This window comes from Ornithorhynchus anatinus, chromosome 7, assembly GCF_004115215.2.
Source record: "Ornithorhynchus anatinus isolate Pmale09 chromosome 7, mOrnAna1.pri.v4, whole genome shotgun sequence".
In the NCBI taxonomy this organism is placed as follows: Eukaryota; Metazoa; Chordata; class Mammalia; order Monotremata; family Ornithorhynchidae; genus Ornithorhynchus; species Ornithorhynchus anatinus.
The window spans coordinates 62,707,773-62,849,124 of NC_041734.1; the positions used below are offsets into that span (position 1 = coordinate 62,707,773).

Sequence of the window (141,352 nt, forward strand, 5' to 3'; positions counted from 1 at the left end):
CCCACTTGGCACCGCCCCCGGGGCCTCGCCCCCTCCAGGCCTCGCTCCTATTGGCCACGTCCACTAGTGACCCCGCCCTCTCTTGGCCACGCCCCTCCGAAACCCTGCCTCCCTTGGCCCCGCCCCCGGGGCCCCGCCCCTCCAGGCCTCGCTCCTATTGGCCACGCCCCCTCTCGGCCCCGCCCCCGGGGCCTCGCCCTTTCCAGGCCTCGCTCCTATTGGCTACTCCCTCTCTTGACCAGGCCCTAACTTGGCCCCGCCCCCTCTAAGGCCCTGCCCCCTCTCGGCCCCGCCCCCGGGCCTCGCCTCTTCCAGGCCTCGCTCCTATTGGCCACATCCTCTCTTGGCCACGCCCCCTCCAGACCTCGCTCCTTTCGGCCCCGCCCTCTCTCGGCCCCGCCCCGTCTCGGCCCCGCCCCCTCCGAGGCCCCGCCTCCCGGGGGGCCTCTCTCCCCTTGCCCCCCCGTCCCGGCCCCGCCCCCGGAGCCTCGGCCCTTCCAGACCCGCTCCTATTGGCTACTCCCTCTCTCGGCCCCGCCCTCTCTTGACCACGCCCTGTTTCGGCCCCGCCCCTTCCAAGGTCCTTCTTCCCTTGGCCCCTCCCCCTGGGCCTCGCCCGCTCCAGTCCTCGCTCCTCTTGGCTACTCCCTCTCCGGGCCCCACCCTCTCTTGACCACGCCCCGTCCCGGCCCCGCCCCCTCCAGGCCCTGTCTCCCTTGGCCCCGCCCCCTCTCGGCCCCGCCCCCTCCAGACCTCGCTCCTATTGGCCCCGCCCTCCCTCGACCCCGCCCCGTCGCGGCCCCGCCCCCTCCAAGGCCCCGCCCCCCCCCGGGCTGCGGTGCCTTTAAAGTGGGGCTCCGGGGGCGCGGCGCCCTTCTCCCGGGCCGGGCTCGGGAGCGTGGCGGAGCATGGCCATGGCTTTCCCCGCCGTGGGGCCGCGCCCTTTCCCGCTGCTGCTGGACGCCGAGCCGCCGCGCTACCTGCCGGAGCCCGAGCCGGAGCCGGAGCCGCTGCCTCGGCGCCGCCGCCCCCCGGGTCCCCCGCGGCCCCCGCGGCCCCCGCGGCCCGGGCTGCAACCGCGTCTGCGCCGGCGGCCCGGAGCCCCGCGGCCCCGCGACGTGCGGAGCATCTTCCAGCAGCCGCGGGACCCGCGCGTCCCGGCCGAGCGCGGCGCCGGACACCGCTTCGGGGAGCTGCCGCCGCCCGGCCCCGCCGCCCCAGCCTGGTGCGACCTGTGCGGACGGGAGGTGCGGCAGCGGGCGCGGCGCTGCGCCAGTGAGTCTGCCCCCCCGACCCCCACCTCCTCCAGGGAGCCTTCCCGGCCTCACCCCCTGCCCCTCCGCTCCTCTCCACGTTTCTCTCCGTCATTGACTCAGTTTTCAGTCGGTGGTACTGAGCGCTATGTGCAGAGCACTGTGCTAAGCGCTTGGGATGGACAAGCGGGCGACAGAGAGAGACCGTCCCTGCCCAACGACGGGATCGCGGTCCCATCGGGGGAGACGGACAAAAACAGCGGCAAGAAAGAGAATCAAGGGGATGGACATCTCCCGAACAAAATAAATAGGGTCCTAAAAATAAAAAATAATAAGAATGGTGTGTGTTAAACGCTATGTGCAGAGCACTGTGCTAAGCGCTTGGGATGGACAATCGGGCGACAGAGAGAGACCGTCCCTGCCCAACGACGGGTTCGCGGTCTCATCGGGGGAGACGGACAAAAACAGTGGCAAGAAAGAGAATCAAGGGGATGGACATCTCCCGAACAAAATAAATAGGGTCCTAAAATATATAATAATGGTATTTGTTAAGCGCTATGTGCAGAGCACTGTGCTAAGCGCTTGGAATGGACAATCGGGCGACAGAGAGAGACCGTCCCTGCCCAACGACGGGTTCACGGTCTCATCGGGGGAGACGGACAAAAACAGTGGCAAGAAAGAGAATCAAGGGGATGGCCATCTCCTGAACAAAATAAATAGGGTCATAAAAATATATACAGATGACAAAATAAATGGGGTCCTAAAAATATATACAAAGGAGCACAGTGCTGAGGGGAGGGGGAGGGTTTGTTAGGGAGGTGTCCATCCCCTTGATTCTCTTTATCTCGATGATGTGGTCTTCTGTTTTGCTCCCCGTTTAGCATGCGAGATGATGTGGTCTTCTGTGTTGCTCCCCGTTTAGCACGTGAGCCCGTCATTGGGCAGGGCCGGTCTCTATGTGTTGCCCCAGAGACCTTTCCAAGCGCTTAGCACAGTGCTGTGCCCATAGCGCGCAGTAAATACGATTGAATGAATGGGGCGGGGGCAGCCTCTGGTGGGGCCGGGGCTCCCGCAAGGGCAGCGGGGCACGGCCTCTCTCCAAATCCGGGCCGAAGCCACCTCCGGGCAGCCCTCAATCCGGGCCTGCCAGCCCGGCCCCCATCCCTCCCTCATTCCCTCCCCGGGAGTGCTGACTTGGAGGCCCCTCCTTTAATGCCCTCCCTGCCCCCTAATAATAATAATGTTGCTATTTGTTAAGCGCTTACTATTCTCAGAACACTGTTCTAAGCGCAGGGGTAGTTACAGGGTCATCAGAGTGTCCAACGTGAGGCTCACGGTCTTCATCCCCATTTTCCAGATGAGGGCACTGAAGCACAGAGAAGTGAAGTGACTTGCCCACAGTCACTCAGCTGACAAGTGGCAGAGCCGGGATTCAAACCCATCTCCTAATTTGCTGACCTTTCCATTTGGGGCACACCCTCGCCTCTCCCCCTCCCGAATCTAGACAGCTGAGAGGGAGCCCGGTTGGGTCACTTTTCAGCTCCCTCAGGCAATTGGATTTGGGCACGGCCTGCTCCTGCCTCGCCCCGGTCCCCCCATCCCCTTGCACCGCGGGGCACAGATGGGCAAATGGGCAGCGGTGCTCGGTTTCCTCCTGAGCATCCCACTTTCCTCCTCCTCTTTGGTGACCCCTTGATTCCCAAATTGGGGTACTGGAGGGAGGGCGGGTGACTCCCCTAAGGGGCGCCCGTATTTGAGGGCTGTAGGTAACTGCACAACAGGTGTGCAGTGTGTGTGTGTGTTGAGGGCAGCGGGGGGCGGGAAGGGGAGGGCGTTGCTCACTACAGGAGACAGAAGCCTAAACTGGGATAACAGTGTAGGCTTATGGGGTTCTAGAGAGAACAGGAATAACCCTTACGCTCAGTAGCAACCCCGGTCCTTGTAGTTTTCCTTTCTGCCTTCTAATCCGCTTCTACTCCTCCTCTTCTGTTCTGCATCTCCCTCTGCTCCTCCTCCTCTACTCCTCTTCTATTCTTCGTCTTCCTCTGTTCCTCCTCCTCCTCTTCTACTCCTTTTCCTCTTCTACTCCTCCTCTTCTACTCTGAGTCTTTCTCTCCTCCTCTTCTGCTCCTCCTCTACTCCTCCTGCTCAACTACCACTCCTCCTTCTCTTCTTCTATTCCATGTCTTCCTTTACTCCTCTTCTCCTTTTCTTCTACTCTTCCTCCTCTCCCAATTCCTCCTCCTCCTCCTCTTCCAATTCCTCCTCCTCCTCTTCCTCTCCCACTTCCTCCTCCTCTTCCTCTCCCAATTCCTCCTCCTCCTCCTCTTCCTCTCCCACTTCCTCCTCCTCTTCCTCTCCCACTTCCTCCTCCTCTTCCTCTCCCACTTCCTCCTCCTCTTCCTCTCCCAATTCCTCCTCCTCTTCCTCTCCCAATTCCTCCTCCTCTTCCTCTCCCAATTCCTCCTCCTCCTCTCCCAATTCCTCCTCTCCCAATTTTCCTTCTCCTCCTCTTCCTCCTCTCCCAATTCCTCCTCTTCCTCCTCCTCTCCCAATTCCTCCTCCTCCTCCTCCTTTTCCAGCTCCTCTCCTCCTTTTCCAGCTCCTCTCCTCCTTTTCCAGCTCCTCTCCTCCTTTTCCAGCTCCTCGCCTCCTTTTCCAGCTCCTCGCCTCCTTTTCCAGCTCCTCGCCTCCTTTTCCAGCTCCTCGCCTCTTTTTCCAGCTCCTCGCCTCCTTTTCCAGCTCCTCGCCTCCTTTTCCAGCTCCTCGCCTCCTTCTCCAGCTCCTCTCCTCCTTCTCCAGCTCCTCTCCTCCTTCTCCAGCTCCTCTCTTCCTCCTCCAGCTCCTCTCCTCCTTCTCCAGCTGCTCTCCTCCTCCTCCTTTGAGATTCCTGTGGTAATCGCTATCATCTTCTAAAATTATCCACCTCTGTGTGGCTTTTCCCTTCCCGTGGCAGCTCCCAGATTTCCAAATAAATCACCAGCCCCAGTAAATAGATTTTTCTGGGCACCCCTGCCCCCTGCCACTTCTTAGATGTTTATCCCCACCAAATTCATGCCTCGAGATTCCCACCCCGCACCATCCAGAGTAGGCTGTGTACCATTTTGTGGGTGTATTTATTTCTTGTCTGAAGTACGTTGCTGTTTAGCGGAGGCTTTTATTTATTCTGTCTATTCCTGAAAGTCAGACAATGCCTCAGCCCTTCGCAAGGGTCTATTTAACTGAGCTATTTAACCGAGCTGAGGTTTGAATGTTTCTGTAAGGATGCCGTCTTCCCCTTCAACTCCTCCCCCTCCCCACACCCTGCTTAGGCAAGATTGGACAGGGACGGCTCTCGGGCCCTTCTTCTGACCTCTAAGGAGCCCAAGTCCCATCGTCCTCGTCTGCGGGTCCCAGCTCCCGCTGCAGTTGCTGCTGTGCTATCTGAGAAGGAGCGTGGAAACTCGGGGATGGATGCAGCAGTGCTCTAACCGGCGGGGTGGAGGGGGGAACATGGCTGCTGTGGCCAAAATTTATCCATCAGGTGATTCAGACTGTGTGGTGCGTGATGATTGCTTCACTGAGGAACGTATCAGGGGCTCTGAGAGATTAGGCCCCACCTGCTGCAGGGAAACATAGAATTGGAACCCAGGCACTTGATCCCACCCCGAATTTTCCCTGGGTGCCCTGGTTAGGAGATGGGGAACCGATGTGCAGAGGCTATTTTAGGGAGCAGCCTCGTCGTTCCCACTGTGTTTAGGAATGACTCTAGCACTTTTTCCTCCTTTTTTATGGTACTTCCTTAAGCACTGATTAGGTGCCAGCACTGTACTAAACGGTGGGGTATCTACATACAAGCAAATCAGGTTGGGCACAGTCCGTGTCCCACATGGGGCTCCCAGTCGTAATCCCCACTTTACGGATGAGGTAACTGAGGGACAGAGAAGCGAAGAGACTTGCCCAAGGTCACACAGCAGTCTAATGATGGAGCTGGAATTAGTACCCAGGTCCTCTGACTCCCAGGCCCATGCTGTATCCACTAGACCGTGTTGCTTCTTGAACGTTTTGAAGTCACCTGAAGGGTGACTGTGCACGTCTGGCGTTTTTTTAATGGTATTTAAGTGATCGCTAAGTGCCAGTCACTATACTAAGCACCGGAGTAGATACAAGCTAATCAGATCGAACACAGTCCATGTCCCAGATGAGGTAATTGATGCACCGTGAAGTGACTCACCCAAGGTCACACAGCAGGCAAGTGGCAGAGCCAGGATTAGGACCCAGGTCCTCTGACTCCCAGGCCCCTGGTCTTTCCACGAGCCCACACTGCTTCTCAATGGGTGGAAGAGTCGGGTGGCCCTTAAAGCATTGGGTGGAAGCAGCATGGCTTAATGGGTAGAGAACGGGCTTGGGAGTCAGAACGACCTGGGTTCTAATCCCAGCCCTGCCATTTGTCTGCCGTGTGACCTTCGGCATGTTGCTTCACTTCTCTGTGCCTCAGTTACCTCATCTGTAAAATGGGATTAAGACTGTGCGCTCCATGTGGGACAGGGACCGTGCCCAACCCAAAGTGTTTGTATCCACCCCAACACTTAGTATAGTACAGTGCTTTATGAATACTATTATTATTATTATTATTATGGGTCTGGCAGTCCTTATAGAAATGCTTTAAACTGGGGGAGAACGATCCAAGAAGGTCTACTATCTCTTCAAGCTTAGTAAGTAGCAGGAATTGTAGTTTAGGGGTCTGCTGACCTGAAGTTAATACCAGTCCTCCCCCTGTCATGTGTAAGCCTGAGTTGTGTCAACTGATGCGCTGATAAAGGGTTGTTTGTCGGTTTCTTTTTGAGCAGGGATTGCATCTATCTATTACTGTATTAATAATAGTGGTATTTGTTAAATGCTTACTATGGGCCAGGCACTGTATTAAGCGCTGGAATGAATACAAGCAAATTGAGTTGGACACAGTCCTTGTCCCATGTGAAGCTTGCAATCTCACTCTCCATTTTACAGATGAGGGAACTGAAGCAAAGAGAAGTGAAGTGACTTTCCCAAGGTCACACAGTAGATAAGTGGCAGAGCCGGGATTAGACCCCATGATCTTCTGACTCCCAGGCCCGTGCGTTATCCACTAGGCCATGCTGCTTCTCCCTCTCCCTCAGTACAGTATTTTGCATGCAGTAAACACGCTTGATCGATTGACTTGGAGACCCAAGTTCTAGCCTCAGTTCTGTTGCTGAAGTGCCAGGTGACCTTGGGTAAAGTATTTAACCTCTCTGGGACTTGGTCTTCCCATCTATAAAATGGACAATAAAACGTACCCCCCCCCCCAAAAGACAACCAAAAAAAGCACACACAAACAGCCCTCTTACTGGTACATCTGAAAATCCTTTGAAATAGAATACCCCAGGAAAAGCAAGATGAAATCTAGTATTTGGTCAATAACAAACCCATCTGTGGCTGGTGCCCAACATATCGTACCCTAAGCCTTCAGGAAATGAGTGGAGTCTGTGGCCACAGAATATCTCTGGGCCGTAATTTATTTTACTGTCTCCCACTCTCAACTGTAAGGTCTTTGTGGGCAGGAAATGTGTCTACCAACTCTGCTATATTTTACTCTCCCAAGTGCTTAAGATAGTGCCCTGGACACAGTAAGCACCTAGTAAACACCATTGATTGAGATTTCTGCTCAGACAATGCTGCGCCCACATACTTTGTCTAGAAACTTGGAAAGAAAACTCTTATCTCTGCTTTTATGGGATACCTGCAAAATAGGGTCAAAATATCTTGCATTAGAAAATTTCTTACCATTCTAAATAAAGAGCATTTTTGTAAGACTTGAGGGGGGAACTGCCCTGATGGGCCTTCTGATTCAGACTTGGGGATTAATTTATTTATTTTTAACAAAGCCCAGTCTGCCATTAGTACCTGGAAGAACTGACTACCAGTTGACCAATGATAAGCAAACAGCATGTTCGGTCTTCAGGCTTAGATGCAGGAATGCTGTACAAAGAATGGAATAATTCAATTTCCCTATTAGTAGTCCCCTAATGGATAACATAGGAAGCAGCAGTGGGCACTGCTTGATCAACAAGTATTTAATTAAAAATGCATTTTGTGCTTTTCTTGAAATGAAACCTTGGGATCCTCATATATTTATGGGTGGTGAGAGAATGAACGTTTTTTGCAACTGGATCTGTGGCTTCCCTGACCTGGCCAGGAGCTTAAGTGGAGCACGATGTGGGTATCCAGGCAGAAACATCAGGAAGGATGTCTGCTAATTCTGTTGTATTCTCCCAGATGCTTCGTACAGTGCTCTGCACATAGTAAGTGCTCAATAAATACGATTGAATGAATGAATGAATAAATACCACTGATTAATTTTCTAGAGAAGCTCCCCATCTTTAATCTGAGGAGTATGCCTGGAACTCCAGCTCAATGAGCTAAAAAGAAGAGGTGGTCACGTTTCAATCAGTCACATTTACTGAGTACTTACTGTGCATGGAGCACTGTACTAAGCGTTTGGGAGAGTTGGTAGACACGTTCCTTGTCCACAACAGCTTAGAGTCTACTGGGGTTGGGGAGGGGGAACAATCATTAAAATAAATTAAAGATTTGTAGTGGGGTGAATATCAAGCAGCGTGGTCTAGTGGCAAAAGCACGGGCTTGGGAGTCAGAAGACATGGGTTCTAATCCCGGCTCCGCCACTTGTCTGTTGTGTGACCTTGGGCAAGCCACTTTCACTGTGCCTCAGTTACCTCATCTGTAAAAATGGGGATTAAGACTGTGAGCTCCAGGTGGGACAAACTGATTACCTTGTATCTATCCCAGTGCTTAGAACAGTGCTTCGCAAATAGTAAGCGCTTAACAAATACCATAATTATTGTTGTTATTATCAAGTGCATAGGCAACGCAGAAGGGGGCGGGATTAGGGAGAATGATGTCTTAATCGAGGTTGGTTGGCCTCTTGGAGGAGATGTGATTGTAATAAGGTTTTGGAGGTGGTCTGAGGTGGGAGGGAGTTCCAGGCCAGTGGGAGGACATGGGCAAGGGGTCGGCAGGGAAACGGACATGAGCAGGATGACATTAGAGAAGCCAAGCATTTGGGTTGGGTTGAAGTGGGAAATCAGAGAGGTGAGGGAGGAGGCGGTGAGCTGACTGAGCTCTTTAAAGTCCCTGGTAAGGAGTTTGATATGGTGGCAGATGAGCAGCCACTGGAGGTTCTTGATGAGCGGGGTGATGTGGATTATTATTTTTTTTAATGAAAAAGATCTTGGCAGTGGAGTGATCAGAGACTGGAAGTCGGGATAGTAGGGAGGAGGCAGATGTAGTTGTCAAGGCAGGATAGGATAAGTGCTTGGATCAGCATAGTAGCAGTTTAGATGGAGAGGAAAGGGTGGATTTTAACGACGTTATGAAGCAGCACCCATATTGCACCAGGACCCTCAGACGAGGGGTGTTTTGAAACTCCCCCAATATGAAAACAAGCTAGCAGTAAGTCTGTCGAAAGGAGGCCCCTGCTCAATCGATAAATAGTATTTATTGAATGCTTACTACGGGCAGAGTAGTAATCTTTTGGGAGACTATAATGCAACACAATTAGCCGATGTGTTCCCTTCCCATAATGAGCTTACAGTCTAGAGGAGGGGATGACTAGGGTTAACATCTGGAAGAGAAGATAAAGCAGATGAGAACTTATTTTCACCTGTGCTTTAGTTGTTTATTTTTGACCTCCCTAGTTGTACATGTTTATGTTTGACTCCCCTATTAGAGAATGAGCTCTTCGTTGGTAGGGAAAGTGTCACTTGGTTATTCTGTACTTCTCAAGAGCCTGATACACTGCACCTCCTTAAGTGGGTACTCAATAAATTCCCCAACTTGGTGGTAAAGATCACACTGGAAGACAGGGAACCCAGTAGAGGAGACTGCATGGAAGCAGCAGAGAAGCAGTGTGACCTGATGGAAAGTGCATGGGCCTAGGAGTCAGAGAACCGGGATTCTAATCCCAGCTCTGCCACTTGCCTGCTGTGTGACCTGGGCAAGCCACTTAACTTCTCTGGTCCCCAGTTCCCTCATCTGTAAAATGGAAATTCGGTACCTGTTCTCCCTCTTATCCGACTGTGAGCTCCGTATCAATCAGTCAGTGGTATTTAATGTTGGTATTTGTTAAGCGCTTACTATGTGCCGAGCACTGTTCTAAGCGCTGGGGTAGACACAGGGGAATCAGGTTGTCCCACGTGGGGCTCACAGTCTTAATCCCCATTTTACAGATGAGGTAACTGAGGCACCGAGAAGTTAAGTGGACTTACTATGTGCAGAGCACTGAATGGCACTGATGATCTTGTATCTACCCCAGCACTTAATACAGTGTTTGGAACAAATAAATTCATTCATTCATTCAATCATATTTATTGACAATTTACTGTGTGCAGAGCACTGTACTAAGCGCTTGGAATATACAATTCGGCAACAGATAGAGACAATCCCTGCCCAACAATGGGCTCACAGTATTACTGTTATTATGAGAGAAGCAGCAGGTCCTAATGTTACGAGCTAGGGCTTGGGAGTCAGAGGATGTGGATTTTAATCCCAGCTCCACCACTTGTCTGCTGTGTGACCTTGGAAAGTCATTTAACTTCTCTGTGCCTGTTACCTCATCTGTAAAATGGGGATTCAGACAGTGAGCCCCATGTGGGACATGGACTCTGTCCACCGATTACCTTGTATCTACCCCAGTGCTTAGAACAGTGCTTGGCACATAGAAAGTGCTTAACAAATACCATCATTATTATTATTATTTCTGATCCAGTCCTCTAGATTGTAAGTTCCTTGTGGGCAGGAAATGTGCCTTCCAAGTCTGTCGTACTCTCCCAAATACTTAGTGCAGTGGTCTGCACACGGTAAGCATTCAAGAAATATGGTTCACTGATCGATTGTTCTTTCCCTCTACCTCATTGACCTGGCACCTCAGAAAATGCCTGCCCAACCTCAAGCAGCACCCCAATTTCCAGAGGTTGTTCGGTCCCCTGGGGGGCTCCAGCTTAGAAAGACGGAGTTGCATTAAGGACCATATTGAATAAAAATGATGATAATTGTGGTATTTGTTAAACGCTTACTATATACCAGGCACTGTACTAAGTGCTGGGGTGGTTACAAGTCCCTGGCCCATGTCTTCATCCCCATTTTACAGATAATAATAATAATAATAATGTTGGTATTTGTTAAGCGCCTACTATGTGCAGAGCACTGTTCTAAGCGCTGGGGGAGACACGGGGGAATCAGGTTGTCCCACATGGGGCTCACAATCTTAATCCCCATTTTACAGATGAGGTAACTGAGGCACAGAGAAGTTTAAGTGACTTGCCCACAGTCACACAGCTGACAAGTGGCAGAGCTGGGATTCAAACTCATGAGCCCGATGAGGAAACTGAGCCACAGAGAAGTGAAGTAAACTGCCCAAGGTCACCCAGCAGATAAGTGGTGAAGCCAGGATTAGAACCCAGGTCCTCCTGACTCTCAGACCCGCGCTTTACCCACTAAGCCCCCCTGCTGCTTCTCTGCCACCTAGAGGGAGGCAGGATGGGTGGAGCGGGCTGACGGGGACATTTTTGAGATGCCCGCGAGGGGAACGGTAAACAGTGCTTTGCCGGAGCACTCTAAGCCTGTGCTCTGGCCCTGATCCCAGGGACTTCTGCTGGCCAATGGCCACTGAGGTCATTGACACTTTCTTCTGAAGAGGGAGCATAAACTTGACCCTTTACTCTTCAGGCTGGATATTTGAGAGAATCTGGGAACGCTGACTCTTAAGTTGATCCTCTCCAGATCCTCACTGTTCTGTGAGGAAAAGAAACTTGGTAACTCTAGAGGTCTGGGTCATTGTTGTGATACTTTTCAGAGGGACTGAATTCTGGTTCAGAATTGAGGGGTCCTGAGGTCATCTAGTCCATCCCCCTGGCTGTGGGCAGCTGTCCTTCACAGTCTTAACCTGTGGGGAAGAAAGTCTAGCCACTTTGCTCAACAACCTGGTTCAGTATCTCTCAAACTTTACAATCAGGAAGTGCTTCCTTTGGCCTAAACTAAATCCCTCCTGCTTTATATAGCCTATCGCCTCTGTATCGGCTCTCCTCCACAATCAATCAATCGATCGTATTTATTGAGCGCTTACTGCATGCAGAGCACTGTACTTAGCTCTGGGAGAGCCCAGTATGACAAAGGATCCTCTGCTCTCTCCCTCCAAGGAACAGACATCTTGCTCATCTTGTGGAAGGGAATCCCTTCTTTAGCCAAGGCACGGTTGTCAGCTTGAGATTCCATTCTCCAGGAGGTCAAGTGGGGAAGAGAGGAAACCGAGCTTTTAGGAGTCACACTAATTGTGAGTAGGGGTTGAGGCCAAGCCATGAGGCAATAATAATAGCATCCCGGCTCTGCCACTTGTCAACTGTATGACCTTGGGCAAGTCACTTCTCTGTGCCTCAGTTACCTCATCTGTAAAATGGGGATGAAGACTCTGAGCCCCACGTGGGACAACTTGATTACCTTGTATCTACCCCAGTGCTTAGAACAGTGCTCTGCACATCGTAAGCGCTTAACAAATACCAACATTATTATTATTATGAGTGCTTACTATATGTTAAGCACTAGTCTAAGCGTTGGGGTAGATACAAGGCAAACAGGTTGGACACAGGGCCTGTTCCACAAAGGGTATTCACTCTAAGAAGGAGGGAGAACAGATATTGAAAGGCAACTTAACCTTTCCCCGGGTTTACTGGGTCTCCCCCTGCCATTGCTGGTGAAGAGGGTCATTTTTGCGAGTCAGTGCCAGATCCTGGCATTTCAGAGATGAGGTGGCCCTGCTCTTGATCCACGGAGATTACAAACCTGCCCCTGGGGGGAGAGAGACAGTTTTTTGTCCTTGGGGAGAGGGAGGATATATTTGATGGTCTTGACTGGAAGTTCTAATTACCGTTTTCCCCTTCCTAGGAGCAGACCCAATCAGTGGTGTTTATTGAGCACTTATTGCATGCAGAACACTGTGCCAAGTGCTTAGAAAAGCACAATTCAACTGGTAGACATGTATCCTGTCCTCCAGAAGCTTATAGACTAGGTGGGGAGACGGACATTAAAACAAATTACAACTATGGGAAGCAGTGTGACCTAGTGGAAAGAGCACAGGCCCGGGAGTCAAGGAACCTTGGATTCTAATCGTGGCTCCACCACTGTCTACTGGGACCTTGGAGAAGTCACTTAACTTTTCAGTGCCTGTTACCTCATTTGTAAAATGGGATTTAAGACTGTGAGCCCTCTGTGGGACAAGGACTGAGTCTAATTTGATTATCTTTTATCTACTCCACTGCTTAATACATAGTAAGCACTTAATACCATTGAAAAGTATGAGTTTAAGGATTATGCATGTGTTGGGGAGAGTATCCAAGTGCTTAAAGGGTGGGACTAACTGCATAGGTGAGGCAGGACGGAGGAGAGATGAAAGCTTAGTGAGGGAAGGCTTCCTGGAGGAGATGGAATTCTAGTAGGGCTTTGAAGCTGCGGCGGGGTGGTGGTTTGTAAGATATGAAGGGGAGAGAGTTCCAGGAAGGAGGGAGGGCTTGAGCAAGGGGTCAACTGTGGGAGAGGTGAGAGCAAATGGCAATGACCCCTAGAGCTGGAAGGGGCCGCTAAGAGACTATCTGGTCCTCCAGACCTTTTGAGAAGACCTAGAACCAGAGTCTGGTCAGGGTTTCCCAGCCATGAGGACTTCCCTAGTTTGCTATTTAGAGGATTCCTGCTTCCTCTCCCCTCCTCCACCTCCCAACCCCCTTGCTTCCCATCAGAAGTTGAGCCGGGAGTCCCCGCGGCTCAGTGAATGTTTAACTTCTGGCTCGCCCTGCCAATCCCGAGCTCCTAAACGGAGCCCATTGGTTGGGGGTCTTTGGGTGGGGACTACCCTGCGGGCAAGAGTCATCCACTGCCAGCGCAGGGACCCAGCATGCCGGGTGGGTAGATCACCTCTCTGTCTCCCCCTTCTAGACTGTGAGCCCATTGTTGGGTAGGGATTGTCTTTATCTGTTGCCGAATTGTACTTTTCAAGCGGTTAGTACAGTGCTCTGCACACAGTAAGCATTCAATAAATATGAATGAATGAATGAATCACCTCAGTGGGTTGTGTTGGTTGTGTTGTTAGGTTTGGCCTCGTGGGTTAAAAGTAAAAAGCTCTGGAACTGGTTTGTTTGAACAGGCAGGTGGGATGATGACCTGTGGTCTCCCTGGAGCTGGCTGGCAGGCGGGCTCACAACCACAGACCCCTGACTGTCTGGTAATCAAGCACACTGACATACGGAAAAAACAAGGAAGGAGATAAAAAACAGCTGCTGATCCTTATTCTCCCCAACACACATACACACTCCCTTCCCCCTCCCTCTGAGCTTGGCAGTCAAGGGGTTGGCATGATTTGCCATTCAGTAGAGCATGAAGTTTCTTGATTGCCGAGTGAGTAGGTTGGGAACCCAGGTACATTCAAAAGTGATGAATGCTCCTCGCCTGCCTTTCTAATTAGACTTGGTAATGCATGCGTCTGTTCTGATGGGCCCCAAAGCGGAGCTGGCCCAGGGAACCCTCAGGTTCTCTCCTCTGGTGTAAGGGCTCGGGCTTCCAGCCTCAACGTTCCCAGGTTCTCACGTGGATCACAGATCGGCGGGACTCGGGTGGCAGAGAGGTGGGGGTGTGGGAAGCGGGCTGGTTTGCCTCGCAAACTGGTTTCGTTTCCTCCCGAGAAGATAAAGGAAGGGAGAGAGAATGAAGGAGAAGGTTTTCCACTTTGTTGGTTCATAGCCGTGTCGTGGCTGGAGGGGGCGGTGGCTGGGGCCCAGCTGGAGTGGAGGACAAGAGAAACAAGAATAGCAATAACAACACTTTTGGATTTCTCTAGTTTCTTCCTTCCAAAGAGCTCAAAGTGCTTTAATCTCTGCCATTGCATCATCTGCCTGGTATCCATGACCGGGGGGGGGGGGGGGGAAGAAGGAGGGAGAGGGAGGAAGGAGATCAGGAAAGACTTTTCCTCCAGTCAATCAATCAATCATATTTATTGAGTGCTTACTGTATGCCAAGCACAGTACTAAGCAATTAGGCAATTATAATTTATAGCTAGAGATTCTAAGGCCCAGAGTGGCAACGTGACCAGGTTTGGGGTTCCTGGTCTCCATTCATTCATTGTCGTATTTATTGAGCACTTACTTGGGGAAGTACCATACAGCAATAAAGAGACAATCTTCTCACAAGTGCTTAGTTCAGTGCTCTGCACCTAGTAAGTGTTCAGTAAATTCGATCGAATGACTAAAGTTAAGGCGTTAGAGTCTGAACAACTCCGGGGTCCTGTTTTGTTTTTTATGGTATTTGTTAAGCACTTACTATGTGTCAGACACTGTAGAAAGGCCTGGGGTAGATACAAGCTAATCAGGTTGGACAGTCTGTGTCCCACATGGAGCTTATGGTCTTAATTCTCATTTTACAGATGATGTAACTGAGGTATAGAGAAGTGAAATGACCTGCCTAAGGTCACACAGCAGACTTGTGGTGGAGCTGGGATTAGAACCCAGGTCCTTCTGACTCCCAGGCCCGTACTCTGTCCACTTGGCCACCCTGGGTCCTTCCAGATGGCCACAACGAATGGCCTGTATGCAGCAGGTATGGCGAGGCAGTGGTGGATAGTGATGGATGGGGCAAAATTCACTGGCAGGTGGGATTCTGGATTCTTTCCCTCTCTGACCGTCTGGCTGGCAGAGACACGTTGGGTGTTGGAACCTCTCCTTTGCCCAAATTTCTCCCGTCTGCCACGTGAGGCTGCAGCCGTCCCGCCCAGCAGGGGAGTCACTGGGTTGGAGCGATTAAAGTTCCTAACGAACTTGTAAAAGCATCTCTGGCCTTGTCAGGTCACTTCCCACATTCCACGAATGGCTGTGGGAGTGTGCCTCGGGGCGCTGTTTGTGGGCATGCCAGTGTGCACCCAAATGCCACGCTCATATGCTGACCACACTCCCAGATATACACACAGGCGTGGACACGCACGTGTGCCCAGCCCCTCGGATTTCCTCATCGTCTCCCAGTTGCGTGTACCAAGTCTTCCATCCAGACGACAAGGGGAGACGCTACTGCCTCCCGCCCATCCCTTGAATTCTCCGGCAGAAACTCCGACTGCTGGCCTCTCTCCGGCCCCCTCTTCCCCTCCACCCTGCACAGTTGGAACTGCCAACTCCGGACCGAGTGGATAGTTGAAGGTTTAGTCATTTGGGTTTTTTCCTTTTCTTTCCTAAACCCTTGGCTCCTAGTGTTTCCAGCCAGGATCTCGGAGAGTGGGGCATGGGGAACAGACTAGGTCATGAGCTCCTGAGTCCCAGCTGGTGTGGTTGGGTGGTCCCCTGGGGGTGCAGTGGATAGTATCCCCCCCCACCCTCCAGACATAATGGAGGTGCCTGTGGACCCCCTGATACTCATGGCCTGTCTGGGCTGGGAGCAGTCTGGGGAGGAGAGAAGCAGTGGACCTGGGTTCTAATTCTGACTCTGCCAATTGCAAGGACTGACTGTGCCCAACTCAATTATCTTAGATCTGTCCCAGTGCTTGTACGGTGCCTGGAACGTTGTAAGCGCTTAAGAAATACCATTAAAATAAAGAGGTAGCAGTCATAGTTGGGCATGGACCCTTGGGAGGCCCTGTGTCCTCAGAGGATGGGGAAAGCAGTGTGGCTCAGCGGAAAGGGCACGGGCTTGGGAGTCAGAGGTGGTGGGTTCTAATCCCGGCTCCGCCACCTGTCATCCGTGTGACTCTGGGCAAGTCACTTAACTTCTCGGTGCTTCAGTTACCTCATCTGTAAAATGGGGATTAAGACTGTGAGCCTCATGTGGGACAACCTGTATCTACCCTAGCACTTAGAACAGTGCTCGGCACATAGTAAGCACTTAACAAATACCAACATTATTATTATTATTAGGACACACCCTTGCTGACCTGCCAGTAGACTCCATTCTCTATCTGCCCTGTACTGGGGAGAATGAGGCAGAGTTAAGAGAGCATGTGTATGAAGGGAGGAGGAGGAGCTACTAAGAGGATATCGAGGATCCTGGTCAGGCTAGTGGGGAGTTGGCTTGATTTTAGGTATTTGAAGGTGTTGGATCTGTTGCTGGCCTGGATTTTTGGTATTTGAGTCCCAGGGTAAACTGTGTTTCCCTGCAAGATACCTGACAGACAGGTTGTTTGTTTTTCTCATGGATGTGGAGCAGGGCATGTGAGGTGAGTTCAGAGACCAGATCTGAAGTCTGACTCTCCTCTTTTCTGCCGTCACCTGTTCCTCTTCACTCCTCCCCCATGACTGTGTGTGTCTGTGTGCGTGTTTAGGGGTGTCATGGCATGGGGGTTGAGGGACTATAGGGTATCACAACCAAGGTCCAGAGTCCATGCAAAGGGAACAGACAGGCCAGGTTCCAGGGAGACAGGCTGGGCAGTGGGACCCAAAACACAGTCAGAAGATGAGAAAAAAGAGTGGGTTGTTTTTGGCCGGTTTTTCTTTTTCCCTAGGCTTGAGGCACCCATGGGGATGTGCTCCCTCTCTGAGCCAGCGCCATTTTCTGGGATGTGCGCCATGTTCCCTCTGTCTGTATGGGTACCTGGTGGCCCCGACCGCCCAGGGCCCTCAGGAATGTTGATGTTCCCCACTGTTCCAGGCAAACATTCCTGAGTTGAGCAGGGGCAGAGGGGTGACCCACGTTGGGCTTGGGACCTGGGCTGGATTGCCTCCGCAGATAGGACTCTGGGTCCAGGCTGGGGGTAAAATTTGGTGGGGAGGCCATCCAGAGTAAGAGGGGTATCGCTTCTTTTAATAGTAATTAAGGTATTTAAGTGCTTGCTATGTGCCAAGCACTGGTCTAAGCACTGGGGTAGATACGAGGTAATCGGATTGTCCCACATGGGGCTCGCCATCTTAATCCCCATTTTACAGATGGAGTAACTGACACACGGAGAAGAGACTTGCCCAAGGTCACACAGCAGACAAGTGGCAGAGGCAGGATTAGAACCCACGTCCCCTGACTCCCAAACCTATGCTCTTGCCACTAGGCTATGCTGCTGCTTTTGTCTGCTTTCATAAGCCTTTTGTCCAGTGCTCTGCATGCAGGTGCTCAGTAACTGCTATAATTAGAATAGGGCTGTTGACAGTCTAGAAAAGTTTGCAATTTTAGTTTTTTCTCTTTGTTTTTTTAATACATTAGAGAAACAGTGTGCCTAGTGGATAGAGCACAGAGCTGGGAATCAGGCGGCCAATGTTCTAAACCCAACTCTGCCACACCCTTGCTGTGTGACCTTGGGCAACTTCTCTGTACCTCCATCTCCATTTCTGCCTCTGTAAAATGGCGATTAAGATGGGGAAAATCTTCTTCCCTCACCCTTAGACCATGAGTCCAATATGGAACAGGGATAGTGTCCGATCTGCTTATCCTGTATCTGAGTGCTCATCATGCTCCTTGGTACATAGTAAATGCTTAAGAAATACCACAGAGTTCCACCCTAGCAGGATGAAGAAAACCTATAAAGTTGGTAGGTTCAATCGATCAGTCGATAGTATTTATCGGGCATTTACCGTGTGCAAAGCCCTGAGATAAGCACTTGGGAAAGTACAATACAACAGACTCGATAGACTCAATCCCTGTCCATAAGGAGCTTACACTCTACAAGTTCCAAACAAATAAAGGGAAACACTTCTTCACCCCATCCTGCTAAACCTAGAGAAGGCATTATGGGCAGGGAACGTACTTACCAACTCTGCTATATAGTACTCTCCCAAGCGTTTGCTACAGTGCTCTGCACGCAGTAGGTGCTCAATAAAAATGATTGATTGTTACCAAAGGGAACTGGGCGGCCTAAAAATATAAGTAAATTCAAGCGAAGTATAGGCTAATTTGTAGGAGAGAAGTTCATTATGGGTTCTTCTCCCAGGGAAAATTAGGGATGCTAGGTGTTACATCCTTAAACATTCTGATTGTTGTCTGAAGCCAATCCTAACTCTTCCTCTTGCCACTGCCGTGTGATAGACTAATTGATTTAACAAAATCAGGTTGGACACAGTTCCCATCTGTCATTGGCTCACAGTTTAAGTAGGAGGGAGAATGGGTATTGAATCCCCATTTTACAAATGAGGAGATGATGGCACAGAGAATTTCAGTCACTTGCCTAAGGTCACACAGCAGGCATGTGGAAGAGCTGAGATTAGAATCCGGGACCTCGGACTTCCAGACCGGTGCCCTCTGCACCAGGCCACTCTGATTCCCAATTGAGCACGTGAGGTGGACACTAAAATAAATCACAGATAGGAGAAAGTAAGAGAGTTTAAAGATATGTACGTAAGGGCTATAGGGCGAGGGCCCGAGTATTAAGAGAAGCAGAGTGTCTTAGTGGAAAGAGCACGGGCTTGGGAGTCAGGCGACATGGGTTCTAATCCCAACTCTAGATTGTGAGTCCATTGTTGGTTAGGGATTGTCTCTATTTGTTGCCAAATTGTACTTTCCAAGCGCTTAGTAAAGTGCCCTGCACATAGTAAGTGCTCAATAAATATTATTGAATGAATGAATGAATCTGCCATTTGTCTGCTGTGACCTTGGGCAAGCCACTTAACTTCTCTGTGCCTCAGTTCCCTCATCTGTAAAATGGGGATGAAGACTGTGAGCCCCATGTGGGACAACCTGATTACCTTGTATCTACCCCAGTGCTATGAAGAGCGCTTGGCACATAGTGAGCATTAACAAATACCATAATTATTATTATGGAAATGCTAAAGTGGCAGTAGAAGGGGAAATTAATCAGGGAAGGCCTCCTAGAGGAGATATGATTTCAGGCAAGCTTTGAAGATGGGAAGAGTGGTTAGTGATCTGCCGGATGTGAAGGAGGAGGGAGTTTCAGGCAGAAAGAAGGGGAAGAGTGATGAGAATGAGGTTCAGTGGTTGGTTTGAGAGGAGTGAAGTGTGTATGCTAAGGAGAAGAGCAAGAGTAAATCCCTCAGTCTTCCCTTCCTGTATCCCACACCCCTTTTCAACAGGGGTAGTGTGCGTTTCTGTCTCTCTCATCTCCCCCATGTGTGCCTCAGTCCCCCCCGTATCCCACACTTGTGTCTCTTGGCCCCACTGGTGTCTCTTGTCTTGTGTGTCTCCCACCCTGCCTGTCCCCGCACGTGTATCTCTCACCCCCAGTGATTCTGTCAAAAGAGGTACCCAGAGTGGCTTGTTGCTGAGCTAGGTAGGGAAATTCAGAAGGGAATTTTTTCTCCCATATGACCCGGGGTTTTGAAATTTCCCCAGCATTCATGTGTTTCCCTCTTCTTGGATGGCTGTTGTAAGTCACAGGCAGCCTCCCTCCCTCCCTCCTGGCCCCTCCTCTGCTGGGTTGGGCTTTCTGTTTTGTTTTGAGTTTTGTTTTGCCATGGAAATGACCCCACATGGGCCTCAGGTTCATGGCTCCAGGGTGAAAGTCTGCTAGTGGCCTTCTTTTCCCACATCAGCCCAGACTTTCTCTGTGGACTGAAGGGAGCTCTCTTCCCCCGGTCTCTTCTTACCCCCTCCTAGGTAGGTGAAGTAGGGAGCAGCAAAGTTTTTTCTTGTGGGACCCCCAAGGCAGAGCCCATTCAGGGAGGAAGAGCAGAATTATGAGAAAGGGAGAGGATGATTCCTTGGCCTTAACATATCTGAAACAGAACTCCTTACCTTCCCCCCCAAACCCTGCCCTTCCCCTGACCTTCCCATCACTGTAGACAGCACCACCATCCTTTGTCTCAGAAGCCTATAACCTTGGCGTTATCCTTGACTCCTCTCTCTCACTCAACCCACGTATTCAGTCCATTACTAAATCCTGTCATTTCGACCTTCACAACATCACTAAAATCCACATTTTCCTCTCCATCTAAATTGCTACCACATTAGTCCAAGCACTTACCTGTCCCACCTTGATGATGTTATCAGCCTCCTTGCTGACCTCCCTGCCCCCTGTCTCTCCCCACTCCAGTCCATGCTTCACTTTGCTGCCCAGATCATTTTTCTACAAAACCGTTTAGACCATGTTTCAACGCTCCTCGAGGACCTCCTACCCATCCACCTCCGCATCGAACCGAAACTCCTTACCATCAGCTTTAAAGCACTCACTCACTTTGCCCCCTTATACCTCGCCTCGCTACTCTTCTACTACCACCCAGACTGCACACGTCTCTCCTCTGTTGCTAACCTCGATCTCATCTATCTCACCAACTAATCTCGCTTAATGTCCTGCCTCTGGCCTGGACTACCCTCCCTCTTCATATCCAACAGATAATTACATTCCCTACTAAGCCCCCTTTTCCTTATCTTCCATTCCCTTCTGGGTCGCCCCGACTTTCTCCGTTTATTTATTCCCTCACCCAGCCCCACAGCATTTATGTACATAAATATAATATTCATTTATATTAATGTCCGTCTCCCCCTCTAGACTTTAAGCACACTGTAGGCAGGAAATGGGTTAGTGTTATATTGCACTCTCTCGTACACTTAGTTCAGTGCTCTGCACCCAGTAAGTGCTCAAAAAATATGATTGACTGACTGACTGTTCACTGGGGAAGAGGGCTTCAAAGCAGTTGGGCTGCTGGGGTGAGTTAAGATGGAGTCAAGGAGAGAGGATGAGGAGAGGAGAAGAATGTGGGAGGTCCTGCAAACAGCCTGCTTTGTTCTGCCAACCTGCTGCTGGACTTGAGGGCATTGGCTCCTGGGAATGGGGTAAGGCTGAATCTTCTTTCGTTCATTCAATCATATTGAAAGTATTATTGAGTGCTTTCTGTGTGCAGTGACTGTGCCAAATGCTTGGGAGAGTACAATGCAACAATAAACAGGTACATTCCCTATCTACAATGAGGTTGCAGTCTAGAGATGAACTTCTCTTTCAGATGGGGAAAACTGTTGCCCCTCTGACCTCTGATTTCCTACTACATACCAGCCTTCACATTTTGCTCCCCTAATGCCAACAATTCACTATCTTGCTGCTGACCCTCACTCACATCCTGCTTCTGGCCTGTTACTCCTTCCCACTTAGTATGTGACATGCTCCCTCTCCCCACCTTCAAAACCTTATTAAAAGCACACCCTCCAAGAGGTCTTCCCAAACTAAACTCTCATTTCTTCTCTCCCACTCCCTTTTCATCACCCTTGCCCTTGGAGTTGCACTTTTTGTTCACCTCTCCCTCAACCCCACAGCACTTATTGATAATAATAATAATAATAATGGTACTTAAGTGCTTACTATGTGCCAGACATACTTTACTGTACTAAGCGCTGGGGTAGATACAAGTTAATTTGGTTGGACACAGTCCCTGTCCTACACTGGCTCACGTACTTATGTGCATGTCTGCAGTTTATTGATTTATATTAATGCCTGTTTCCGCCTCTAGACTGTAAGCTCATTGTAAGCAAGAAACCTGTCTACCAACTCTGTTGTATTGTACTCTGCCCACAGTAAGTGCTTAATAAATCGGATTTATTGATTGATTGCTCCCCATGGGGGCTTAGTTGTTTGTCCGAGGTAAGTGGAGACTTGAGGCTTTAGCTTTGGGCCTTAGGACTGAAACCGATTTTACAAAGGGAGAAGCGGATCTCTGATGGTATTTCAGAGACCAGTAGTAGGTACGCCTTAATTACACACGATGGCGACAGATGAAAGAACCCTGGGGAGCTCGGCAAGAAGAAATGGGAGCTGGTGATAAGCGAGTGCCTAGCTGGTGCCAGGGCTTTGCGGCATGACAGGAACTGTTTTCTTTGTTTCTTCTTTGATTGCCAATGCTGGCCCTGAGAGAGAAAGAGAGAGAGAGAGAGAGATTGATTCTGAAAGAAGTTGAAAATTCTCCTCTTAGAGACAGATTGAACAATGACATTTATTAAGAGCCTACTGCATCTAGTTCATTATACTACCATTAAAAAATATGGTATTTAAGCAGTAACTTTGTGCTAAGTACTGGATAGGTAGAAAATAGCACGGCCCCAGTCCCTGTCCCACACAAGGCTCATACAGTCTAAATAAGAGGGAGAACAAGATTGAGCACTCATTTTACAGATGAGAAACTGAGGCTCAGAGAATATAATCTACTTGCCCAAGGGCAGCCAGCCGGTAAGTGATGGAGGTGGGTCTTCTGACACTGTCTTGTGCTCTTTCGATTAGACATGCTCTTTCTCTATCCTCAAACCAGCAGTCTAATTTCTGATAGATGGAGGTGGTGCTTTCTGGTCTCCAAAGAGGGAGTTGGTGCTCAGGGCGCCTAAGATATTATTCTGGCTGTCTTCTGGTAAAAGGCTCCACTTCTCTCCTTATTCCTCATGGGCTGGGACATGCCCCTGGCAACCCCTGCAGAATGGCCCTAGGGCAGTTAAGTGAGAGTGCCGCATTCCCAAGCAGCGAGACAACCCTCTGCCCGCCATCAGGAGCAGCAGCCTGGTGCCAGGAAGCACCAGGAGCAGAGGGTTGTGGTGTCTGTCTGGAGCCAGAGCTTTTGGGGTAGGAGACATCAAACTGAAAACAAAACGAAACTTTGTTGGCAACCCATTCTGGGTAAACTCTACTTTGAGAGCTGCTGTGACCCCCCTGGGCCACTGTTAAGCTAGCCAAGGGATATAGTATTCCAAAGATTTAGGATCTGCTCGTCTTCTCCCGTGGCTTTACTTTACCACCTCTATGAAATGACTCCCAAATCTACCTTTCTGGCCCCCACTTCTCTTCCATTATTCAATTTTGCATCTCCTCTCACCTTCAGTACATCTCCACTTAGATGGCATGTCATCGCCCTCAAACCCAACGTGTACAAAGCTGAACTTCTTCCCTCCAAAGCCCGCCCCTCCTCCCCACTTTCCCCATCTCTGTTGGTAGCACTACCATCCTCCCTGTCCTGAATAACAATAACAGTAACTGTGGTATTTATCAAGTGCTTATATTTCAAGCACTGTACTAAAGACTGGGATAGATTCAGTGCAGTTATCAGACATGGTTCCTGTTCCACATGGGACTCTCAGGCTAAGGGGGTGGGGGAAGACAGGTATTGAATTTCCATTTAACAGATGAGGAAACCTAGGCACTCATCATTTGCCCAAGGTCACACAGCAAGCAATTAGCAGAGCTGGGATTAGAAAACAGTTCCTCTGACTCCCAGGCCACACTGAAGCCTGTCACCTTGATGTCATCCTCAACAAATCAGCAGCTGCCACAATCAGTGGTATTTATTGAGCACTTCAGGCCCATTCTTCTCCAAGATATTTCCTGGCTGCCCCCTCCTCTCCACTCAAATTCCACCACCCTGGTTCAAAGCACTCATTTGTTGCACTGAGGACTTTAACAGCCTCCTGTCTAGTCTCCCTGCCTCCAGTCTTTCTCCCCTTCATCTTTCAGTCAGTCTGTCAATCAGTGGTATTTAGTGAGCACTTACTATGTGCGGAGCACTGTACCAAGTACTTGGGAGAGTAAAATGCAGTGGAGTTGGAATCTGCCATCCTTGCCCTCAGGGTGTTTCCAGTCTTCATATAGATCGCTTCTCTTCACCCACTCCTTCCAAGCTCACCTGTGAACTGTGCCTCACCCTCGACTCTCCTGCTTAATGACCCCTTGTTCAAACTGTTCCCCCGACTTGGAACTCTCCCTCCTAATCTACCAGTCTTGAGCCCTCCCCATTTTCAAAACCTTTCTTGATTAACTCTCAACATCTTGTGTCATATAAATCAACAGCCCCTTATAGTGCCTATATATCCATTCTTAGCAATTATGTTTCTATGTATATTTGTGCATTCAATTTTATAATCTGACATTTCAACCTGGCATATTTTACTCCTTCCTTGATGCTTATTGATCCTTTTGCTCCCACTTTTTGAATATATTTTCCACGTGTGCCTTCTGCCTTTAGATGGTACGGTCCTCATGGACAGAACTTAGCAAATCAATCACTCAATCACTGATATTTACTGAGTGCTCACTGTGTGTAGAACACTTTGCTATGTGCCTGAGAAAGCATAATGCAACAGAGTTGGTAGCCGTAATCCCTGCCGACAAGGAATTTACAGAGGGGGAGACAGACATTAAAGTAGATTAGAAATAGGGGAAATCGTAGAGTACAGGAATATTTATATAAGTACTGTGAGGTTGAGCTGAGTATCAAAGGGGTACAAAGCCAAATTTGTACCAAACGTCTTTACTCTTGAGCCCCCTGAACACGCTTCCTACAGATTAGTTAACTGATTAGCTGTCTGACTTTGTCACCCAGGTTCTTTTTGAAATCCTTAACATCTCCTCCACCCCTAAACCTGCTCTGTGTGTGTGTGTACGTGCACAAAACACTATTAAGATCTTGGGAGAGTAAAATATAGCAATTAAACAGACACATTCTCTGCCCACAACGAGCTTACAGTCTAAAGGAGGAGACAGACCTTAATACAAATAAATTACATGTTAGTATGGAGCTAAGCCAGTTGACCCCAGGATGTATTGGCCTTCCTTAACATCCCTCCTCCCCCCAAACTCTCTCTCTCTCTCTCACTCGCTCTCTGTCTCTCACACACACACACACGCACACACACACACACACACACACACATAGAGATATTAGTATGGAGCCAAGCCAGTTGACCCCAGGATGTACTGGTCTCTGCCGCCCTTAGGAAGACTCTCATCCAGTGCCCCCAGAGAGATGTATTAATGAGTTTTCTGGCCAGAGCGCGACGTTCATTAACTGATCAGTCATCCTCTCCCCTCACTCCTGCCTCTGTTGAAACTTCAGAGACATCGATTGGGGGCTGGCTCCTTGCGGTAGCCTGTTCGCTGGGGGCGTTTTTATCTTATCAAGCTAAAAGCCCCAAGAATAGAAAGTTTTCCACGGGGCTGCAGGGGGATGAAGAGAGAGGACTTGAGTCGTAAGATAGTGAGAAGGCGCGCTGGGGCAGGCCCTGTTCCGGCCAGACCTGTGGCCCCACGGGCAGGGAGGTTTGAAGAACAATGAGGCCGAACCGGGGCGTGTGGAGAGTGGGGAATCTCTGCCCTGAGCATCGGAGTCACTCCGAGCCCCCCGCCCCGAGGCTCTAGCCCCCAGGTCCCACCTGGGGCTGCTGCTGCCAGGGGTCTCGGGGCCTGGCCGGGCCCGGAGGACCACCAGGCGGCGGGGATGACGGAGGGCAGGGCCGAGGCGGCGGCGGCGGCCTGCTTCGGGGTCGTGGCCCAGAGGCTCCACCAGCTGTTCCGGCGTTTCCCCAAGGCCTGCTCCTGGCCCCGTGGGCTCCAGCGTCTCCGGCGGTCCCGGAGCGAGGTGGGGCTAGCTCGGGGTAGGTCCCGCTGGGTTGGGACGTGACGTGGAAGATGGGCTTCCGCACGGGGTGGATGTGCATGTGTGTGCGTGATGGGATGTGGACGCCTGCATTGGGAGTAAGGAGTACACTATGTAAGGGTTGGTGAGATTTTGGACTGTGTTGGCTATTGTTGTTCTGTTGTAATGGATCAATTTCCAAGACGTGTTGGTACTCAAGAGATGTGTGTGTGTGTGTGTATACGTGTGCATTTTTGACTCATGGTAGGTTATAGTGGTCTGTTTCCCAGACATGTTGGCACACAAGTATGTGTGTGTATGTGTGCGTGTGCGTGCACAAATGCACATGTGGAGTTTTGACTCATGGTAGGCTCCATTTACCAGATATGTGGTATACGGGTGTGTGTGTGTGTGTGTGTGAGAGAGAGAGAGAGAGAGAGAGAGAGAGAGAGAGAAAATGCACATGTGCATTTTTGAATCTTAGGCTATAGTGGTCCATTTATCAGACACGTTGGTACACAAGAGGAGTGTGTGTGTATACATGCATGCGTGCATTTTGACTCATGGTAGGTTATAGTGGTCCATTTCCCAGATATGTTGATGCCCAAGGGGGGAGGGGATGTGTGTGTGTGTGTGTGTGTGTGTGTGTGTGTGTGTAAAAAATACACCCAAGCACGTGGATTTCACCTTCTTATTAACCTCCAGAGTTTTCCTGGGGCAGAGCCCATGGAATGTCAGGTTCTGAGTGTATAATAACAACTGTTTTAGGGTCCCTGGGTTCTTCCTGATTCTGTGGGTCTGAGGAAGCCTCAGCTGTTCTTGGGCTTCCGGAAGAGGCGCCCTGAGCCTCATATTCAGCAGGAAGTTGGGGGTATGGCAGCCCATTTGAAAATAGGACCTGTTGAGTTCCATGCGGTTTTAAGTGGGGCTTCCCTCCGTACAGTCAGGAACATTGCCATTTTTACTTTTGGTTCTTAGGGAGACACTTGGGGAGGTGGGCTGCTTCATTGGTTCATTACCGGAGCTGGTACTGGCTCTGGGTTGGTGTAGACAGGCACCTTTGCTAAGAGCCAGATTGCCACAGTCCAGTGGTCATGTACGACTCTCACGCACAATTGTGAGCCCTTGTCCCACCCTTGAGATGGATGGCATTGGGGCTGACCAGAACGTGAGGCTGCTGGTGAAGTGCACCTGCTGTAAGTGCCCTGGGATCCCAGGACCCTGGGTTCCCAAACCAGGTGGTCGGCGAATTGGGACTGGGGCCACCTTGGAGAAAATATTGGACTGGGCGGTGGAGGGAGGGGGCATATTTGTGCTGACTGGTGTAGCATAACGTCACCTTGGGTCTGGATTGTGACTTCATTCACTTATGGTATTTATTAAGCGCTAATATATCAAACACTGTTAAACTCTGAGGTAGATGCAAGTTAATCAGGTTGGACACAGTCCCTGGCTCATATTGAGGCTCACAGTCTAAGCTGGAGGGAAATTGGGTATTTTTGAAAATATGATTTGTCAAGTACTTACTGTGTTAATCAGTTAATCAGCCTAAGTTAATCAGGCCAGTTACAGTCCCTGTCCCACATGGGGTTCACACTCTACGTAGGAGGGAGACTGGGTATTGAATCCCCATTTTGCAGATGAGGAAACTGAGGCACAGAGCAGTGGAGTGACTTTCCCAGTGCCACACAGCAGACAAGAGGCAGAGCTGGGATTACAACCCAGTTCCTCTGCCTCTCGGTCCTCTGTTTTATCCACTAGGTCATGCTGTTTCCAAATTGAATTGAATTCCATATTGAAGTGAATCCCCATTTTACTGATGAGGAAACTGAATCTCTTTCCATTAGGCCATGCTGCTCATAGGGGTTCAGGCCCTCTGCACCCATCTCTGGATTCTTAAGATCATGAGTCGGCAGGGACATCATCTCTCCATTTTACAGATGAGGAGATATTTAAGGTTTGGAGAGGTTAGATGACTTGCTTACGTGGCATATCAGCAATGATGCCAAGACACCACAGCTCTGGATCGTCGTTAGTGTTATTTATTGAACACTTATTGTGTTTAGAGCACTTACTAAGCACTTGAGAGAGTGCAAAATAACAAAATCGGTGGACCCGTTCCCTGCCCATTGCAAGCTTACAGTCTAGGGGAAAGCCTTGCTCAGCTCTGCCCTCTTTAGCTGTGAGCTCTAGACTGTGAGCTCATTGTGGGCAGGGATTGTCACTGTTTATTGTTGCATTGTACTTTCCCAAGCCCTTAATATAATGTTCTGCACCCAGTAGGTCCTTAATAAATAAGATTGGATGAATGAATGAAAAGGCGTCTCCTCCACATCAACAATCCCAGGTGCCTCCAACTTCACTGGTTTTGTCAGCGATTTCTTCTTGTCTTGAGGCTGTACTGGGTCCCTGGACTGTGATGCCCTCCTGGACAGGTTGGTTAAAAACAAATTCATCCCTGAGGCATTTTCTTTTCTGAAAACAGAGTGAAAATGATAACAATGGACCTTGAATTTTAAGAGCTCTCAATACCAGGCTAACTGTAGTTCCGAGTAGATTATTTTGCAAGGAGTAAGCAAAATGGAAAGCCCCGATTCCTTGTTATAAAGCATCTCGTGTTGCATTTGCTGCGATTGATCCTTGTGACCTTCAGTGAGAATGCATTAAGTAGCTGAAAGCCTCAGAATTGAAATGGAAACTAGTTGGTCTTCTCTCGTTTATCCCCCCTCTATTTTTTCTTCTCTGTCACATACATTCTTCTCTCCCCACAAGCTTTCCCCATCCCTTTCCCATCTCTCCTCTGCCGTCCCTTCCCCGCCCCCCCTCCTTCCCCTGTCCTTTCCCTGCCTCTCTTCCTTCTCCTTACTCTCTTCCTCCTTCCCCCCACCTCCTTTTTTAAATAGTATTTGTTAAGCCCATACTATGTGCTAGGCCCTGTACTGAGTGCTGGGATAGATGCAAGCTATTCAAGTTGGACACAGTCCATGCCCCACATGGAGCTCACAGTCTTAATCCCCGTTTTACAAATGAGGTAACTGAGGCATAGAGAAGTGAAGTGACTTGTCCAAGTTCACACAGCAGACAAGAGCGGAGTAGGATTAGAACCCAGCTCTTCTGACTCCCTGGCCCAAGCTGTATCCACTAGGGCACATTGCTACTCTCTTCCTTCCCCCCTCCCTTCCCCTTCTCGCTTCCTTTTCCCATCTGTCTTCCCCCATCCCTTCCCCTCTTCTCCCCCCAACCACCGACCCTTACCCTTCTTTCCCCGCCTGCCACTCCTCACTCTCTCTCTGTCTCCCTCCTCCATTTCCTTGTCTCCTTGATCATGAATCATAGGAGAGTTAAAGTTTTAATAAAATCAATCAAGTGTGGCCTGGCCTCAATGAGTTCAGCACAAATATCGTGCCCCAGCCACGCCCAGGAGCAGACTCTTCTAAAATGCCGCGTTGGCATTTCAGTGGGTAAACCCATGGAGAAAAGAGGGTTTGGCTACCGGCAAGGCAACCTTCTACACACATTTCCAGCTTCTCCATCCACTCGCTGCCTCCTTTCCCCTCCTTCAAGTGGAGTTAAGGGTGGAGGGCAGGTAGTGGGAAGTAGGTTTGGTACTCTTTTCTGCCCTCGTTTGACATAAGAAAGAGAAGCCTTTGTCTTTGTGTTGTCCATCTGGAAGCTGGTACTGATGAATGGTCTCCATCAACTCAGTTTGTACTCTCCCAAGCGCTTAGTACAGTCCTCTGCCTACAGGAAGCGCTCAGTAAATAGCATTGATCGACTGATTGTGAAGGGGGAAAGCCGAAAGATGGCCCTCGGTGGCACAGAAACACTCATGGCACTCCTCTGCTAACCCCTTAACATAAATTAGATCACAGATATAAAAGCGTCGTAAGGACATACGTGCAGAATTCTGTGAGGAAGTTGGCAGAACCTCAGTAGTTGCCGACAGGGTCGTCGAGCTGATTCCTGTCTCCCTTCTTTTTTCCAGTGCTGTTGAATCCCCACTCCCAGTCCCTCTGAGCACGACCCCGCTTCCAGCATCGCATAATGGAAAGAGCATAGGCCTGGGAGTCAGAAGGTCATGGGTTCTAATCCTGGCTCTGCCACGTGTCTGCTGTGTGACCTTGGGCAAGTTACTTGACTTCTCTGTGCCTCAGTTACCTCATCTGCAAATTGGGGATTGAGACTATAAGCCCCATATGGGACAAGGGACTATATCCAAACTGATTTGCTTGTATTCACCCCAGTACTTAGTACAGTGCCTGGCACATAGTAAGCCCTTAACAAATACCATAATTATTATTATTACTATTCTCTACCCCAGAACTTAGAACAGTGCTGGGCCCATAGTAAATGCTTAACAAGTACCATAATTATTATTAATAATAATTATTCCCATCTGAGGGATCCAGGAGTAGGAACCGAGGTATAAGGAGGCTGGTGCTCAAAATGAAATGACTGTGTTTTAAGGCAACTGGTGCTATGACAGTATGGATGGGGATGGAGCAGCTGAAAAGTCCAGGGCAAAAGGGGCCGTTGGCCACCCCGGGTGGTGGGAGGATTGCCCAACAGAAAGTGTATTAGATAATACACCAAGGAGCTAGGATGGAGCCAAGAGAGGGCCGAGATCCCACCAGGAGATTTTTGAGAGATTCCCAAAGCAGGTATCATTGGCGTGTCCATTGATGAGGGGGAACAGAAGGGATGTGTAGAGAGGGAATGGGTATTTTGAGGGAGAAGGGCACTCATGTTCACAATCGTTCCCCCTCCCTTGTGCCAGGGCAGAGCAGGGCCCTGATTCCAGAGAGGTGACCTCATGGAGACGCAGTGTGACTTAGTGGAAGGAGCACAGGCTTGGGAGTCAGAGATTGTGGGTTCTAATCCCGCGTCTGCCACTTGTCAACTGTGTGGCTTTGGGCAAATCGCTTAATTTCTCTGTGCCTCAGTTACCTCATCTGTCAAATGGGGATTAAGACGGTGAGCCCCACATGGGGCAATGATTACCTTGTATCTACCCCAGCGCTTAGAACAGTGCTTGGCATATAGTAAACTCTTAATAAATACCATCATCATTATTATTATTATTATCAGTTCCTCCCTCGAGTTGAGAGGGTTCTTCATAAAATGGGGCCTCAGTGGCCGGGTTGCGGGGAGGCGTGCTGAGAGCTGGTGGAGGAGAGGAGGGCGAGGAGGGCCCTATGGGCCTCTTTGGGAAGTATTGATCGCAGTTATGGGCAGGTTTTCTGGAGCAGAGGGGTCAGATCCTTTGAGATGTGTGCCTTCGATTTCCCAGCCTGCATCAGCAAGTGCCAGATTTTGAGGTCCTTTTTCCTCATCATCAGGGTGGAAGGTCACCTCCTCTATATTCCTGCCTCCTGATCAGGATTGTAGCCAACCCCAGTCCACATGGACGGTGGGGAGGAAGGCCATCTCAAATTCTTTCTCCAGAGGATGGAGGCTCCCAGACTCTGCCCAATCTCTTGGAAAGGTGAAGAAAGCCCAGGGAAGCTGCCAGCTGAGGAGGATGATGTCCTCACTGGAAAGGGTTGGGGCGACCAACCACGGCTAGTTGAGATGGCCTACTGCAGGTCACCCACTCTCGCCAAGCTGCCTGACTGCTATCTCATTGCCCTTCAACTTCATCAGCTGGCAGGGCTGGGTTAGCTGGTCAGGCCCAATCAGTCACGCAATCAGAAGGTGAACGAATTGCTTCTCATTGGAAAGTTGCACAGGGTGGGCGTAAGAAGCGTGAGGGGGGTTCTGGCTCTGACTCTTTCCAAAGCTTTCAGTGGGCCCTACTCTGAGCCTCCCAGCACTAGCTGATGCGATGCCCGGAATTGAAGAGGGTTTTGTTTAGCCAGAATCTTTGACTTAATCTGTTTATTTTTCCCTTTTCTACAAAAAACTGCTTTTGGGTGGGGATCAGCACTCAAAATCCTGCAGGTGGGAAAACCAACACATCCCCCAATCCCTTCCCCTCAGAAAGAGGGTCCTGTCTCCCTCAGGTCCCCTAGCCAGCTTGGTGAGCCAGGCCACCGAGTTCTGTGGTGCCATAGAGGTCCGGATCAGAAACCTGATCCAGTCTAAGGGTATCCTGCTTCTGTGACTTCCAGATTTTTCCATCACAGTAAGAACAGTAATAATTGGGGTGCCCGTTAAGCACTTAATATGAGCCAAGCACTGTACTAAACACTGGGGAAGACACAAGATGATCAGGTCCAACCCAGTCCTGGTCACTTGTGGGGCTCGCAGTCTAAGTCAGAAGGAGAACAAGAATTTCATCCCCATTTTAGAGATGAGGAAGCTGAGGCACAGAGAAGTTGTGACCTGACCAAGTTACACGGCCCTCAAGCGGCAGAGCAGGGATTAGAACCCAGCTCCCCGGCCACCTCTCCCACCCCGTTTCAGTGCCTAGGGGTTCATTTCCAGGCCTGTTAAGGCTTTCATGAAGGTTCTTATCTCTGGGAGCCGTGCCTTTGAACCGAAAATATCCCCGAAGTTGCCAGGGGCCGGGCTGCCCTGCCTGCTTTTTGAGAGAGAGCTCTTTCTGCTCTGACCCTGTATCCATGTGGGTCTCCATCCAGTTCCTAGACCACAGCTTCCTGGCCCTTCTCTTCCTGTCATTGCCCGGCATTGGGCCTGGGGGACTCTGCGGTCCCAGGGAGCGGCTGCTCTGTGTCTCCCACACCCAGGGCCGATTGACACGTGGGTCCCGGCTGGAAGGGGCCCACACTGCTGAGAAGCATCATGGCCTGGAGGATGGAACACAGGCCTGGGAGTCAGAGGACCTCGGTTCTAATCCTGGTTCCACCACTTGCCGGCCGTGTGACCTTGGGCCGCAGTTACCTCGTCTGTAAAATGTGGATTAAGACTGTGAGCCCCATGCGGGACATGGACAGTGTCTAACCTGATCTTGTATCTACCTCATTGCTTGACACATAAGCACTTAACAGATACCATGGAAAAAGATGGGGCAGGAGGAGACTGGGCGGGGCTTTGGATGCTTCACTTCTTTGCCATCAGGTTTTACCTTTTAAGAAAAAATCCAAACCTCTAAGAACCAACAATTCCTCTGTCCATGACTTGGAGAGCTGGTGCCTCTTGGTCCGTCTTTGTGTCTCTGTCTCTCTCTCTGTCTCTGTCTCTGTCTCTCTGTGTCCAGTCTGAGGGGGAGAAGCTGAATTCCTCTGAAGTGCTTTAAGGGCTGCCGCTCAGGTGCAGGCAGATTCCAGTCCGCCCCAAACGGGAATGTGTGTTAGCCCACGTCATAGCCATGTATTGCTGGCATGCAAACCGGGCTCTGGGCCAGGGCTCCTTGCTTTCTTTGAGGTCCCGATGGCTCCTCCTTGCTGGGTAATTCCTGTTACCTCGGTCTCGCCAGCGTCTCTTTGAGCTCCTTCTAGACTCCAAAGGCTTGATTGTCAGGCCTCCCCTCCCCATCCCCACATCTCAGTCATCTTTGCTTCAGCTGTCGCCATGCCAGGGGAACTAGGAGGCCCCGGGGGGCCAGACTGGCTGAGGGACTTCACAGGGGAGAATCTGCCCCAGAAAGAGATGGGTTGGGATGGGCTTCTGCTGGGTAGGGGATGGGGGCCTTCTCTATTCCCCCAGCAACTCAGACCCCCACTGGAGCCCCATCTGGTTCTGCCACTCTCCGACTCACCCCCATCTCTTTCTTGCTCTCTTTCTCCTGCTCACTCATCCGCTCCCTCTCCCTCTCTTGCTCCCTCCCTCCCCCACTCTGTCTACCTCCCGCTTGCGCTCTCTCTTTTTCTCTCTCCCTTTGCTTCCTTCAGCACCTGCCTGAACTTGCAGTGAACCTGAGCCACCCTCCCTTCAGCCTCTCTGCCCCTCCCTGTTCCTCCCTGTTCCTCTTGTTACCTTCTCTGGGGCCAGAGGGTGGGGCTGGGACTGGAGGGTTCTGGGTGTCAATTCTATTTATCCAGCACTTACTATCCAGAGCACTGTACTAAGCGCTCGGTGAGAGTGCACTACAAAAGAGTGCCAATAGGAGATCGATGCCCACAAGGAACTTACAGAGTAGAAGATATCTGGGGCAGACGAACAAGGTACCATCTGAGCCTGTGGAGTTGGAGCGAAGGAGAGGGGTCTGGAGGGTTCTGGGGGTTGCCTCAATTGCTGGAGGGATGGGCTGGGAGCAGTCAAGAGCTTCCCCCATCATGAGGAGAAGTGAGGCCCATTCTGCAGACTGAGAGAAACAGCTCAACCAGGGTTCTAATCCCATCTCTGCCATTTCCCTGCTGTGTCACCTTGGGCAAGTCACTTAACTTTCTTCAACTGTAAAATGGAGATTCAATGCCTCTTTTCCCTCCTTATACTGTGAGTCCCATGTGGGACAGGGAATGTGTCCAACCTGATTAACTTCAGTCTATCAAGTGTATTTACTAAGTGCTTACTGTGTGCAGAGTACTGTACTAAGTGCGTGGGAGGGTGCAATACAACAGAATTGGTGGGTATGTTCCCTGCCCACAACGAGTTTACCGTTCTGTCTACCGCAGTGCTGGGACCAGTGCTGAACACAAAGTAAGGACTTAAATATCTTGGGGGAAAAAAAGGCAAAGTGGTTCCAAACCAGCTTCTCGGGGAGGGCTCGTGCTGCCCGAGGTCCATCTCCCATTCATCAGCCCGAGTTCCAGAGCAGTGGCCAAAGTGATGATGATGGTATATTTATTAAGGACTTACTATGTGCCAAGCGCTGTTCTAAGCGCTGGGATAGATGCAAGGTTATCAGGTCGTCCCACGTGGGCCTCACAATCTTAACTTCTTTGTGCCTCAGTTACCTCATCTGTGAAATGGGGATTAAGTGACTTGCCCAAAGTCACACAGCTGACAAGTAGCAGAGGTGGGATTAGAACTCACAACATCTGACTCCCAAGCCTAGGCTCTTGCCACTAAACCAAGCGCAGCAAAGCCCCTGCGGCTCTTCGTGGGACCCTGGAAGTGACCAAGAGTTGGGCTGCTGTCGACCTTTCCACAAGCTACTGACCTTGACGGAATCTCTGCTGCCTTCTCTCTTCTACAGACAAAACTCGCGTCTGGCCAAGGCAAGGGCCCGGCTGGGGAGACAGAGAGAAGCAGCATGGGTTAGTAGAAAGAGCAAGAGCTCTTGCTATGGCCACAGCCCGGGGAAGCTCCATGACCTAGTGGATAGAGCACGGGACTGAGAGTTAGAAGGACCTGGGTTGTAATCCCAGCTCTGTCACTTGGTCTGCTATGTGACTTTAGGCAAGTCCCTTCGCTTTTCTGGGCCTCAATTACCTCATCTGTAAAATGAGGATTAAAACTGTGAGCCTTATGTGGGATAGGGGGCTGTGTCCATCCCTATTAGCTTATTAGCCCCAGCATTCAGAATAGTGTCTGGCATTGTAAGGATTTAACAAATATCATCATCATTCATTCATTCAATCATATTTATTGAGCGCTTGGAATGTACAATTCGGCAACAGATAGAGACGATCCCTGTGCCCACGGTCTAAAAATCATCAAAGCAACATGGAGTAGTGGATAGAGCACAGGCCTGGGACTCTGAAGGTCATGGTTCTGCCACATGTTTGCTGCGTGACCTTGGGCAAGTCACTTCACTTCTCTGGGCCTCAGTCATCCCATCTATAAAATGGGGATTGAGACTGTGAGCCCCACACGGGACAGGGACTATGTCCAACCCGATTGGCTTGTATCCACTCCAGCATTTAGTATGTCCAACCCGATTTGCTTGTATCCACTCCAGCATTTAGTACAGTGCTTGGCACATAATAAATGCTTAACAAACCATTATTATGATTATTTATTATTATCAGCCCAGAGTGAGCAGAGGAGATAGAATGAGAAGCCTTGTGTTGGTTTTTATTTTATTAAAAAACTGACCAAAAAAAAATATCCCAGGGCAGGAGCATCCCCGAGACCGGGGAGAGTTGCAGCCATTGCCCAGCCCAGGGGGCTTCACTTATGTACATATCTGTAATTTATTGATTTATATTAATGTCTGTCTCCCCCTCAAGACTTTCAGCTCATTGTGGGCAGGGACTGTGTTTGTTGTTATATTGTACTCTCCCAAGAACTTAGTACGGTGCTTTGCACACAGTAAGGGCTCAATAAATACAATTGACCGACTGACATGCTGGGCCGGGCACCAGGCCAGCAGCGGATTGCATCCTATGATTAGCGGGGGAGACGGTGCCACGGTTGGTCATAATTCAAACCCTTCACCTAGGGATTGGTAGAACTGCCGGGACGTCCAGACAAATTTGTCATCCAACCGTCTGCCTCTGACGCAAAACGTACCCTCGTCATGGACCCCCAGGCTCTTTCCGTAAGGTCGATCTGCAAGGCAGCATGGCTCAGAAGCTGAGAAACTTCTGAGCTCAGCGTGGCTGAGAAGCAGCGTGGCTCAGTGGGAAGAGCATGGGCTTTGGAGTCAGAGGTCATGGGTTCGAATCCCAGCTCTGCCACTTGTCAGCTGTGTGACTTTGGGCAAGTCACTTAACTTCTCGGTGCCTCAGTTACCTCATCTGTAAAATGGGGATTAAGACTGTGAGCCCCACGTGGGACAACCTGATTGCCCTGTGTCTACCCCAGCGCTTAGAACAGTGCTCGGCACATAGTAAGCGCTTAACAAATACCAACATTATTATTAAGGCGGTTTTAGCACCAACCTGCTGAAAGAGACATGATCACTCAAGAACTCGAAACTTGGGGAGGGGCTTGAGGAAAGGGGTGGTGAAGGTGACAGAAAGCAGAGAGAGACCCACACCATCCCCTAAAGGCCTTCTTCCTGTGCATTTCCCTGGTTTGTTGGGTTTTTTTGACATTTGTTAAGCATTTACTATGTGCCAGGCACTCTACTAAGTCCTGGGGTAGATACAAGATTTCAGATTAGACACAGTCCATGTCCCATATGGGGCTCACTGTCTTAATCCCCATATTACAGATGAACTGAGGCACAGAGAAGTGACTTACCCAAGGCCCCACAGCTGACAAATGGCAGAGCTGGGATTAGAACCCAGGTCCTCTGACTCCCACTAACCCATGCTGCTTCTTTCTTTCTCCCCACCCAGTCCCTTGCCTTGGCCAGAGGCGAGTTTTGGCTGTAGAAGAGAGAAGGCAGCAGAGATTGCATCAGGGCCAGTAGCTTGTGGAAAGGTTGACAGCAGCCCAACTCTTGGTCATTTCCTGCTTCCTGTACCCATTATCTCCCCTCTTCCCACCCTTCTTTCCCCATTATCTCCCTTCTTTCCACCCTCGTTCCTTCTTGCACTTCTGCATTTTCCACTCTGTTCAGTGTCCATGACTTCAAAGAGACAGTTGAAGCATTGACCCCAGCTTGTGAGGAGTGGGAAATAGATTTAACAATGATTCTGGTTTTTGTTAAGTGCTCATTGTATGCCAAGCAGCAGCAAGGTCTAGTGGATAGTCAGTCCATCATATTTATTGAGTGCTTACTGTGTAATGATAATGATCATGGTATTTGTTGAGTGCTTACTGTGTTCCAGGCAGTGTGTGTACAGACTGTGTATAAGCTATATATTGTATATATATATATATATATGTATATATATACTGTATATATATATATATACACAATATAAAAAAACACATTCCCTGCCCACAACGAGCTTACAGTCTAAAGAGAGAGACAGACATTAATATAAATTGCAGATATGCCCAAAAGTTCTGTAGGGCTGAGAGGGAGTGATGAATGAGGGAAGCAAGTCAGGAGGACGCAGAAGGGAGTAGGAGAAGAGCAAAAGGAAGGCTTAGTCAAGGAAGGCCTCTTGGAGGAGATATACCTTCAATAAGGCTTTGAAAGCTTTGAAGGCAGGGAAAGTAATTGTCAAATATGAGAGGGAGGGCATTCTAGGTCAGAAGCAGGATATGGGAGAGAGTGAGAGTGTGGGCTAGGAGTCAAAGGAGCTGGGTTCTAATCCTAGTTCTGCTACTTGTCTGTGGTGTGATCTTGGGCAAGTCATCTCACTCCTCTAGACTTCAGTTATCTCATCTGTAAAATAGGGATTAAGACAGCAAACCCTGTATGGGACCAGGACTGTGTCCAATCTGATTAGCTTGTTTCTACCATAGCATCTAACAGTGTCTGTCATGTAGTAAGAACTTAATAAATAGAGTTTTAAAAAAAAGTGCTGGGGTAGATTCAAGATAATCAGGCCAGGGACAGCCCCTGTCACGGTCTAAATAGGAGGGAGAACAAGTGTTGAATCTCTATTTTATAGATGAGAAAACTGCGACACAGAGAAGTGAAATGATTTGCTCAAGATTCCATCGAAGGTAAATGGCAGAGCTGAGATTAGAAACCAGACCTTCTGACTTCCAGGCCTGTTCTCTTTCAATCAATCATTGGTATTTTTTGAGTTGTTTTATTGGTATTTGTTAAGCACTTATTTTGTCCCTGACACTATACTAAGTGCTGGGATAGGTACAAGCCAATCAGGTTGTCCCATAAAGGGTTCACAGTCTTAATCCCCATTTTTACAGATGAAGTAAACGAGGTACAGAGAAGTTAAGTGACTCGCTCAATGTCACACAACAAAGTGGCAGAGCCAGGATTAGAACTCAGGTCCCTCTGACTCCCAGGCCAAGCTCTTTCCACTAGGCTATTGTATGCAGAGCACTTGGGAGAATAAAATACAATAGAGTTGGCAGACATGTTCCCTGTTCATAAAGAGCTTAATCTGGAGTCTAGAGCTATAATAATTATGGTATATGTTAAGTGCTTACTATGTGCCAAGCTCTGTTCTAAGTGCTGGGGGAGATCTAAGTTAATCAGGTTGGACACAGTCCACATGGGGCTCACAGTCTTAATCCCCATTTTACAAATGAGGTAACTGAGGCCCAGAAAAGTTAAATGATTTGTCCAAGGTCACAGAGGAGACATGTGGCAGAGCTGGGATTAGAACCCAGGTCCTTCTGACTCCCGGGCCCGTGCTCTATCCACTAAACCACCCTGTTTCTCTACAATCTATCTTTCAGTCTTTCCACAAGACCATGAGCTAATCCCTCCACCCCACTCCTACCACAGGGGGAAGTGACCACCAGCCCACATCCACAAGAAACAGCTGCAGTCTTCAACCCCAAGATCAGGAGAATCACCTAATTAGTCTCCATTTTTGTCCCTGGCTTCACCCCCTTTGGGGTGTGCTAGGTTTGTGGGTGGGGAGAGGCACTAGTGGGTGTTTTCTTCTCCCCCTTGGGGACCCCTTTGCAGTGCTTTTTATAGTGTTTGGCACATAGTAAGCCCTTAAATGCCGCAGTTATTTTTATTTCCATTAAGCCACACTTCTATACTACTTTTCTTCATCCTACCTGTAATTTATTTTAGAATCTACCTCCCCACTTCTATTGTAAATTCCCTGAGGACAGGGAAAAGAGGAAAGGAGGGCTTAGTCGAGGAAGGCCTCTTGGAGGAGATGTCCCTTCAGTGAGGTTTTAAAGCAGGGACACTAATTGTCAGATTTGAGGAGGGAGGATGTTCCAGGCCAGAGGCGGGATGAGGGTGAAGTGATGGTGGTGAGATAGACAAGATCGAGGCATAGTAAGAAGGTTAGCATTAGAGGAGTGAAGTGTGCGCGCTGGTTAGTAGAAGGAGAGGGATGAGGTGAGGTAGGAGGGAGCAAGGTGATCGAGTACTTTAAAGCCGACGGTGTGGAGAATTTGATGTGGAGAGCTTCCCATCTGTACTGGGATGTGGCAGGCTGACTTTGCCAGTGGCAAAGCTCTCGATTGACACTCTTGTACAATGATGGAGGTCTCTAGTTCTGAAGGGTGAACTGCTCTGGTGGACCAGCCGGTCACAGGCTGGCAAGAAGAGGAAGATGGGGGTAGGCTGGGCCTTGGAGATGGCCCGGGAAGTAGAGCAGGACAGCTTGGCAGGAGAAGGGCGATTCTTCTCCGGTACTTGGGAACCAACTACTGTTCCCCTCCCCGATACGCCAGCTGCATTAATTTATTTATAAAAAAATATGTTGAGCTCTTGCTGTGTGCAAAGCACTGTTTATAATATCTGTCTAATATCTATTTGCAATGTCTGTCTCCCCCTCTTGACTGTAAGCTCTTTGCGGGCAGGGAATATATCTGTTGTATCGAACTCTCCCAAGCACTTAGTTCAGTGCTCTGCACCCCCTAAGTGCTCAATAAATACGATCGAATGAATGAATTTCCCTGCTCCCACACACCCCATCCCAGTCTGCATGAAGAGGGTTAATGCACATGCAGATCTGGGAAAATGATCTCCGCTGAGTGGACAGTCTATTAGTGTGACCTTCAGAGAGACGTCCTGGGGCTGAGGGAGTCAGGTTTGAAGGAAACTTGATTGGTAGCTTGACTTCACTCCACTGGTGTGCCAGGGTGGAGAGGAGGACTGTGGGCAAGAGGGATCTTGCAGGCTCAGAGCATTATGGGTTTGAATCCTTCCCTAGGAGGTGGCTGTTGTTGGAGGGCCACACTGAGCTGTCCAGGTGGTGGACAAAAGGTGACCTTCTGGGAAAGGGGGTCCATCACAGCTGTTGAGGTGAGGAGCCTGTAAGCTGTAAGTTCATTGTGGAGAGAAGTTGCGTCGGTCAACTCTGTTGTATTGTACTTTCCCCGGTGCTTAGCACAGTGCTCTTTGCACAGTAAGTGCTCAATAAGTACTGACTGATTGAGCCAAGTTTAAGGCCTCCAAACTCTCCTCCCTCAGGTGACTAGCCTTGAACACTGTCTCTGGAGCACAGAGAGGTTTCTCCCTTTCATGAAAATCCTCCTCCCTCCCTCCCTCTCTCCCTCCCTCCCTCCCTCCTCCCTCTTCCACCTGTCCTCACTGGGTGTGTAGGAGATGGGGGCAGAGCAGGGAGGATTTTCCCCATTCCACAGAGGCCCAGGTTTACAGCAAGTGATGAGGCCCAGGCCAAGCTTGCAGGATGGTCGGGACTGAATATCCATCTGCCAGAGGCGAGGAGGGGTCTTGGGTCCTGGGGTTGGAGGGTGGCAGAAGCAGGACTCTGTGTCTGGGAATGTAGTCTCTGGGAAGGAAGGGGTAGGAGAGCCAGGCATTTTGCTGCTCAGCCCTTTACTCCATTAGCTCAACCGCAAGCTCTCTCTGTCCCTCTCTCTTTCTCTGTCTCTTTCCCTTGTATCTCACTGTTTCTTTCTCTTTGTCTCTCTTGTTTCTCTGTGCCTGTCACTATTTCTCTGGGTCCCTCTCTTTCTCTGGGTCCCTCTCTTTCTCTGGGTCCCTCTCTTTCTCTGGGTCCCTCTCTTTCTCTGGGTCCCTCTCTTTCTCTGGGTCTCTCTCCTTCTCTGGGTCTCTCTCCTTCTCTGGGTCCCTCTCTTTCTCTGGGTCCCTCTCTTTCTCTGTGTCCCTCTCTTTCTCTGGGTCCCTCTCTTTCTCTGGGTCCCTCTCTTCCTCTGGATCCCTCTCTCTCTTTGTGTGTCTCTTTCCCTGGGTCCCTCTCTCTCTTTGTGTCTCTCTCTGTGGCTGTCTCTTTCTGTGTCTATCTCTCTCTGTTTCCGTGTATCTCTTTTTGTCTCTCTGTCTCTTCCTCTATGTCTGTCCCTATCTCTCTGTCTCTATTTCTCACTGCATCTCCATGTCTCTCTCTCCATGTGTCTCTCTCTGGGGTCTCTCTCCGTTACTTGCCACGTCTCAGTCAATCAGTGGTATTATTCAAGAGTTCACTGTGCGCAGAGCACCATACTAAGCGCTTGGGAAAGTACAATAGAGTGGGTAGACAAACTCTCTGCCCACAAGGAGTTTACAGTCTGCAGGGCGAGTCAGACAATAAAATAAATTACAGATGGGGGAGAGGTAGACTGTCAGGATGCCCTGAGGCTGGGGTGAGTATCAAAGTGCTGGGGGGATGAACACCAGTGCATAGGTGACACAGAAGGGAGGGGGAAATGAGAGTCTAGTTTGGGAAGCCTTCCTGGAGGAGATATGATTCTAATAGGGCTTTGAAGATGGGGAGAATCTGTGTGTCTATTGCAAGCTCCATCTTTCTCCCTCTCTCTCTTTCTCTTTCTGTTCCTCCATGTGTCTCCGTGTGTCAGATTACTGCTTCCTTTCCCCACATTTTGCATCTACTTTCTGGAGACCATCTCTGACCTGGTCTGGTCTGTTCTGTTGGTCAATGAAGCTAAACGAGGCTGGGGTGGAAATAAACTCTCCTCCTTGGGCTTTGGGAAACTGCAATCCTTTCTTTCCGGCTAAGGCTGTGGAACGAGGTAACCCTGGGTTGCTCACCTCTCCCTGAACCAGGAAATCCTGGGTAGGCCCACCTGTCCCCATCTGCATCCCAAGTCTCGCTTGAGGGAGAGGGTGGGAGGAAGGGAGGTTGGTGAGGCCGGGCAAACTCACAACCAAGCCAGAAGCATAGGGTGGCTCCAGCCCCACTGGTCATTCCCCCCAGTCGAGACTGAATCTTCTCTTTAAGCTCACTGAGGGCAGAGACTTTGTCTTCCAACTCTGTTACATTGTTATACTGTAAAAATAATAATGGTACTTGTTAAGCACTTACTATGTGTCAAACACTGTTCTCGGCACTGGAGTAGATACAAGCTGATCAGGTTGAACACAGTCCCTGTCCCACCGAAGGCTCATAGTCTTAATACCCATTTTACAGTTGAGGTGACTGAGGCACAGAGAAGTGATTTGCCCAAGGTCATATAGCAGGCAAGTGGCAGAGCTGGGATTAGAACTCAGGTCCTTCTGACTCCCAGGCCCGTGCTCTACCCACTAAGTCATGTATCTTCCCCCACTAGGCCATGCTGCTTAGTACCGTGCTCTGCACACAGTAAGTGCTCAATAAATATGACTGATTGATTTCCTTCCTGCTTCTTTGTAATGCACTAAATCGCTCCATTCAGAACAAAAAAATTAAATTAAATTGAATTAAAACCCACCACCTCCAGGAAGTCTTTCTAGATGAACCCTTTCTGAGCCTGATCCCTTCCAGGCCTTCAGCTCTCTTTTCCCACTTAGGTTTGTGTTCCTGAGTGTGTCTTTCTGCTCTTTGTCTCCTTTACAATCTCCGCCTGGGTCACTTGTATCATGGGCGTACTTGTCTCCTTAGCATTTAGACCGTAAACCCACCGTGGGCGAGGAACATTCTGCCAACTCTGTTGTATTGTACTCTCCCAAGCGCTTAGTACAGTGCTCTACACATAGCAAGGCCTCAATAAATTCTATTGATGATGATCTGCATCTGTCAGGACCAGGTCATTGGTAATAATAGTGGTGTTTAAGTGCTTATTATGTGCCAGACACTGTACTAAGTGCTCCTGTGTATACAAGATAATTGGGTTGGATACTGTCCCTCTCCCACATAGGGCTCACCGTCCTAATTCCCATTTTACAGATGAGGTAACTGAACCCGAGAGAAGGGAAGTGACTTGCCCAAGTTCACACAGCAGACAAGTGGCAGAGCCAGGATTAGAACCCAGACCCTGCTGACCCCCAGACCATGCTCTATCCACTGAGCCATGCTGCTTCTCTTGGTCTTTCAGCTTCTCAAGGGAAGGCTTTGGGCCACTCCCCATGGTGCCCTGCACAGGGCTGTGCACACGGTGACTGGGGGTCCACCGCAGCCTGATGATGGATTGACTTGTTATTGTTATTGTTCTTGTCTGTCCGTCTCCCCCGATTAGACTGTAAGTCCGTCAAAGGGCAGGGACTGTCTCTATCTGTTACCGATTTGTACATTCCAAGCGCTCAGTACAGTGCTCTGCACATAGTAAGTGCTCAATAAATACTATTGAATGAACTTGTCCCCCCATCTCTGTCCCTGCTCTACTCACACACCCACAACTCTTTCCAGAAGCGCCCTAGGCGACTTCCTGATCCTCTGTCTCGGGGAGCCGGCGGGGGCCGCCGCCGGGGGCCGTGGTTTCCTCTTGGCCATCTTAGAAGTCTCGGAGCCAGGCAGGTCCCAGCGGTATTTGGGTGGTTTAGCCGCACTCTGTGATTATGAGACTTAACCATGACGTGTTTCTTCCTCCCACAATTCTCCACTGCCAGTCACTGGATCCTCAGTCATCTCTGGCCCCGTCTCTTCCCTTCCAGACCTCCAGCCCGGGATGAACGAGGAGAAGGGAGCCTGTCGGTTTTCGATGTGGCTTGTTGATGACAGTGAGGTTCCAGCGCTCCTATCTCAAGGCCCCTTACTGCATGCACGTGTGTGTGTATGTGTGTGTGTAGACACCGCGTGCTCCATACACGATAAGGACTCAGTAAATTACATTGATTAATCGATTGCTGTGACTATGTGTGTGTATGTGAACCCTGTGTCTTCCACACACTGTAAGGACTCAGTAAATAACATTGATTGATTGCTGTGTGTGTGTTGTTTTGTTATCTGCCTCCCCCTTCTAGACTGTGAGCCCGTTGGTGGGTAGAGATTGTCTCTATCTGTTTCTGATTTGTACTTTCCAAGCGCTTAGTACAGTGCTCTGCACACAGCAACTACTCCATAAATATGATTAAATGAATGTGTGTGTGTGTGTGTGTGTGTGTGTGATTGCCTTAGTAGGTCAAACTCCCCACACCTGAAATTAGGGAAAGAAAGAAATCTGCCTTCCAAGTGGGGTGCTGGGGGAAGGGTCCCAGGTCAACCCCAAGCGGAGACGGGCAGGAGCTTTAGGGCTTGTTGAGTTTGGCGAGCCCTCCCGCTGACCTCTGAATGGCCCGAGACGCGGTCGTTCGTCCTCCAAGCCCGCACATTCCTCTGCCCGGCCCGGCCTCCTCTCCCTGGGCCGCTGGCACCGGTCGGCCCTCTGTGGAACAATGCCCCTCTTTGTGGGAGCCGGTGCTCTGGCCCTCCTGCTGCCATCTTATCTAAACCTTGGCTTTTCGGGGATCGGGGAGGAAGCCTTGAGGAAGCTCACTCTTCTTTCTTTTTTTTTTATGGTATTTTAGTGCTTACTTTGTACCAGGTACTGAACTAGCGCGGGGGTAGATGCAAGTTAATCGCATTGAACACAGTCCCTGTTCTACATAAGGTCACAGTCTTAATCTCCATTTTACAGATGAGGTAATTGAGGCCCAAAGAAGTGAAATGACTTGCAGGCAAGTAGATCTGTAATTAGAACGCAGGTCCTTCTGACTCCCAGGCCTGTGCTCTGTCCACTAGGCCATGCTGCTTCTCAATGAGCCACCCCAGCCAACTGAGAAATGCCACATTTAATTGAGCAAGGCAGAAGTGCTTCCTTCCTCCCTCCTGTGAACATCCCAGGGGTCTTTGCTATAAGGAGAAAATCAGGGTCTGCTTCCTTCCTCCCTCCTGTGAACATTCCAGGGGTCTTCGCTATAAGGAGAAAATCAGGGTCCCCGCTCTCCTTGGCTGTAGATCGGACCATGGTTCGAATCCTACCTCTGGATCAGGGAATGTCAGCAGGGGCCATGCCCTGCCAGTGGGGACTCTCTGGGAATCCCAGAGCTGATGATAATTCTGATGAATCAATCAGTGGTATTTATTGAGGGCTTGCTGTGTGCAGAACACTGTACTAAGTACTCGGAAGAGTACAGTGCAACAGAGTTGGTTGACACATTCCCTGCCCACAGTGAGCTTACTCTCTCTAGAAGGAGAGAGACATTAATGTAAATAAATTATATTTGTTCAGGGCTTACTAGGTGTTAAGCACTGGGCTAGTTTCAAGGTAATCAAGTCAGACACAATCCCTGTCCCTCCCAGTGCTCGCTGTTTAAGTGGGAGGGACAATATCTATTGAAGCCCCATTTTACAGATGAGGAAACTAAAGCCCAACTAAAGTGACTTGCCCAAGATCACACAATAGGCAAAGAGAAACTAGATCCTCTGGCTTCCAGACCCATGCTCTTTCATCTCGGTCACATTTCTCCTCTCTGTGTTGATGATGGACTTGCACTGATCTATATTGTACTCTCCCAAGTGCTTAGCACATGCTTTGCACACAGCAAGCACTCAGTAAATATGATTGAATGAATGAATGAATTTTCTCCTGCCTCTCCGTTGGAGGCTCGGCCGTTCACCCCCATCCTCTTTCCTCTCCACCTTTCTTCTTTGGCCTTACACTTTTCCCCTTCTGTTTCTCCCTCTCTTCAGGGAAGCTCCAGGTTGGGGCTCAATCCTGGAGATGTTGTAGTCCATCCCCTCAGGCAACCAGCTTGGCTGTGGGGATTGAGAACATTGGAGTGTATTTTCATATCTCATTTTCTCCCTCTTCCCTTCCACAACCCTTTGGTAGATGGTGAACCTTGTAGAGTTTGTGTTTTTTGTGGGTGAGGGCGAGAGCTGGTTGAGCTACAGTGGGGTTCGGCAGGCTTTTGGTTAACCGCAATCCCAGAATCACTGGATTGGTAGGTCTCCCTCCACAGGTCCAGAGAGAGGCAACGGGCTGTCTGTGGTAACACAGCACTTTCAGGGAGGGACCTCTGTTCCAACCCTCTATCTCCTGGCATTCCTGAAGCTCCCTGGGACCGCGTTCCCTGTCCCCTTATCAGGTGCCAGATAATCTAGCCTCCCTCCTCCTTCCCCACCACTAGCGGAAGGTTTTTATTGGAGGGAATCGGCACCTCAGCGAAGACCTGCCTGAGATTGACCGGAAGCCCTCCGGTGGCTTCCTGCATTGGCTTTTTGACTCCCGTCGGGTTCTCTCTCTCTTTCTCCGCTCCAGACTGCCATTACACTTGCCACCAGGAATGCCAAGAGCTGATCCAGCTGGACTGCAGTCAGCGGGACGGACCAGCCCGGATCAGGCCTCCCCCAGGAAGCACCCTCACTCTCCCATCCGGCTCCCACCAGGTAGGGGAGCGCACTCAGTACCGAGGCCAGCTGGGAGGAGACGGGCCAGGGTCATTATCTGTGCTTGGAGTGTCCTGGAGGTTGGCAAAGTGAAGGGGTAGGGGCTGTGGAGGAGACGCTGGGGAGGCCTGGGACACCCTGGGGTGGGATGAGCCGGGAGATACTGGGATGGGCCGGGGAGGAGTTGCTGGGGTGTGCTAGAAGATACTGGGCTGGGCCGGGGAGGAGATGCTGGGGTCACTGAGGGTAGGGAATGTGTCCATTATATTGTTGTATTATACTCTCTTAATTGCTCAGTACAGTGGTCTGTATACAGTAAGCACTCAACAAATACAATTGACTGACTGGTGGGGTGGGACCCACTCTCCGGCAGCCTGAACAGACTTCTGTCTCTTGACCGGAGAATGCGAAGAAGTCTTCAGGTGCTTCAGGGCTCCCAAGCCTCTGGTGGGGAGGAGAGACCCACCCCGTCCCGTCCCAAGCTGGCCCTGAACCTGCTGACCGGGGCCTGGCCAGATGTCCTTGGGGAAAGATGGCAGGTGAGAGTCGGAAGGGAACCATCCCCGGGGGTCTGGGCCAGAACCCTGGGAGGGAGCAGATGATCCAGGCTGCTGGGTGGAAAGACCAGTAATTCTCAGATGAACTGTCCTCCTGGGCCCCTCGTCTCCTGACCACCCCAAAAATGAGATCTCCCAAGAGGGTGACTCCCCCCCCCAAAACAAATCTGGCAGAGGACTAAATCAATCATTGGTATTTATTGAGCACTTACTGCATGCAGGGCACTGTAGTAAGTGCTTGGTAGAGTACAAAGCAACAGAATTAGCAGACACATTCCCTGTCCATAATGAGCCTACAGACTAGAGGGGAAGATGGACATAAACATGAATAAATAAGCTGTATAATTTGAAGATATGTACATAAGTGCTGTGGGGGTTGGGAGTGGGGTGAATATCAAGTGTCCAGAGGTCATGGATTCAAGTGCACAGAAGGAACCAGAAACCCCTCTGAGCCGGTGTGGCCTCTGGTCCGTGGGGGTGGGTGGGGGTGGTATCAAGCCCCCTGGCTGGTGGCTTCAGGAGACCACAAGGATGCCACAGCCCGCTGAGGCCCGCCACAGATTTTATTTGGGTCATCTCAATGACATCTACCAACTCGATTGTATGATAATCTCCTAAACACTCAGTACAGTGTTTCTGCACACAGTGCCCTATAAATAGAACTGGTCGATTGATGTCCAAGCAAAATGAGGCGAGACCCTGTCCTTCAGTCAGCAAGCCCTGAGTCTGCTTTACAGCTCTCCTTGCTCTTTAGAAGCTCATTTTTGCTGAGTTCACATTTTGCTTGATTTTTAGAAATTACAGCAGGGAGGAGGGAGGAAGAAGGGGGCCATCGCAGAATCTCCCCCTAAAAGGGCTTCAGCTGTCTCTGCTTGGGACTTCTTAGCCCTAAACATGGGGGTTCAGAAACTCCTTGTGAGATGAGAAAAGTGGGGACTCTCTGGGTATGGGGCCTTGTCTCCCCCTTCCCCCACAGCTCCATAGTTTGTAACTCGAAAGATGTCTTTCACGTCCTGTAAACCTAATCCTGACAGTAAGGCCTGTAACTAGAAGTGTTTGCTTCCCTCCAGCACTCAGTTTTTGCCAGACCTCTAACTCTTCCTCGCATCTCACTCCTGGAGAGACAGAAAGGCAAGGGGTGTCCAGTCCTTCTTACAGAAGGGGAAACTGAAGTTCAGATGGGCCTGAAAGCCTTGCGGGAAGCAAGTGGAGGGGCCTGGACCTGCCCCTAGGGCCCCTTATCCCATAGTCATTTGTTCATTCATTCAAGAGTATTTAAGCAGCGTGGCTCAGTGGAAAGAGCCCGGGCTTTGGAGTCAGAGGTCATGGGTTCGAATCCCGGCTCTGCCACTTGTCAGAAGTCACTTAACTTCTCTGTGCTGCAGTTACTTCATCTGTAAAATGGGATTAAGACTGTGAGCCCCATGTGGGACAACCTGATTTCCCTGTGTCTACCCCAGCGCTTAGAACAGTGGTCTGCACATAGTAAGCGCTTAACAAATACCAACATTATTATTAAGGGCTTACTATGTGCAGAGCACTGTACTAAGCGCTTGGAATGTACAATTCGGCAACAGCTAGAGACCATCCCTGCCCAACGACGGGCTCACAGTCTAATCGGGGGAGACGGACGGCAGAGCGGAACGAAACAAAAACAAGACAACATTATCACGATAAATAGAATCAAGGGGATGTACACCTCATTAACAAAATAAATAGGGTAATTAATAGTCCCTCTCACCGGGTCGACTTCCCCATCACTCCCCGCCCTTGAGGCAGGGCTGGGGGCTCCCCGCAAAGCGGAGACATCTGGGCTACGGGAGTGAGGGAGGGGGTGACTCAGCCAGTGTGGAGTTCCAAGTTTCCAGGCCTCTGAGTCTCTTTTAATTTCCCCGCCACTTGGCCTTCCCAATCCCAAACTTTCCCGCAGGCCCAGCCAGATCCCAATGTCTGTGGCGGCAGGAGCCAAGTGTCTTACCAGGAAGAGCCACACGGGGGAGCTGAGGGGCACAGGATGGCCAGCCCGCCATTCATTCATTCATTCATTCGTATTTATTGAGCGCCTACTGTGTGCAGAACACTGTACTAAGCACTTGGAAAGTACTAATAGAGACAATCTCCACCCAACAACGGACTCATCAGTCAATCATATTTATTTCTTAGGGTATTTGTTTAGCGCTGACCGATCAGACTGTAAGCCCGTCAATGGGCAGGGATTGTCTCTATCTGTTGCCCAATTGTACATTCCAAGCGCTAAGTACAGTGCTCTGCACATAGTAAGCGCTCAGTAAATACTATTGAATGAACTATGTGCCAGGCACTATTCTAAGCACTGGGGTAGATAAAAGGTAATCGGGTTGGACCCGATCCATGTCCCAGGAAGGGGTTCACAGTACTAATAGAGACAATCTCTACCTAACAACAGGCTCATCAATCAATCAATCATATTTATTTCCCTTTTTTAGGGTATTTGTTAAGCGCTTACTATGCTCCAGGCACTATTCTAAGGACTGGGGTAGATAAAAGGTAATCGGGTTGGACCCGATCCGTGTCCCATGAGAGGTTCACAGTCTTCATCCCAGCGCTGATTTATAATAATGCTATTGATGCCTGTTTCCTTGTTATCTGTCCCCCCTTCTAGACTGTGAGCCGGTTATGGGCAGGGATTGTCTCTCTTTGTTGCTGAACTGTACTTTCCAAGTGCTTAGTACAGTGCTCTGCACACAATAAGCTCTTAATAAATAGGATTGAATGAATCTCAAGTGGGATGGCGACTATGTTCAACCTCATAGAGAAGCAGCATGGTGCAGTGGCTAGAGCATGGGCCTGGGAGTCAGAAGGGTCATGGGTTCTAATTCTGACCCTGCCACTTATCTGCTGTGTGACCCTACTCAAGTCACTTCACTTGTGGGTGCCTAAGTTACCTCCTCTGGAAAATGGGGTTTGAGACTGTGAGCCGACGTGGCTTAGTGGAAAGAGTACGGCCTTGGGAGTCAGAGGTCGCGGGTTCTAATCCTGGCTCTGCCATTCGTCTGCTGTGTGACCTTGGGCAAGTCACTTAACTTCTCTGTGCCCGTTACCTCATCTGGAAAATGGGGCTTAAAACTGTGAGCCCCAGTGGGACAACCTGATTACCTTGTACCTACCTCAGCGCTTAGAACAGTGCTTGGCACATAGTAAGGGCTTAACAAATACCATCATTATTATTATTATTACAGAGTCTGTGTCTAACCAGATTTTCTTGTATCCACCCCAGGTCTTACATAGTAAACACTTAATAAATACCACAATTATTATCATCCTTGCATCTACCCCAGGGCTCAGTACAGTGCTTGCACATAGCGCTTAACAAATACCACAATGATTTTTGTTATTATCATTATTATTGTTGTTGTTACTGCAGACACTATCTCTGAGTGGGAGGTGGCACAGCCTGAGGAGAGGCAGGGATGGGCAAGCCTTTCTCAATCTGGCCCAGAGGCAACACTCTCTCTTGGACCTGACAGTTAAAGCCTGAATTGAGGGTGGGTTGGACTGACCAGGCAGATTCCCCCGTATATGTGCACGGGTCAGTCAACTGACCATGGAGGTGGGGAGAGCCCGCATCTGCAGAGCTCTATCAGTTGATTGCATTTATTGAACACTTACCGTGTGCAGAGCACAGTACTAAGCTCTTGGGAGAATACAGATAATATAACAGACACATTCCCTGCCCACCGCGAACTCCGCGGGAAAAGACAATATGTCTTTCAATTCCGTTATATTGTACTGTCCCAAGCACTTAGCACAGTGCTCTGCTCACAGTAAGCACTCAAATACCATTGATTAATTGAAAATTGGTATAAGTTAATAGATATCGACTAGAAGCCCTCTCTAGGACAGGGATTATGTCTAATGCAATTATCTCATATGTATCCCAGCAATTGGTACTGTATCTGGCAGATAATAAGGGCTTAACAAATGTCATTTAAAAAATAAACCCTCCTCTTAGCATTATCATCCTCCCTCACCAAACGGATCTTTCCCAAGGAAGCAGGGAAACCTAGTGGGAAAAGTGCGGGCCTAGGAGTTAGGAGACCTGAGTTCTAATCCCTATTTATGTGACCTTGGGCAAGCATTTAACTTCTCTTTACCTCAGTTCGCTCATCTGGAAAAAGGGGGTTCAATACCAGTCGTCTCTCTCCCGTAGACCTTGAGCCCCATGCGGGACAGGGACTGTGTCCACTCTGCTAATGCTGTATCTGAGAAGCAGTGTGGCGTGGTGGATAGAGCACTTTTCTGGGAGTCAGAAGGTCATGGGTTCTAATCCCAGCTCTGCCACTTGTCTGCTGTGTGACCTTAGGCAAGTCACTTCATTTCCCTGTGCCTCAGTTGCCTCATCTGTAAAATGGGGATTGAGACTGAGAGCCCCACATGGGACAGGGACTGTGTCCCACTCGATTTGCTTGTATCCACCCCAGTACTCAATATAGTGCCTGACACAAAGTAAGCACATAACAAATACCATGATTATTATTATCTTGCACGGTGCTTGGCACATAGTAAGCGTTTAGCAAATACCTCAGTTATGTTGGAGTTGATGACAGAGCACTGGGACTTCTGCACCTTCTTCTCGACCCAGTCGTCGTTCAAAGAGAAGTTGAAAGGGGCTTCTCCTGGCTCCGAATGCAGAGTTGGCTGTGCATTTGCCAGAGGGGCGGTGGGATTCTTGAGTCCAGCAGCATCTCCTGGCTTTCTGACAGGCCGTTCCTCTTCTGCCAATCCCAAGCTTTGCAGCTGCTTCCTATTTAAACTCTACCTCTGACAGGAGACAACTTCAATTGTCCTACTGCTGAAGGAGCAGGCGACAGGAGCCTTGGGGGTGTGCGTACGAAGGAAGGCGCAACCGATTAACTCCTCCTTGGCTGCTGCTAGGGCGACTATCTCCCCCAACCAGAAGCTCATTAACGCTGATGAGCTCTCAGGCCCAGAGAACCCTCCCCACAGTGGACATCCCGACCTGTCAGTCGTTTCGGGTCCTCTCCTTCACGAGACTCAGAACACTGTACCGAGCGTTCAGTCCTATTTATTGAGCAGAACACTGTAGTAAGCGCTTGGGAGAGTACACTTCAACAATAAACAGACACATTCCCTGCCCCCAGTGAGCTTACGGTCCCACTCTTCTGGGCTCGGGTCCAATAAGTGTACATCCACCTTGAGGCATTTTGGGAAGGTGCAGTAGGAGGGATTGAGGCTAACCCCTTTCCAGGAAGGATGTGAGGTACCTGAGCAGGTGATTGGAGAAGTTGGTGAAACTTCCTTTCCTGGAGATCTCCAAAGGCAGCGTTCTCCTCAGTACTTAGTACAGTGCTCTGATATAGTAGGTGATTGATTGATGGTGGAAATTTCCATCCATTTGGATGAGGTGGGAAAGGTCCTCCCCTTAGTTCCCTTAGAACTCCAGGGACTGGAAGTCAGAAGGTGGTGGGGAGGGGTCTCTGAGCACAGACCTGAGATTTGGGGGGGTTCTGAATTCTTTCACTTCCCCAGTCTGCATGAACACAACAATCCCAACCTCCTTTACAGTTAGATTTCATTCATTCAATTGTATTTATTGAGCACTTATTGTATGCAGAATACTGTATTATGTGCTTGGGAGAGTACAATACAACAATGCGTGGCTCACTGGAAAGAGCCGGGGCTTTGGAGTCAGAGGTCATGGGTTCGAACCCCGGCTCTGCCACTTGTCAGCTGAGTGACTTTGGGCAAGTCACTTAACTTCTCGGTGCCTCAGTTCCCTCATCTGTAAAATGGGGATGAAGACTGTGAGCCCCACGTGGGACAACCTGATTCCCCTGTGTCTACCCCAGCGCTTAGAACAGTGCTCGGCACATAGTAAGCGCTTAATAAATACCAACATTAACAATAAGCGGATATATTCCATGCCCTCAATGAGCTTACAGTCAGCCCATCAATGGTCTTTAATGAGCACTTACTTTTTTATGGCATTTATGAAGCGCTTACTATGTGCCATTTTTGTATTTTTACCAAGAAAACTCCCTGGATGCACTACCAGAATGATCTCAGATGGAAGTGGGGCATTCGGGCAGAGATGTGTCTATGGTGTCGCTATGGACTGGACACGACTCGACAGCATAAGACAACAACGTGTGCCAGGCACTGTACTAAGCACTGGGGTAGATACAAGCTAATCAGGGTTTTTAATGGTATTTAAGTGCTTACTATGTGTCAAACACTGTTCTAAGTGCTGGAGTAAGTACAAGCTTATTAAGTTGGACACAATCCCTGTCCTGCATGGGGCTCACGGTCTAAAGTAGAAGGTAGAACTTAATCCCCATTTTATAGTTGAGGAGACTGAGGCGCAGAGAAGTTAAGTGACTTGCCCAAGGTCACATAGCAATCAATTAGCAGATCTGGAACTGGATACAGTCTTTGTCCCACATGGGGCTCCTTCTCTTAATCCCCATTTTACAGTTGGGGTAACTGAGGCACAGAGAAGTTAAGTGACTTACCCAAGGTTACCTGGAAGAGAAGTGGTGGAGCCAGGATTAGAACCCAGGTCCTTCTGACTCCCAAGCCCATGCTCTATCCACTAGACCACACCATTTCTCTCTTTACTGCACGCAGAGCAGATTTCTAACTCCTAAGCTTCCATTTGGCAGGGCCAACTTGGCAAGTTCATTCATTCATTCATTCAGTAGTATTTATTGAGCGCTTACTATGTGCAGAGCACTGTACTAAGCGCTTGGGATGAACAAGTCGGCAACAGATAGAGACAGTCCCTGCCGTTTGACGGGCTTACAGTCTAATCGGGGGAGACGGACAGACGAGAACGATGGCACTAAACAGCGTCAAGGGGAAGAACATCTCGTAAAAACAATGGCAACTAAATAGAATCGAGGCGATGTACAATTCATTAACAAAATAAATAGGGTAACGAAAATATATACAGTTGAGCGGACGAGTACAGTGCCGTGGGGATGGGAAGGGAGAGGTGGAGGAGCAGAGGGAAAAGGGGAAAATGAGGCTTTAGCTGCGGAGAGGTAAAGGGGGATGGCAGAGGGAGTAGAGGGGGAAGAGGAGCTCAGTCTGGGAACGCCTCCTGGAGGAGGTGATTTTTAAGTAAGGTTTTGAAGAGGGAAAGAGAATCAGTTTGGCGGAGGTGAGGAGGGAGGGCGTTCCAGGACCGCGGGAGGACGTGACCCGGGGGAGTGACAGGCCCAGATCGTTTCTGCAGGAAGATGAGCCGGGCAGCGGAGTGAAGAATAGACCGGAGCGGGGCGAGAGAGGAGGAAGGGAGGTCAGAGAGAAGGCTGACACAGTAGTCTAGCCGGGATATAACGGTATTCTCAGAGGCACATCCCTAAGTGGCTACCATTTCCGTGTCTTGGCGACTTGGACACATTCAGGGACCGTCACCTCCCACTCTCTTCTACATCACCCTTGCGCTTGGATTTTCACCCTTTATTCAACCTACCCTCAGCCCCACAGCACCTATGCACATCCAGAATTTATATTAATATCCATCTCCCCCTCTAGACTGTCAGTTCCTTGTGGGCAAGGAAGATGTCTACCGACTCTGCTACACTGTACTCTCCCAAGTACTTAGTTCAGTGCTTTGCACACAGTGAGTGCTCACCATCGTTAGATACGGAATCCTGACCTGGCCCATAGTCTCCTTGTGGATGTTAGGGTCTCAGGAAGCCAGATAAAAGCATCAAGAGTCTTTTTGTTGCGAGAGAATCTGAGGCTGAACTTGCTTTAAAAAGTGATGTTTGCTGCCGTAGATGGAGCTTTGCACGGAAAAAAATCTCTTGTTGAGCCTGATGGACCAGAGGTGGGAGACCATGGGTAACAAGGCATCATTTATTCATTCATTTGTGTTTATTGAGTGCTTACTGTGTGCAGAGCACTGTACTAAACTCTTGGGAGAATGCAATAAAACAAAAACAGACACATTCCCTGTTCACAAAGAGCTCAAGGGGGGACATTCGGCTGCAGGAGGCATCCAAGGAGGAAACTCTGCTTAGTGAAGGCGATTTATTTATTTTAGAAAAGCCCAGAACTTGAAGTCTTAACCGCTTCATATTTTTCACCCTTGAGGAGGCAAGATCTCAATCACCCAGTGAATGATATTTATTGAGCACTTACTATATGCAGAGCACATTCCTCATTCACTTTGTCGCTCTCCAATTGGCCTTCTTCTCTTGGGCAGTCAGTGTCTATCAAGAGTATGCCCTTGGAAACAGGATTATCCAGGCAGAAGGGCAGTTTGCCGGTAGTATTCTCCAGAAGAGGGTGAGAGGTTAGTTTCCCCTGAGGGTAGTACAATGATAATAATGATGATTGTGGTATCTGTGGAAAGAGCACAGGCTGGAAATCAGAAGTGATCTCTAATCCCAGCGCTACCATTTGCCTGCTGTGTGTCCTTGGGCGGGTCACTTCACTTCTCTGTACTTCAGCTTCCTCACCTGTAAAATGGGGATTCACTACCTTCTCTCTCTCTTCCCCCTTAAGACTGTGAGTCCCATGTTGGACAGGCACTGGGTCCAACCTGATTACCTTGTATCTACCCCAGTGATAGGCATGTAGTAGGGCTTCTAACAAATAACACAATTCATTCTCATTATTATTATTATTGAAGTGCTTATTATGTGCCAAGCTCTCTACTGAGTACTGGGGTGGTTACACTGCAATCAGATCAGACACCATCCCTGTCCCACACGGGGCTCACAGACTAAGCGGGAGGGAGAAAGGGTATTTAATCCCTGTTTGAAAACAAGGGGAAATGGGATAAAGGGTTAAACATAAGGGAAAAACTTTCTGATTGTGCAAGGTTGTGAGACTGGAATGAGGGGTTAACAGAGAGGCTGAGGAATCTCCTGACCACTCAGAGTGGCAAGAGAGGGATGGTTTGGTCCAGTGTGTTTGCCGAGAATGGACAATTGACTCCATCTCAGTGGTGGAGAGGCCAATCATCCCCATGCAGGATTGTCTCCTAAGAGAAACAGCGTGGCCTAGTGGAAAGAGCATGAGCTTGGGAGTTAGAGGACCTGGGTTCTTGTCTGGTGCGTGACCTTGGGCAAGTCACTTTACTTCTCTATGCTTCAGTTATCTCATCTGTAAAATGGAGATATGACTGTGAGCCCCAAGTGGAACAGGGACCGTGTCCAAGATGATTAGCTCGTATCCAGCCCAACGCTTAGTACAGTGCCTGGCACAAAGTAAATGCTTAGCATATATCATAAAAAGCAAAGGAGGGGAGTCTATGCTTGTATCATAATTCTCTAAGCTTGTTATGGCTCGTTACGGGCAGGGAAGCTCTTTATGTAAACTCGTTATGGGCAGAGAACATGTTTGCTAATTCTGTCGGATTGTACTCTCCCAAGCACTTAGTACAGTGTTCTGTATATAGAAGTTCTCAATAAATACCATAAATTGATTGATTGACTGATAATTTGGATAGAACAGAGAGACCTAGAGAGCTGATGCAGACTCTGCAGCTCAGCCTCCTGGGAAGGGGTAGTTTTGGTGCACTAATGGAGGTTATTTAAATTATTATTTAATAGCATTCAAAATGAGCTACTTAGGGCCTTACTGGCAGACAGTGGGGAATTCTGGGTCTCCAGATCTGTACTGTTTGTGGGGTAGTGCTTGAGTCGAGAGGAGCCAGCTTCTTGCCGAGGTAGGAGATTAAAAAGCCTTGTTTCATTGTCAACGGAACAAAACCGGGGCTTCATTATTGATGAGCCTAATAACAGAGGGATCTCGTCTCCGCATCATTCATCATTTCAACACTGGGCTTGGCATGTGTTTGGCAAGGGGAGGGGTGGGCCAAGCCTTCTCCCTGGGTGACCGTATTTGAAGAAAATCCATGAAACCACCTCCAAATCATCTCAAGTTTTGTTTCTGTCCCTGGTAAGATCGAGAGGCTTTCTCTTGGAAAGCTGGGGCCGATTTCCTTTATCTCCATCAAAGTGGCATCCGTTCTTTCCCCAGATCCATTTGTTATCGAGCCAGAAAGAAGAGACGGCTCCTGCTATTGACTTTTCTGGGGCCAAGCTCAGGAAGGAAGAGCTGAAAGGCACTGGGTTTCAGTTAAGTGTCGGGGTCAGTTTGGGCTTTTGGGAAAAATAGAAGAGAGAAGAGAGGGGAGATGAGACCCTTTAAAGTCAAAGGAAAAGAGTTGAGTAGCCAAAAAGTCAAATTTTGGATGGAGCCACAGAGTCGATCAGTCAATAATTATAATAACGAGGGTATTTGTTCATTCATTCCTTCATTCAATAGTATTTACTGAGCGCTTACTATGTGCAGAGCACTGTACTAAGCGCTTGGAATGTACAAGTCGGCAGCAGATAGAGACAGTCCCTGCCGTTTGACGGGTTTACAGTCTAATGGGGGGAGACAGGCAGACAAGAACAATGGCAATGAATAGAGTCAAGGGGAAGAACATCTCATAAAAACAATGGCAACTAAACAGAATCAGGGTGATGTACATCTCATTAAACAAAATAAACAAAATAAATAGGGTGATCAAGATATATACAGACGAGTGGACGAGTACAGTGCTGAGGGGGTGGGGGGGGGGGGGGGAGGAGGAGAGGGAAAGTGGGGAGAAGAGGGTTTTGCTGCGGAGAGGTGAAGGGGGATAGAGGGAGCAGAGGGACAAAGGGGGGAGCTCAGTCGGGAAGGCCTCTTGGAGGAGGTGAGTTTTAAGTAGGGATTTGAAGAGGGGAAGAGAATTAGATTGTCTGAGGTGAGGAGGGAGGGCGTTCCAGGACCGCGGGAGGACGTGGCCCGGGGGTCGACGGCGGGATAGGCGAGACCGAGGGACGGTGAGGAGGTGGGCGGCAGAGGAGCGGAGCGTGCGGGGTGGGCAGTGGAAAGAGAGAAGGGAGGAGAGGTAGGAAGGGGCAAGGGGATGGAGAGCCTTGAAGCCTAGAGTGAGGAGTTTGTGTTTGGAGCGGAGGTCGATAGGCAACCACTGGAGGTGTTTAAGAAGGGGCGTGACATGCCCAGATCGTTTCTGCGGGAAGATGAGCCGGGCAGCGGAGTGAAGAATAGACCGGAGCGGGGCGAGAGAGGAAGAAGGGAGATCAGAGAGAAGGCTGACAGAGTAGTCTAGCCGGGATATAACGAGAGCCCGTAGCAGTAAGGTAGCCGTTTGGGTGGAGAGGAAAGGGCGGATCTTGGTGATCTAGTAAAGGTGAAACCGACAGGTCTTGGTAACGGATAGGATGTGTGGGGTGAACGAGAGAGACGAGTCAAAGGTGACACCGAGATTGCGAGATTGTTAAACGCTTACTATGGGCCAAGCACTGTTCTAAGCACTGAATCTAAACTGAGCACCCACTGTATGCTAAACTCTGTGGTGAGAGCCTTGACAAAAAGCGAGACATACCCCTGTTCCCAAGGAGCTTACAGTTTAAAGGAGGAGATGGGAGAAACACAAATAAGAAGCACAAATAATAAGTATATAAATGTACAGCGAGAAGTAGCATAGCCTAGTAAAAAGAACATGGGCCTAGGAGTCAGAGCACTTAGGTTCTAAACCCGGCTCTGCCATTTATCTGCCAGGTGACCTTAGTCAAATCGCTTAACTTCTCTGTACCTCAGTTTCCTCAATGGTAAAATGGGAACCCAATACCTATTCTCCCTCCTACTTGGACTGTGAGCCCCATGTGAGACCTCATGATCTTTTATCTACTCCAGTGCTTACAGGAAAGGAGTATAGCAGAGTGGATAGAGCATGGGACCGGGAGTCAGAAGGTCATGGGTTCTAGTCCCACCTCTGCCACTTCTCTGCTGTGTGTCCTTGGGAAAGTCACTTCTCTTCCCTGGGCCTCAGTTCCCTCATCTGTAAAATGGTGATGAAGACCATGAACCCTATGTGGGACGGGGACTGTATCCAACCCAACCGTCTTGTATCTACCCCAGTGTTTAGAACAGTGCCTGGACATAGTAAGTGCTTAACAAATGCCATTTGTATAGTGCTTGGAAACTAGGAAGTGCTTAACAGATACCAAAATGATTATCATTAGGATGATGGACACCACAGGTGACAGAAGCATACTGTATCAAAACAATACTCAGGGCATAAGCATAGGAATATTTCATACAAAGATATACATTCAGCATTTACACATACGTGCCATGTCCCACATGGGGCTCACTGTCCTAATTCTCCTTTAACAGATGAGATAACTGAAGCACAGAGAAGCAAAGCGACTTGCCCATGGTCACACAGCAGACAAGTGGCAGAGCGGGGATTAGAACCTAGGTCCTTCTGACTCCCAGCCCCGTACTCTACTACTATTCCATGCTGCTACTTTCGGTTGAATGGCGGGCCGATTTGCACCCAAGCAGGGGTCTGGCCCAGATGATTTCTTGAGGTCCATTCTCTGCTCCGGGACTGGATGCCTTCTGGGGTCCCTCCTCTTGTTAAAAAAACAAATCCCTCTTACCGAGCACCAACAATGGGCTAGATATGGAGTTGGACTGGAATACAGATAGATGGAAGCTCTCGGCCCCAGCCCTTTATTGCACAGATGGGGGTGACCTCTGACCGCAGCCCCCAGAAGAGGTTTCTCCCCCTCAGCATCTCTCCTGGAGCGGGCTCCATGGCCCGGACAGCTGACCAAGAAAACTCAAAACAGTTCATCGTCCAAGTCCTTCTCATCATTATAATAATAATGGTAATTGTACTTGTTAAGCACTTACTGTGTGCCAAGAACTGTTCTAAATGCTCAGGTTAATTGGTTAATTAACAAGTTAATTGGTTGGACAAAGTCCCTGTCCCACATGAGATTCACACTCTTAATCTCCATTTAACAGATGAGGGAACTGAGGCCTAGAGAAGGGAAGCGACTCGCCCAAGGTCACACAGTAGGCGTTGGGCGGATCCGAATTAGAACGCAGGCCCTTCGGACTCCCAGGCCTGTGCTCTCTCCACTAAGGCATGCTACTTCATACTGCATCATCATCATTACCAGAATTTGAGTGCTTACTAAGTGCAGAGCACTGTGATAAGCATTTGAGAGAGTACAGTACAGCCGAATCGGCAGGCATGTTATTTGCCTGCAAAGAGTTTACAATGTAAAGCGGGAGACAGGCACATAATTTAAATATAAAAAATATGTAAGCATCACCTTCCTCTCTATTATCCGGGAGCTAATTGCTATGGGAGGGGACTTTCCAGGCCACACCAACTCCATTCTTACTCAGGAACGTTGGGTGGGAGTGAGAAGACAGTGGACCGTTGGATAAATGGGAAGATTTGGATTAACTCTGGATTTCAATTATCCAGGCCCTCCGGTCCCCATGAGAAAGGATGAGTGAGAGTCGATTGTGTTTTGTGGAGGTTCCGGGAGAAATGAATAATAATAATTTTAGTACTTGTCAGCACCTACTACTTGTCAAACACTGAATCAGTCAACTTAATTTATTGAGGGCTTACTGTACTAAGCACTTGGGAGAGTACAATTTAACAGTATAAAAGAATTGGCGGTACTAAACAGTGGGATATATGCAGCGGGGACACAGTCCCTTCCCAACATGGGAGCACACGGTCCTAGGAGGAAGAAGAAGAGGTAATAAGTCTCCATTTCACAGATGAGGTAACTGAGGCCCAATGAAGCGACTTGCCCAAGCTCACACAACCGGCAGAGTCGGGATTAGAACTGAGGCCCTCACTAGGCCACACTGCTCCTCGAGGTGACCGGATGTCTCCTTTGCGGCCCCCTGCCATCCGTCCAACTCCCTGAGCTGACCTTTAGTACCTTTCGCCATCGGGCCGGTCCTGCCCTGCTCGGTCCCTTCCCCTGAAGGGACCGTCGCCGGGGCCTAAGCGAAACCTCATAAGAGGAAGTGGGTTCAGAATCCACTGCAAACGGAGCAGCAGCAGGAAGGGGGGGGGGGGCAGTGGGGAGAGGCGGCGGCGACGAAGGAGCCCTTACACGATCAGCACTGCTGCTACGGAGAGGAGATTAGCCACAGATGGTGAATGTATGAGAGGAAAGCGGGGAGCAGGAGACTCAGAGGACCCAGCCCTGCAGCGGCCACAGCGGCACCGGCAGCCAAGGTGGGAGGAGGAGGAGGAGGAGGAGGAGGAGGGACGGGGCCTCCTGGCTGGGGACGTCCTTTCCGTCAGCAACAGAAAGCAAACCCACGTTGGCCCCAGCTAACGAGCCACCCCGAGGAGGGGTCTGAAGTAGGAACCGGTGGAGCCGGGCGCTCGGATTTTGGACGGACGGACTGACGGAAGGCCTGCCTGTCACCGGGTCCCGGGCCCGGGGCGGCCGGTGGTGGTTAGCGACGCCAACCGCCGCTGCTGGACCAGGGAGCCTCCCCCGCCCCCTCCCGGGGGGCGAGGCCGACCGTTAGATGACTCTGGACTAGCAGCATGAGCAGTGGGTACAGCAGCCTGGACGATGACCTGGAAGAATGCTTCTTCACGGCCAAGAGCACCTTCTTCAGAAATTTGCCCAGCAAGGTGCCCTCGAAGGTAAACGGGCCTTCTGGTGGCTGGAAAAAATAGGTTCTGGGGACCAATGGACAGCCTGCCCTCCCCACCCCCCTCGAACCTGGCAAGATGGAGAATGTGGTGTGTGGGCGTGGGTGGGAGGGTACGCGTCTGTATGTTGATGTCACCCCGAGAAGCCGTGGTCAGGTTCTCCAGCTAAGATGTGGGATTGAGAGACCCCTGTCAGGAAGGCCGCAGAGTGGCAGGTTGAAGGACTGCTGACCAGACTCCCCAGACTGCTGACCAGACTCCCCACTCGCCTCCACCTAGAGAGTTTCCGGGGCCTTGGCGTCTTCAAAATGGTTCCCTCGGGGCTTGAGGGTGGGAAGATTTCCAAACTTATGGCTGAGTTGTAGGATGGTATCTGGGTGGCTGCACAGAGTTCCCTGCCTCTCTCTGCCCCTCTCAGCCCCTTTCTCTGGGCCTCTGTCTCTTTCTGTTTGTCTCTCTCTCTCTGGGCTTCTGTCTGCATGTCTGTTCCTCTCTGCCCCTATCTCTGATTCTCTGTCTCTGTCCCTGTATCTGGGCTTCTGTCTCTGCCCCTGTCCATCTCTGCCTCTCTCTGTCCCTGGGTCTCTGTCTTTTTGTCTCTGACTTTCTCTATCTCTGCCTCTCTCTCCATCTCTCTGTAAATCCAGAAACGTTATCTTGTAAATCTGCATCCGTGGACAGCCTCCAGGCTTAGAGCACTAGGGTAACTAAGACTTCCGCCTTCCCGTGTAACATCACAAAGCATCAGAAACCATCTTAATAAATAGCCCTCAAGCCTTGCAGAAGGGAGAGGAGTTCTAGGAGGCTTCTCAGAAGAAACCCAACCTGAGACCTTCTCCAGAGCAGTGGGTTTTTTTTTCTGCTGGGCTAAAATGTTTTCAAGTTGGTTTGAACCCTCACATAGTAGGCAGGAAAAAAAAAAATGGATTTTTAAATTACTGATCTTGTGAGCCTCTGTTTCTTCCCCCACCTCCTGGTCTCCTTCCCCTCCTCCTCTCCCTCCCCCCCCCAAAACATACACTCACATACACGCACTCACTGGCCAACAGTCCGTCCCCCGTCCCCCCGTCCCCCCCCCCCCACACACAAGTCTTATTTGCACATCTGTGGCAGAGGCAGAGTGCCGCGTTTCTGAATCAGGGACTATCGGAGAGGGATTGCTTGTGGGGGCCAGAGGATGGGGCCAATCAAGGAAACTCTGAGGTTTAACAGATGTGTAGTGTCCTCATCATTAATTTACAGTTCTTGGTGCCTTCTAAAATAAACTCAGAACCCACATTTCCTTCCACCCTTCAGAAAATGGTGTTAGAAAATGGAATTTGATGATTCAACTCCAGAGAACCAAAGGATGTTCGGTGCTTTTAGAAAATTAAACCAAAGGGTCTAATCGCAAGGCCAGTGGTCTTTCTGTTCCTCTTTCCAGAGGGGGAGAACATGGCTTGGGCTGAGAGGAGGAAAGGGCCAGCCAGGTCTGCAGGCTGCCTAGTCACTTTACTTCGCTGGGCCTCATTTACCTCATCTGTAAAATGTGGATTGAGGCTCTGAGCTCCACATGGTACAGTGCCTGGCACGGAGTAAGCGCTTAGCAAATACTGTCATCATCATTATTATTATTATTCTCCTCAGGGTCATTGTAGGCTTGGAGATGGAAGCACTGACCGGTGAGGCAGAGCGAGTGGGAGGCAAGAGAGAGAGAGACTAACTCTCTTTCAATCTGTATTTGTCTCTTGCTCTGTGTCTGTCTCTGGCAGTCTCTCTGTCGATCTGTTTTTCTGTCTTCGTTTCTGTTTGTCTAGCTGTTCTCTGCCTCTGTCTCTTGCTCTCTTCTCTGTCTCTTTCTTTCCCTCTGCTTCTGTATGTCTGTGTATCTGTCTCTCTCTCCCAGCTGCCTAAGCAGGAAATGGTTTCAGCTTTCAGCAAGTGATAGTGGGTGATACCCCACAGGATGGAAGGCCTGTCTTGGGCAGAGAGAGAGAGAGTTAGGGATGGTCCAGGGCTAATTTTGGAAGTTCTCTTCTCATGCAGGGGGTTCATTCCCTCTAGAATGTACTGTCATTGTGGGTGAGGAACATCTGCCAACTCTGTACCCTCCCAAATGCTTGGTACAGTGCCCTGGACACAGGAAGCGCTCAGTGAATACCACTGATGATGATGATCCAAGGATTCCCAACAACAGATTGAGAAACATGGAGTTTCCTTTCCATGGTTTCAGTGTGAAAAGAAGCCTGCCTGGGGTCTCATGACTCCGGGAAGCTCAAGGAGTCTCTTAAAAGAGAAACATAAGGGCCCGCCGCACTCCATGGAGGTACTTGAGCTCACCCTGGCATAAGTTTACAGGGCAAATACTTGATCGGTTCCCCTTCTGAGCTTGCTCACTGTTGGTGCCGTGGTCTGCCTGTGCCCTCGTTCGACTGTCGGGTACAGTGCCAGCCCAGAGACCGGCTTGGCTCCCCTAATCCCGGCCCGCTCCGCCTGCAGATGATAGATGCTGAGTGAACGCTGCCGCCGCCACTATCGTGTAACCATTTTGCTGCCCCCCCTCCTCCGCCTCCCACTCTAGCCTTCTCTGCCTGCCTCTAGTGGGCTGGGCCTTTTGAGGCTCCTTGGCTGAGGGGGCCTAGATTCTCCACCCCAGCTCTTTCATCCCTCTTGCACCTGGAAGCCCAGCCGCTGTGGAGCTGAGGGTTTCTGGCTGACATTTCTGAGAAAAGAGCTTCTTCCTCCTCCCCACCTTCCTCTCCTCCCCCCCTTCCTCTCCTCCTCCCCTCCTCTCCTCTTCCTCTCCCCCTCCTTTTTTCTCCCCCCTCTTCACCTCTCCCCCTCGTCTCTTCTCCCCCTCCTCGCCTCCTCTCCTCCCCTCCTCTCCTCTCCCCTCCTCTCCTCTCCCCTCGTCTCCCCTTCTCTCCTCCCCTCCTCTCCTCACCCTTCTTACCTCCTCCCCTCCTCTCCTCACCCTTCTCACCTCCTCCCTCCTTCTCCTCCTCCCCTCTTCTCTTCCTCCTGTCCTCTTCCTCCTCTCTTCTCTCCCCTTCCTTTCCTCCTCCTCTCCCCTTTTTCCCTCCTCTCCCCCTTCTCCTCCCCACCTTCACACACATTTTGAACCTGACCCCCCACACTCCAGGCCCAGGGCTGACCCCATTTCTAACCAGCCTCCCCAGAGAGGAGACCAGGCTAAGAGCTCTCTCTCTTTCTCTATTTCTCTCCCTGTATTTATTTCTCTCTCTTTTTTCTCTCTCTCTCTCTCTCTCTTTCTCACTCTCTTTCTCTCTCCCCATTTCACCCCTGCTCTCAGATGGAAACACGGTGTGGGTGTGAGATGAAAAGCCCCACCAGGAAGGCTGCAGCAGGGCTATAAATAGTTGTGTCAGAACAGCCCGTGTTTCCTCCCCTGTTCCCGTCGGAACGGTGCCACAGCACACTCTTTGCCGCGGGCAGCCCGGTGTCTTCCCCATTGGGCGATGGACCTGTGGGTTGTGAACGCCTCTCTGAGTTCATCAGGCATCCGGCTTCTGAGGAGCAGCTCTGTCCAGCTAGTTTCCCCAGGAGAGAAGGAGAGATGGGGAACGCTGCGTCACCCAGCACCGAATGAGCGGAGTCGAGACTTGGATGTCTCGGGACCCCCGGGCTGACCCTGTTTCGCCGGTCCAGGTGGCCCCCGCCCATGGTCAGGAGAGGCAAGGACCTGGGATTGGGTCGCGGTCCTGTTTTGTGCTGACTGGGTAATGGTGGTATCTGTTCAGCGATTTCTATGTGCCAAGCACTGAATTAAACGCTAGGGTAGATACAAAATAATCAGGTCTGACGGTCCCTGTCTCACATGGGACTCACAGTCTAAACAGGAGGAAGAACGGGTATGTAGTGTCATTTCACAAATAAGGAAACTGAGGCGGTGAAGTGACTTGTCCAAGGTCATATGGCAGACAAGGGGCGGAGCCTAGTGGAAAGAGCTAGGGTCTGGGAGCCAGAGGACCTAGGATCAATCTGGCCTCTGCCACTTGTCTGTTGCGTGGCCTTGGACAATTCACTTAACTTCTCTGGTCCTCAGTTATCTCATGTGTTAAACGGGGAGTAAGACTGCGAGCTCCGGGTGGGACATGGACTGTTTACAACCTGATTAGCTTGTATCCACCCAGCATCTAGTGCAGTGCCTGGCACAGAGTAAGCACTTAACGAATACCATTAAAAAAAAGACAGGATTAGAACGCAGGTCCTCTGACTCCCAGACCTGAGCTCTTTCAACTAGTCCATGCTGGGTAAGTCTCTCAACGGTGGGCAGAAGTGAGGTGTCCATTTTTCACCGTGCACAGTGGATAGAGTACGGGCCTGGGAGTCAGAAGGTCACGGTTCTAGTCCTGACTCCATTTGTCTGTTGTGTGACTTTGATCAAGTCACCTCACTTTTCTGTGCTTCAGTTACCTCATCTGTAAAATGGGGTTTGAGACTGTGAGTCCCACGTGGGTCAGGGACTGTGTCCAACCTAGTTTTCTTGTGTCCATCCCAGCGCTTAGTTCAGTGCCAGGCACATAGTAAGCACTTAACAAATACCATAATATTATTATTATCATCATCATTATAAGTCCTGATCATGCACATGTGGGGAAGGAGGGGAGGGAGAGGAGGTTCTAGGCCTGATCTTGTGTGTGTGTGTGTGTGTGTGTGTGTGCACACAGAGAGAGAGAGAAATTCTGAGGCATCTCAGGATCCTGTTCAAAATGAAGCAGAAAATTAGATATGAATCTGGGCAGTGCATTTGACCATTCTGGATCACTTAGCCTTTGTGTCTCTTCTTTACCTGGATAATGTGGGACAACAAATAACCCAAATAATTGTGGCTGTGTAGACCTGGGCTGTACCTGCAGTCCAGAAATCCTCAGGGGGTGGGGACGACTGTGCCCTGGGCCTGGTGGACCCTCCCTGGCCCCAGCCCTGGCCCCCAGCTCGTCCCGCAGAGGATCTGATCTTTTCCCCCTCAGTCCAGAGTGCTGTCCGAGCTTGGCTCTCTGGCTGCTTCCCACACCGCAGGCTCACAAACGACTCCATATGGCAGCAGCAGGTCGGGATTTCACCTCCTTGAACAGGGCTCTCTGGAGAGACCCGACTTGGCAGCTGAGGTTTTGGTGACCCATCGGGTGCCTGCGGGGTGAGCCCTGGGTGCCCCGAGGCCTGGCGGCTGCGGGAAGGGCTGGAAGGAGTGGGGCACGTGTTGCAGGAGGGGCTCTAGGAAGAGTAGGGCCCTGTAAGGATGTTTATCCCTTGGGATTTGGAGGAAGGTGACTTGGAGGAGGAGAAGGAGGAAGAGCTCCTTGTGAGCAGGGAATGTGTCTACCATCCCTGCTGTATTGTACTCTCTGTTGTATTGCTCACACTAAGCACTCAATAAATTCATTCAATAGTATTTATTGAGCGCTTACTATGTGCAGAGCACTTGTCCCCAGGCACATATCTCACTTCATTCACAACATCCCCTTTCCCTCTCCCCAGAGACCCCGCATCCTTGTACAGGTGAGGGGCTGTGGGCGTGCTGGGGGGTCGGGGGGGGGAGGGGGGCATGCCAAGCGGGGAGGAGTCACTCCAGACCCCCACCCCCCAGGACTTTGGGGTCAGGGGTACAAGGGACTCCCTTGGGGAAGAGCTGGGGCCAGGCAGCTTGGGTCACTTGGGAAATTAGCTGTCCATTTCCCCCAGTGGCTGCGTTGGACCGGCCTGTCGTGGTGTGCCCTCCCAAAAGTCAGTCATCCAGTGGGCTATAGAAACACTCCAGGGCAGTACAGATAGTTGGGTCTCTCAACATGTTGCCCAGGGTCCGTGCCAGATGCTCCCTGGGGCGCCCCCAGGGTGGGCCGTGTTGAATAATAACGTTGGTGTTTGTTAAGTGCTTACTATGTGCAGAGCACTGTTCTAAGCGCTGGGGTAGATACAGGGTAATCAGGTTGTCCCACGTGAGGCTCACAGTTAATCCCCATTTTACAGATGAGGTCACTGAGGCACAGAGAAGTGAAGTGACTTGCCCACGGTCACACAGCTGACAAGTGGCAGAGCCGGGATTTGAACTCATGACCTCCGACTCCCAAGCCCGTGCTCTGTCCACTGAGCCATGCTGCTTCTCATCAGGAGCTGTGTCCTAGGTGGATTCTGTGGGCAGCTCTGCCAGCTGCCCAGCCAGAAATGTTAGGCTTTTGAGGTTGAATTTTGAGTTTCCCTCTTGTCCGGCATGGGGGTCTTGAAATTGGGGCACCTGCTCCAGGACTTCCGTGCCTCTTTTTAGGGAAAATCTTAAGGCAGTTCCACTCTCTAATTTGCATCCTCTGTGCTCCCTACCAGTTCCAGTGAGCTGGGGATCCAAAGGACAGGAGAGCCCCCTCTCTATCACTCTACCCGCGCTTGCGTTGCCCGAGGGAAAGGAAAGCAGCCGAGCAGGGGCTGGAGATGGATGGCAGGATGAGGAGCGGTTTGGAGTGGTCTGGAGACCTGCTCTCTTGCAGGGAAGTCCAAAAATAAACCGGGTTGCCCTGGAGACCCTGGCAGCCCACCATGCCAGCCGGACTGGTGGCAGTGCCACCAGCTGAGCCGTGCGAAGTCTGCTCCCCCCCCCCCCCCGGGGCCAGCCGGGGATGAGGCGGGTAGTCTGGGGCGCTGGCAGATGGTTGGCAGTCCGGAGATCCACCTGCGGCGGACACGTGGCCTCCATCCCAGGGTGGCAGAATTTCCAAGCAGCCAGAAGCGAGAGGGATGAGGAGGACTTTGAATAGCAAGGTGCCAGGACTCTGAGTTGCCAATGGAATTCAGGCAGCAAGTCGGGCGGGGGGAGAAGCAGATTGAAAAGGTGTGGAGCTTCTAATAACAATAATTGTGGTGTGGAAGTATTTACTGTGTACCAGGTACTGGGGTACATAGCGTTGGGGTGGATACAAGCTAATCGGGATGGACACGGTCCCTGTCCCAAGTAGGGTTCCCAGTCTCAATCCCCGTTTTAGAGATGAGGTAACCGAGGCACAGTGAAGTGACCCGTCCGAGGTCACCCGGCAGACAAGTGCTGGAACCAGGATTAGAACCTAGATTCTTCTGACTCCCAGATTTGGACCCTCTCTGCTAGGCCACGTTGCTTCTCCAAACACTTCTGAACAGTAGAGTGTAAGGAGAGCTGTTGAGACAGGAGAGAATCTCAGCTTCTGAAAATCCCATTCTCCTCAAGCTAGAAGGGACCTGGAAAGGCCGTTTTATCTATCCCCCTGTCCCCGGACAGGCCCATTACTTGAGAGCCCAGAAAAGAAAAATCCCTCGTTTTTTAAAGGCATTTTTCCCAATTTCAAAGTTCTCCTTAAGTCACATCCTTCAAGAGGCATTCGCTGATTAACCCTCCACCTTCTAGTCATGCCTCCCCATAAGTCACCTCGGTTCATTTATGCCTAGAATAGGAATAATGATGATGGTGGTGTTTATTAAGCACTTCTTGAGTGACAAAATGTCCAAATCTGAGACTGGACATAAGATAATCAGATGGGACACAAGTGGGAGGGAGGGAGAACAAGTATTCCATCTTCATTTTACAGATGAAAAGACAAGCAGCGGAGCTAATAATAATAATTATGGTATTTATTAAGCACTTACTATGTGCCAAGCACTCTTCTAAATGCTTGGGTAGAATCAAGGTAATCAGGTTGTACCACGTGGGGCTCACAGTCTTAATCCCCATTTTACAGATGAGGTAACTGATAACTAAGGTGCAAAGAAGTTAAGTGGTTGCCCAAGGTCACGCAGCAGACAAGTGGCAAACTGGGATTTGAATGCATGTCCTCTGATTCCTAGTTCTAGACTTCCAGTTTCTTGCTGTTTTTACTATATTAATCAGTCAATCGGTGGTATTTATTGAGCGCTTGCTATGTGCAGAGCGCTGTACTGAGCGCTTGGGAGAATACAATATAGCAGAGTCAACAGACTCGTTCCCTGCCCCTAATGATCTTAGAGTCCAGAGGAGTATCTGCCATATATATTTGTTTACTTGTTATCTCTTTAACCATCTGTATTACTTGGGTTTCCGCTGGGGCACCCGGGCACTTGGCGAGCGTGGGTGCCAGGAGGGCACATAAAGCGCACACCGGCATTTTATTAATAATAATAATATTAACAGTTATTGCGGTATTTATTAAGCACTTACTATGTGCCAGGCCCTAGTCTAAGTGCTGGGGTAGATATAAGGAAATTGGGTTAGGCACAGTCCCTGTCCCACATAGGGCTCACACAGTCTTAATCCCCACTTTACAGATGAGATAAATGCAGCATAGAGAAGAGAAGTGACTTGCCCAAAGTCACGCAGCAGAGAAGTGATGGAGTTGGGATTAGAACCCAGGTCCTTCTGACTCCCAGGTCCGTGCTGTATCCACTAGAAAGGATCTCAAGCAGGAGAGAAGCAGCGTGGCCTAGCATGGGCCCGGGAGTCAGAAAGACCTGGATTCTAATTCTGACTGTGCTAACTGCTTGAGTTATAACCTTTGGCAAGTCACTTCACTTCTCTGTGCTTCACTTCTCCTACTTAGATTGTGAGCCCCATGTAGGCCAGGGGCTGTGTCCAACCTAATTAACTTGTGATAATAATTATGGTATTTGTAAAGCACTTAGAATGTGCCAGGCACTGTGCTAAGCACTGGGCACTGTACTAAGCCTACCCCAGCGCTCAGAGCAGTGTTTGACATATAGAAAGCGCTTAAGAAAATACCATAAAAAAAAAGAGAGGGAGGGAGGGCTGGAGGTGGGGAAGGGGCAGCTGTTGGGAACGTTTAAGCAAGGTTTGTCGGACTAGAGCAGCGAGGAAAGGAGACAGCAATGATGAGAGCTGAGAGCAGGTGGGACTGCTGTGGGAGAGAGAAAAACCTATGGATTTCTGGTGCAAAGACGGTGGATCGCTGGAGCCTCTCTGTCTGTGCTCATTGGCTGTCAACATCCCCGCAAGCATCTGTCAAAGAAAAAGTGACACTGGAGATCGTTTAGGCATCATCGCTTCCCCCCAAAGTGAAAGACCTGTCCAGCTTCTCGGCTATGTATCATGGCGACGGTTTAGGGCTGTGTTGCTTAGCAACGAGGTTATGCTGCATTGCTGAAGGAGGTGTTGGGGGGGGGGGGCGCACATGTCCCCAACCCAGAGCCAAGGATGAACCCCACGATGAAGGCAGGAAATACCTCGAGAGTCGGCTACCGTTCCCCCATGAAATTTAGAAAAGAACATGCGTTGTTTTAAGCGTCTTCTACAATTTATAGAATGTAAGCTTCTCGAAGGCAGTAGGCCCTTTGCATCCAGTAGGTACTCAGTAAATAATATTGATCGATGGTTTGCTGTTGGCAAGAGAGGGGGCTTTTTCCTCTGTGGTGGTTTCCTTTTTCAAGAGAATCGAATCTTTTGCAAGGAAAGGTTCCAGCTTGGCAGAGTTGGGAAGCCGCTGCTCTGACTCAAAGCCCAGGGGGAGGACCGTCAGGTCCCAGTGGATTCTGGCTCAGTAAACTGAGGCCTGGAATTGGGAGCTGAGGGCTGCACTTCCGGCTCGGTCCCCTTTGTGCTGTGTGACCTCGGGTGAGTTCCTGCCTCTCTCTGGGCCTGCATCGCCATCTTTAAAACCGGGAGAATAGCCCACTTTGTAGAGAGTCAGGGGGAGGAGGAGGGGAAAAGAGAAAATCCTTACCATCGGCTTTAAAGCGGTCGATCAGCTTGCCTCATCCTGCCTTACCTCACTGATCTCCTATTACAGCCCACTTTGCACACTCTGCTCCCCTAGTGCCAGCTTCCACTCTGGGTCCCGATCTCATCTGTCTTGCTGCCAACCCTTTTTGTACATCCTCCCCCAAGCCTGGAACTCCCTCCCTGCTCCTTGTACAACAGACGCCCACTCTCCACCTTCAAAGCATTGTTAAGGTCACGTCTCCTCCAAGAGGCCTTCCCTGGTTAAGCCCTCTTTTCCCCGGCTCACTCTCCCTTCTGCGTCGTTTAGGCGCTTCAGTCTGTGACCTTCGGACATCTGATATTCTCCCTACCTCCAACCCCATAGCACTGATGTACAAATCTTTATATATTATAAATTACTGTCTCCCCTTCTAGACCGTAAGCTTGCTGTGGGTAGGGAACATCTCTCCTAAATCTGTTGTATTGTACTCTCCCTAGGACTGATTTCAGGGCTCTCCATATAGTAAGCGCTCAATACATGCCACTGATTGATTAACTGGAATGAGGGTTGAGTGATAAGGTCCCACGTACACAATTGGCAGCAATGAAAAGAAGATTTTGAGGCTTAAAAATGGGTGGGTCTGTGCAGTCTCCTGATTAATCGATCATATTTATTGAGCACTTACTATCTGCAGAGCACTTTACTAAGCATTTGGAAGAGTACAAAAGAAATAGCCGACACATTTCCTGCCCATAGTGAGTTTACAGTCTAGAGGGACTAAGCAAACATTGTATGTGGATATTGATAATAATAATTGAGACAGTAAGCTCGCTATGGGCAGGAAACCTGTCTGCTAACTCTGTTGTATTTATACTCTCCCAAGTGCTTAGTCCAGTGCTCTGTACACAGTAAATGATCAGTAAATACCACTGATTGATATTTAAGTACTTACTGTACGCCAAGCACTAAGCTAAGATCTGGGATGGATAAAGGATAATCAGGTCAGACGAAGCCCTTATCCTTCATGGGGCTCACAGTCTAAGAGGGAAAGGGGAACAAAGATTTAATCCCCATTTTACAGCTTTGGAAACTAAGGAAAGAGAGGTTAAGTGATTTGCCCAAGGTCACACACCAGGTCAAAGATGGAACTGGGATTAGAACCCAGATCTCCTGATTCCCAGTCCTGGGATCTTTCCACGAGGGCATGCTGTTTCTCTATGTGCCCCTTGGAAGGGTAAGCAGAGCTTGGCCAAGGGCCAGGGTGAGACTGGATGAGCACTAGATGAGCACCGAACGGAGACAAGAGAAGGGGACGGAGCAGAGGTTCTGGATCCTGGGGAAAGTACGGCTTCTGCTAAGCAACGGCAGCCAGGGTGGTGGGTGCAAGTGCAGTTACCTGGGTAGCTCGGGAACAAGACCAACGTTTTCTGGATTCTACTGAGGCATGTGGTTGTATCAATTAGGTCTGGAGGGATTAATTGGGTCCCTGTCCCCGGGACTGTGGTAGAAGGTGGGACAGAGGGGCAGGGTTAAGGAATGGTGTTCAACTGCTGCAGGTCAGTAGCCCTGGACCTCCTCCTCCCATTCACCCTCCCCCAGACTGGCTCCCTGAGCAGCCCCCTCCTCCTTTCCCTCCTGAAGCCTGGCACCACGAACATCCCCCTCTCCCAGCCTGGCTCTCTGAGCACCCCTGCCCCCCACATCCTGACTCCTCAAGCGTCCCCCTCCCACAGCCTAGCTCCCTGAGCATCCCCCTCCTCCTTCCCCTCTTGCAGCCTGGCACCGTGAATATCCCCCTCCCGCAGCCTAGCCCGCTGAGTCTCCCTCTCCTGCTTCCTGACTCCCTGAGTGCCCCATCCCCCTCCCACAGTCTGACTCCCCGAGCCATCCCCCTTTTCCTCCTGCAACCTGGCCCCGTGAACATCCTCCCCCTCCTGTCTGGCTCCTCGAGCACCCATCCGCCCCCAGCCTGGCTCCCTGACGATCCCCTTCCCTCTTCCTCTCCGGCAGTCTGGTACCGTGGGCAGCCCCCTCCCGCTTCCTGACTCCCCGAGAGCCCGCCTCCCTCTCCCACGGTCTGACTCCCTGAGCATCTCCCTTCCTCTCCCGCAGCCTGGCGCTGCGGACATCTTCCTCCCCCCGTCTGGCTCCTTGAGCGGCCCTCTCCGCTTTCGCCCCCGGCCTTGCTCCCCGAGCATCCCTTGCCCTCTTCCCCACATGCGGCCTGGTACCGTGAACATCCCCCTCCTCTAGCTTGGCTCACTGAGCATCCCCCTCCCACTTCCTGACTCCCTGAGTGTCCCCCGCCTCCTCCTCCCCCAGGCTGGCTCCCCGAGCGCCCCCTCAGCATCCCGCAGCAGCTGGCAGGCATTTCGCCGCACGTGGCCCCCACGTGCCTCTCTCTATTTTCCGATGATGTAAATTCTTAAAGGCGCTGGTTGCAGCTGCCCCCGCCCAGAGCCAGAGCGCCGGCTGGCCGTCCAGTCCCACGTGAGGCAGAGGGAAGCCTGGCATGGGACTTCCGGGAAGGCGTGCCCGCTAGAGCCGCCTGGTTGGGACAGTGGATGCTTTCCCCGTCCCTCAAACGAGGTCCCTGTCGCCGGGGCCCGGGACCCTCTGCCGAGGCAACGCGCTCGGACCATCTCCGTTCTCAGGGAGTTAAAACCACAGGCCGGGAGGAACCCGCCCCGCTGGCCGCCCCTCCAGACGTGTCCGGGGCGGGGGGGCTTGGGGACGACCCTATTTCCCTTCCATATCAATGTCGATATTAACGATGTGTATTGTTCTCCCAGCACGGGTAGGGCACTGCAGAGCACTGCACTGTACCGGGAGATGGAGAGTGACGGGAAAAGTTCAGGATCCGCTCCCTGCCCTTGAAGGCACCTACAATCCAACCTGGGTAAAGAGTAGACATAAATGGTGAAGGTACACCTCCTTGTCCAGAACATTTCTTGAGCTCTCACTGTAGGCAGAGCACTGTATTAAGTGCTCGGGAGGGTACAGCGTGACCTACTGATAGAGCCCGAGCCTGGAAATCAGAAGGACCTTGATTCGAATCCCAACTCTGCCGCCTGTCTGCTGTGTGACCTTGAGCAAGACACTTCACTTCTCTGTGCCTCAGGTACCTCATCTGTAAAATGAGGATTAAGACTATGAGCCCCACGTGGGACAGGGACTGCATCAACCTGATTTGCTTGTGTCCACCCCTGTGTTTAGTACGGTACCTGGCACATAATAAGCGATTATCAGGTACCACAATTATTATTACTGTCGTTACAAAAGAGCTAAGCTCGATCGATCCCTGTCTTCAAGGAGCTTACAGTCCAGCATTAGAGGAGGAGGAAGAGGAGGAGGTGGGGAAGTGGGGCCCGATGCATCCCGGGTAGCTGTCGCCCATCTAGACCGTAAGCTACTTGGGGCAGGGATCATGTCTCCTAACTCTATTGCATTGTACTCTCCCGAACACTTAGAACAGTGCTCTGCCCACAGTGGGTACTCTATAATTGCCACGGATTGATTGATGTTCAATGTTGACCACTCCGGGCATCGGTGGAGGCAGCAGTCTGGAGTCAGTCGTTTGTATTTATTGAGCGCTTCCTGTGTGTAGAACACTGTACTAAGTGCTTGGGAGAGTACAGAGTAATGATAAACAGACACATTCCCTGCCTACAAGAAGTCAGAGCTCAACTTCCCTCCCCTGGTCTTGTGAGAATGGGGGAGGGGAGCAGCCAAGGTGAGGATGAGGGACCCAGGTTCTGTTCTCGTTGGTCATTCGGGAGCCGGGGCTGTGGGAGTGGGGTGGTGATTGCGGCAAAGCTGGGTCCTTTGCCGGGGGGGAGGGGTCACAAGTTGCTTAACCCAGCGCGTGGGAGTTGGCCGGGCTTAGAGGGCTGTTTAGGGTTCGATACAGAGCCAGGCTGCCGAGATGGTTTCTCAGAAGGACCCTGGGGAGAGGTGGGCCTGGGTGGGTGAACTCCAGGCAGGCCTGGGTCAGCGCCAGTCCCCCCGAACTCCCAAGATTCACCCTTGCCCTCGGCATGCGTGTCCCGTCCCGGGGGATACCCAACTAGGAGAACTGGAGCCCCCTGGCTGGTGGATGGTATTCATTCAATCAGATTTATTGAGCGCTTACTGTGCACGGAGCACTGGACTAAGCACTTGGGAGAGTTCAGTATAACAATCCATTCATATTTAGTGAGCTCTTACTGTGTGCAGGGCACTGTACTATACCATATAACAATAAACAGACGTATTCCTTGCCCACAACGAGCTTACAGTCCCTGCCCTTGACTGGCTTGGATTGGCTGACCGACCCTTGGCTCACGCTGCCCATCCCCACCGGGACCTCAAGACCAGAAGGTGTCCCGTGGATATTGGTGGGCCTGATGACAGCGGAAACTCCCCTGCCCCCAATTTGGCCCTCCTGGGGGCCTGGAGACTCAGTTGGCAGCTGCAAGTGGCTCTGAGGAAGGTCATTTCCCGGGCAGAGAAAACGCTTGCCCATGCTCAGGCCTCCTGTCCCTAATAATAATAATAATAGTGGTACTTGTTAAGCACTTGCTAAGTGTCAAGCACTGTTCTATGCTCCCCGGTCCTGTTTTTCATCCTCCTTGAAGGCTGAGAGGGGTAGCATTTCAGGAAGAGAAGAGAGAGCTGCCCTGGAAAGTGTGGAGAAGTGGGGATTGTGCAGATTATTTACCGGCTATCTAACCAATGAGAGTTGGGAATATAACAGGAGGGCTTGGTCTGTGTCCCATCATCAGACTGGTTGTCCTAGGGGGCCAGTCTGTGAGTCATAATAATAATAATGTTGATAAGAATAGTATTTTTAAAAAATATATACTATGTACTAAGCACTGAGATAGGTACAGTTCAGTCAGATCAGACACCCACCTTATCCTACCTAGAGCTCCCAGTCTAAAGAGAAGGGAGAAGGGGTATTTAATCCCCATTTTACTGATGAGGGAACTGAGGCACAGACAAGTTGGGTGACTTCCCCACAACGTCACACAGCAGGCAATCGGCAGAGCCGGGAATAGAATCCTGGCCCCTGGTGCTTTTCCCTTAAAGAATTAAAGATCTTCTGGGGAGGGGATGGGGGAAGGAGAGAGATAGAGAAAGAAGAACACGAACAAGCATTTATGGGAATCTGAATTCTTCTTATAGTCCCAAACGAATTTCCTTTTTTATTCTAGAGCCTGAAGAGATGAATTCCTTCTTGAGAAGTGATCGCTAGCTATCTTGGTGGAAGGGGTGGCTGGAAGAAACAGTAGAGTTGGGGTAGTCTCCTGGCTCACGAGAAATTATTGTTCAATCGTTCTCCCTAATTTGGAGTGGAGGAACTGGGCTTCCGAGATGAACTGTATGGTCTCCTTCAGGGCATCTGAGAGAGAACCAAAAAGAGGATTCAGAAGCAATAATAATAATAATTGTAGCATTTGTTCAGTGCTTACTATGTGCCAAGAACTGGGCTGAGTGTTGAGTAGATAATAATTCAATCAAGTCGACACACCCTTTATTCCATGTGGAGCTCACAGTCTAAGTGGGAAGGAGAGCAGGTATTGAATCCCCATTTACAGGTGAGGGTAACTGAGGCACAGAGAAGTTAAGCGACTTGTCAAAGTCGTGCAGCAGGCAAGTTGATGGAGCCAGAAAAAGGAACCCAGGTCTGCTGACTCCCAGTTTCTTGCTTTTGCCAAAAAGCCAAGTTGTTTCTAGTACTGTCAGATGTGACAGAGAGAGAGAGACACACACAAAAAGTCAGAGAGGCAAAGGAAGTGTCAGAGTTGCCGGGAGAGTGTCAGAAAGATGCAGAATGTCAGAGATGCAGAGTGAGAGTTGGAGACACAAAGAGACGAAGATAGAGAGAGAGAGAGACACTCGGGGGGTTGTTAGGGGAGGGGGCAGTCCTGGTTGCAGGGCCAGCCTGTCCCGGGCCTGGTGGCAGCTGGCTCCATGAGCTGGGCATCTCCAGTTGGTCTCTGGGCAGGGAGGTGCTTCTCGGGTTTCTTAGTAGCTTGGCAGGTGTCCAAGGTCCCGGAAGCCCGGCTCTTGTTCCCTGAGACCCTGCCTGACCTGAGGTTGCAGCTGGAAAGCGGGAGGGCAGCCCAGTGGAGGAGGAAGAGGAGGAAGGCGGGCTATGGCGGGCGGGAGGACTGATGAGCTTCAGACCCTCTGTGCCCCGGCTGGAGCTCCGTTCTGCGAGGGAAGACCAGGCTTTCCCCGAGCGCCCCTCCCCTCCCTTCCGCCTGGTAGAAGGGGCCGGGATTCAGAAAGCGGGGAGGGCCCCTCTAGACTGATGATGATGATGGAGTTCGTTAAGCGCTTACTATGTGCCAAACACTGTTCTAAGCGCTGGGGTAGATATCAGGTAGTCGGGTTGTCCCACGTGGGGCTGACGGTCTTAATCCCCGTTTTACAGATGAAGTAACCGAGGCCCAGACAAGTGAAGTGACTTGCCCAAAGTCACACAGCTGTCAAGTGGCAGAGCCGGGATTAGAAACCCACGACCTCTGATTCCCAAACCCCGGCCTTTTCCACCAAGCCACGCTGGGGAACGTCCCCCCTAATTCTGTTGCATTGTACTTTCCCAAGCGCTTAGTACAGTGCTCTGCATATAATAAGTGCTCTCTAGATACCATTGATAGATTGACTGATTGAGGATGACATTCCTGCATGGAACAGGCCCTCCACTCCCTTGGCGGTGACAGCCTTTCTCTCGGGGAAGACCACCTCCGCCGACCCCGACCCCCACCACCGGGGTGAAGAGACAAGGAAGCTCCAGGTTTCCAGAAGCAGAAAGCAGTAAGTCTACTGCCGCACTAGGCCAGTGATGTGAGGACAGGGGAAAAATTAGCCAGAGAGAGCGCAGGAACTCCTGAAATTCATTCAATCGTATTTATTGGGCGCTTACTATGTGCAGAGCACTGTACTAAGCGCTTGGAATGGACAATTCGGCATCCCATAGAGACAATCCCTGCCCAATGACGGGCTCACAGTCTAAATCCACCCACTCTCCACCCCCGCCCCAATCCCCCATCTGCTCCTACCCATATTCTTTCCTAGTGGAAAGAGTATGGGCCTGGGAGTCAGGAGTCCTGGATTCTAATCCTGACTCTGCCAGTTGCTTGCTGTGCAAACTTGGGCAACTCACTTAACTTCTCTGTGCCTCAGTTTGCTCAACTGGAAATGGAGATCCATTACCTATTCTCCCTCCTACTTAGACTGAGCCCGATGAAGGACAGGGACTGTGCCCAACCTAATTAACTTGTACTTACCCCAGAGCTTAAAACAGTGTTTAAAACACAAGTAAGCACTTAACAAATACCAAAAAAAAAATGAAATCCCGTATGTATTTGGATGATGATGCTTGACTGTGTGTCTGCCCTGTGTCACCTGGGAGCTCGGTGAGGGCAGGGACCTTGTTTGCTCTGCCATTTACTTGCTGTATGACCTTGGGCAAGTCATTTTCTTCTCTGTGCCTCAATTTCCTCATCTGTAAAATGGGGATTCAATGCCTGTTCTCCCTCCCCCTTAGACTGTGAACCTCTTGTGGGACAGGGTCCGTGTCTGATCTGATTTTCTTCTATCTCCTCAATCAATCAATCGTATTTATTGAGCACTTACTGTGTGCAGAGCACTGTACTGAGCACTTGGGAAAGTAGAGTACCACAGAGTTGGTAGATACGATCCCTATCCACGAGGAGTTTACAGTTTACCGGGGGAGTCAGACATTAAAATAAATTATGGTGTTTGGCAGAGTAAGCGTTTAGCAAATGCCACTATTTATTATGTACTTTAAAATGGACCGTAAGCATCTAGTACAGAGCTCTCCTCTGTGAGCTCAATATAGAGTGGCTGCCTATCTCCCTCTCAGCTTGTCGGTAATAGTACTTACGAAACGTTTACTGTGTGCAGAGCGCTGTAGCAAGGGCTGGGAAACAATACCCAGGTGGGAATTAAAGACTCAGACTCAATAAGGACACTAAGACTCGGTAATCAATCGGTGATATTTATTGAGCGTTTACCGTGTGCAGAGCACTGTACAAAGTGCTGGGAAAGAAGACACAGGTGGGAATTAGACTTAACTAGGCTCGATAAGGACACTAGGACTCCAATCAATCACTGGTACTGTGTGCAGAGCACTGTACTAAGCACCTGAGAGAGTACAGTGCAACAGAGTCGGTATTCAGGGTCCCTGCCCATAACGAGCTTGCTGAGGAAAATTCCTGTTGCTCCCAAAGCCAGTGGGTAGCTGTGAGAAGGTAGATGTGCCAGGGTTTTGGCTCCCTCTAGACCGTGAGCCGGTTGTGGGCAGCAATGTGTCTATTTGTTGCTATATTGTACTCTCCAAAGCGCTTAGTACAGTGCTTTGCACGCAGTAAGCTCCCACCGAATGAATGAATGGTGCCCTCTGTCCCGGCGGAGGCCCTGGCACCCCAGGATCCCCACCGCACAGCCTTTGTTCGTGTCCCTCTGCGACGGCCTCTCGGAACCATTTCCCCGCGACTCCGGGGCGATGCCAAAATCCTGTGCCCCCAACTTCCTCCCCCACAGCTATTGGAAACCTGCGATAGAAAGAGCTGTGGGCTTCTTGCTGGATCCTGATAATTAGCCTTTATTGTTGGGAACGCCGGGCCTCTGCCTTCAGCTAAATCTTTTATGACTCTGAAACGCTACTCCCTTGGACTCCCCCACTCCCATAAGACGCCCGGGGCAGCGATGGATGAACCGAAGATCTCCAACCCTGCAGAATCTGGATCGCTTGCTCGGCCTGGGATTCCGGCTGTGGGCAGGGAACGGGCCTACCGACCCTGTCGGATTGTACTCTCCCAAGCGCTTAGTCCAGTGCTCTGCACGCGGAGCGTACTCAATAAGTACAACCGATGGATTGATTGACCTCTGGGAGGAAAGTGTAGCCACTTGGGAATTGTGATTTGCCCTCCGCTCGGCATAGCTAACCGCAGCCTAGGGTTTGGAGGGGTGAAACTGGGGAGGCCGGAGGAAGGGGTCGGGGATAGAGGAAAGAGAAGCCCTTCGGTTCAGTTGAAAGTCAGGGTGGGGTGAGAGGACGGTGGCAGGTGGGGCTCCCCCGAATTCTCCATGATTTCTTAGGTGGCTGGGGACTGATAGAGGCCGCCCCTTGGACTGGTGATGTTGTAGCGGGAGCCGACCCACGAACCCTACTGTTGGTAGGGACCGTAAGAAGCCATTCAGTCATTCATGCAGCACGGCCTCTCGAATAGAGCACGGGCCTGGAAGTCAGGAGGACGTGGATTCCAGTCCCCGCTCCGCCCCTTCTCTGCTGCGTGACCTGTACCTCAGATTCCTCACCTGTCAAATGGGGATTAAGACCGTGAGCCCCGTAGACTGTGTCTAACCTGATTAGCTTGTATCTACTCCAGCGCTTAGTACGATACCCGGAGCTTAGTGCGTGCTTAACAAACATCATGAAAAGAATTCAGTCTCTGCCCAGTGCAGTCGACTGACTGCTCTCCCCCCCCCCCCGCCGTCCCCTCTGGCTCTGAGGAGGTCTTCCTTCCCCTTGCCAAAGGCCCAGCTGAACCCCCAAGATTCTCCAGAAGGGAACCTAGATACCGCCTCTTCCTCCCCGCAGCAGACAGAGTGTGGCCGACAAGTTTGTTAAGAGCTGGTTTCACTTATGTCCCCGAGGGAGGAAATGGGGCAATGTTCATGATAAATGGCTTCCGGGGGGAGCGGGGATTGTGTATGTTTGGCTCAGATGGCTTTTGTTTCTGCTGCAACTGCGGTAGCTTCTCTGCTGAGCGCACAGCACCTGTGAGGGAGCTAAGAAAGCCCGGATGGAGAGGGCAGGGTGGGATCCTGTAGCCTCCCTGCATCCCTCCCTCTCCTTCAGGATTCTCCATCCCCGACCCCAACCTCACGGGCCTTTCCTGCCTCAAGTTGTCCCGCAAACCCTCCCCAGCCTTCGGCCCGTCTCGTTTCTGGCACGATGGAGGCCGGGCTCTCGAGCGGGGTCTCTCAAACCGCTCGCCGTGCGGACCTCTGTATGCCGTCCAAGCCCTGCCCTGCTCAGCCCTTGACCGGTACTTGGAGCTGTCTGGCTTGCTTCTCCCCTCCACCCCATCCCCACTAATGGACTCCCCCCGCTGCCCTGGAGCCTGGCACCTTGTGATTTACCCTCTAAAATTTCCCACAGCCTTCCCTGCCAGGCCTGCCCAGACTAGATCCGGAGGAAGTGGAGGGCGGAATCCGGAGAGCCGGGGGTGTCAGCTGAGGAAGTAGGGCTGGGGAGAGGCAGGGAGGAGGGGGTCTCTAGCAGGACCTTACCTCTGCCCCTGCAATCCTTTACCCTCAGAGGTGGAATTCTCTGTAAGCAAAGGAGGAGTCCCCATCCCCGCCACCCAACCTAGTAGGGTGGTCTTGGTTCTCTTTTGGCTTCCACCGAGAAATCCTCAGACCAAATCGCTTTGAGAAATATGGCTTACAGGTATATATGTGCAAGGAGACATACGTGTATGTGTATATGTGTAATAATAATTGTGGTATGTGTTAAGTGCTTATTGCGGGCCAAATACTGTGCTAAATGCTGGGGTAGATACAATTTGATCAAATCAGGCCAAGTCCCTGTCCCTCAGAGGGCTCCCGGTCTAAATAGGAGAGAGAACAGATGCTGGGGTAGATACAATTCGATCAAATCAGGCCCAGTCCCTGTCCCTCAGAGGGCTCCCGGTCTAAATAGGAGAGAGAACAGATATTTAAATTCTACTTTATAGATGAGGAAACCAAGGCAAGAGAAGTTAAGTGACTGGTCCAAGGTCATACAGCAAGCAAGTGGCAAAGACAGGAATAGAGCCATGATCTCTTGGCCCCCAGCCCTGTGCTCTTTCAACCAGGCCCCGCTTCTTCATATACGGTTTTCAACAGCATCAGATCAAGGAGCTGAAGGTTTGTGCTTTATTATGCTTCCGAAAGCAGCACACTCCAGGGATGCACTGATAGACAAAGAAGTTAAAAATTGAGGCAAGAAAGACAGTGGGCTGCTTCTGAGGCTACTGGCACTAAGCACTGGGGTAAACAGAGGAAAGTCAGGTCCCACAGGGCTCACAGTCTATGTAGGAGGACAGACATTGAATCCCCATTTTGCAGATGAGGAAACTGAGGCATAGAGAAGTTAAGTGGCTTGCCCATGATCACACAGCAGACAGGTAATAATAATGTTGGTATTTGTTAAGCGCTTACTATGTGCAGAGCACTGTTCTAAGCGCTGGGGTAGACACAGGGGAATCGGGCTGTCCCACGTGGGGCTCACAGCCTTCATCCCCATTTTACAGATGAGGTAACTGAGGTCCAGAGAAGTGAAGTGACTTGCCCACAGTCACACAGCTGCCGAGTGGCAGGGCCGGGATACGAACCCATGACCTCGGACTCCAAGGCCCGTGCTCTTTCCACTGAGCCACGCTGCTTCTGGCTGGGATCGGAACCCAGGTCCCCCGGCTTTTAGGCCCGCTTAGGCCACGCTGCTTCCCTGTGGAGGGCAAGTGAAGGTAGGGTGTTCTCCACATGCCCCCCCAGGGACAATGCAATGGAGATATCTGGTCTTTGACTCTGTTGGGAGACGGTCCCCATTACAGACGTCTCTTTTTCGAGCAACATCAACAGCATCACCTGCTAGCCCTGTTTAACACCCAGCGTGACCAGATAAGATCACCACCTCGACTGGGAATGCAGCCAATCCACAAGCCGAGAAGCGCTAGACTCTAAGCTCCTTGTGAGCAGGGAACATGTCTACCAACTCTTATAGTGTACTTTCCCAAGCGCTTAGTACAGTGCTCAGAGGGAGCACTCAGTCAATCAATAGGATTGATGGACGAAGAGATGTCGATTACACCGTAACCTCCCTGTCTACCCAGACGGAGGGGGTGGATGTCCGCCGATCAAACGAGAAGTTGCTGAGAGCGGACAAGGACGGGAAGAGGAGGCAGAATCAATCAGCGGTATTGATTGAGCGCTTACTATGTGTAGACCACTGAACCGAATGCATGGGAGAGTACAGTACAACGGAATTAGCAGACGTGTTCTCTGCCCGTAAAAAGCTTACAGTTCCAGAGCAGGAGAAGTGATATATGGAAGCACCGAAGTACAGTTTGAAATTATATGCGAAGCTTGGGGCGTGCAGCGAAACAGCAGTGGCAAACAGACCAGATCGATACGTGGCAATTGAGAGTGGGGCTGTTTTTTGAGCTAAAGCGGTGAGCAGGCCGTGAGGGGAAGAGGCAGAACAGGAGGCAGGTAGCGCTTACGAGCTGCGTCGACAAACAAGGAGAGTCTTCCTGGATCCGGGGTACAGAGATGAGCGGGCGGATCATGAGGGGAATGGCGGGGACCAGAGCTTTCCAGCCCACCAGGACACAGTCTTAGTCCCAGCCTGCCGGAATCTCCCTCCCCCTTAGACTGTGAGCCCCATGTGGGAAAGGGACTGAGTCCAACCAGATGATTTTGCATCTACCCCAGCGCTTAGGAAGAGCTTGGCTTAGTGGAAAGAGCATGGGCCTGGAAGTCAGAAGACCTGGGTTATAATCCTCCGGCCGATCTAATGAACTTGTACCTACCCCAGTGCTTAGAAAGGTATTTGACGCATAGTAAGCACTTAAATCCCTTTTTTTTAAAAAAAAAAAGGTCTATGAAGGGTGCTAATTGGATAGGTACCGTCCAGCTGATTACCATTTCCACAGAAATTCAATGGGATATAAAAAAAAACAACCAAGTGATAATAATAATGGTAATTATTAAGCACTTACTACGCGCCAAGCACTGTTCTAAGCGCTGGGGTAGATAAAAGGTTATCAGATTGGACACAGTCACTGTCCCGCCTGGGGATCGTAATCTAGGTAGGAGGGAGTAAGATTGAATCCCCGTTTTACAGACGAGGAAACTGAGGCACAGAGAAGTGAAGTGACTTGCCCAAGGGCACACCGCAGACAAGCGGCAGAGCCGGCATTAGAACCCAGGTCCTCCGACTGACTCCCAGGCCTGTGCTCTTTCCAATAGGCCGTGCTGCTCCCTTGTGGTATTTATTGGGCGATTACGGTGTGCATTCATTCAGTAGTATTTATTGAGCGCTTACTATGTGCAGAGCACTGTACTAAGCGCTTGGAATGTACTATACTAAGCATTTAAGAACTTCGTTACTGTCAGGAGGATTAAATTCTGAAGCAAATTGCAAGGGCGGATGTGGAGCCCCCATTCAGTCAATCAGTGGTATTTACTGAGCACAGGTCTGTACTGAGTGCTTGGGGAAGTAGAATATAGCAGAACCGGTAAACGTGTTCCCTCGCACACAAGGAACTTACAGTTTGGAGGGGAGACAAACATTTAAAAAAATTACGGATATGGACCTAAGTGCCGTAGGGCTGAGAGTGGGGTGAATAAAGGGTGCAATCCAAGTGCAGAGGTGACGCAGGAGACCGGAAGTAGGGGAAATGAGGGTTCAGTCAAGGAAGGCCTCTTGGAGGAGATGTGACTTTAAGCTCCGAAGGTGGGGAGAATGATTGTCAGATACGAAGGGGGAGAGAGTTCCAGGCCAGAGGCAGGATGTGGGTGAGAGGTCGGTGGCGAGGCAGATGAGATCGAGGCACGCTGAGCGGGTTGGCATTAGGGGAGTTTGGGTTGGGTTTTAATAGAGAGACAGGAGGTAAGGTAGGACGGGGGCAAGGGTGATGGAGTACTTTAAGCCGATCATAAGGCTTTCTGTTTGATGCGGAGGTGGATGGGCAACCACTGGAGGCTCTCGAGGACTAGGGGACGTATGGACTCGCTGTTTTGTTTTTTTTAAGCGATCCAAGCAGCAGAGTGAAGTATGGACTGGAATGGGGAGAGACGGGGAGGTCGGTACAGTAATCGAAGCGAGAATAAAATAAGGGCTTGGATTAATAAGGTGGCATTTTGGATGGAGAAAAAGAGGTGGGCTTTGGTGGTGGTGAAAAGGTAGGACTGAGAGGATTTGAATTCGTGGGATGAATGAGAGAGCTGATTCTAGGATAATGCCAAGCTTTCGGGCTGTGGGACAGGATAGTGGTGCTGTCTGTAGTGATGGGAAAGTCAGGAGGAGGACAGGATTTGGATGGGAAGATGAAGAGTCCTGTTTTGGGCCTGTTTAATTCCCCCTCCGCTTTCCTCTCCCTTCTTTACATTTCTTGGCCTTGTCTGGAGACCCCAACCTGTGGCTCTCATAGCCCTGGCACTGCCAGGCTTCGGGCTCGCTCACTGCCTTCTGGGTCAGCAGCCTTGGCCCCCTGATACACTGTGAGCTTGGGGTGCCCTCTTGTCTTCCCCCAGCCCCAAGACCACACCCAGCCCTGGTGAGGAAGCGACAGTTCTCCGAAAAAGAGGAGGAAAGGGTTGGGAAAGACTGAGTTGCTGTCATGACACCGAGTACCTCCTGCCTAGAACAGCCCGTGTGTCTGTCTGTCTGTCCTGGGGCAGAGAATGAAGCTTCAGGAATGAAAACCTGCCACGGGACTGGACTGGAAGTTCATCCTCTAGACTGCGAGCTTGTTGCAGACAAGGAACATGTCTGTTAATTATTATATTGTGCTCTCCCAAGTGCTCAGTACAGTGCTCTGCACACAGAGCTCAAGAAAAATGATTGGAGGAATGAACGGGTGTGGGACATGAGACAAGGGATTGGGTCTCCTTGGCCTTTTATTTCCGTTCCTGGGAGTGGGCTGGAGGAGGAGCCCAGACAGCCAGTTTCGATTATTCAGGGGGTGGACTCTTGGGAGTGGATTATCCAGCCCCCCTTGTTTCTCCTCTCCCCTCAATCAATCAATGATATTTATTGAGTGCTTATTGTGTGCAGAGCACGCTCAGGAGACTACCATGTAAAAAATGCATTCCCTGCCCACAGATTTTTGTTTTCAGAAATTTAAGGCAGGGGTAGAGGCTGAGAAGGGGAGGATCCACTGGAGCCCAAGGCCCTTTTACTGACGTCCTCCTTTCTGATTTCACTCCCCGTAATGTGGCTGTTTTTATTATCTGCCTCCCAAACCACTCTGATTTGTCTCTCTTGCTCTATCTGGTATGCAAGTGTGCCAAAACAAACCAGTGGACGGAAAACTCCCGCAGGGGAGTGAACGGTTAGCGCGGTTCTCTCCTAGAGGCCGTTTGGGAATCTTGAGGGTTTCCCGAAGACTAGGAAATGGGGCATTCTGATACCCTGTGACTGGGCCAGGTGGGCAAGAGGTCGTTCCAACGGTTGGTGGTGTCTCAGGGTACAGAGCGGACAGCTGGGTAGATCGTAGCGAGGGGCAGCTGCCAGCCCTGCTCACTGTCACATCTGGACGTCACCAAGACTGGCACCCCGTGATCCCCGAGGTGGCAAGTGGAGACTCCTCCGGAGAGGGGAGAAGAGGAAGGATCTTCCTAAGAGGAATAATCGTCGTGGTATTTAAGTGCTTACTAGAAGCAAGATACTCTGCTAAGCGGAGGCAACGGCAATGAGGCTGGACGTAGTCCCTGTTCCACAGGGAGCTCCCAACCTAAGTAGAAGGGAGAACACATGTGTCGAATCCCCATTTTGTAGTCGAGGAAACTGAGGCACAGAGGAGTGAAGTGACTTGCCTAACCTCATCCAGTAGGCAAGTCGAGGAGCCGGGATTAGAAACCGGGTTCCCTGACCCCGCCGTAGTGGATAGAGCACGGGTCTGGGAGTCAGAAGGTCAAGGGTTCTGATCCCGGCTCCTCCACGGGTCTGCTGAGTGACCTTGGGCAAGTCACTTCACTCGTCTGGCCCTCAGTTATCTGTAAAATGGGGATTGAGGCTGTGAGTCCCATGTAGGACAGGGATTGTGTCCAGCCTGATTTGCTTGTACCCACCCCAGCGCTTATTATAGCGCTTGGCACTTCCACTGGGCCGCGGTGCTTCTCCAGAGCCTGAAATGGAGGCCGCCGATGGCATCCGGTTTCCGAACTGGCCTCAGAGCTGAGGCCCGGTTGCTGCTGAGCCCTGGGCCCCCCGGAAGTCTCTGTCTCTGGCGTCTCCTCCGCGTCACCAACAGCATCAACCCCGCCCGGCCCCTACCAGTTCTTCCTCTTTCAGTTGTAAGCAAACCAACCTCCGGCCCCACCCCTGACCGTTCAGTGCCAGGTTCCTGCGGGGATGTTTTGCCCCCCGGGCACTGCAGGGCAGGGCTGGCGGTTGGGGGGTTTTTTTGAGAGGTTGAACGTTCATTCATTTATTCATTCATTTAATCGTATTTATTGAGCGCTTACTGTGTGCAGAGTGCTGTACTAAGCGCTGAGGAGAGTAAATACAACCATAAGCAGATATATTCCCTGCTCGCAACAAGTTTTGCGTTAATATAAACAAATGGGGAAACTCAGCCGTAGTCATAATCCCCTTCCAGTTGCCTGTCTGCCCTTCAATCTGGTGAGAGGAGAGGGAGGCCAGAACACAGGAGACACAACTAACGTCAGAAAGTCCTGATTACAAGGACAGTGGAGGTGGGAGATCTGAAATCACTTTAATAATAATAATAATGATGATTGTGATATTTGTTAAGCGACTAGAGGAAGCAGCGTGGCTCAGTGGAAAGAGCCTGGGCTTCGGAGTCAGAGGTCATGGGTTCGACTCCCGGCTCTGCCACTTGTCAGCTGTGTGACTGTGGGCAAGTCACTTCACTTCTCTGTGCCTCACTGACCTCATCTGCAAAATGGGGATTAACTGTGAGCCTCACGTGGGACAGCCCGATTACCCTGTATCTACCCCAGCGCTTAGAACAGTGCTCTGCACGTAGTAAGTGCTTAACAAATACCAACATCATTATTATTATTATTATGTGCCAGGTACCGTACTAAGTGCTGGGGTGGATCCAGGAAATCGGGTAGGACACAGTCCGTGTCCCACGTGGGGCTCACAGTCTCGATCCCCATTTTACAGATGAGGGGACTGAAGCACTGAGAAGTGAAGTGACTTGCCCGAGGTCACATAGCGGACAAGTGGAGGAGGCGGAATTAGAACCCTTGACCTTCTGACTCCCTGGTCCGTGCTCTATCCGAATCTGTTAGAAAGAGTCGCTAGACTGTAAGCTCCTTGAGGGCAGTGGTCGGATCTACTTGCTCTGTTGTACTTTTTTTTTTATGGTCTTTGTTAGCACTGCAGCATATGCCAAGCGCTGTACTAAGCACTGGGATAGATATAACATAGTCAGGTTGGACACAGTCCCCGTCCCGCATGGAGCTCACGATCTTCATCCCCATTATACAGAGGGAGACACCCGAGGCACAGAGAAATTAGGTGACTTTTCGAAGGTCACACAACAGACGAGTGGTGGCGTCGGGATTCGAACCCAGATCTTTCTGACTCCCAGGCCCATCCGCCATCCACTAGGCCATCTCAAGTGCTTACAGTGCTCTGCAAACAGTAAGTGTTCAATTATTTGAGTGACTGATAGATACTCTGCCACTCGTCTGCCGTAAGACCTTGGGCAATTCCCTTGACTTCTCTGTGCCTCAGTTACCTAATCTCTAAAATGGGGATCGAGACCGTGAGCCCCACGTGGGACAAGGGACTGTGTCCAGCCCGATTCGCTTGCATCCACCCCAGCGCAAAGTACAGTGTCCGGCGCAAAGTAAGTGCTTAACGAATTACCGTCGTCATTATTATAAAGCGGGATTTGGAGTCTTTGGTAGCGAAAGCGAATGGCATCGGGATTCTTGGCCATTCACCCGGCATAAATGGGTGCCAGAACTTGCCCGGGGCGAGCAGCCGGACCCGGGCCCGGTCTGCCCAGTTGGCCCCGGCCCCGAGGAGCATACTGGTCCAACGGACGCCTCTGCCCCGAGAGCGGCCGGGAGACCACACTGCTTCCGATAATGTTACAAGTGTTACGTACACAGGTCAAGACACAGGGGGTGTTCTCCGCTAACCGACGTGGCTGACAGAGATGATTAGGGGGTCAAGAGGCGCTGCGGGGAAGCGGGAGACCCGGTTCAGGGCCCCAGTAGAAGTGAGCTGAGCTGACGCGATCGATCGGTTGAATTCACCGAGAGCTTTTACCGTGTGCCGACAACCGTACTGTGAGCTTGGGAGAGTAGAGTATAAGTCGGTAAACACGTGCCCTGCCCACAGTCAGCTTACAGTCGAGAGGGGGAGACAGATGGGAAAAGAACTAAATAAATTACAGATATGTAGGTAGGTGCTGTGGGGCTGAGGGACGGTATGAATAGAGAAGCAGCGTGGCTCAGTGGAGAGAGCCTGGGCTTCGGAGTCAGAGGCCATGAGTTCGACTCCCGGCTCGGCCGCTTGTCAGCTGGGTGACCGCGGGCGAGTCACTTCACTTCTCTGTGCCTCAGTGACCTCATCTGTAAAATGGGGGTTAACTGTGAGCCTCACGTGGGACAACCTGATCACCCTGTATCTATCCCAGCGCTTAGAACAGTGCTCTGCACATAGTAAGCGCTTAACAAATACCAACATCATTATTAAAGGGAGCAAATCTAAGTGCAAAGGTGACGATGCAGAGGGAGTGGGAGAAGAGGAAATGAGGGCTTAGCCGGAGGCTTCAGTTCTCAGTTCCTTTCACCTGGGAGCCGGGGGGGATGGGCACAAAGACTAGTCGGGTAACTCAGTCCCCAGTCAATCAATCAATCAATCGGTGGTATTTCTTGAACGTTTACTGCATCCAGGGCACTGTACTAAGCACTTCAGAGAGTCCGATACGAATCTGTCGACGTGATCCCTGCCCCGAGGTTTGTACGATCTAGTCGGGAAGACAGTAAAGTAAACTGCAGATAAGGGAAGTGGTAGATTATAAGAATATGGACATGGCGGCTGAGGGTGGGGTGAGTGTCAAAGTGCTCTGGGGGAGGAAACGGACCCCCCCCCCCCCCAAAGTGATGGAGATGGGAGGGAGACTACGGTGGGGAGATGAGAGGTTAGTCGGGGAGGAGTTTTAGTAGAGCCTGAGTTTGATTTAAATAGGGCTCTGAAGATGGGGACCTTCAGATGTAAAGGCAGAGGGAATTCCACGCAGGTGGAAGATGAGCATGAGTCTGGTGAGAGAGACGAGAGAGAGGTCCAGAGATCGGTTGATGTTAGAGAGGACGAGTGTACGGGCTGGGTTCTAGTGCGAGATATAACAATAATAATAATGTTGGTATTTGTTAGAGCACTGTTCTAAGTGCTGGTCAGCAAGGTGAGGTCGGAGGGAGAGACCTGTGTTTATTGTTGTATCGTACTCTCCCAAGCACTTAGTACAGTGCTCTGCACACGGTAAGTGCTCCATAAATACGATTGAATGAATGAGAGCCGATCGAGTGCTTATGACTTACGATAAAAAGTTTCTGTTGGACGTGGAGATGGATGGGCAGCCGTTGGAGGTTTTGGAGGAGCGGGGATGTTTTTATAGAAAAGATTCAAGCAGCAGAGTGAACTGGGGACGGGAGAGGCCGGAAGCAGGGAGGTCGGAGGCTGATGCAGTTTCCCACCTGGGCGCTTCCCCTGGTCTGTAAGGTGCGGGCTCTGTAAGGTGTGGGGTGGTTACCGTTAAGGAAGCCCTTGTGCTCTCCTGGGAAAAAGATAATGGCCCCTTCCTGATCCTCCCTGTCCAGCGGGGGCCGGAGGAGGCCATCTGGCAGGTGCCGCTCGCTTTTTGCTCGACCAGTTGGGTGGCAGGTAGGGTTCGGCAGATAAGCCAACCCCAGGGCACATGGGAAGGTGGGCAGGTGGAGGGGATCCTCTGTGGGCACAACAGAATCGGGATCCCAGAGCCAGGAGCCCCAGGCTGGGAAGGCACGTAGGCTTGGGGGAGCGGGCGGGGGACACATCTGAAGGCGCATCCCCTCCAAGAAGCCTTCCCTGACTGAGCCCTCCTCTCCTCTTCTCCCTCTCCCTTCTCCACCGCTCTTGCTTGCTCCGGACAACCTGATAACCTTATATGGACCCCAGCGCTTAGAACGGTGCCTGGCACACAGTAAGCGCTTAACCAATACCATCATTATTATTATCCTCCCTCCCATCCCCACAGCGCATATGTATATAGCTGTAATTTATTTATCTATCTTTTATATATTTATATTAGTGTCTGTCTCCCCCTCTAGCCCGTGAGCTTATCGTGGGCAGGAATGTGTCTGTTGTTATTTGGAACTCTTCCAAGTGCTCAGTACAGGGCTTTGCACACAGTAAGTGCTCAATAGATGATTGAACGAATGAATGAGACTGAGGTTGGGTAGCCGCCGAGGCACAGGACCCGAGGGTGCTACGACGCCACGGCGGAAAGCACACCGAGCGGGTGGTGGGCGACACCGGAGTCTGGGAGGAAGGGCTCCGGCGGGCTCTGGCGGGCCGCAGTTCCCAACCCCTGTGCTCTCCGGCTCCGTTCCAGAATGTCTGCAAACCTCTGGAGGAGGAGGAAGAGGAGGAGGTGAAGCCCCGGGCCCCCACGCTGCAGGAGATCAAGCAGAAGATCGACAGCTACAATGCCAAGGAGAAGAACTGCCTGGGCATGAAGCTGGTAATTTGTGACCTCCTCTAAGTGTGTTTTCGGGGTCTGCCGGTCTGGCCACAGGGGCCTGATCTGACCCCAGGGGCAGCCCCGGGGTGAGGCTTTGAGGATCCATTATCTGTAAAATGGGGATCGAGACTGTGCTCCTCATGTGGGACGGGGACTGTGTCCAATCCGATCCACTTGTATCCACCCCAGTGCTTAGTACAGTGCCTTGGTAAGCGCTTAAAAAATCCCGTAAATATTATTATTATCCAGAGGGCGACCGGAAGGGGGCGGGGGGGTTGTAGGAGGGACCAGTGGGAAATGGATGGGGGAATCAGGGCACGCCTCTTGGAGGCAGCGACCGGCTCAGAAGAGACGCCCTGGGCCCCTCTGGCGAGGGTGGTTCCCGCCGCTGAGACAAGCGGATGGGCCCCGGTCGGTGGAGGGGGACGCGGCTGGGCCCCCGAGGGTGTCGGTCCTCCCCGCCGGCACCCGTGTCCCTTTGCTCCGGCAGGGCGACGACGGCACCTACACCGGCTTCATCAAAGTGCACCTGAAGCTGCGGCGGCCCGTGACGGTGCCCGCCGGCGTCCGGCCCCAGTCCGTGTACGACGCCCTCAAGGAGGTCAATCCGGCGGACATCACGGACAAGCGGACTTCTTTCTATCTTCCCCTGGACGCCATCAAGCAGCTGCACATCAGCAGCACCACCACGGTCAGTGAGGTCATCCAGGGCCTGCTCAAGAAGTTCATGGTGGTGGACAATCCCCAGAAATTCGCCCTCTTCAAGCAGATACGCAAGGACGGGCAAGGTAGGTAGCCGGCTGGACTTCCTCTCCCCCTCACCCGTTCACCGTCAGTCAAAATCAGTGGTATTTATTGAGTGTCTACTGGGTACAGAGCACTGAAGTAATCGCCTGGAAGGGCACAGTAAGACAGGGTTGGTAGGTTCCCTGCCCACAACGAGCTTCCAGTCTATTGGCATCGTGAGAAGCAGCGTGGCCCAGTGGATAGAGCACAGGCCCGGGAGTCAGAAAGTCGTGGGTTCTGATCCCGGCTCCGCCACTTGTCTGCTGTGTGGCCTTGGGCAAATCACTTCACTTCTCTGTGCCTCAGTTTCCTCCTCTGTAAAATGGGACTTGAGACTGTGAGCCCAGCGTGGGACGGGGACTGTGTACATCCCGCTTTGCCTGTATCCGCCCCAGCGCTCAGAACAGTACCCGGTACATAGTAAGCGCTTAACAAATACCACAGTTATTATCATCTCCCATGCCGCTCTCCCCCTCCTCTGTGCTCTGGGCGGGAAGGATGGGAGCCGGGTGCGGAGGGTGCCGGGTACCCCTGCAGGTTGCTGAGAGAAGGCGAAGCTGGCACCTCGCCTCATCCAAACGTTTGCAAGGTGGCAAAGAGCTCTAAGCCGAGGGAATCTGGTTCTACCCCCACATCTGCCGGGTGTTCTTGGACAAATCACCCGAGAAGCAGTGTGGCCTAGTGGAAAGAGCAAAGGCCTGGGAGTCGGGGGACCTGGGTTCCGATCCTGGCCCTGCCACTTGCCGGACAAGTCACTTCACCTCGGTTTCATCATCTGTAGAATGGGGATTTGCTATCTGTTCTCCCTCCCCCCTAGACCGTAGGCCTCATGTGGTTCAGGGACTGTCTGATCTAATTGCATTTTGTGTACCCCGATGCTGATACAGTGCTTAATACTGTCATTAGTATTATAATTACTATCATTATGACTTCTTCCCTCGACCTCTCCCTGCCTCCACAGAGATGGTGGGGGAGGAAGTTGGGCCAGAGCTGTTTGAACTCTAGAGAGTGGGGTGTTGCTATTCAGCTGTGACGAGTGGTGGTCCTTCTTGGGTGTCTGGGCAGAGTGGGTCGGTCTTCCACCGGGGGGGATGTCTCGGTCCCGTTCTCCTTCGTTCCCCGTCCCTGAAAGGAACGGTGGAGGGCCGGGCAACTTTGCTCCTCGGTTGCTTTGCAGTGCTCTTCCAGAAACTCTCCATCGCAGACTGCCCCCTCTACCTCCGCCTGTTGGCCGGCCCGGACACGGACGTCCTCAGTTTCGTGCTGAAGGAGAATGAAACCGGGGAAGTGGAGGTAGGTCTGGGGCCCGCGGGACCACGGCACCGGCTCGGGGACGCGTCTCGCGCTGCCCACGCCTCGTTTAGATTTAAAAAGTAGCCCCCCGCCCGGCTTCGGGATTCCCGAAGCCGGGCCACCCCGAGCAGAACGGCAGCGAGGTCTTTCTGCTGATGATGTCGGTCAAGCTTGCCAGTGGCCACGTGCCCACTCACCTGGGTAAAACCGCGGCAAGACCAAATCATCCAAACTGATTGGGGGCTGGGGGGAATTGGGAAGGGGGGCAGAGAGGACCGGGGTTAACGTGGACAGTTGAGAGATCCGATAGCAAGGCCCCGATTTTTTTTCCTCGAGACACTGGTGTTCCCACTTTAATCCAGATATCTAGACTTCGGGGTGTCTAACTAAACGAGGTCCGGTCTGGCCAATCCCTTGTCTTGAAGAACCGGTGTTCGGATAATTAGCTTTCCACAGTAACAGGGGAGGCCAGGTGAGCCGCAAAAATGCTAATGCGGCCCAGTTTAGTCCTGGCGTGATGGGACGTGGGCGTGCCGAAATACTCTTGCACTCCTTTCCGTGGCTGTTTTAAGTAGGCTGGCAGGTCGGCCAGACCTGGGGTTCAGAACGGGGATTATCTCATGCTCCGGCCCGGCCAGGCTAGTAGGGAAGGAGGGCTGGGAAACTCTGCTTCCCACGGAGGATTTGGCTTCCAGTCCGGCAGAAGGCATCCAGGAGCGGGATGGGCGGAAATGGGGCACATCTCCCTGCCGGTTCGGCCTCGAAAAGGCTATTTCATCCTTCGGCAGGGAGAGATGAAGGGGCCCGCTCTGTAGCCGAGTCCCTGAGCCCATCTTCCCCAGAGATGACTAATAATAATGTTGGTGTTTGTTAAGCGCTTACTGTGGGCCGAGCACTGTTCTAAGCGCTGGGGTAGACACAGGGGGATCGGGTCGTCCCACGTGGGGCTTACAGTCTTAATCCCCATTTTACAGATGAGGGAACTGAGGCACCGAGAAGTTCAGTGACTTGCCCGAAGTCACACAGCCAAGTGGCCGAGCTGGGATTCGAACCCATGACCTCTGACTCCAAAGCCCGTGCTCTTTCCACTGAGCCACGCTGCTTCTCTATAATAATAATGTTGGTATTCGTTAAGCGCTTACTATGTGCACAGCACTGTTCTAAGCGCTGGGGGAGATCCAGGGTCATCAGGTTGTCCCACGTGAGGCTCAGTCTTCAACCCCATTTTACCGATGAGGTAACTGAGGCCCAGAGAAGTGAAGTGACTTGCCCACAGTCACCCAGCTGACGAGTGGCAGAGCCGGGGAATCGAACCCATGACCTCCAACAGAGAAGGCAGCCAGTCCAGGATTTTTTGGGTGTCAGTAAACAGAGCCTCTGGGATTAGCGGGAACGGCAAACAAGTCAAGGCTAGAACATGATGAGTGTAAGATCAGTCATCCTTATCGACAAGAAGCAGGCCCAGGCTTCGGGGGGACCGGTGAGAAGGCAGCTCCGTCCTCCAAGAACTTTCAAATTTAGGAGGGAGGCAGGAAAGGCAAACAACCAGGGCAGCGCTCTGATCGTAGAGGGTGCTCAGTATATATCGATGAATGGTGGCAATTTCTTTTCCACTTGCACACCCCCAGGTAAACAGATGAGTACTCGTGAAGTGTCTTTTGGTGGTGCAGGAGAGGGTAGCTGTTCTAAAAGTTCAAGCGATCTGGGGCAGGAGACCTGAATCAGGAGAGGTGGGACGTGGACTGTGTCCAACCTATCTTGTATCTACTCCAGCGCTTAGTACAGTGCTCGGCACATAGTAAGTGCTTAGCAAGTACCATCATTTAAAAAAAGAGGAGGGGTAGGAGCCCACACAGGGGGCGGTGAGGAAGTTGCCCTTGACCCAACCAGGCTGGGATTGCCTGCTAGGGTCCCTCTCCGCACTTCTCAAGTATGACCTCTTACTCCCACCTCTTCATTAGTGGTCAAGTGGTTAAAATGCAAATTTTCCCGATCTAAAACAGAAACAGATCCAGGGCTCCGTGTTACCGGGGCGATGACCCCCATCTTGGCGAGAACCTGGGCCGAGCTCCCTTCCCCTTTCTCCCGGGGGCCGGGGAGCGGAGAGGCAAAGGGGAAGGGGAAAGAGAAGAAGGGCAGGCTTATTTGAATCCAGGGCACCGCCGTCTCGTCAACAAGCCTGTCTGGGCAGGTCCGGGGCCCGAGTCACCTCAGGCTTTCCAGCTGGAACTCAACCTGGCCCGGGCTCGGGCCAGATACGGCCCAGCTTCTTCACGGCAGGAAAGCCCTTCCCGACTGAGGTCACTCGAGCTCACGAACGGCAGTGGGAAATCAGGCAGACGGGCTTGATAAGTGATAAATAAATAATGGCATTCGTTACATGCTTACTGTGTGCCAGACACCGTACTGAGCGCTGGGGTGGATAGAAGCCTGATCCCAGGAAGCTCGTAAGCAAAGCTGGGTGGGAAGACTTTCTCCTCTCACCCCGAGCCTGGGGGGTGGGGGAGGTTACCTTGCCTCAGGGCCCAAAAAGCTGGAGGTGGGGGCAGATCCAGGTGCCCGGGGAGCGATCCCACAACCCTCCACCCTGCCGCTGGTCTGCCGTGGAGGAGTGGATGTGGGAGAATCCCAGCTCCAGGCGGGGAGGGGCTCCAGGAGAACCTCTGCTACCGCTCTGGGCCGGAACCGGAAAGGCTGCTTTGTTGCCGGGGCCATCCTGAGATCCGTCTTCTGCCCCGAGTCCCCTCGCGCCAGCCCGCCAGGGGCCCGGGGCGGACCGGCACTGCCACGGGGTGAGCCCAGGGGTATGACCGAGTGGTCTAGCTCAGCCTTGGATTTCCCCTTTCAAACCACCGCCATCTTCTTTCCCCACCCACCCCATCTTTTCCCCAACAGTGGGACGCCTTCTCTATCCCGGAGCTGCAGAATTTCCTCATCATCCTGGACAAAGAGGAGAACGAGAAGATCCAGCAAGTGCACAAGAAGTACAGCAAGTTTAGGCAGAAACTGCAAAAGTCCCTGAAAGACGCCCAAGGCCAACCGGGGTAGTTTCCCCCAACTTTGCCCCTCGTCGGTCCCAAGGAGGATGGATGGATGGATGGGATTATTTCACGACGACACTTTCTCAGGACTCCCCCTGGCTGGGCACGTCCCCGATCCCACACCCAGTTGCTCCAGAAGTGGCACACCCCTGCCAAAGGACTAGCCTTTCCTGTTGGATTTTATTTTCTACATCCCTCCCTGGCTGGGAACTCTGCTCCAGGGACACTGCCAGTCTATTAAGAAAGAAAAGTCTCCTTCTCTCTCCCAGCCCGTGGACTCTTCCCAAGCCAAATACAGCTGCTGCTGCTGCTGCTCCCCTCCGGAGCGCCCAGCCGAGGAGGCGGCCCCTCCCAGCAAACCATGACAGAGGAAAGACCGAAAACAACAAAAAAATGTTAAGGCACGAGCGCTCTCCCCCGGCCTTTCACGCTGACTCGGTTTCCCTTGACCCAGGCCCTCACCCCCCTCCTCCCACAGACGGCTTTATTTATTTTATGGGTGGCGTGGGCTGCATCTGGTGAGGACCGCCCGCTTCTCCCGAAGTGGGTAAAACCGAGTCACGAGGTCCGGGAGATCGGGGGGCGGGGTGGAGGCGGTCGATCCTCCTCTATACACCAAATGGACCATCCCTCTGGCACAGAGCCTCCGCCCAGAGCAGCTGGGCTGTGACCTCAAGGACTTAGGCCTAGGCAGGCCGGAATTTCAGGCTTCCAGGTGAGAAGGGAGCCCGTTGGGTCAGGCGCAGGATGGTGCGTGAGCGGTCGTGCGTTTGTGGGTGCACCCGGTTGGTGTCGATGCATTAGGGTTTGCTTTTGAGAAATATTACTGCAATCTGCCTTTGTTCTGCTGCCTTCTCCCAAGGACCCCAGCCCATCCCCGCCCTTCTTTTCTCCTCGGAGGGAGGAAAATGGGGGTGGTCGGATAAACCCAGCCTCCCCGTCCCAGCCCGTCCATCCTCCATCCCGGAGTCGTCCGGGGCTTGGGGGTGGGGAGGTCAGTCCCCTCCCACGCTGATCCCCGTTCTCCCTTGGGCCTCTGCTCCGTCCCAGGCCCAAAGGGCGACTCCGCGAAACTCCGCACTTTCCCGACCAACCCGCTGCCTCCTTTCCAGACCCCTGACTGGGCGCATCCTGTCCCCGGTGTGACCTGAGGCTGGAAGGCCACAAGCATCTCTTGACTCTCCCCACCCGCCAAGTCCTCTCCCTCTCCTTTGACCTCAGTGCCTTTTTTAATGTCAAAGTGAGGACAGGATAGAAAGGCTCCAGGGTGGGCCTCCCCTCTGCTGCTGTCCCCACGAGAAGGGTGACAGGTACCCGGGCCAAGCGGAGTGCGGGAAAGGGGACGAGGACACGAAGCTTACGTTCCCCCGCAGTGGCCCGGGGAGAACACGGTGGTCGGTGGGGATGGAGGGCAAAAGCGGCCGCCAACTTGGGGGCTCGCTCTCCCCCTCTTGGGTGAACCACCAGGATGGCGGCAATGGGTCCAAAGTACATGGGGAAAAGAGGAGTGACTTTTTTCCCCCCTGCTGTCCCTGCTGGAAGGGGAAGCTGGTACCTAATGCTCTGCCTTCGGGGAGCAGCAGCCCCCACTGCCTCCACTCCGGCCCCGGAGAGGACGGTGACCTCTCGCTACAAGCTGTAAAGATTAAAGCCGCAAAAGCTGCATGCTCGATAGTTTTTTTTAAAAAAACTCCATCTCGCAACTTCCCTCCGGTGTAAGTTTTCAAATGGAAAAGTCCTTTTCTCCTGCTTCTCCACCCCCCCGCCCCCCGTCGCAAGCCCAGCATGTCTTTAAACAAGGCACACGGCCATAGCTGGCTTACCGTGAATGCTGCTGAAAACCTCCCTTTGCTGGGATGGCTATTTTTTTTAAAAGAGAAAAACAAAAACCGTTAAATATATAGAGAGAGCGAGAGAGAGGGGGATGGGGGCATTTATACTTAAAAAAAAAAAATAATAAACTATTGAAAAGTTCAGATCCTAACTGAAGCCCAGCTTGACACTGGTCTTGAGCTGAGCTGAGGTCTCAGTCTCTCCCAAGGTTGTAGGGTCAGTATCCTTTCCCTCCACAAGCTGGGTGTGACTGCCGGCGACGTTGCTAGGGTTGTGTTGCTCGACGAGCGAGCGTGTTGCGTGGATTACTTTTTATTTTAATGTCAGTTTGTCTTGTAAAAACAAAAGCGAATAAATAAACGCTTTCTCGGCCAAACACGCCCTCCGAAATGCTGTTCATTTCCCTCCTTACCCTCTCATTCCCAAATTTACCCGGGGTGGGGAGGGGGCATTTTTTCCGGAAAGTTGGGGAATTGTTGTTCTCTCCCCTCCAGGTACGGAGTCGGAGGAAAAAGGGGCTTTTGCCATTGGCCGGGAGAGCTAAGCTAGATATAAGGAAGAATTTTCTGCCAGGAAACGAGCTGCTTAAAACAGGCAACCGCGAAGGAAGATATTTAAAGGGAGAAAAGTCGGCTGGATGGTTCGGGCATCCTCCTGCATAGAGACAGATAAGCTCGTCGAGGGTAGGGGCTGCGCCTTTTAGGGCCTGAACCCTCCCCAGGCGTTTAGGACAGGGCTCTGCATCCAGTGCTCACTAAACACAAAAGACTGAGGGACCTTTAGCAGTCTCTGCCCCATAGCCGGAGTCTGCCTTGGCAAAGACCAGGCACCTTCAGTAACAACCGCTGCCAACGTAACACTGCCACGGTACAACGAAACCCTCCGGTGCTCCCCGGGAGTAGTTACTTCTTGTGCAACAGAGAGGGCTCCCCCGGCCCGGGCCCATAAAACCTCTAGTCTGAGGGGTAATTATAATAATAGTTGGCATTTGTTAAGCCCTCACTATGTGCCAAGCACTGTACTAACAACCGGGATACAAGCTGATCGGGTTGGACACGGTCCAAGATATAAGGCAATCGGGTCCCACGAGGGGCTCGCAGTCCAAGTGGGAGGGAGAAGCGGTACTGAATCCCCGTTTTGCAGATGAGGGAACTGAGGCTCGGAGAAGTGAAGTGGCTCGCCCAAGGCCACCCAGCAGAAAAGTGGCAGAGTCGGTATTAGAACCCAGGTCCTCTGCCTCCCAGGTCTGTGCTCTTTCCACCAGGCTACGCCGCTTCTCGGGAGGTCAGCTGGCCCTTCCCCCCGCGTTCGGCTGGCAGAAGTGACCACCTAATGGTAGGAGGGTGAGTGGGAAGGGGGGAAGGTGCCTCACCTCCTTTTAGAGCTCACCAAAGGAGACTCCCTTATCTCCCTCAATCTCCACTCCCCACTTCTTCTTCATCTCTGAATTCCGTTCTGTGGCGATAGGAAACTTTCTCCCCAGCAACCAATCCGACAAAGGTATTTATTGAGCGCTTACTGTGCGCCAAGCACTGTACTAAGCACTTGGGAGAGTACATCAGAGTTGGTAGAGATGTTCCCCGCCCACGGGGAGCTTACCCAGTCTCTGTCCTCCGAAGGCTGGGCCTGAGACACTGCAGCAGGGAGTGCTGACGGTTGGAATCGGCTCTGGGATCCCCCTCCCCGACCGATTTTTCAAGCCACCCAGGTTCTCCGCTATCTAGGAAGTCTTAGGGTGGTCCCTCGCTGGAAACGATGGGGAGATAAGATGACCTCTCGGGATGACCATTCCAAGAATTCTTCCACGTGATGAACATCTCCAGAGAAAAGATGCACTACAGAATTTCTCCCGGAAACCTTCGGCGCGCGCATACAGTAAGTTTATTTTCAATTACCGGCCTGGATTCCCAGGGCACTCCGAAGTGGACTGGGGCCTCGTCACTTCTTTTTGCCAGCTTTGGGGGCCTTTTCCAGGCCTTGGACGTACTTCCGGGGGATGTGATACTCGTCTGGGGAGGAAAACAGACACGACACGGCTCTGCCTTGCGTTGGGACCAGGTCAAGGTGGGGCGGGGCTGGCAGGAGAGATGGGCTGGGGCCCCCGACCTCCGACCCACGGGGACTCTCACCAAGCAGCAGCCGACTCAGGTGGTTGATCTGGTTGCCCTGGATCTGGACTTGGACCGTGTCTTTGGTCCCGGGGACGGGGCAGAGGGTGGCACTGGCCTGTCCTCGCAGCTGGAGAATATTGGCCACGGAATAGGGGTCCAGGCCGTACACTTCCAGGTTCCTGATGAGGGTCACCTGCAGGGAGGAGACAGGACCCCTCTAAACTGGAAGTTCCTTATGGGCGAGGAACGTGTCTACCGACTCATAGCGTACTCTCCAAAGCGCTTAGTACAGCACTCTACACACAGTAAGTGCTCAATAAATACCACTGTTGAGTTGATTGAGAGGAAGCCCTAGGGGAGTGCCATGCTGTTAAGAGGTAAGTCAGGAAAGTCAGCTTGGACACCGGTGCTCAGCTGAGACTAGGCAATCAGCTCTAAGGTGACCGTGGGACTGCAGTGTTCTGTAATAATAATAATAATGTTGGTATTTGTTAAGCGCTTACTATGTGCAGAGCACCGCTCTAAGCGCTGGGGTAGATACAGGGTAATCAGGTTGTCCCACGGGAGGCTCACAGTTAATCCCCATTTTACAGATGAGGTAACTGAGGCACAGAGAAGTGAAGTGACTTGCCCACAGTCACACAGCTGACAAGTGGCAGAGCAGAGAGTCGAACCCATGACCTCTGACTCCGAAGCCCAGGCTCTTTCCAGTGAGGCGAGAGGGTCTGGCTTGAAGCAGGCGAGCAGTGTGGCCCAGTGGATAGTGCACGAGCCTGGGAATCAGAAGGACCTGGGTTCTAATCCCAGCTCTGCTACTTGACTGCTCTGTGACCTGGGGCAAGTCACTTCACTTCTCTGTGTCGCAGTTCCCTCATCTGTAAAAATGGGGATTAAGACTGTGAGCCCTTTGTGGGCCAGGGACTGTGTCCAACCCGATTAGCTTATATCTACCCGAGTGCTTAGAACAGTGCCTGGCACATAGTAAGCGCTTAAGAGATACCTATTATTGTTATTATTACCCCAATTAAGGCATCCTCATTTTGCTGACCGTCTGAGAGTGGATTTTACCCGTACTCCCATGGTGCCAAGTGTCTATATTCCCCAACTTCAAAAATTAGCCTGTAACGCTTATACGGTAAAGAGGGGAAAGGCTTTGGCAACTTTCTGTGCCCGCTGCTTGGAAAATGAGGGTTTCTACAGTAAACGAAAGGAAGTACCCGGAGGACGGAGAGTCTGCGTGGGATAGTGGTGCTTTTGTGGCCTAGTGGATAGAGCAGGGGCAAGGGACCCAAGAGGTCATGAGTTCTCATCCCCGCCACTTGTCTGTGTGAACTTGGGCTAGTCACTTCACTTCTCTGTGCCTCAGTTCCCTCACCTGTAAAATTAAGACTGAGAGCCGTATGTTGGACAAGGACTGTGTCCAACCCGATTATCTTGAAGCTACCCCAGGACTTAGAACAGTAACTGGCACATAGTAAGCCCTTAAAAAAGATCACTATTATCACTATTATTATTCTGGAGCGGGAATTTTCCAATAGAAAGAACCGATCGTGACCGGGATCAAACGAGCCCCAAGTGTGGTCGTGCAGACCGTCCCCGTCCAACAAAATGAAGAGCTGTGCAGTCACAGAGGCACCGGTTCCACCCCGAGCCCGGTCAGCCGCTCCGCCGGAAGACGCCCGGACGCACTGCTTCTCCCCGGCCCCCGGCAACGCCCCCCAACCAAGACGCCGTCGAGAGCGGCGTCCCTCGGAGAGCTGTTTCTTTACACCGTCACCTTCGACGACGCTGCCTGCTGTTGGCCAGAATGGAGGGAGAGGGATGACGGACCCTCACGGGGAAGAGAAGTGTTCCGGGATAGAAAGCAAAGCCGCTTCGCTCCCTTGACGCCCCCGGCTTGGTGAGCAGTTGAAGGCTAGTCGGCAGCCTCAAAGGTGAGAAATAACAGGCCTCTAGGGAAGCGGAGCCAAGACGACGGATTCTTGGGCCTATGGGGAGCTACGCTTGAAACCCAATCTCAAGGGGTGTAATAAAACCCTGACTTTTTGAGACCCGAAGCAGTGCTCAGCTGATCCATAAAATTCCTGGCCACTCTCGACCGAGAGCGGCTTCACTGTGCCCTAGTCACTTGGGGCACGGGCTCGCTGCCCCGACAGCCGGCCCCCGGCCTGGGTCGGAGGCTTCCGGCCCTCTCCGCAAGAGTGGGGCCGCCCGGGCCCCGTCGCTGCCTCGCCTCATTTGGCGGCGGGCACGAGCCAAGGGACTCCTGGCTTCTGTGGGGAAGGCTGCCCGTTTCTCAGGCTGGGTGCTGCGCCCGATCGGTGGGCGGGGACCGGGGGCCGGAGCCCAAAATAACAACCTCCCTCAAGGGTCAAGCCACTCGGCTTGGACGTCCGGCTGGAAAAGCAGACCCGGCGGCCAACCGGAGCCAAAGCAGCACTAAACTGTGCTACAAAAGAGCATTTCCATACATCTGTCCTTTTCCTTTTTCCTTTCCAGATAAAACCCCGGTCACTGTGAGATGTAGTTACAGATCCTGGGAAGCAGCATGTTCTAATGGAAAGGGCACCGGCCTGGGAGTCAGAGGACCTGGGTTCTAAGCCCGGCTTTGGCCCTGGCCTGCTGGGTCGCCTCGGGTAAGTCACTTCACTTCTCCGGGCCTCAGTTTCCTCATCTGTAAAACAGAGGGGAATTCGATATCTATCCTCCCTCCTACTTAGCCTGGGAACCCCACGTGGGAAAGGGACTGTTTCTGACCCGATTAACAGCGCTTGACACAAAGTAGGTGCTTAACAAATATCGTCGTTATTATTCCTTTCCCAAGGTTAAAAAACATTAGTGAGTGGGGAAGGGGAGCAGGATGTTTTCCCCTAATCAACACGAGTTTGGTCCCAGGCAGATTTGTTTGTCTTATGACTGCCACAGGCATGTGACAGGGGCCTAGCTCTGTCTTTGGGACCACAGGGCATTCCGGAACCTCAAGACTTGAGTGGGGGGTAAAATGGAATAGTAATAATGATGATGATGAGATAATAACTGTGGAATTGGTTCAGGGATTACAGGCTAAGCACTGGGGTAGATGGAGCATAATCAAAATAGATTCAAAACCTGCCCCACAAGAGACGCCCAAGCTAAGTGAAGTATTGACTCTCCATTTTACAGATGAGGAAACTGAGGCCCATAAAGGTTTAGTGACCTCCATCTTGGGAATAGCTCTTTGATGGGGAAAAAAGCCTCAACAGTCCACGAGCCAAGGCCTGACCTCTCTTTTCCCCAATCCCCTCCTTGACCTGCCCCACCTGGGAGGCGGTGGAGAGGACTTGGGGAAAAAAAAAAAAGAGGAATCCTCATTTTCATGAGTCTGTTCTTGTGAAATTTGGTTTTGGAATCTCTATGTGTGGCGATTTTTGAACACAGAACATTCAACTGTTCTTGAGCTTTGATCCCAGGGGGGCAGGGGGGTGGACTTCTTGTGCAACCTTCAAGCTCTAAGACTCCCCGAGCAGCTCTTGGGCGAGAAGCTCAAGGAGTCATCTTTCCTTTAATAATCATAATCATAATCATAATGATAATAATGTTGGTATCTGTTAAGCGCTTACTATGTGCAGAGCACTGTTCTAAGCGCTGGGGTAGATACAGGGTCATCAGGTTGTCCCACGTGAGGCTCATAGTTAACCCCCATGGTTAACTTGCCCACAGTGACACAGCTGACAAGTGGCAGAGCCAGGAGTCGGACCCATGACCTCCGACTCCCAAGCCCGGGCTCTTTCCACTGAGCACGGCATTTGTTAAGCACTTACTTTGTGCAAAGCACTGTTCTAAGCGCTGGAGTAGATACAAGGTAAAGAGGGCGTCCCACGTGGGGCTCACCGACTTCATCCCCATTTTACAGATGAGGGAACCTAGCCCCGGAGAAGTGAAGCGACTTACCCAAAGTCACACAGCTTACAGGTGGCAGAAGCGGGATTAGAACCCACGACCTCTTACTCCCAAGCCCAGGCTCTTTCCCCTAAGCCACGCTGCTTCTCCAGTGCAGTCCAGTGACGCCCTGTTTCTGATCCCCCGCCCCCAAGAGGTAGGGCAGAGTGCTAAGCCCAATGCTGCAACGCATTCACGGCACCACTCACTCACACCCTACCCCACAAATCTTTAAAAAGAAAATCTCTAGAGCACTCAAGTATTCACACCCTCACTCCGGTAGCTCTCGGACACCCGGATTTACATTTATTTTAGTGCCTGTCCTCCCCGCTCGACTCTAAGTTCCTCGAGAGCAGGGATCACGTCTACTAAATCCGTTGTGGCCTCCCGAGCACTTTAGAGCAGTCCTCCGTGTAAAGCAGGCACTCAAAAAATCCTCCTGGGTTGAGCTAGAAGGCGTGAGAAACTGAGGGTTTCTGGCTCCCCCAGTCAGAAGCATACCGGGTCTCCATCCTTTTACCTTTTTGTTGGATGCTCTCTGAGCTAGGGTGATCTCGATGGGAGAGATCTTGCCTTTCTTCATCACGGGCTCTTGGCCGTAAAAGGTCACCCGGTAAGCAGGCTGCAGTCTCTCCAGGCACCTGAAAGCAAAGCACGCAACGAGTCCAAGAGAGCTGCAGCTAATAAAGGCTGCCCCCCGGAAGTCATCTGGTCCACCTCTCTGCAGCCAAAGGAAAATGAAACAGCACGGCCTAGTGGAAAGAGCACGGGCCTGGGAGTCGGAGGATCTGGGTTCAAGTCCCAGCTCTGCCACCTACCTGCTGTGTGACCTCGGGCAAGTCACTTCACCTTTTTGCACTTCACTTTCTCATCTACAAAATGGGGATCCGATACCTGCTCTCCCTCCTACTAAGACTGTGAAATCCACGTGGGACGGGGACTGTGTCCGAACCGATTATCTTGTGGCTACCCCAGGACCCGGTACGACGCTTGGCCGACAGTAAGTGCTTAACGAATGCCACAATTATCATTATTACTAGATCACTCACACTCCAGTCTTTGAGATCTCCAGAGATGGAGATGCCAACGCCACCTCTATAACCTCTTTCCACACCCTTTGGAAAATTCTCCCTTATACCTAATCTAAATAGCTCATTCAGAACCTTTCAACTTTTTGGCAGTCTCCGGCTCGGCCTTCTTATTTGAAGACCAAAGACGCCTACCCCTTTAAAAACCTTTTCTTCCGGTACACAGCTCAGCACTTGAATTACCGGTGCCACCGAGATCCTCTCTGGACCCCCTTTCCTTCCCTCTTAACACCAGAGCCCAACCTGGAGCGCGTGGTCCAATAAGGGCCCGAGGAATCATCTGCAGATATCCGGGGCCTCTGCCCCCGACCCGAGTTCTAAGAGAAGGGGCCTCAGTACCACGGTTGGGATGGAGTCGGGGCTCCGGCGATGGGGTCCATCGGCACCTTTACCTGGACAGGAGATTGTCCCAGGGGAGCTTCAGGACGGAATTCCGTTCGACTTTCTCCAACAGGCAGTCGCACAAGATGGGATCAATCTTCACTAGGCTGAAAGGAGAAGGGATGGGAGAGGACAGTCAGACTGGTCCACGGGCTGGGGGAACGCCCGGGACGCGGGGTGGGGCGCCCGCTACAAGGGGCTGCCGGGGTCAAGCAATCGATCAGTGGTATTTACCGAGTGCTTACTACGTGCACAGCAAGCACTGTACTAAGCCCCTGGGAGAGTACAAGAGAATTAGCAGACACGTTCGCCGCCCATAATGAGCTTGCGGTCTAGAGGAAGACCTGCCCCGAAACCTTTCCCCTCTCGCATCGTGGCCCCGAGTCCTGGGTTCCAGAGCTGATTTGGCCCTGTGCCCACTGGCGCTCCGGAACCGAGCTCCAAACTGCTCGAATGCGTGGAGGTGGGGTCCGCTACAGCAGGGGGTGGGGGGACCCGTCCCAAGCCTCCCTGCCCACAGAAGCCTTGAAGGAGGCCGGGTCCATCTCCTGAGCGGGAAACCTGACCCTCACTCACTTCTTGTTGTCTTCGTCCACCAGCTGGTTTCTTTTCACATAATCAATGCAGGCGGCCCGGGCCTCGCCGGCCGAGAGGAAGCTCCCCTTCCTACAAGAGACAGGAGGGGGCCGTGGAGGATAGTCTGCCGTCGCCGGCAGTGGCCAGTCTCACCGTCCGAGCCCCCCCGCTGAGCCGTGTCGGCCCCGAACGGAGCCTCGGCTTGTCCCTCCCCGCGGAAGGGAGGAAGCGGGAGGACGATCAGGTATGTGGTGGAGAGGAGCTGGTCCGTCACCACTCTCAACTGAACCCCCACTTCCCGCGCAGCCAAGCGCTCCAGGCTCCGGGGGTTGGGGGAGAAACAGAGGAGGAAAGCGCCCTTGGACCTGGCCGGGAAGAGCTGACCACTGACCACAAGCATCGGGACGCACAACCCGTTAGAAGCCCAAAGGGACGGAGCTGAAGACCGAAAAAAACAAACAACCCAGGGTGTACGGACAACAGAAGCACGGGGCTGGGGAGGACCCGGAGTGAGCTGAGTGAAGACAGACTGGGAAAGGTAGAAGAAACTTTTTAAGAGCTATTGAACTAGGGAGGATTGGTTTAAGAGAAGGAAGGTGGGGGCGGAAATCAGTTGTCTAGTTTCATTCACTAAGGAGGGCTTCCTGGAGGTTTTTTTTTAAAAAAAAACCTGGTTTATTTTAAATGTACTTGTTCAGTATGAATTTGTTACTATGCCAGGAACTGTACTAAGCACTGGGATAGATACAAACTAATCAGATTGGACAAAGTCCATGTCCCACATGGAGTGCTCAGTCTTAATCCCCATTTTACAGATGAGGTGGCTGAGGCACGGAGAAGTGACGTGACTTGCCCAAGGTCACGCAGCGGACAAGCGGCGGTACCGGCACTAGAACCCAGGTCATTCTGACTCCCAGGCCCGCGCTCCATCCGCTGGGCCACGCTGCTTCTCCTCTGGGTTTGAGACGATGTGGTCGAGGAAGGGGGAGGAAGGGAGTTGTGCCAGGCCTGAGGAGGAGAGGGGCAGAGGAGAGGAGGAAGGGACTGGAAAACCAAAGTAGGTGAGATCGGGGCAACCCCCGCGTTGCCTGCCCAGAACATACTTGTGGCCGGACTCCTGGAAGAGGGGACTCATGTTGGCCGGAATGCAGTAGGCGGGCTCGATGTCGGGAGGGTGGTACGGCTGCTCCCCCTCGCACTCCTGAGGGCTCGGTCCATCTGGGGAGGGGTCGGCCTCGTGGAAGGACGCGATGCTGAAATCGGTCAGTGGGATTTATTGAGCGCTTACTGCCTGAACAGCACCGTACTGAGTGCTTGGGAGAGTACGACACACCAGAGTCGGTAGACATGCGGGGGGGGGGGGGGGGCGAGGAAGTGGGGGAGGAAGAGGCCGGGAAACCCCGAGGCGAGGCCAGCCCAGCTCTTGCCACCCCCTGGACTCACCTGGGGTGCTTCCAGTCCACGGCGACGATGCTCTCCACCCCTCTGCTCAGCTCCTTCACCTGCACGACCTGCTGCTGCTGCATGTGCTGCAGGAACTTGGACAGCTGAGGGGACCCGCCCCCGCAAGGAGAAAGCGGCATCAAACCGGGGCCTGGGAGGACCTTAACGCCGCCCCCTCCCCCACCCCCGGACCGGCTGACATACCCAGGCACCTCTGACTGTTTCAAGGTCCCAAAGGGGAGGAGGAGGGAGAGGACGGGAATCCCACTTCCCCCAAAGAGATGAGATGCTCTGGGATCCGGAATTGCAAGGAGGGACGTAGCACGCCGTCCTGCACCGGTCCCGTAGCCGGCGGCCCCCAGTGCGCCACATTAATGCAGGCGAGTCAGGGGCAGGGGAAGACAGGAAGAGGGAAGGGTGTGTGTGTATTTTTAATGTTGCTGTGCACTTATTATATGCTAAGCACTAACTAAACGCTGGGGTAATAATAATCACGACGGGTACCTGTGAAGCACTTACTGTGCCAGGCACTGTTCTAAGAACTGGGGTGGATACAAGCTGATCAGGTTGGATACAGTCCCTGTCCCACCTGGAGCTCACAGTCTTAATCTTCATTTTACAGATGCGGTAACTGAGGCCCAGAGAAGCGAAGTGACTTGCCCAGGGTCACACGGCAAACGGGCGGCAGAACCGGGGATTAGACCACAGGTCCCTGACTCCCGGGCCCACGCTCTATCCGCCGGGCCAGGCGGCTTCTCACCTTCTTGTAACTTGATTTCTTTATGTCCAGCTGTTGTCCTTCAGGGCTGGCAACAGAGAGGGAGATACCTGTCATGATGACAAAGCAGCAGTGACAGAGGAGGGACCCTGGCGCCTTGGCACTCCTGGCTGCGGCCTCCGATCCCCGCCTAAGGCAGAGGGGGAGCCGAGCTGCCCGCTCCATGCCCGGGCCGGGCCTACATACCAGCAGGAGAACATGTGGCTGCCCAGGAAGGTGCTGGTGAGCAGGGGCAGGTCAGCCTTCTTCACCCGACTCTTCAGGGCACGGAGGAAACACCGGTGCAGGAGGGCGTCCATTTGCTCTGCCAAGAAAACCCCGACAGACCAACTCCGGGAGCCGCCGGGCTGGAGCCGGCCGTGGGGGCCAAACCGGGCCCCTTAAGGAAGACTGGCCCCACCACAAAGGCTCGGCAGGAGAGACCCACCCGCCTGGGCCAAACGGCGGGGAACCGAACGGAAGGGAAAGCCGGAGGCTCAACGTCCCAGAACCAGGACGCCCCAGCAACCTCTGGCTGACGATGAAGATGGGGTGTGTTAAGCGCTTACTAGGTGCCCGGCACCGTTCGTGATAGCGCCCCGTCGCCGACGCTTGATCTGGTAGGCCGGCCCACCTGGGAAGACTCTCAGTTAGAAGAGAGGGGTCAGAGAGGTCCAAGAGGACTCACCGCTTCCTCCTCCTTCTTCCTTCCCCCCCCCACCTCCACCCCAGTAATCACTCCCTGGAGCACGAGATTTCTTTGCCCTCCGCGACCTTCTCTGCTCCCAGGGGGACAGTAAGGGCCTTGAGCCCCAAGAGGCCACGGGACCAAGCAGGGGAGAGTCCGCCCTTTCGCTTGGCAGTACCCTGCGGGCCGAGGCTTCCTGTCCTTTCTTCCGCTCCTCCGCTGTCAACCTCTTCCAGGCCTTCCTTGGGGGCCTTCTCTTCGGCTTCCCGCCGGACGATCCCCCCGTTCTCACTGCTCCCCGTCAGGCTCAGGCTCTCCAGGTCCACCTGCTGAGTGGGGTCCCCCTGGACCGGCTCCTCCTCATCCCCGCTCCTGGTTCCGCTGGGCTCTGGCCCCAAGGGGGAGATGGAGGGTGGGGAGGACTTGTCCCCCGAGCGCCTGGAAAAAATCATCCCATCAACGGTATTTATCGAGAGCTTACTAGGTGCAGGGCATCATCATCATCAAGGGTATTTATTGAGCGCTTAGTATGTGCAGAACGCTGTACTAAGTGCTTGGGAGAATACGATTCAGCAGAATAGACACATTCCCTGACCATAATGAGCTTACAGTCTAGAATCCCAGGTTAAAAGCTCAGAGAGTGGCCCTGGTTCTTTTTTTTTTTTTAAGGGTACTTGTTAAGCACTTGGTATGTGCCAGGCATTCAGCATTGGGGAGGAAGAGGCAGTAACTGGGTTCCCTTCTACCAGGATCTGGGGGCTTCACATTGGGCTTCTGCATGGGGGAAGGAAGACTCCTCAGTGACCGATCTGCAATGGGCAGGGACTGATTTCTCTTTTCACAGTATCTGTTAAGCACCTATTATATGCCAGGCACTGTACTAGATGCCGGAGTAGGTGCACGCTATCAGGTTGGACACAGTCCACGTCCCACATGGGGCTCACAGTCTTAATCCCCCTTTTACAGATGAGGTAACCGAGGCCCCGAGAGCGAAGTGACTTATCCGAGGTCACGGAGCCGACAAGTGGCAGAGTCGGGATTAGATCCCAGGTCCTCTGTCTCCCGGGCCCGGGCTCTTTCCGCTAGGCCAAGCTGGTTCTCACGTTGATTCAAAGTCCAGCTAAGAGAGCAGAAAGCATGTCCTTGGGGGGCAGGGGGACCTGAGATCTGGTCCTCCCTCTTCCCAAGCTGGGCGGGGTGACCTTCAGTGTGGGATTTCGCCTCTCTGGGCCTGCTTCCCTTCTGGAAGCACGGGGCAGACCATCCTCCTCTCTGACCAGAGAACTGGGTCATGACGTATGATTTCACGTCATCCGGTAATGAGCTCAGACTGTTGCCACGCCCCGACCCTCATTCTATCCACGAATCGTGCCTGAGAGGTCAAGATGGTGGGCTATTCTCCCCCTTTTACAGATGGGAAAACTGAGGTCCAGAGGAGCTAAGTGACTTGCTCAGAGTCAACAAGCGAGCGAGAGGCAGAACCATGACCAGAAGCCGGCCCTTGGGCCTCCCGGGCGGGGTACGGCTCTCTGCCCCGGAATCCACTGCCCAGGCGGGACTGACGTTCCCTCGGCCCATCGTGGAAGCCCCCCAACACCCACCACAGGTGATCCAGGTAGGTGTGGAGCACGGTCAAGCCCCGCCCTTTCATGCCCGACGCCAGCATCTCGGCCGTGGACATGGCGGCCACGGCAACGGCTACCGGCGCCCTACGAGAGAGAGATCGGAGACAGCGGGTCGGCAAAGGACACGGGTTCCCGTCACGACAACGGGCGGATGGCAGTCGGGCCGGCACCGGCCCATCTGCTCCAGAGGGGAGACGGCGGGGCCGGCGGGGGAGGCCGCCTGGGGTAGGCGGCTCCTACCCCATCCCTTCCGACCCTCCCGAGAAGGCGGCTCCTCCGTGGACGCGTCCGACCCCCGAAGGCCGTCGCTAGACCGCCCGAGTGGTTTCCCCAGTCGTCCCCCGACGACGACCCAAATACGACCGGACGACTCCCCGCCTCGCAACTCTTCCCTTCTCTCAGTCGTCTCCCGCGTCCAAACAGGGGGAGCCTAGTTTCGGAGAGACGTGAGGAAGAACCTCCGGGCCACCGGGTCTTCAAATTTCCCCGAGTTCCACGGCAAACAAGGGGAGGGGGGCCTCTCCGACCCTGCCCCGCGCAGGCGGTCCGGGCGGCAGTCACGGTGAGCGCTTGAAGCGTGCGGCCCACCGTGCTGAGCGCCGGGAAGGGTACGCGGGTGGGAATTGGGCCTGGTCCCCGTTCCTCGACGGGCCCACGACCTAAGAAGCCATACCTGGGCTCCCACGGGCCTTCGCGTGGCTCTCGCTTGATTACGCCAATGTTCTGTTCCTCCTCTCCCCGCCCCCATCCGCCTCGGCCCTTCCTCCCCTCCTCTTCTTTCCCGGCCCGGCCCAACTGTACCTGCTCCCGACCAGGTTGATGGCGCAGAGATCCCCCTGTTGTACCCGGGGAAGCCCACAGGGTGGCACCACGAGCCCGGGCAGCATCAAATCTGCAGCGCAAAGAAGACACTCAGCCTGACCTTCCGCTCTAACCCAGCTCCGCACCGTCACCAGCCGGGATTTCAAGGCACTGGGAATGGGCGCGCGGAGGCTGCGGGAGACTCCCCCCGCCCGGCCCCCGCCACCAGAAACGGACAAACAGGCGACGACAACCCGAAAGACTCTCAGGTGATTTCCTTGCCGGGCGGGGCCAGTTCTGCCAGGTAGGCAAACGAGGCCGGTGCCGAGGGGGCGCCTTTCCTTTCTCTCTGCATCAGTTTTCCGCTTCGTGACCCAACGTTGCAGGCCCGCAACGTGACACCCGTTGCCTAAGGCAGCCTTCTTTGTCCTGTTACTCCCCCGCCTCCGCCTGAAATCACCTCTTCCTCCCCTGTAGCCCCCAAACCACGTGTCCCTCTCCCCACCCCACAATACCCCTTACCACTCCCCCGACCCTCGGGCTCTCTCCCCTGTTCGGACCCGGATTTCACCTAGACATCCGGTTTAACGTGCCACGGTGACTCGAGCGGGCCCCGTTTCCCCGACGTCGCTCCGGGCTCCACCTAGCTGTTGAGGCTCAATCTCTCTGGACTCCTCACTCCCTGCCGCACTTGTGAAATCGCCTGCCCCTTCCTTGGCTCTGGGGCTCTGGGGGCAGCCCGCCTCAACGCAGATGGTCTTACCCGCTCCCCCGGCGAGCTTCGCCAGCACAGGGGGCCACGTCGTGAAGGCTGGCAGGAGATCGGGGTAGGACCACAATGTGTACACTGCCAAAGAGAAGGACACAATGCATTCAAGCTACACCCAATTTTAAGGAGCGTGGGCAAACCGAGCTGGGGGAGGGGCACGCGCTGAAGATTTCACGGTGCTTAGGTAGAGATGAAAGAAAGAGAGGAGGCCATCTCCGGGCCCAGTAGGATAGTACATACCGAGGGGAAGCTCTTGGGGTTTGCGGAGGGAGTAGGTGTTAGAGGAATAAAGTGATCGGGCTGGGGAGTGGTAAGAAATCGGCGAGGGAAGATAGGAGGAGGCAAAGTGAATGAGTGCTCTAAAGCCAGTTTGGTAAGGAGTGGCTAATACGGAGGTGGATGGGTAACCACTGGATCGGGGGGGTGGAAACAGGTACTGAACTATTTTTTAGAAAAATGGATCCAGGCAGCCATGTGAAGTACGGATTGGAATGGGGAGAGACAGGAGGCACGGAGGTCAGTGAGGAGTCAGACTGTTTCAGACTGGGGTGGGCAATGGGCGTGGGAGTCAAAAAGAATGGAGAACTACTGTTGCCGGGCGGAGCTGAAGCAGGCTAGGGTAAATTTCAGTTAGAAGAGGTCGGCCTGATGACTGAATTTCCACCAGCGGGGGTCTGCAGCTCATACGCGCGGGAGTCTCGTGACCCTTCCTGCACGATCCGGACAACGAGGAAAACCCCTCGATGTCCCCAACGGTCTGAAACAGACATTCAACTCTCTCCGCAAACCACCCCCCCCCCCCCCCCCGCGTCCCCCCATCTCTTGGGCCTAACAACGTGGAACGTACTTTAAGGAGAAAATTGAAACCATCACACAGGACCTCATTAAAATCACCTCGGCTCCTCTCTAGTCCCCCGCTCCTCCTGTCCCTTCTATGACTCTCCCATCCTTCCCAGCAGTATGGAGGTGATGATCTCCCGTTCCCTCTCAAAATCTATCCCCTCCACCTGCACTTCCAACCCCATCCCTGTTCACCTTGATCAAAACTCTCGCCTCTCTACGTGACAACCATCTTCAACTGTTCACTCTCCAATGGCCTCTCCCCTACCTGCTTTCAAACATGCTCGTGTAACCCCTAACTTAAAAAAACACCCCGACCCCACGGCTCCCTCCAGTTATCGTCCTATCCCCTTCCGACCATTCCTCTCCAAAATCCCCGAGAGAATCGTCTACACCCGAAGCCACCACTTCCTCTCTCCAGTTCTCTCCTTGACCCCTTCCCATCTGGCTTCCACCACCTTCCCTCCAGAGAAGCTGCCCTGTCAGAGGTCATCGAGGATCTCCTTTCTGCTAAATCCAACAGCCTCTACTCCACCCTAATCCTCCTTGACTTCTCAGCTGCCTTTGAAACCGTGAGCCAACCCTTTCTCACGGAAAGACGATCTCACCTTAGCTTCACTGCCACTGTCCTCCCCCGGTTCTCCTCCTGTCTCTCTGGCCACTCATCCTCCGTCTCTTTTGGGTGCTTCTCTGCCTCCCACCATTAACCGTGATGGTTCCTCACAAGCTCAGTTCTGGGTCTCCCTCTGTTCTCCATCTACACCCACTCTTTTGGAAAACTCACTCGCTCCCAAGGCTTCAACTACCATCCCTAGGCAGATGATTCCCAAATCCGGGTCTCCAGCCAGGCCTGATCTTTCTCCTCTGCAGACTCATATTCCCTCTGTTTTCAGGTCATCTCTACTTGGATGTCCCCCTGACACCTCAAACTTAACATGTCCAACACATTTAGAGTCTTTCTCTGTCTTCCCCCCGGCTTTCCCAGCACTGCAGACAGCACTACCATCCTCCCCGACTCACAAGTCTGTTACTTTGGCATTATCCTCGATTCAGATCCCTCATTCAACCCACACGTTCAATCTGTCACCAGTCCTGTCGGTTCCACCTTCACAACATCATTAAAATCTGCCCTTTCCTCTCCATCCAAACTGCTTCCATATTGATCAGAGCACTTATCCTCGCCCTTTTGACTACTGCCTCGGACTCCTCACTGACCTCCCTGCCTCCTATCTCTCCTTATTCCACTCCATACCTCACTTGGCTGCCTGGATCCGTTTTTCTAAAGAATAGTTCTGTACGTGTTTCCTCACCCTCCAGTGGTTACCCACCCACCTCCGCATTACCACACTGACTTTACAGCACTCATTCACTTTGCCTCTGCCTATCTTGCCTCGCTAATTTCTTACTACGACCCAGCTCAATCACTTTATTCCCCTAACACCAACTTACTCGCTGTGCCTCAGTCTTGTCTATCTCGCTGCCGACTTCTCTCCCACGTCCTACAGCTCCCTCCCACCCTCTTCACCTTCGACAATCACTCTCCCCACTTTAAAAACCTGATTAAAATCACATCTCCTCCAAGAGGCCTTCCCCAACTGAGCCCTCCATTCCCCTACTCCCTTCGCTTCTGTGCTGCCCTTTAACTTGGATTTCTACCTCCCAGCATTTATTTTACATATCCAAAATTCATATTAATGTCTCTCTCCCCCTCTAGACCAAAAGCTCCCTGTGGGCAGGAAACGTAACTACCAACTCTGTTATAGCGTACTCTCCCAAACGCTCAGTATACTGCTTCGTATAGCACACAGGGAGCGCTCAGTAAATGCGACGGCCTGAAATACGTTACAACAGCTCTAGTTGGACTTTTCCTTAACTCATGGACCCAGGTGTATAACTAACCGACTCTACCCCTATTTCCCCTCCCATCTGTCCTCAAGGCTACCTCGAAATTGCTGCGTAACATTTGAATGGCAATAATCAACGGTATTTATTGAACACTTACTGTTTGCAGAACACTGTACTAAACGCTTGGGAGAGTACAATATAAGAGTGCTAGCCCACAGCGAAATTACAGCCTAGAAGGGGAGAGAGACATTAATATAAATAGATTACGGCTCTGTACATAAGTGCCGTGGGGCTGGGGGCGGGGTGAATAAAGGATGCAACTCCAAGTACAAGCACGACGCAGAAGGGAGTGGGAGACGAGGAAACGAGGACTTTTAGTCGTGAAGGCGTCTCGGAGATGTGATTTTAATTCGGCTTTGAAGGTGAGGAGAGCGATCGTCTGTCGGATATGAAGGGGGAGGAAATTCCAGGCCAGAGGCGGGACGTGGATGAGGGGCCGGCGGCAACCTAGACGAGACTGAGGTACAGTGAATAGGTTGACATTAGAAGAGCGAAACGTGTGGGCTGGGCTATAGGAGACGAAAAAAATCAAAGTGGCTTAAGGGGGAAATGTCCAAGGACTCAAATCCTGCGAAATCCAAATCTTCTCACATCCTTCTTTTCCCTCTCAAATTCTCTACTACTCTAAGACATCCTCTGCCTCACCCTGGAATTTCCCTTCCAGTCTTGATTCCCTCCACATTCTCCATCCAATTTCTGGTTGCTCTGTCCCTACTTTCTGGCCTGGAGAAGGCCAGCTGAAGAAAATCTGAACCGGAATTTGGGAAAGGCTTGGAGACGGCTGGTTATTAACTGGACGGGGGGAAGAAATGTGGGGGGAAGGAGGCGAGACCCAGAGACAGAGGGACCCAGGCAGAGATACCCATGAGACCGATGGAAGAAGCACGCCCGAAAACGCACAGGGGCTCCTTGAAGATGGAAGCGGAAATTCCTCCCGCTCCCCTACCTGTCGGGTACAGGTTCTTCTCCAGTTCAAAGAGGATGGGGTTGCCACCTCTGACGTAGACGGTCACGGCATCTCCCTTGTGGGCATAGAGCTTGACAACGTTGAGGTCGTCCTTGCTGGGCACCAGCTCGGAGATGCCGGGAGCGGAGAAGGCAGCAGTCACGTCGGCTCGTAGCTTCCTCCTGCGGACACTTGATTGTGACTGGAGGAAAGGGGCAACGGGCTCCCCCCTCCACCCCTCAGGAAGGCAGCCTGGACGAAATCTCAAGGATCGGAGTTGGGGGGTGTGCAGCGGGGCAGTTTCCCATTTCGCTTAAACCCAAGTCCTATTTTAATCATAACGAAAGTCCTGTAACACCTCTCCTCTGCAAGCATTCATCTCTACTTTTTTTACGGTATTTCTCAAGCGCTTACTCTGTGCGAGGCATTGTTCTAAGCGCCGGGGGAGAGAAAAGCTAATCAGGTTGGACGCAGTCCATATCCCACCTGGGGCTCAGTCTTAATCCCCATTTTGCAGATGCAGCAACTGAGGCACAGAGAAGTAGAGTGATTTGCCAAAGATCACACAGCAGAGAAATGGCGGGGCCAGGAATAGAACCAAAGTCCTTCTTACTTCCAGGCTCACGTTCTACCCGCTAGGCCCTGCTGCTTCTCTTTAGTGATCAATTAATTTCTTCGCACCCCATGCTTGGATTTTTCTGTCACCGGTCTAAGAGACCTTGGGCCATTCACTTAAACTCTGTGCTTCATTTTCCTCATCAATACATCAATCCTCTCCCTACCTCATGATATTTTGGGATGATAAAGGGAGATAAAATGGGGCTGCGGAAATCAATCAATCAATGGTAATTATTAAGCACATACCGAGTGCAGAGCAATGTACTAAGCAGTCGGGAGGGTCCCCGAGCACCGTTCCAGGCAGGAAGACTAGTGATGGTGGCTTACTATGTACCAAGAGCCGGGGTTTAGCGGCAAGAGTCCGGGTTTGGGAGTCAGAGGACGTGGGTTCTAATCCCGGCGCCACCACTTGTGGGCTGCGTTACTTTCGGCGAGTCGCTTCACTTCTGTGCCTCAGTGACCTCTTCTGTAAAATGGGGATTAAGACTGTGAGCCCTACGTGGGACAGCCTGATGACCCTGTATCTGCCCCAGCGCTTAGAACAATGCTTGGCACATAGTAAGCGCCTAAGAAATACCATCGTTATTAGTATCCAAGATAAACAGGTCAGGCACAGTTTTACATGGGCCTTCCAGCAGCTCGTTGTGGGCCAGGAATGTGTCTGTTTATTGCCCTGTTGGACTCTCCCAAGTGCTCAGTACAGTGCTCTGGCACTCAACATGTGCTTAATACATATGACTGAGTAGTACACATGCAATTGAGGTGTGTGGTTCAAAGAGAAGCAGCATGGCCTAGTGGCTAGAGTCTGGGCCTGGGAGTCCGAAGGTCATGGGTTCTAATCCCGGCTCCGTCACTCGTCTGCTGGGTCAGCTTCCCCTTTTCCCTCTGCTGCCTCTCTGCCCCCCCTTCACCTCCCCTCAGCTAAGTCCTCTTTTCCCCCCTTTCCCTCTGCTCCTCCCCCTCTCCCTTCCCCTCAGCACTGTGCTCATTTGTATATATTTTTATTACCCTATTTATTTTGTTAATGAGGTCTACGCCCCCTTGATTCTATTTATTACTATTGTTTCTGTCTGTCTCCCCCGATTAGACTGTAAGCCCGTCAATGGGCAGGGAGTGTCTCTATCTGTTGCCGAATTGTCCACTCCAAGCGCTTAGTCCAGTGCTCTGCACATAGGAAGCGCTCAATAAATACTATTGAACGAATGAATGACCTTGAACAAGTCACTTGACTTCTCTGGGCCTCAGTGACCTCATCTGTAAAATGGGGGTGAAGACTGGGACGGCGTCCGACCCGATTCGCTTGTATCGGCTGCAGCGCTTAGAAGAGTGCCCGGCACCCAGTAAGCGCTTAGCAAATACTATAATGTTGATGATTGTATTCATTCAATTGTATTTATTGAGTGCTTACTATGTGCCGAGCACTGGACTAAGCACTTGGAATGGACAATCGGACAACAGATAGAGACCATCCCTGCCCAGTGACGGGCTCACAGTCTAAACGGGGGAGACGGACGGCAAAGCAAAACAGAACGAGGCAAAAACAAAGACGACATCATCGAGATAAATGGAATCAAGGAGATAGACAGTTGGAGAGAGGGGCTGCAAAGAGTAGAATGACGATGATTGCATTTGGAGAGAGGGGCTGCAAAGAGTAGAATGATGATGATTGCATTTGGAGAGAGGGGCTGCAAAGAGTAGAATGATGACTGTACTTGGAGAGAGGGCCTGCGAAGAGTAGAATGATGATGATTGTAGTTGGAGAGAGGGGCTGCAAAGAGTAGAATGATGATGATGATGATTGTACTCGGACAGAGGGGCCGCAAAGGGTAGAGTGCCGATGGTTGTATTTGGTGGGAGGGGCTGTATATATTCATTCAATAGTATTTATTGAGCGCTTACTGTGTGCAGAGCACTGCACTAAGCGCTTGGAATGAACAAGTCGGCCACAGATAGAGACAGTCCCTGCCGTTTGACGGGCTCACGGTCTAAGCGGGGGAGGCGGGCAGACGAGAACGATGGCGATAAACAGAGTCAAGATAGTGGAATGATGACGATCGTCCTTGGACAGAGAGGGACCGCAAAGAGTAAAGTGCCGATGACTGTATTTGGTGGAAGGGGCCGTAAATAGTGGAAGGACGATGATTGTAGGGGGCGAGCGAGGCGTTGCGGGGCCCCGGTCTGAGCGGCGGAGGCCCGGGCTCCACGTTTTCCGGTGTCCTCGCGGGCAGCTTCCGGGGTCGGCGCGCAGGCGCGGAGAGGAGACCGGGGGGCCCCCGACCTCCCGGCGGACCCTCCCCCCGCCCGCCCCGCCCCGCCCCGCCCCGCACTCACCGGTCCGACCCCTTGATGGCCGTGTTGGACTTGAGGCGGAAGGCCTTGGCGAACATGGCGGGCGGAGCGGGGGGTCGGGGGGTCGAGGGGTCGGGGGCCGGAGGAGGGGGCTCGTGCCCGGCCGCGCGCGCGCGCCCGCCCACCCGCCCGCCGACAGGCCCAGGCAGCGCGGCACGCGCCCCCTTCGGCCGCGAGGGCCACGCCCCCGGGCTCCCTGACTCCGCCCCCACCCCCGCCGGGCGGGCCCCGGCCCTCGCGCCTCGGCCGCCGTGTCCGGGGGGACCAGAGCGGGCGCTGGGCTCCCCTCCCTTCCGGCTGTCGGCCCTCGTGCCCCCCCCGGGTCCCGCCCCCGCCCCCGCCCCCGCGGACCCTTCCCTCCTCAGCCCCTCCCCCCCTCCTCCCCGCCCCTCTCCCCCTTAGCCCCGCCCCTGGCCCTCTTAAGCCCCGCCCCTCAGCCCCCTCAGCCCCTCCCCTCCCTATTCCTCCTCAGCCCCGCCCCTCCTACTCCTCAACCCCGCCCCCACTCGCCCTCATCCCCTCCTCGGCCCCGCCCCCATCCTTCCTCGGCCCCGCCCCTCTCCTTAGCCCCGCCCACTCCTCCTCGGCCCCGCCCCTCTCCCTCTAGCCCCGCCCCTCCTCGGCCCCGCCCCTCTCCTCCCTTAGCCACGCCCCTTCGCAGCCCCCTCCCTTCCTTAGCCCCGCCCTTCCTTCCACGGCCCCGCCCTCCCCTCCTTCGCCCCGCCCCTTTCCGGCCCCGCCCCTCCCCCTCCTCAGCCCCTCCCACCCCGCAGGCCCTGTTGTTTGCCCGGAATAATACTAGGAACGGTGATATTTGCCAAGCGCTTACTCCGTGCGGAGCACTGCTCTAAGCGCTGGGGTAGAGGCAGGGTCATCAGATTGCCCCACGTGGGGCTCCCCCGTTTTCCTCCCCCCTTTTACAGGTGAGGTCACTGAGGCGCAGAGAAGTGGCGTGACTCGCCCGAGGTCACCGTCCTAAGCGCCGGGGAGGATAGGAGGGGATCGGCTTGTCCCACGGGGGGGCTCCCCGTCTTCACGCCCATTTTACAGAGGAGGGAACTGAGGCACAGAGCAGTCCAGCGACTTGCCCAACGCCGCGCAGCTGACTAGCGGCAGAGGCGGGATTTGAACCCGCGATCTCTGACTCCCCACCCATTCGTTCGATCGTATCGATGGAGCGCTGACTATGTGCGGAGCGCTGGACTAAGCGTTTGGAATGTGCAATTCGGCAACGGAGAGAGGCCATCCCTGCCCAACGAGCGTGGCTCAGTGGAAAGAGCACGGGCTTTGGAGGCGGAGGTCATGGGTTCGAATCCCGGCTCGGCCACTTGTCAGCTGGGTGAATTTGGGCAAGTCACTTCACTTCTCAGTGCCACAGTTACCCCATCTGTCAAATGGGGATTAGCTGTGAGCCCCAAGTGGGACAACCTGATTCCCCTGTGTCTACCCCAGCGCTTAGAACGGTGCTCGGCACATAGTAAGCGCTTAACAAATACCAATATTTATTTTTATTTATTTATCTAAACGGGAGACACAGACAGCGAAACCTGTCAGCTGCGTGACTGTGGGCAAGTCACTTCACTTCTCTGTGCCTCGGTTCCCTCATCCGTAAAATGGGGATCAAGACTGTGAGCCTCATTTGGGACAACCTAATTACCTTGTATCTACCCCAGCGCTTACAACGGTGCTCGGCACCTAGTAAGCGCTTAACAAATACCAACATTAGTATTATAATCGGCTCAGACGCGGTCTCTGTCCCACATGGGACCCTCCGCCCTTAGCAGGACACATCTATTTACTCGTAGAGCAGTGCTAAATTGCTACGTTGGTAGTAAGGTGTGTGACCGTGGGCAAGTCACTTCACTTCTCTGTGCCTCAGTTCCCTCATCTCTAAAATGGGGATTAACTGTGAGCCTCACAGGGGACAACCTGACGACCCTGTATCTCCCCCGGTGCTCAGAACAGCGCTCCGCACCTAGTAAGCGCTTAACAAATACCAACATTTATTTGATTTAAGGGGTTAACTGCGGCGTGGCTCAGTGGAAAGAGCATGGGCTTGGGAGCCAGAGGTCGTCGGTTCGAATGCTGGCTCTGCCGCTTGTCAGCTGTGTGACTGTGGGCGAGTCACTTCACTTCTCTGGGCCTCAGTTCCCTCATCTGGAAAATGGGGATGAAGACTGTGAGCCTCATGTGGGACAACCCGATGACCCTGTATCTCCCCCGGCGCTCAGAACAGTGCTCTGCACGGAGTAAGCGCTTAACAAATACCAACATCATTATTATTATCTGCTCTGTGGAGTCTGAGGGCACTGAGTTCGGGCTGGAGAAATACATTTCTTTCTTTAATGAGGCTCGGGCCGCACCCCCAGACAAAAGTCCCAGGAAGGCTTTCTGGAGGCCCCCGGGCACTAGTCCTGCTTTTAGTTGCGATCTGTCTTTTAAAGGGCAGGTCCGCACAAGCTCACAACCAGTTTCTAGCTCCAGATCAGGTTTACCAGCTTTGTTGTTCTCTCACACCTCCTGGGAAGGGACTGGGTCTTAATCTAATGCCCTTGGCCAACCCATCACCCCGCGGGCCCCTCGGGAGCGCGGTCCCCAACCGAAACCCATTGGACACGGAATTACAAACGATCGCGCGTCATGGATGCGCTTGAAAATCCAGGCATTCCCCTAAATTCAGGGCTTTTATTCGTTCGTTTCATTCAGTCGTATTCATCGAGCGCTTACTGTGTGCAGAGCACTGAACTAAGCGCTTGGAATGGACAATTCGGCAACAGATAGAGGCAATCCCTGCCCGATGACGGGCTCACGGTCTAATCGGGGGAATGAGACGGACAAAAACAAGACAACATCATCACGATAAGTAGAATCAAGGGGATGGGCACCTCATTAGCAAAATAAATAGGGTAATAAAATATATATATATAAATGAGCACAGGGCTGAGGGGAGAGGGAGGAGCAGAGGGAAAGGGGGCTTTGACTGAGTAAATTCTTCCAGACTGTAAAGCTTCCTGTGGGCAGGGAACGTGCCTACCAACTCTATCGTATTCCTGGCTCAGTGGCAAGAGCCAAGCCTGGGGACTCAGAGGTCATGGGTTCAAATCCCAGCTCCGCCTCTTGTCAGCTGTGTGACTTTGGGCAAGTCACTTAACCTCTCGGTGCCTCAGTTCCCTCAACTGGAAAATGGGGATGAAGACTGCGAGCCCCACGTGGGACAACCTGATCACCTTTTATCTTCCCCAGCGCTTAGAACAGTGCTTGGCACACAGTAAGCGCTTAACGAATGCCATCGTTATTATTATTACTCTCCCAAGTGCTCAGTTCAGTGCTCTGCAATCGATCGTATTTATCGAGCTCTTGCTGTGAACAGAGCAGCCAGTCAATTTTATCGAGTGCTCACTGTGTACGGGGCACTGTACTAAACGCTTGGGAGTGTACGCTGTCACAATAAACGGACACGGTTCCTGACCCCCAAGGAGTTTACAATCGAGAGGGGGAGAGGGACATAAAGACAAACAAATAATTACAGCATTCTACTCAGCGTTTGGGAAAGTATATTATAGAAGAGTTGGTCAGACACGTTTCCTACTCACAGTGAGTTTACAGGCTAGAGGGAGATAAAAGTTTTAATATAAATAAATTACAGATCTGTACAGAAGTGCTCTAAGGCTGAGGGAGGGGTGGATAGAGAAGCAGCGTGGTTCAGTGGAAAGAGCCCGGGCTTGGGAGGCAGAGGTCATGAGTTCGAATCCCGGCTCTGCCACTTGTCAACTGTGTGACTGTGGGCAAGTCACATCACTTCTCTGTGCCTCAGTGACCTCATCTGTAAAATGGGGATTAAGACTGTGAGCCTCACGCGGGACAACCTGATTACCCTGCATCTACCCCAGCGCTTAGAAAAGTGCTCTGCACATAGTGAGCACTTAAATATCAACATCATTATTATTATTATAGAGGGTGCCAATCCTAGTCCAACTAGAGAAGCAGCGTGGCTCAGTGGAAAGAGCCCGGGCTCCGGAGTCAGAGGTCATGGGTTTGAATCCCGGCTCCACCACTTGTCAGCTGGGTGACTGAGCAAGTCGCTTCACTTCTCTGTGCCTCAGTTCCCCCATCTGTAAAATGAGGATGAAGACTGTGAGCCCCAAGTGGGACAACCTTGAATCTCCCCCAGCTCTTAGAACAGTGCTTGGCACGTAGAAAGCGCTTAAGAAATACCATCATCATTATTATTATTGCTAGATTGTAAACTCTCTGAGGGCAGGGATTGGGTCAACTAACTCAACTATAACAATAATAATAATGTTGGTATTTGTTAAGTGCTTACTATGTGCAGAGCACTGTTCTAAAAGCTGGGGGAGATACAGGGTAATCAGGTTGTCCCGCGTGAGGCTCACAGTCTTAATCCCCATTTTACAGATGAGGTCCCTGAGGCCAAGGGTCAGTTCTTGGCCCTCTTCTGTTCTCCATTTACACTCACTCCCTCGGTGAACTCATCCGCTCTCACGGCTTTGACTGCCATCTCTACGCAGGTGACACGCAGACCTACATCTCCGCCCCTGTCCTCTCCCCCTCCCTTCAGGCTCGCCTCTCCTCCCGCCTCCGGGACGTCTCCACCAGGATGTCGGCCCGCCACCTAAAACTCAACATGAGCGAGACTGAGCTCCTCATCTTCCCTCCCGAACCCGGTCCTCTCCCAGACTTCTCTATCACCGTCGATGGCACGACCATCCTTTCCGTCTCTCGGGCCGGCGATCTCGGTGTCATCCTTGACTCGTCTCTCTCGTTCACCCCACACGTCCTATCCGTTACCGAGACCTGCCGGTTTCACCTTTACAATATCGCCAAGATCCGCCCTTTCCTCTCCACCCAAACGGCTACCTTACTGCTACGGGCTCTCGTTATATCCCGGCTAGACTACTGTGTCAGCCTTCTCTCTGACTCCCTTCCTCCTTTCTTGCCCCGCTCCGGTCTATTCTTCACTCCGCTGCCCGGCTCATCTTCCCGCAGAAACGTTCTGGACATGTCACTCCCCTTCTTAAACACCTCCAGTGGTTGCCTATCGACCTCCGCTCCAAACAAAAACTCCTCACTCTAGGCTTCGAGGCTCTCCATCACCTCGCCCCTTCCTACCTCTCCTCCCTTCTCTCTTTCCACCGCCCACCCCGCACGCTCCGCTCCTCCGCCGCCCACCTCCTCGCCGTCCCTCGGTCTCGCCTATCCCGCCGTCGACCCCTGGGCCACGTCCTCCCGCGGTCCCGGAACGCCCTCCCTCCTCACCTCCGCCAAACTGATTCTCTTCCCCTCTTCAAAACCCTACTTAAAACTCACCTCCTCCAAGAGGCCTTCCCAGACTGAGCTCCTCTTCTCCCTCTACTCCCTCTGCCACCCCCCTTTCACCTTTCCGCAGCTTAACCCTCTTCCCCCCCCCCCCCCCATTTCTCTCTGCTCCTCCCCCTCTCCCTTCCCATCCCCTCAGCACTGCACTCATCTGCTCAACTGTATATATTTTCATTACCCTATTTATTTTGTTAACGAATTGTACATCGCCTCGATTCTATTTAGTCGCCATTGTTTTTACGAGATGTTCTTCCCCTCGACTCTATTTATCGCCATCGTTCTCGTCTGTCCGTCTCCCCCGATTAGACCGTGAGCCCGTCAAACGGCAGGGACCGTCTCTATCTGTTGCCGACTTGTTCATTCCAAGCACTTAGTACAGTGCTCTGCACATAGTAAGCGCTCAATAAATACTATTGAATGAATGAAAGTTGTCCCAAGGGAGGCTCGCAGTTAATCCCCATTTTACAGATGAGGGAACTGAGGCTCAGAGAAGTGACTTGCCCACAGTCACACAGCTGACAAGCGGCAGAGCCGGGAGTCGACCTCATGACCTCTGACTCCGAAGCTCAGGCTCTTTTCCACTGAGCCACGCTGCTTCCCTGTACACTCCCTATACTCTCCCAACACTAAGGACAGTGCTCGGCACAGAGTAAGCACTCTAATACTATTCACTGATTAGGGAGTTTACAATCAAGCAGACTCAGGCACTAAATTGCAGGTCAGAGGAGGCAACAGAGTTTGAAGAAATGTTCCTAAGTGGTGAGGGGGGTGGGAATTAGAGGGAGGTTGGGGCGAAGAGATCAATTGGGGAGGAAAAGCAAAAGGAACGGCTTTTGCAAAATGCAGAACAACGTGTGGGCGGCCCGATCCTCTGAAATGTAGCACTGGCTACATGGGGAGCTGTCCTAGTTCTGGGAGAGGTTCCCATCACGAGGTAAAATGTAATTTGCTGGCAAAGTCAGTTCCAGTAAGCTCGAAAGAGCAGGACATGGAATAAGATGTACAAATCATCGTTGACTCCTCTCCAGTACGTGACGAGGCCAGACCGGCGATGTGCGTGAATGACTTTGAAAATAGCAAGTTTGATTCTTTTGTCCTTGGTTTTTTGAAGCATTCTGTGCAGTTCTGGAGACCCAGGTATCCCACGCGGCGAACCGAGGCGTCACCCCCCCGGAGTTGGCTCCTGGGCGGTTATCGGCCCTGCGAAAACTTTCTCGACAGGGACTTTTTCCACAGAGGTGACAAAACGTATACTCCCCCACCTCTGATCTCTCAAGATCCAGCGTGGCCTAGTGAAAATAATAATAATAATAATAATAAATGATGGTGCTTGTTAAAAGCATTCTATGTGCCAAGCACTGTTGTAAGCACTGGGGTGGACACAAGTCTCTGGTGTTGGACCCAGTCCCTGTCCCACAGTCTCAATCCCCATTTTACAGATGCGGTAACTGAGGCGCAGAGAAGTGAAGTGACTGTTCCAAGGTCACACAGCAGACAAGTGGGGGAGCCAGGATTAGTACCGATGACTTTCTCACTCCCAGGTCCGTGCTCTACGCACTACACCGGCCTGGGATCGGAGAACCTGGGTTCTAAATCTGACTCTGCCATGAACCTGCACTGTAACCTTGGGAAAGTCACTTATCTTTTCTGTGCCTCCGTTTCCTCACCTGTAAATTGGGAATTAAATCCTCCTCCCTCCTACTTAGACTGTGAGTCCTACGTGGGACGGGTGCTGTGTCTGACCTGATTGACTTGTATCTATTCCCAGCTCTTAGAACTGTGCCTGACACATAGTAAGTGCTTAACAAGTACCATTGAAATTAAAAGACAAGTGGGATTCCTTCAGCATCCCAGGTCTAACTCTCCTGCAGTCCCCTCTTATTCCCTTTGCCCCTGCGCTGCTCGAACTCTCTACTCCATTTTTCTCTGCTGATTTCTCTTCTTCACCTCCCGACCCCACTATCCCCACTCCCTGCCTTTCTCCTGGGACAAGCAGCGTGGCTTAGTGGAGAGGGCGCGGGCCTGGGAGTCAGAAGGACGTGGGTTCTAATACTGACTCCCTTACATGTCTGCTGCGTGAGTTTGGGCAAGTCACTTCACTTCTCTGGGCCTCAGTTACCTCATCTGTAAAATGGAGGTTAAGACCGTGAGCCCCACGTGTCCGAATCCGCTTGTATCCACCTTAGAACAGTGCTTGGCACATAGTAAGTGTTGAAGTAATACCATCATCACTGTGAGCCCGTTGCTGGGTAGGGATATCCGTTGCCAAATTGTAGTTTCCAAGCGCTTAGTACAGCGCTCTGCACGCAGTAAGCGCTCAGTAAATACGATTGACTGAATGAATGAATAAATAAATACGAATGAGTGAGTAAATACGATTGATTGATTGAATGAGTCAATACAATTGAAGGAATGAAAGCATTCAATAAATAGGATTGAATGAATGAATACATACGATTGATTGCATGACTGAGTCAATACGATTGAAGGAGTGAAAGAGCTCAATAAATACGATTGAATGAATGAATAAATACAAATGAACGAATAAATACGATCGATTGAATGAATAAGTAAATAATAATAATGTTGGTATTTGTTAAGCGCTTACTATGTGCTGAGCGCTGTTCTAAGCGCCGGGGGAGATACAAAGTAATGAGGTTGTCCCACATGGGGTTCACAGTGTTAATCCCCATTTTCCAGATGAGGGAACTGAGGCCCAGAGAAGTGAATCGACTTGCCCAAGGTCACCGAGCTGACAACTGGCAGAGGCGGGAGGAGACCCCATGACCTCTGACTCCCAAGCCCGGGCTCTTTCCACTGAGCCACGCGCTTCTTACGAACTGAAGGATTGAAATACGACTGAAGAATGACTATGATTATGATCATGATTACGAGATTATAATAACATTATTAAGATTATTATTACATGATTATTATGATCATACAATAATATGATTCTTATGATCACCTTCCCCTCCCCTCAGCTAACCTTTCCCTCTGCTCCCCCTTCCCTCCCCTGCCCCCCGACCCTCTGCTCCTCCCCCTTTCCCCTCCCCTCAGCACTGTGCTCATTTGTATCTATTATTTATCACCCTATTTATTTTTTTAATGAGGTGTACATCCCCTTGATTCTATTTATCTTGATGATGTTGTCTTGTTTCTGTTTTGTTCTGTTTAGCTCTGCTGTCTGCTCCCCCGATTAGACCGTAAGCCCCGTCGTTAGGCAGGGATGGTCTCTATCTGTTGTCCAGTTGTCCATTCCAAGGGCTTAGTCCAGTGCTCAGCACATAGTAAGCGCTCAATAAATAGTGAATGAATGAATCTGTATATATTATTACCCTATTTATTTTGTTGATGAGGTGTACATCCCCTTGATTCTACTTATCTCGATGATGTGGTCTTGTTTTTGTTTTGTTCTGTTTTGCTCTCTCCCCCTTCTGGATTGTGAGCCCGTCATTGGGCAGGGATGGTCTCTCTCTGTTGCCCCATTGTCCCTTCCAAGCGCTTAGCCCAGTGCTCTGCACATAGTGAGTGCTCAATAAATACTATTGAATAAATGAATGAATCTGTATATAGTTTTTATTACCCTATTTATTTTGTTAATGAGGTGTACATCCCCTTGATTCTATGTATCTTGATGATGTGGTCTTGTTTTTGTCTTGTTCTGTTTCGCTCTGCTGTCTGTCTCCCTCCGATTAGACCGTGAGCCCGTTATTGGGCAGGGATGGTCTCTAGCCGTTGCCCAACTGTCCATTCTAAGCGCTTAGTCCAGTGCTTTGCCCATAGTCAGCACTCAATAAATACTTTTGAATGAATCTGCATATATTATTTATTACCCTATTTATTTTGTTAATGATTCCCTTGATGATGTGGTCTTGTTTTTGTTTTGTTCTGTTTTGCTCTGACATCTGTCTCCCCCTATTAGACTGTGAGTCCGTCACTGGGCAGGGCTGGTCTCTCTCTGTTGCCCAACTGTCCATTCCAAGCGCTTAGCCCGGTGCTCTGCCCATAGTCAGCGCTCAATAAATACGATTGAATGAATGAATCTGTATACAGTATTTATTACCCTATTTATTTTGATAATGAGGTGTGCCTCCCCTTGATTCTATCTTGATAATGTTGTCTCGTTTTTGTCTTGTTTTGTTTTGCTCTGCTGTCTGTCTCCCCCGATTAGACTGTGAGCCCGTCATGGGGCAGGGATGATCTGTAGCTGCTGCCCAACTTTCCATTCCAAGCGCTTAGCACAGTGCTCCGCCCATAGTCAGCGCTCAGTAAATTCGATTGAATGAATGAGACTGTATATATTATTTATTACCCTATGTATTTTGTTAATGATTCACTTGATAATGTGCTCTTGTTTTTGTTTTGTTCTGTTTGGCTCGTCTGTCTCCCCCTTCTAGACTGTGAGCCTGTCACTGGACAGGGATGGTCTCTCTCTGTTGCCCAAACGTCCCTTCTAAGCGTTTAGTCCAGTGCTCTACACATAGTCAGCGCTCAATAAATACGATCGAATGAATCTGTATATATTATTACCCTATTTATTTTGCTAATGATTCCCTTGATGATGTGGTCTTGTTTTTGTTTTGTTCTGTCTTGCTCTGCCGTGTCCGTCTCCCCCGTTTAGACTGTGAGCCCGTCATGGGGCGGGGATGGTCTCGAGCTGTTGCCCAACTGTCCATTCCAAGCGCTTAACGCCGTGCTTTGCACATAGTAAGCGCTCGATAAATACTATTGAATGAATGAATCGTATATATTATTTATTACCCTATTTATCTTGTTAATGAGGTGTACCTCCCCTTGATTCTACTTATCTTGATGCTGTGGTCTTGTTTTTATTTTATTTTGCTTGGCTCTGCTTTCTGTCTCCCCCGATTAGACTGTGAGCCCGTCATTGGGCAGGGCTGGTCTCTCTCTGTTGCCCAGTTGTCCATTCCAAGCGCTTAGCACAGTGCTCTGCACATGGTAAGCGCTCAAGCATGGCTCAGTGGCAAGAGCCCGGGCTTGGGAGTCAGAGATCATGGGTTTGAATCCCAACTCTGCCACTGTCAGCTGGGTGACTGTGGGCAAGTCACTTCACGTCTCTGTGCCTCAGTTCCCTCATCTGTTAAATGGGGATGAAGACTGTGAGCCTCACGTGGGGCAACCTGATTACCCCTGTGTCTACCCCAGTGCTTAGAACAGTGCTCTGCACATAGTAAGTGCTTAACAAATAGCAACATTATTATTATCATTCATTCATTCAATAGTATTTATTGATCGCTTACTATGTGCAGAGCACTGGACTAAGTGCTTGGCATGGACAATTCGGCAACAGATAGAGACAGTCCCTGCCCATTGACGGGCTGACAGTCTAATCGGGGGAGACGGACAAAAACTATAGCAATAAATAGAATCAAGGGGATGTACATCTCATTAACAAAATGAATAGGGTAATAATAATAATGGTGTTGGTATTCATTAAGCACTTCCTATGTGCAGAGCACTGTTCTAAGCGCTGGGGGAGATACAGGGTCATCAGGTTGTCCCACGTGAGGCTCACAGTCTTCATCCCCATTTTCCAGATGAGGTCACCGAGGCCCAGAGAAGTAAAGTGACAGTCACATAACTGCCAAGTGGCAGAGCCGGGATTCAAACCCATGACCTCTGGCTCCCACGAGTGAATGAATGGGTGGATGAATGAGTGAATGAGTGAGTGAAAGAGTGTGAGTGAATGAATGAATGAATGACTGAATGAGTGACTGACTGAATGAATGAGTGGATGAGTGAATGACTGACTGACTGACTAAATGAATGAATGAATGAGTGAATGACTGACTGAATGAGTGAGTGAATGATTGACTAACTGAATGAGTGAATGACTGACTGAATGAATGAGTGAGTGGATGAATGAATGACTGATTGACTGACTGAATGAGTGATTGAATGAATGACTGATTGACTGACTGAGTGAATGAATGATTGACTGACTGACTGAATGAGTGAATGACTGACTGACTGACTGAATAAATGAATGAGTGAGTAAGTGAATGACTGATTGAATGAATGAATGAATGACTGAGTGAAGAAGCCCTGTCCTTCAGCCGCGAGGCCTCCTGGCCCCGCCCCCTTCCTCCTCGCGCCCTGCCCCTCCTCCCCCTCCCTCCCCGGCGCGCCTCTGACGTCATCACGCCTCCCCCCTCCGCGCGCGCGCGCGCGCGGCTTCCCCGGGGCGTGGCGGCGTTGCCGGGGTGACGGGGCGGTCCAATCGTCCGGCTCCCCCCCGCCCCCTCGCCCCGGCCCCGCCCCCTCGGGCCGGACGCGGCCGGCGGGGCCCAGAGGCGGGCGGGAGGGCGGGCCGGCGGACGGGCCGGCGGCGGCGGCGGAGGAGGAGGAGGAGGAGGAGAAGGAGCGCAGAGCGGCGGCGCAGGGTGGGAGCGGCGCCACGGGGGACCGCCGCCCCGGGCCCCGCCCCCTCCCCCCGCCCCCTCCCCCTCCCCCCGCGCGGGGGCCCGGGATGGGCGGCGCGGCCCGCGGGCCCGCACCAGGACCGGCCCTGCCCCCCGACCCAAGGTAATCACCCTCCCGCACCCCGGGCCTGACTCCCGGCCTCCCTTTCATAACGGCCTTTCTTAAACCCCTAGCCTGTGGCCGGCCTCCGCTAAGCGCCGGGATAGACGCAGGGTCCCTCAGGTGGTCCCACGTGGGGCTCCCGGCCGCGATCGATTAATAATGTTGGTATTTGTCAAGCGCTTACTAGGTGCCCAGCACCGGTCTAAGCGCTGGGATAGACGCAGGGTCCTCAGGAGGTCCCGCGTGGGGCTCCCAGCCCCGATCGATTAATAATGCTGGTATTTGTTAAGCGCTTACTAGGTGCCCAGCACCGGTCTGAGCGCTGGAGTAGACGCGGGGTCATCAGGTGGTCCCACGTAGGGCTCCCAGTCTTCACCCCCGTTTTCCAGATGAGGTCACTGAGGCCCAGAGAAGGGAAGTGACTTGCCCACGGTCACCCAGCTGGCCAGCGGCAGAGGCGGGATTCGAACCCATGACCTCGGACTCCAAAGCCCGGGCTCTTTTCCACTGAGACGGTGCCCGACGAGGGGCCCCCTCTGTTGCCCCATTGGCCCTCCCTAGCGCTTAGGACAGTGTTCCGCACCGGGTAAGCGCTTAACAAATATCATCATCATCATTATCTAATCTCCCCCGATTAGACCGTGAGCCCGTCGATGGGCTCTCTCTGATGCCGGTTTGTCCCTTCCAAGAGCTTAGTCCACTGCTCTGCACCTAGCGCCCAATAAATACTATTGAATCATCAGTAAGCGCTCAGTAAATACTGTTGAATGGATTCATTCATTCATTCACTAGTACTGATTGGGCGCTGACTATGTGCAGAGCACGGTGCTAAGCGCTTGGAATGGACAGTTGGGCCACAGAGAGAGACCAGCCCTGCCCAAGGACGGGCTCACAGTCTAATCTGTGCGTCCCCTGTTGGGAAGGGGGGAGGGGCATTCCTTCCTTCCTTCCTTCCTATTTATTCATTCATTTCTGTTTGGCTTTGCTGTTGGTCTCCACCGTTCAGACCGTGAGCCGGTTGTTGGGCAGGGATCATCTCTCTCCGTTGCCCAATTGTCCATTCCAAGCGCCTGCGACAGTGCTCTGCACACACCGAGCGCTCAGTCGATACCATTGAATGGATGAATGTGTTGAGCGCCTATTCTCTGCGGAGCACTCGACCGACAGCCCGGAATCTACAGCTCGGCAACAGAGGCCGTCCCTGCCCAACAACGGGCTTGTTGTCCGAAAGGGGAAACAGCGAAAGAAGGAGACAGGCAGCTTACTGTCCCGTGCAGCACTCTGCTAAGCGCTCCGGAACTGCAGTCAGCCACGAATAGAAATAATCCCTGCCCGCGACGGGCTCACACTGCAGAAGGGGTTGTCAGGGACCATCCCTGCCCGCGACGGGCTCACAGTCGAGAAGGGATTGTCTCCTTTTGTTGCTGAATTGTACGTCCCTAGCGCTTAGTACAGTGCTCTGCACACGGTAAGTGCACAATAAAGACGGATGAGTGAACGGAAGAACCGTAAGACCGGCGTGAGCAGGGATTCTCTCTTTTTGTTGCTGAATTATACTTTCCAAGCGCCTAGTACAGTGGCCTGCGCACGGTAAGCCCTCGATAAATATGACTGAATGAAGGGGTGAACTGTAAGACCGGTGTGGGCAGGGATTCTCTCTTGCTGTTGCTGAATTGTACTTCCCGAGCTCTTAGTACAGTGCTCCGCACAAGGTAAGCGCTCGATAAATACGATCGAATGAAGCGATGAACTGTAAGATCGGTGTGGGCAGGGATTCTCTCTCTTCAGTGCTGTATAATACTTTCCAAGCGCTTAGTACGGCGCTTCACACACAGTAAGCGCTTAATAGATATGACCGAATGAAGGGGGAAGGGGCGGGACCCCCGGGACGAGCCCCGACCCGAGAACAGGAGGCGGAGGACTGGGTGGGCCCGGGAAGGAAGACCGAGACCCCAGACTGGAAAACTTTCACGACCTTTGAAAGAGAAGTCAACTTTGGCACCTTGTAATGATAATGGTATTTGTTAATTGCTTACTATGTGTCAGCCTATAAGCGGTCTGTGCATTTGATTGATTGATTGACACCCCTGTCGTCACGGGGCACTGAATCCCCGTGGGCCGCAGTCCGGTTTTGGAGCAGACTTGAAGCCCCCCGACTCCAGCTCTCATTTCTTTGAGACGTTTGGGGCCTAGCCTGGCAGCTCACTGTGTGCAGGGAGTGTGTCTCTTATACTGTATTGTTATATTACTATATATTGTTATACTGCACTCTCCCAAGTGCACAGTACAGTGCTCTGCACACATTAAGTGCTCAATAATCACGCTTGATTGGCTGACTCAAAGCTCTTTGGCCGAGCTGCCCATCTCCTCCTCCTCCCCCCGCACCAGCTCCCTAAGTTACTTGCAAAATAGGTTTCCTTCCACTGATTTTTCCCTGCCAGTTAGTTCTTCAGCGAGGCGGTCGGGATGCCAGGAGGAAATGTTGCGGGCCTTCATCCCTTTTTCCCCCCGTGCAGCAGGCTTGCGTGATGGGTCTTGGTTGGCACGCTTTCAGTGGCAGACTGGCAAAGGAGCCGGAAGCCTCGCGATCCTGGTTCGGCTAGTGCAGGAGACCCTGCTTTTATAATATGAATGATTTCATTAAAACATGGGCAAATTCTGCACAAGGAAAAGGACATTCCAGAGATTTTTTCCTCTAGTGACTCTCCCTTTTTTTGGCCTGTGTTTTCAATTAGTTCCTGAAGGGTAGTATTCATGTGCAATATTTATACTCCAAACTCGGAGGCTAGAATTGGTTTTCAGAAAACCAAGTTTAGAGGAGACACCCCCCGCAAAAAAAATTCCAGTGGTTTTAAAAGGACCACTTTTTTTCCCCTGTAACGTGATCGCCATGTGTAACCGTGTCTCCGTTATGCGATTATGTAGTGGGAATCCTCTTCATTCTGTTAGTTATTAAATTAATTGTTACTTGTGGCAGGCCGTGGGTTTCAGGATTCATCTCTGCAGAAATTGTGTAGGGTTTAAATCGTTTTGAAGTTTTTAAAAAGGTTATCGAGAGACAAGCATTCAGTGACTTCTCAAGATTTTTAGTGTTAATTCAGAATTTCAAACTCTTGCTCCTCTCCTCCTCTTTGGTTACTTGGGTGAAAGCTAGGGTCGTCAACACCGCCACCGAAGAGTGAAGACTTTAAATCAATGATTTTGCTGCTCGTTAGCTAGGTCTAGCTCTAGAGAACAGTTTAGACAGGTTTGGAGAGCTCATTTTAGCCATGCTATTGCACGGATAAACCAAATTGGATTTTGATCATCATAAAATATAGTTGAGGTCATCGAAACACGCAAGACTGCAACTAAACAATGCAAGTACTCTAATGCTAAATTTACTTTTGACTAATGTGGTGAATCCTGTGCTTGCTGGAAAAAGATTGAAGTTTCTCCAGAAGCTAACCTAAGAAAGCCTGTATTCAGACCCATTTTCAACATTTTTGTTTTGTACTAAAAAGTACAATCCTCTTTTGGAAAATGACACGTTCAAGAAATAGTCAAATTAATTTTGCTAACTCCATTGCTATTTTTAGCGTAGATTGGGGTGCTTATCAAAAGTCTGGTCGTTTTAAGGTTGTGACCGTTCTGAGCCGGTTGCATTTAGTGTCAAATTCAATAGTTTTAGTCCACTTGACATGATAGAAATCAACAGAAATCCAATCATCATCTTTTCATTTCAGGAATAGCAGTTATGATCATTTGCTGAATTTATGATAGCAAAAGGATAGTTTTTATCTAATAGCGGGCGATGGCCCGTTTTTCTTTATAGCAGAGTATCTGCTATACCCCATCTCATTCTGCTGGAAGTCTCGTTTTTAGGTAGCAAATTACCGAAGAAAGATTTTAAAAAGTAGTGATGCTCTTAAACAATATTAAGTATTCGCAGGGCATTTCTTTTAATCAGTTAAAACTCCCACAATATGTGTGATCTCACTTGACTTCGCAACATCCCTGTGAGGTAAAGAATGGGAAAATTTAGGTAAGGAGAAGTTACGTGATTGCCCCAAATCCCATAAACGAAGGTGAAAGAGTGGAACTCAGATGAAAATCCAGGCCCCTTTAAAACAGGGTTGTTGTTTTTTAATACTTCTCCCAAAATAAACTCTAGCATGAATTTTTGTTTTAAAAGCTTGACTTAGAAATTGAATTGTACAAAAACCTGCCCAAATAAAATGTACGTGTTTTAACACAGTCAGTTGGGAGGATGGTACGTAGATAAAAGCACAGAAACTGAGAGGAGGCTCTTGGGGTTTGCTTTTTGCTGGGTTTGGTTTTTTTTTCCCCATTTCTTTTCCTTTTTGGCTTTGGCCAATCTGAGTTACCCTGCTGCTGTCTGATGACTATGCAATGCTTTCAAATAGATTGGTGAGTGGCGTGTATGATTCCTTCATGATGATCGATGAAACCAAGTGCCCACCTGGTTCTAACATAGTCAGCAACCCATCCGAACTATCATTCCCCAGAAGATTGAACGTAAGTAATGCTTGTTCCCTGCAAATTTGTTTTTTTTTTTTTAACTTGAAGTACTGGGATCCTTCCTTTCCTATCTCACTTTCCTTTTCCTCTCTCTGTGCTCTTCTCTCTCTTCCCCCCTCACTTCCTTCCTACACTCCATGTACAAAATAATCTTGAAAGACAAATCCACCTTTACTCTTGCTAATTCGTCTACATAAGCGTCTGTAGATCTATGCCTAATCTGAGAGAGACCTGAGCAATAGTGAGGAAAAATTGTCGGGCTGTTTTGAAGTGAATAATGTCTATTTTTAAATGGTTATATACTTTGAATTAAAAACAATCCTTTAAGAAAAGACAAGGCACTGAAAATAACTGAGCTTCAGACCATCTGCAAGTTGCCCGTAAAAAGATTTTGAGATTTAAATTGCGACGTCCTTCAGATGTTCTTATTTTATATAGAGCGTACGCCTGTGTAAGAAGTGCTTTTGTTTTAAAAATCACTCTCTTCTTCCTTGCGCTTCGAAAACCTTTAGAAGACAGTAAGGTGCTACGGTGTCAAGGATCTATTTCTTCACCTGTTTCTTTCCCGACACGTAACATTTGAGCGTGTGTTTGTGGAGATGATTTAGAAGGTTAGCCATTCTATTTTTATCATTTCTGAAGTACAATACCATTTCCTTAGCAGTCACAATATAGCCTGTTCAGGAAGATGGAAAAAAACCCCTGAGAAATCCATAACACGTACCACTTGTGTTGTCAGTCAGATTTCTTGACTCTCCAGTCAGTGTAGGAACAAAGTAGCTGTACTGCCCCTGGTTTTTATAAAGAGGAAGCTTTCTGAAGAAGGTTGATTCATCAAAGTCATCTGATTCTAAATGGAGCTTGTGTTGAATTCTAGTTTAAAAAAACCGTGTGGGGCGGTTTTATCCCTGTCATTTTGCATTGGCTTCAAAGGATCCCTCTTCTGAGAATATGGGGTTAAGTGTTTCTGTTTTGCCATGTAGGTGCTATTTGGTTTCAATTATTGGAATAAAATAACAATGAAGAGAACTGGAGGCCAGAAGCATTGTATTCTGATCTTTCTGGGAGACAAACAAACCCTAACCACTTGGCTGTCGCGCGACAGGGTCTCTGGGCACTTTTCTCAAAAAATGAAGGATTTTGTCTACCTCGTTGCTTGTGCTCACTTGGCACGTTCAGCAAGCCTATCCTGGGTACAGCCGAATCAAAGGACCTCACATTTTTGATGAGCAGCGTAGTGCTTCTAATCGGCAGTACCTTTCAAGGTCTCTAAAATGCAGATTTTAATTCCCGCTGCCCTTCCTCCAGAATGACTCTTCTAGTAAATTTAAAGGCTCTTCCAGCTTCCCATGAGGACCTACCATCACAGGGTGTCTGGTTTCTCTCCTGGTCACTTACCTACGGTGCTCGCAGCACTTAGGTCAGTTTAGCTGGGCTGATTCCTGGGCAACTGTTGTTGCTAATTAAAGTTTGAGGATGGAAATCTGCATGGCCGGGAGGCACGGTTATAATCTGGTACGCATGTGAACTTTGGGTTCTAATCCCGGCTCTGCCCCTTGCCTGCTGTGCGACCTTGGGCCAGTCACTTCACCCTTCTGTGCCTCAGAATGGGGACTCGATGCCTGTTCTCCCTCCTACCTAGATTGTGAGCCCCATGAGGGACAGGGACTGTATCCAGCCTTATTAACTTGTTTCTACCCCGGTGCTTAGAACACTGCTCAACACATAGTAAACACTTAAGAAACACCCTAACCCCTCCCCCCGTATCAAGCTGGCATATTATCAATAGAAACAATGAAATGTCATTTTTAAAATGTCTAGCTGGGATTTCATGTGTAACGTGTACGGCCAGAATCAGTTCCCGGCAGGGTGGGGATGGAAATCAAAAGGAGAGAAACCTTGGTTTGCAAAACTCCCTGCCTTGGGGCTCCGGAGATTAAAGTTTAAGAACCATTCCCAGGAGTGCTCGAGCTAGCTCCTTCTCAATGGTATTCTCTTGTCTACTTTATATTTCTATAGAAACAGTATGTTACTTAAGAGGCTCATCTCATCATATTAATGTTCTGCATCTGGAAACAGAGTCATCAGGCGGTGAACAAGTAGCAGCTTTGAATCAATCAGTTGTATTTATTGAGCGCTTACTCTGGGCAGAGCACTGCACTAAGCACTTGGGAGGTATAATATAACAATCTGCAGTCACATTCCCTGCTCACAATGAGTTTACAGTCTAGAGGGAGAGACAGACAAAATAAATAAATTATGGATATGGGCATAAGTGCTGTGGGGCTGAGGGAGGGGAGGAAAACGGGAGCCAATCCAAGTGTAATATAAGAGCGACACAGAAGGGAGTGGGAGAAGAGGAAAGGAGGGCTTAGGGAAAGTTGAAGCTGTGATTCGTGTGCCTTGATTTGCTCTTTCAAAATGTATCGGTGAATCTGTGCTTTACTTGACCCTTGCAAACACCAGCCAGTTAGCAGGCAGCTAGTTTGAATCCATAGGCTTATGCCGTAGCGTAACCTAGAAGCAGCGTGACTCAGTGGAAAGAGCCCGGGCTTGGGAGTCAGAGGTCATGGGTTCAAATTCCAGCTCAGCCACTTGTCAGCTTTGTGACTTTGGGCAAGTCACTTCACTTCTCTGAACCTCAGTTACCCCATCTGTAAAATGGGGATTAAGACTGTGAGTCTCACGTGGGACAACCTGATCACCTTGTATCCTCCCCAGCGCTTAGAACGGTGTTTGGCACATAGTAAGTGCTTAACAAATGCCATCATCATTATTATTATTATTATTCTTCCCCCCTCCCCCCATACAAAGAATAGTCAGTCATGTGAATTTCCAGATTTGCTGAAAGGAGACCCTGAAGCGTTGAGTTGTCTCAACTGTCTAGCCAACTAGGTATTTGTGTGCAGTTATTCAATGTCTGTATGCCTATTCATATTTTACTTCAACTGGATATGCTATTTTGGTTTCATAGAGTGGGCCTGGCCCCTACCTCCCCCCTATATTTTAAGAACGAAGGCCAAAATTGGAAACAGATGTGATTGCATTAGCCGTGACTTTGGGGCTGTTATTTAAGATAACATTACACCTCTTTTGCAACGTGAGACCCGGCGATCTTAAAAGGAGAAGCATCTGTGAGTTCATTGCCACTAGGAAATAATTTTAGGAAGCTTGGAAAGGGCCTCCATTAGATGGCAGACGGTTTTGGGGTGATTAAGATGGCAGTTCTGTGATTGGGGATTATAAGGGGTCTCTCTGCACATGGGTAGCGCCCAAGGGCACGTGCCGCCAGCCTCAGCCGCTCCTTCAATCAATCAGTCGTCTTTCCTGTGTGCGGAGCACTGTACTAAGCACTCGAGAGTACAGTATAATTGAGTTGATAGACATATTCCCTGCCCAGGATGAGGTTAAAAAGCAGAAGGGGAGACGGATATTAATAAGAGTGAATAAATTACGGGTGGGTAGATGAGTGCTGTAGGTCTGAGGGAGAGGTGAATAAAGGGTGCAGATCCAAGTGGAAGGACGATGCAGAAGGGAGTGGGAGGAAAGGAAATGAGGTTTAGTCGGAGAAGGCCTCTTGAGGTGATGGGATTTTAATAAAGGCTTTGAAGGTGGGGAGAGTGATCGTCCCTTCGGTTATGAAGAGGGAGGGAATTCGAGGCCAGAGGCAGGGCATGGGCAAAAGATTGTTGGTGAGTTAGACGAGATCAAGGTACAGTGATTAGGTTGGCAGTAGAGGAGCAAAGTGTGCGGGCTGGGTTGTAGCAGGATATCAGGGCGTGGGGACGAGGTGATTGAGTGATTTAAATCCCAAGGTGAGGAGTTCCTTTTTGATGCAGAGGTGGATGGGCGACCAATGGGGTTTCTTGACGAGCAGGGAAACAGGGACCGATCGGTTTTGTAGAAAAATGATCTGAGCAGCAGAGTGAAGTATGGACTGGAGTAGGGAGAGACAGGAGACAGGTCAGCAAGGAGGCTGATGCAGAAAGCAAGGTTGGATAGTCTGAGCGCTTGGATTGATATCTGGATGAAGAGGAATGGTTAGATTTTTAGTGATTGAATCGATAGGATTGGGGTCAGATTGTATACACGGGTTGAATGAGAGAGAGAAGTTGAGGAAAATGCCTCGGTTAGGGGTTGTGAGACAGGGAGGAGCAGCATGGGAGGAGCAGCATGGCTCAGTGGAAAGAGCACGGGCTTTGGAGTCAGGGCTCATGAGTTCGAATCCCAGCTCTGCCACTTGTCGGCTGTGTGACTGTGGGCAAGTCACTTAACTTCTCAGTGCCTCAGTTCCCTCATCTGTAAAATGGGGATTAAGACTGTGAGCCCCACGTGGGACAACCTGATTCCCCTATGTCTACCCCAGCGCTTAGAACAGTGCTCGGCACATAGTAAGCGCTTAACAAATACCAACATTATTAGGGAGGATGATGGTGCTGTTTACAATGAGGGAAAAGTGACAGGAGGACAGAGTTTGGGTGGGAAGATGAGAAGAAGTTCTCTTTCACGTTCTCCATGGCAGTCCTTGGGCCGAATCTTTATTTACATTAATGTCTGTCTCCCCGTCTAGGCTAAACTCGTTGTGGAAAGGGAATGCGCCTGCTTATTGTTTTATTGTACTCTCTAAGCACTTAGTAAAGTGCCCTGCACACAGTAAGCACTCGATAAATACTATTAAATGAATGAATGGTAAGTCAATTTCCCCTTCAGTTTGTTCCAAGCATCAAGAAGGGTCTGAAGAACAGGTCTCCTTTCATCTTAAGAGCATGAGAGAATCCTCGCCTATCTCTTCTACTTTTCTCTTTCCCCTTCTCCAGTTATTTCTTTATGAAAAAGTTCCTGGCCAAGTTGCTTCTGTCTTCCGATCCCCCCACTCCTCACTCATATAGCTCTCGCTTCCTCAGGATATCCCTCTTTATCACAAGTGTCATCAAGGTAATTTTTGCCCATACCGGCGCTTTTTTCTCCATCGAGGTTTCTCCTCGTTGGTTTTCTCGGGACTGTGGTGGAGGTCTCTGTGTCCCCCTTAGTAAACCATCCATGTTCATGTGGGATTAAGGATCGCATCCCCGTTTAACATTTGAGGAAAGGAAGGTGCAGAGAAGTTGTGACTTGCCCAAGATCACCCAGCAAGGAAATAGGGAGTTGGAATTAGAACTCAGATCCTCAGGCTCCCAGGCCGGCGCTCTTACCTTCTCCTCTCCTACAACCACTCCGGCAGAGAACTAATTTGCTACCGCCTCTGAGTCGATGAATCACAAATCCACCTCTCCAACCCAACCCTGATCTCCCTGTGCAGCCTTGCATTTCCAGAACAGTGCTTTGCACAGAGTAAGCGCTTAACAAATACCACCATTATTATTATTATTAATAGGAGAAGGAGGTTGTTTTGAGGTGATCGAGGTCCCCTCTGGGGCAAAGACCGAGTTAGAAGTCCTGCAAGAACATAGGAATGGTGTTCTGTGGTAGCTCAAGAGTTGTCAACCCAGTGCCTTGCCTCCTTTAGGGGGCTGCAGTCAGGAAGGGCAAGTCAGTCAATCGTATTTATTGAGCGCTTACTGTGTGCAGAGCACTATATTAAGCGCTTGGGAGAGAACAGTGCAACAATAAATAGCCACATTCCCTTCCCACCATGAG

The 141,352-nt window shown here is 51.4% G+C and overlaps 3 protein-coding genes across 5 annotated transcripts in view; 2 read left to right on the plus strand and 1 right to left on the minus strand.

Moving 5' to 3' along the window:
• Positions 1-870: 870 nt before the first annotated feature.
• RASSF5 (Ras association domain family member 5) lies at positions 871-98,883 on the plus strand. The gene is made up of 6 exons (XM_029069199.2): positions 871-1,275; positions 46,199-46,326; positions 91,412-91,540; positions 92,031-92,328; positions 93,504-93,619; positions 96,515-98,883. The coding sequence occupies exons 1-6, from the start codon at positions 909-911 to the stop codon at positions 96,665-96,667; spliced, it is 1,191 nt and encodes a 396-aa protein (XP_028925032.1). The 5' UTR covers positions 871-908; the 3' UTR covers positions 96,668-98,883.
• Positions 98,884-99,983: 1,100 nt separating this feature from the next.
• EIF2D (eukaryotic translation initiation factor 2D) lies at positions 99,984-119,379 on the minus strand. Of its 2 annotated transcripts, XM_029069435.2 has the most exons (15): positions 119,291-119,379; positions 116,342-116,523; positions 112,645-112,728; positions 111,882-111,972; positions 111,057-111,164; positions 109,634-109,893; positions 108,975-109,092; positions 108,771-108,816; positions 108,011-108,114; positions 107,671-107,820; positions 106,568-106,657; positions 106,003-106,098; positions 105,043-105,163; positions 100,623-100,797; positions 99,984-100,502 (listed from the first exon to the last, which is right to left on the minus strand). In XM_029069435.2, the coding sequence occupies exons 1-15, from the start codon at positions 119,344-119,346 to the stop codon at positions 100,432-100,434; spliced, it is 1,752 nt and encodes a 583-aa protein (XP_028925268.1). In that variant the 5' UTR covers positions 119,347-119,379; the 3' UTR covers positions 99,984-100,431. The 2 variants fall into 2 exon arrangements, with proteins under 2 accessions (XP_028925268.1, XP_028925269.1); XM_029069436.2 differs by lacking the exons at positions 112,645-112,728; positions 116,342-116,523; positions 119,291-119,379 and adding an exon at positions 112,453-112,621.
• Positions 119,380-131,118: 11,739 nt separating this feature from the next.
• The window catches only part of DYRK3 (dual specificity tyrosine phosphorylation regulated kinase 3), a 14,081-nt gene continuing 3,847 nt past the window's right edge, over positions 131,119-141,352 (plus strand). The window contains exons 1-2 of one of the 2 annotated variants that reach the window (XM_029069062.2): positions 131,119-131,194; positions 135,601-135,712. In XM_029069062.2, coding sequence (XP_028924895.1) covers positions 131,139-131,194; positions 135,601-135,712 — 168 coding nt within the window. In that variant the 5' untranslated portion in view covers positions 131,119-131,138. Of the gene's footprint in view, positions 131,195-135,600; positions 135,713-141,352 lie in introns of those variants that run through there. The other variant, XM_029069063.2, reaches the window with a different exon arrangement.

What these genes read in the sequence shown, in the direction of transcription:
- EIF2D (XM_029069435.2), bottom strand. Translation starts at nt 119,346, where the DNA reads ATGTTCGCCAAGGCCTTCCGCCTCAAGTCCAACACGGCCATCAAGGGG. An exon ending in GCCATCAAGGGGTCGGACCG is followed by an intron (nt 116,524 to 119,290) that starts GTGAGTGCGGGG and finishes AAGTGTCCGCAG; the next exon opens with GAGGAAGCTACGAGCCGACG. An exon ending in TGGGACAATCTCCTGTCCAG is followed by an intron (nt 105,164 to 106,002) that starts GTAAAGGTGCCG and finishes CTTTGCTTTCAG; the next exon opens with GTGCCTGGAGAGACTGCAGC.
- RASSF5 (XM_029069199.2), top strand. Translation starts at nt 909, where the DNA reads ATGGCCATGGCTTTCCCCGCCGTGGGGCCGCGCCCTTTCCCGCTGCTG. An exon ending in ACTGCCTGGGCATGAAGCTG is followed by an intron (nt 91,541 to 92,030) that starts GTAATTTGTGAC and finishes TTGCTCCGGCAG; the next exon opens with GGCGACGACGGCACCTACAC. An exon ending in GATACGCAAGGACGGGCAAG is followed by an intron (nt 92,329 to 93,503) that starts GTAGGTAGCCGG and finishes GTTGCTTTGCAG; the next exon opens with TGCTCTTCCAGAAACTCTCC.